General features: G+C 38.5%; 2 protein-coding genes across 12 annotated transcripts; both read left to right on the top strand.

Annotated features, from left to right (window-relative positions):
• Positions 1–989: 989 nt before the first annotated feature.
• PPIP5K2 (diphosphoinositol pentakisphosphate kinase 2) lies at positions 990–73,260 on the top strand. Of its 10 annotated transcripts, XM_063295374.1 has the most exons (34): positions 990–1,041; positions 5,771–5,907; positions 19,125–19,526; positions 20,308–20,503; positions 21,482–21,572; positions 22,469–22,554; positions 24,695–24,849; positions 26,086–26,187; positions 27,318–27,479; positions 28,263–28,384; positions 29,543–29,644; positions 35,064–35,150; positions 37,874–37,949; positions 38,041–38,150; positions 42,284–42,369; positions 42,940–43,065; positions 43,148–43,269; positions 44,881–45,063; positions 47,928–48,069; positions 48,700–48,923; positions 52,529–52,656; positions 53,613–53,727; positions 55,099–55,206; positions 55,282–55,398; positions 56,470–56,643; positions 60,271–60,432; positions 61,378–61,401; positions 61,688–61,757; positions 63,844–63,963; positions 64,700–64,762; positions 66,419–66,478; positions 68,230–68,379; positions 69,544–69,672; positions 71,542–73,260. In XM_063295374.1, the coding sequence occupies exons 3-34, from the start codon at positions 19,386–19,388 to the stop codon at positions 71,571–71,573; spliced, it is 3,765 nt and encodes a 1,254-aa protein (XP_063151444.1). In that variant the 5' UTR covers positions 990–1,041; positions 5,771–5,907; positions 19,125–19,385; the 3' UTR covers positions 71,574–73,260. The 10 variants fall into 10 exon arrangements, with proteins under 10 accessions (XP_063151444.1, XP_063151446.1, XP_063151447.1 ...); XM_063295376.1 differs by lacking the exon at positions 61,378–61,401; XM_063295375.1 differs by lacking the exons at positions 990–1,041; positions 5,771–5,907 and adding an exon at positions 11,039–11,102.
• A 12,610-nt stretch (positions 73,261–85,870) lies between these two features.
• Positions 85,871–95,925, top strand: MACIR (macrophage immunometabolism regulator). 2 transcript variants are annotated; one of them, XM_063295372.1, is made up of 2 exons: positions 85,871–85,958; positions 95,144–95,925. In XM_063295372.1, exon 2 carries the CDS (start codon positions 95,165–95,167, stop codon positions 95,789–95,791), a length of 627 nt encoding a protein of 208 aa, XP_063151442.1. In that variant the 5' UTR covers positions 85,871–85,958; positions 95,144–95,164; the 3' UTR covers positions 95,792–95,925. The 2 variants fall into 2 exon arrangements, with proteins under 2 accessions (XP_063151442.1, XP_063151443.1); XM_063295373.1 differs by lacking the exon at positions 85,871–85,958 and adding an exon at positions 88,978–89,044.
• Positions 95,926–121,896: the final 25,971 nt, after the last annotated feature.

Genomic DNA, 121,896 nt, shown 5'->3' with positions numbered 1-121,896 from the left:
GGTTGCTGCCACCCCCAGCTCCCTCAACATCGAGTCTGTCACCTCTAAAATATCATTCATCATCTTGCCCTTGGTGGGCCCCTCTTCCTTTTGCCTTCCACTTTCCATAGCATCAGCATCTTCTCCAGGGTATCCTGTCTTCTCATTATGTGATCAAAGTACTTCAGTTTTGCCTTTCCAGACAACCACTAGATGTTAGCAAAAAAAACTTAACTCTTTGCTGCTACTTAGTGACCATTTGGATTTTTGCAGTTCCAGGCTGATAATTCTAAAAAAAATATGATGAGCTGTGTCACATGACAGTTATAATTAACCTTCAGCCAGACCTACCATACATCCCCTTAAACTGTTTTTCTGAACTGATATAAAGAGGTCTTTCTTAGCCCATGCTTCTTAGCCAGCAATATGGAATAAAATCCAGATTTAAAGTGTACACTTTTTTATTCTTGCTTCTAATGGAGATGAGCAATAATGCCAGTTCTTTGCCCTGTCATAAAAAAAAGGTAGCTTCCTTTGGCTGAACCTAACTGGGCGCTTCATGGCCACGTTTTCCTGGCAACAACATGGGGGGGAAAAATACCTCTCTTTCCTTGGAAATTTTGTCTTCTAGGTCCAGCGCTGAAATTTCCCGGTCATCCGGCCTCCAAGTTCTGACCCGTTACCTTTTTGACCTTGCCAAGGTAGGGTAGGCGCTGCCGCCTGCGGTTCCCGGATAACCCAGTTTGAGCTAGAATTATACCACGAACGTCCTCCTCAGCCCATGAATGAACGTCATTTTTCTTTCACACAGCAAGAAAAGAAAAAAAAAAGTCTCAAAAGGAACCAGGAAATCCTTGATATGGCCGATAGAACCATCTGTCTACTTTTTCGAACAGCCCCTACTACCGACAGTACGACGCAAGAGGAGGGGGCGGAGACAGAACAGCGGGTCAAGGGTAAGAAGGGCGTGGCGGCGGTAACCACGGTAGCTTTGGCTTTTTTCTCAATTAGAAGGAAGTAAAGCACGATGCGGGGACACCATGGCAGCTGTCGGTGGAGCAGGTAAGGGCCTTTCGAGCTGGCCGAGAGGGGACGTTTTTCTTTTCTCCTGTCGCGTGACGTGGACCGCTCGCGCCCTGAGCGCTGCTCAGCTGGAGGGCGCCAATGAAACGAGAGGCGGATCCAGGGCGCGAGCGTGTCAGGTGTGTGGATTGGGGTGGAACGTTAGGCAAAAGGTGAGTGCGCGCGCGCGTTCTGCTCTAGCTTCCCCCCCCCTCCGGCGAAAGGCGCGCGCTCCGCTAGCGCCGCTGCGGTGAGCCTTGTTCGTCTCGTGTGGTGTTGCTGGGCGCAGCCGAGGAGAAAATCATTCCGAGGGTCCTCCAGCGTTCATGTATTTTCTCCCTCTCCAAAGTACACAGCAAGTTCCCGCAGTTCTAGGTGATTGCATTTCTGCCTTCTGACCTCCGCGGAGATAGTTGCGTCTGCAGCCCCTGTTCCGCTCTGTTGCACACCCCGCACGGCTGATAAGCCGTCGGGAGGCGTGAAAGGCGTTGCCCGGGGGCGCAGGTCCTAGAGGTTTCATCGCTGCTGCTTCGAAGGAGAAAAAGCGGCAGAAGAAAGGCTGCAAGTTTTATTATAGTCGGGCGATGTTACGGGTAGTATCGGTTGATCAGGATTCCAGGTCATTGTCTTCGGGTTTGCAACCGCTTCTTCTTCCAGGCATGCTGCAATTCAACCCGCGGTTATCAAATCCTAGTGGCTGTGTTCCCCTAACATAGGAAGCCGAAATATATGAGCCAGATTATAGTTTGTTATGGTTAGCTGAAGGAAGCAACAATTTAAAAAATGACACAACACGATGGCTTGCTGCATGCACCATGCTAAAACATAAAGCAGTTGCTTTGTTTTTCAGATGGTGGTTTCTGAATCTTGGTGTATGATTTAGTATGTTGTGCGAACTCGGCCATTGACTGATGCTTCATTAGTTTTCTGCCTCAGCACATTTAAAAACACTACATTTCACCTTTCTGCTTCACTCAGGTTAAAAGTGCATCTTTGCCATCTGCAGGGTGGACCCCCGAGGAAATAAAATTTTGGGAGGTAAACAGTAAGGCTATGTTTGTGGCTTTCTTTAAGAAGGAGACAAACTGCTTTGAGATTTTGATCAAACAGAAAATACTGATATTAAGGATGGGATTCAAGAGATTAATCTTTTTTTGAAAGGGCAGTTTTATTTACTGATCAAAAATGACTCAATATGTTTTTCTGTGGCATAGATTTTGTGATATCTCATAATGTTAGACAATCATTAATTATTATTCCCCCCCAGGTAGATTTAGAAATCTGTTTGACATTTGATTAATAAGTGATACAAATATCAAGTTTCCCCTTTTTTGTTCTTTTTTATTTTGTTTTTGTAGTTTTTTTTCATGTATTTCTTTCTTGGGTTTCTTTTACTGGTCTGATATTTGAGTTATACTTTTGCTGCACATTAATTTGGGTCCTAGTACCCAAATTAAAAAAGAAATAGGTTTAAGAAGAAATAAGCCAGTTGAGCTTAATAAAGTTGAAATTCTACAGTCACTGATTTTATTTGTGCTAGCACAATGGAATGAAATGCTGTGATAATGAGTTTTAGGTAACATAGCATAGTAGACTATATGATTGCTAGTTGAAATGGAGTTGAAGATGTACAGTGGATATAAAAAGTCTACACACCCCTGTTAAAATGCCGGGTTTTTGAGATGTAAAAAAATCAGACCAAGATAAATCACTTCAGAATTTTTTCCACCTTTAATATAACATACAAGCTGTACAATTCAATTGAAAAACAAACAAATGTTTTAGGGGGAAAAAATAAAAATAAAAAAAACTAGAATAACATGGTTGCATAAGTGTGCACACCCTTAAACTAATACTTTGTTGAAGCACCTTTTGATTTTATGACAGCATTCAGTCTTTTGGGGTAGGAGTCTATCATCATGGCACATCTTGCCTTGGGAAGCTTTGCCCACTCTTCCTTGCAGAAGCGCTCCAAATCTGCCAGACTGCAAGGGCATCTCCTATGCACAGCCCTCTTCAGGTCACCCCACAGATTTTCAACTGGATTCAGATCTGGGCTCTGGCTGGGCCATTCCAAAACTTTGATCTTCTGTGAAGCCATTCTTTTGCTGATTTGGAGGTTTGGGTCATTGTCATGTTGAAAGGAGAAATTCCTCTTCATCTTCAGCATTTTAGCAAAGGCCTGAAGGTTTTGTGCCAAAATTGACTGATATTTGGAACTGTTCATAATTCCCTCCACCTCGACTAAAGCCCCAGTTCCAGCTGAAGAAAAGCAGCCCCAAAGCATGATGCTGCCACCACCATGCTTCCCTGTGGGTATGGTGTGCTTTTGGTGATGCACAGTGTTGCTTTTGCACAAACATACTTTTTGGAATTATGGCCAAAAAGTTCAACCTTGGTCTCATTAGACCATAACGTATTTTCCCACATGCTTTTGTCAGACTTGATGTAGGTTTTTGCAAAATGTAGCCAGGTTTGGATGTTTTTCTTTGAACTTTTTGGCCATAATTCTAGTTTTATAATGGCCCTTTAATGATAGATTAGCATAACCTTTTAAATAAGCAATTTGTTTGGAATAATTAGGGGTTAACAAATATGAGTACCTAAACTACATATATTCAGGATATGCATATATTCTGTCAACTCATTTGTATGTCTACTATTTTAAGCCTAAATAGATGAACTTAACCAGCAGACTTTCAGATTAACTAGTCTTTCATAAGGACTACAAATAATAAAAATAGTTCTGTTACTTCAGATCTGTTATTAGCAGTGAATAGGGATACCAGAATCTGGATTACCATGAGATAGAAGCAAAGAAGTAGACTTTCCTGTTTGCTTCCATCTCAGGAAGCTAGGAAAATTTTAAAAATATAAACATGTAAAATAAACTTTAAAAATCAAGCAAAATAAACAGCTTTAAAAAGTAACTTAATAAGTAACTTAAATATCAATAATATACAGGATCCAAAAGTTTTTAAGTTTAAAATGCCCGGGGAAACAAATGATATTTATTGGGAACCAAAAGCAGTGCAGTGTAAGGGGCAGCAAGTTTCCCTGCAGGATCTATTATCTAATCACAATTCTACCACAGAAGTGACTGCATCTTTAGGGGCCACCCATTTCTCTTTATTTCAAGGAAGCAGCTAGAAAATAACTCTGAAGAATTGGCCTAATGGTTTATATATGGTAGGAGATAATCCTTCAGGTAACTTGACTTTAAGCCATTAGGGCTCTTAATATCTACACTTTGAATTGGATCAGAAAACAACTAGTAGCAGATGCAAATGAAAAGGTAAGCAGAGCTGGCCAGTATGACTGTGGTATGCCAATAATCATTTTTCCATCCTATACTGAGCTAGGTGAAGTATCTGGACTATTTTCAAAAGAAACACTGTGCAATACCGTGTTACCCTCACGGTCTCATGCTTCCTTCACTTTTTTCTTGACTGATACTTTTAACTTGACAACTTTCTTCTGGAATTCATCTTACTAGAGTAGTCCAATTAGAAGCAGGAATGTAATCAGTTTCAGATCTAGCTTTTGTGAAATCCTGAATTAAAAGAAAAGATACGGAATCTGTATCTACATGTATGCATATCACATTACATATTTCCTGGAGTGTCAAAATCTCTTGGGGCAAAAGACTTTTAAAAAATAATACTTTCTTCTAATACAGTTCATGAGGCTTAGTAGGCTAATGTTAGATTAGAATAAATGGAACCAGTTGGATGGGCAGATGGAGGTATAGGCAGGAATCTTTTGCCCAGTATTGACTGTTGTGCCAGTTATGATCCTACCCAGAGCAGGAGGATCTTGTAGTGGTAACTTATACTGTCATCACAATTGCAACAGGCTGTATAAAATGTTGCCTTTGAAGTCCAGTTGGAAACACATTATACCTGAATTTGTTGCCAGCCACTTTTCAGTGCAATTCAAAGTGCTGATTTCAGCTGATAAAGCCTACATGGTTTGGCGTTTAGGTATTTGCAGGACAGCCTTCCGTCACTGGTATAGAGCCATCCCATATGCTCATCCCAGGAAAAACTGTTGGTGATTCCCCACTTCCATGAAGTGAGGAACCTTGAAGCTAGGAGGTATCACTTCTCTGTAACGGCCTTGGCAGAACAGCCTCTCCTCAGAAATTAGACTTGCACCATCATTTATTGTGGGTTGTTCTTCCTACATTTTTCCACTTTCCTTTTCAACTCCTGGTAAGAAATAATGTTATGTGCAACTGTATTATGTACATTTTTGGAATTGTAAATTTTCTGTATCCTTTCTTAAAGGTGAGATAATTTATATCCAGATGTGTGTACCAACTCATATTATTTTTCCAGAAGATGGAGTTCTTCTGGAGAGCATTTGGTGGTTAATTGGGTGATTGGGTTATAATTCCTTGTTACATGATGGTTCTGGTTATAAGTAAATTTTTGTAGTTTATCATGAATGTTTTAGCTTAATTTATCACAGGTATTTAAATTGTACCTTTTTTTTTGTCTTGGTAACTGCTGGGAATCCTTGTAGAGTATGGCAGTATATAACAATGATACATCAATAAATATCAAATGTCCATTTTTGGTTGTTTTTATTAGCTTAAAATCACCTTACAGCTAATAGATAAAGTATGGAAAAGGAGAATGAGCCAACTGAAAGAGAGAAGTTAGTAATGATTTAACTCATTCAGCAATAGGTTGGAATTTATATTTAATTATTTCCTCTATCCTAGGAAATTATCTGATGAAAAGCAGTGCTAAGTATGTAACTGAAAGATGAGTGTACTGCTTTGCATCTGAGGAGCTGAGCCAATATGCTGTCTCATGGGTGGTTCTTCCTACATTTTTCAGCTTTCCTTTTTAACTCCTGGTAAGAAAATAATGTTATGTGCAACTGTATTATGTATGTTTCTGAAATTGTAAATTTTCTGTATGTTTTCTTAAAGATGAGATAATTTATCTCCAGATGCATGTACCAACTCATAATATTCCAGTCAGCTTGGCAATGGCTGAGAATTTTGAGGGAGTTGAGACTGAGGAGAGGAGATGTAAGGAGATTTTATTTTTGGGTGTTCTCTAAATTTTGCCTTTTTAAAGGCAGTGCTATACCACTGACAACATCAAAACCATGTCCAGTATAAAGTTTCCTTAAGTCATTCATTTGGTTATTAATCTTAATGCAGCTAAAAATTTCTCACTTTTTATGTTTCTTTACTTCAAGACATGTCTGGCCCTTTACATCTTCATGCTTGTTGCTTTTTCCATTTCTTTAATTCCAGGCATTTCTATCATACAAAATTTATTAAAAGACATTTCTTCTCCCAGTATTTTGACCTATATTGGCTGCTAGAATTTGGAACGGGTCATTTTTGAAGCCCCATATTACTATAGAGATAATACATCAGTCACAAGACAATTACATGGTTGTTAAAAATAAAAGGACCAAACAGTTAGCAACATGTATCTTTCCTTCTAGGATAGTATGAATCAGCTGTAAAACCCGAAAGTACAAAAATGTTCCCAGTTCCTAGTATGTGTACAATGCCTTACTAAGACAGCTGGAAAATATCATTCTTGCAGTTAGGACTCTGAGGCAAAAGCCAGAACTACACCTTTTGGTCTTCTCATGGGGCCAAGTAATAAAGTTGTATATGTTAATTCAGAATTTGAATATTATGGAATAACCTAGATATGTTGATGGAAAAACAATCAAGGTAAGCTATTCAGAACAGCATTGTGCATAAATTGTTTAATTTTGTGGATGATAAATTATATTTTTAAAAGGTTGCTTAACTGCAAAAAAAAAAAAAATGTAGCAAGTGTATTCAATATTACATGACTTGAGAGAAATACTTGAAAAATGTTTCAATTTTCCTACCAGTAAAAAAGCTTCAGTTTGTAGTTAGAAGTCATAGAAACATCTTTTAAAAATATTTCATTAAATTTAGCTGCATTGTTAATAAATATGTTACAGATTGTACTGAAAATCTCACTGGTTGTACATCAACAGCATTATGAAAATTATTTCTGAATTACAAAAAATAAACATTTCAGAAGTGGGAAAAAATCAAAGTTTTTAAGTATGTAGGTGGCACATAATTATTTTTTTAGTAAGAGACAGACTTTGAACATGAATTCAAATAAGTATCGATCATTAATATAGGCTCATCTTTTTCCAGACTTGTCTAGCTGCTGCTTAATCTGTTCCCAGCTCCTTGAACATACATGTACATGCATTTCACTTTTCTTTTATCTCAATCCTATCACTTTGGCTTAAAGTTCAATGTGATCAATGTTATCTGTAATTCATTATTAAATATGATAGTTCAAGGAATATTTTGTTAATCATTACACATTGTAATATGCTTATTTCATGTAGTTGGTAACAAAATCCTGATATCCATTATTTTCTCTTTCTCTCTCCCCCCCCTTTTTTTTTAAAGAAACCAAGCTTAGCCAATGTATTCCTAGAGAGTACTAAGCTGTGTTTTGTACTGCCTGAGCTATCATGTCGTATGCTTTACTTGTTATTTGCTTAGTGTGAAACCAGCCAGTAACATCTTAATATATCTTCCATTTAGGCTCCAATCGTATTTCAGTGTGAATGGTATGAACTCAAGCATACATTGCATAATTCACAGTACATACAGCTGCACTGAGCCCCAGAAAAGTGGAGTTGCTTAATCAAAGACTCCCCACATCATACTCCCTTTCTCTTTGCATACTGCTCTACCAATCTTTTGTGTTGCACCCGCTCCATTCCTGGCTGAGCTGGAAACTGCATACCACTGCATTCTTCCCTGAATGCATCCAGCTTGAGCAGTATTTCTCAACCTTGGCAACTTTTTAGATGTATGGACCTCAACTTGCTCGCTGGGGAATTCTGGAAGCTGAAGTCCACACATCTTAAAACTGCCAGGGTTGAGAAACACTGAGTTAGAGAAGCAGTGAAAGAGAAACAGGGCAGGTTATGCTAGCAGCAGATGTAACAGTGGGCCTCAAAGAGAGAGACCTCTTGGATGAGACATGACTTTGAGGCAAGGACTGCATATCTGTGGGGCATTATAGACAACCATTAGATTGGCAACAAAGAGGTTTGTAATCCAATCTTGTAATCCTAGGGAAAAAAAAACAAAATCCCACCTATGGAGGGTGGGGAAACAACTAAGAAGGGTATCTGTGTGAGTGAGCGTGTGTGTGTGAAAGAGAGAGAGAATGTGAGAAAAAGAAGGTGAAAAGGAACAAAGTTTTGTGTGAGAGAGAAAAAGCATGTTGCTTACTTATATTGAATTTAAAGACATCAGTTCATTGTAGCATTTTTGCTCAGAATCTGAAGGGCCTTATTTCCTAGAAACAGTGCTGGTTATTTAATATATCCAAAATGCCATAGTGAAGGACTCCCTTTAATTCAGAATCATGTATGTTTGTAACTGAGACTAGAAAGGATGACCATTGTGCGTTTTGAACCAGTGTCACTGTAATGTGGACCTTAACGACATTTTGGAGACGACCCTTTCCCTTGCTGATAGACAACAGAAAGCTGCCTGGAAGTGCCAAGAAAGGCACTGACTCCTCCATCCTCTTTGCTAGGAGTCCTGAACCCCCTGCCATATGGCTGGTTTGCCCAACCCATCTGCTGTGCCTGGTGAGAAAAAGAGGACAGGGAAGAATGGATATTAACACCTCATTTTGTAGGAATCTGCAGTGTGAATGTAGAGCTGTGTGAAAAACTGTATCTAAACATTGGATCTCCCAGTTTTGGTTAAAAAAATGAAGACATTGTTTTAATATTTCAATTTTTGTCTGCATGCAAAATAGCAAATTAATGTTATGGTAAACTTGGCAAGATTTATATTGGAAATAGAGAAATACAACAAATTGAACATTGTTTTCTGCTGTTGAACTGTTGAAATATGTAGTGGCCATATATATTCCATTGAAGCAAATGGAAAATATGGCCTTATAAGTCATCTGATTATTATAAACATTTTCTTGCAATGCTGCTTCTTGTTGGCTAGACATTACCAGTGACCTAATAAATACTGCTCTTAGGGCTTGTTGACCTCATCCTTTCTGGGGCTAGGCTAAGTGCTTGACACTGACTAAAGCTCTGTGGGGTCAGTTCTCCAATGATGGACTTCAAAGGTGGTAGGAAAACATTAGAGATTAAAAATAATTAAATAAGTATTGATACTTTTAAAAAGTACAGTTCACTAGATTTCAAATTTTTTAACATAACACTGGAAGCATCCCTAATACATGTTTTTTTTAATTGTTGTCAGTCTTCAGGTTGTTCTATAGATGTATTTTGTATTTCTTGTCTTCGACTATAGATTTTGTTTGATGCCAAAGAAGCTTTCCAGCTGTTGAATAATAATACTTCCATTATATCCTGACATTGAAAATGTAATATCAGTCCTAAGAGCAGCAAGTGTTTAAATATTTTGGCACATTACAAAGGACTAAAAACTAGCAGTTTTCTTTCAGCGATTTAGCAGTTCTTCGTATTAATCTTAGTTCAGCTCTTTCTGTGTCAGAACAGATGGTGAGAAACATTTGAAATGATTGCTTGCAGTGTCTTGATCCAATATTTGTGTCATAACACTGGATTGAAGCTGTGATATCTGCCAGCATGTACACTATTACGATGTAGTTGTATTGTTGGAAACTACAAAACACTAATTTGAAATTTATGTTTAAGATGAAATACTAAATATGGTTTCTCCAGAAAGGATCTGCTTATATATGTAAAACACATCAGAGTCTTGTAATTTATTCCTTTCTATGTTACAATTTGATTGTATAAGCTGTCTACTTTTAAAATAGGTTGTTATTAGGTTTGCAAGCTTTTAATTGATTGAATTAATCAGTGAAACACTGATCTCAGACTTAAATTTGTTTTTTCTCTTCTATTTCATATTCAATCAATTGAAGACCCCCGCCCAAAAAGCTCCCCACGAAAGAATCTCCAAAATCTAGAGCTCGTGACAGGATAGACAAACTTAATTCTTCTAGTGCCAAAAAAATTTAGAGTTGGGATAAAAACTTAGTTGTAGTTTTGGTTTATATCCAAAATTACCTAGCACAGCAAACAATTGTTACCTTACTTTGGAACTCACGGAATTGTATTACTTAAAACTAAGTTGGTTTACTTTTTGAACTGGGCATCCATTTTTATGCCTTTTGTTCATAGAGTGTTTTCTGTAGTATGTTTCATTCTGTTGCAGAGTTTCTATGGAATTGAGTGTATAGTCAGGGTTAGGGATAAGACTAAATTTGTATGCATGTAGTCAGCTGTTCATTTATACAAACAGTTAGTTTTGAACCAGTCATATTTTTGTTTAAGATACTGATATTGGAAAAATCACCACTATATGGTAATGGGAAAAATCTTTGGGAAATAGAAAAGGAGATAGGACGAAGCATGTTCCATATCCTCAAAGTTATTGATTAGAGTATCAAGATCATTGTTGGATTAACAGTTGTTAGAATACTAGTATATTAATGATTTTGGTGAATCAGGATTTTGACAATTGCAGGAAATGACCATTCATTCAGTCAGTGCAGTGCATCTCACATAACTGTGGACAGCTTATAATAAAAATTATTAACCATACCTTGTAAGTTTAAGAATCAAGTTCACATGTGCATTGATTATGTGTTCTTAACATTCTTAAACTTCATCTGAAAGATCATGTGGTAGCTTACTTCATAGCAAAGAGCAAAGAAACACTGGCTAACACCTAACTTTAGATTCAATTCTACTCATGTATGTTGTGTGTGTCTGGGTAACTTGGTGTTGCTAATTCCTCCTCTTGTTTCAGTGTTTATTCTGCAAAATGTAACAAAATGTTTATGAACTTAATAAGTGCAGAGGAGAAAAAATTCAAGTCATGTGGATTATGGCTAATGGCAGTTTTTGTCTTTTTTAAAGTAGGTAATTACCCTTTTGCGGTTCATTATACATAAACTAAAGAGGAAGAACATTGACCTCTATTGTCAGGATGTAAAATAGAAAGTGAAACAATATGAAGCATGTTTGGCAAGTCAAGTAACTACACTCAAGTAAATATAGCTTTACTATACTGTAATATATAGTGCATAGTGGAGATTACACTGAAAAACTTCTGATCTTAACACATCGCATAGAAATAAAGCTTCACCTTGAAGCTTCCTTGCAAAAGATTTGTTTAGAAATAATGTTGTCGTTTATTTGTTCAGTCACTTCCGACTCTTCGTGACTTCATGGATCAGCCCATGCCAGAGCTTCCTGTCGGTCGTCAACACCCCCAGCTCCCCCAGGGACGAGTCCGTCACCTCTAGAATATCATCCATCCACCTTGCCCTTGGTCGGCCCCTCTTCCTTTTGCCCTCTACTCTCCCTAGCATCAGCATCTTCTCCAGGGTGTCCTGTCTTCTCATTATGTGGCCAAAGTATTTCAGTTTTGCCTTTGATATCATTCCCTCAAGTGAGCAGTCTGGCTTTATTTCCTGGAGTATGGACTGGTTTGATCTTCTTGCAGTCCAAGGCACTCTCAGAATTTTCCTCCAACACCACAGTTCAAAAGCATCTATCTTCCTTCCCTCAGTCTTCCCTATGGTGCAGCTCTCGCAGCCATATGTTACTATGGGGAACACCATTGCTTTAACTATGCGGACCTTTGTTGTCAGTGTGATGTCTCGGCTCTTAACTATTTTATCGAGATTGCTCATTGCTCTCCTCCCAAGAATTAAACGTCTTCTGATTTCCTGGCTGCAGTCAGCATCTGCAGTAATCTTTGTGCCTAGAAATACAAAGTCTCTGTCAGGGTAGCCTTACTTCGAATAAGACACGGACTCACTTAGAGGGTCCAAGGATTTCCTGGTTTATTGAAGCAGAATGCATACGGAGAAAAAGTCGGGAATGCGGGCGTGGTAGCAGGGTACCATGTTTATACCCTGGTGGCGGACCTTGTCCTCCTCCACCCCCCATTGTTCCCCAAGCCGGGTCCAGATGGGTGATTTGAATTGGTATGGGTCTGACGATGGGCGATTCGGGTGATCTCCAATGGTTTCCTTTGTCTCTTTGCCTTCGTCCGGTGCAGGTGCGTCCCCTGGGGTAATGTGTGGGAGTTCCCCTGATCTGTTAATGGTTTCCATGTCCTGTCCGAGGTGCGCTTCTATTGTCCTGGTGATTGTTTTAGGAGTTTGGGTGCTTAAGGGATGATGTGTGTGTTTAAAGGATAATGGTTATCCCTTCCTCTTTCCTGATGGGCATGTTCCCCGTTGTGATGCACTTATGCCTTGCAACGGGGAACATGACATGCTGCCCCCCTAAGAGAATTCTAAGGTGCCGGTTTGTCCGGGTATGCTTCGTGGAAGCTTTTGACAAGCTGTTTTGTTGAAACATTTTGCGCTTGGACCCACTCCGGGTGGGGAAAGTGTCTCCATTTGATGAGGTACTTTGGGGTGCCCCTTAGCCTCCTGGAGTCTAGTACCTCCTTAATTTCAAAATGTTGTTGCCCATCTATCATGATGGGTGGGGGTGGGGGGGTTTCATTGTGCCATTTTGAAGGGGTGGCCGGTTTCAGTAGGGCACAGTGGAACACTGGGTGTATGCGCCTCAAATTGTGGGGTAGCTCCAACTTGAAAGTCACTGGGTTGATAATTTCTATGATTGGGAACGGTCCAATGAATTTGGGTGTCAGTTTCTTTGAGGGCTGTGGGGACTTGATGAACTTAGTGGAGAGGTAGACCCTATCTCCCACTTTGTAGTTCAGTTGCGCCGCCCTGTGGTTATCTGTGAACTTTTTGTATGTAGCTTGCGCGTCTGCGAGAGCCAGCTGGATGACAGGCCAAACTGTGGCCAGTTGTGCCGCCCAGTCATCTGGGGAACAGGGCGGGGTGTCTGGTTGGGGCAGTTCCAGGATTGGAACGAAGTCTCTGCCATAAACCACTTTGAATGGGGTGTGACCTGTGCTCTGGTGCACTGCATTGTTGTAGGCTACCTCTGCAAAAGGTAGCAGGTCCACCGAATTATCCTGTTGATAGTTTATGAATGATCGTAGGAATTGCTCCAGGGTGGAGTTAAGAATCTCCGTAGAGCCATCTGTGTGGGGGTGCCAAGCCGTGGACAGTGCCTGCTTGGTACCAATAAGTTTTAAAAATTCTTTCCAGAACCTGGAGGTAAATTGTGTGCCCCTATCAGTCACCAAACGGGAGGGGGCGCCGTGGAGTTTATAGATGTGATTAAGGAATAGGCGTGCCAGCTGTTGCACGGAGGGGATGGACGCGCAGGGTATGAAGTGTGCCTGCTTGGAAAAATAGTCTTTTACCACCCAGATGACCATTTTTCTTTGGCTGGGTGGTAGGTCTACAATGAAGTCCATGGAAATTTCCTCCCAGGGACGGGAGGGGCTTGCTACTTGCTGCAACAGTCCTTGGGGCTTCCCCACCTTTCGTTTTGACATGGCACATGTGGGGCAAGCAGCGACATATTCTTTAACATCCTTCCTGAGAGTAGGCCACCAGAATTGTCGCCTGATTAAATGTAGTGTTTTGACAAACCCAAAGTGCCCGGCTGTCTTGTCATCGTGGGAACGGTTTAAAACTTCCGCTCGCAATGTCTCTGGCACGTACAGGTTCTTCTGTCTCTAGGCTAGACCATTCGTGAAAGATACATTGTGTTGGTTGGTTTGCAACCATGTATCTGTTTTGAGGGCTTGAACGAGCCGTTGTTGCCAGTTCGGTGAAATTGACCTGCGTCTCCCTCCGTTTGCGGGTGTTTGTGCTGGGCTGCGTTGGGTTCTTGTTTGGCTGCGCGTGACGGCAGGGCAGCTCAGCTGTGTGTTGGTCCACACAGTACCCACAATGTCCGATCCCTGGCTGGCATCCTGAGGCCGTCGGGAAAGAGCATCTGCTAGGAAGTTCTTCCTCCCCGGTATGAACTTTAATTTAAAGTTAAATCGGCTGAAGAACTGCGCCCGGCGTACTTGCTTGGGGCTGAGGCGTTTTGGAGTGCTGAGAGCCTCTAGGTTTTTGTGGTCTGTCCAGACCTCAAAGGGGCAGGAGGACCCTTCCAGGAGGTGCCTCCATGTCTCTAGGGCTGCCTTGACTGCAAACGCCTCCTTTTCCTACACATGCCATCTCCATTCCGTTTTGGAGAACTTGCGGGAAAGGTACGTGCAGGGCTTCAGCTGATTGTCAAAATCCCGCTGAAGCAGGAGTGCCCCGATGGAGAAGTCGGATGTGTCGACTTGTACGACGAAGGGTCTGGCGGGGTCGGGGTGTTGCAGCACTGGCTCTGCTGTAAAGAGGCTTTTGGGGCGATCAAAAGCCCTTTGACAATCAGTCCAGTTCAGGAGCGCCCCCGGGTTCCGTGATTTTCGTGTGTCTCCCAGGCCCTTTGTCCGGAGTAGGTTAGTTAGAGGCAGCACAATTTCTGCCAGCCCCTGGATAAAACCCCTGTAGAAATTCGTGAAACTGAGGAAACTTTGGAGTTGCCTCCTCGTGCGTGGGCGCTCCCACGCCAGTATGGCTTGGACCTTACTTGGGTCCATCTCGATGCCCCTCGCCGAGATTCTATAGCCCAGGTAGTCAATTTGTTCTTTATGAAACTTGCACTTGGAGAGCTTGGCGAATAGCTCTGCCTTGCAGAGTTTCCTGAGCACTTGCTTCACTAAGCGTTCGTGCTCTTCTTCGGTCTCTGAATATATTAAAACATCATCGAGATAGTCAAGCACCCCCTTAAATAAGTGGTCGTGCAAGACCTCATTAATTAACTGCATAAACACTCCTGGTGCCCCCGCCAACCCAAATGGTAAAACTTTATATTGAAACGACCCCAGCGGGCAGTTGAAAGCCGTCTTCCATTCATCCCCCTCCTGTATTCGTATTCGGAAGTAGGCTTCCCTCAGGTCCAGTTTTGAGAATATCTTGCCCTTTGCCAGGTGGGCAAGAATTTCCTTGATGATGGGTAAGGGGTATTTATTTGAGATGGACGCGGCATTCAAACCGCGGTAGTCGGTACAGAGCCTCAGAGACCCGTCCTTTTTTTCCCGAAAGAGGACTGGGGCTCCGACTGGTGAGTTTGCGGGCTCAATAAAGCCCCGCGCTAAATTTTTATCATCGAACTCCCTTAATGCTGCCCGCTCCTTCTGGGTCATCGCATAGATTTTGGGCTTTGGTAAGGGTGCGCCAGGGACCAGTTCTATGGTGCAGTCTGTTTTTCTGTGCGGTGGAGTTTGTCAGCCTCCTTTTCGCCAAACACATCGGCAAACTCTGCATATCTGGCTGGCAGGCCCTCCAGGGTCGCTGCCTCCAGATGCATCAAGGTAGTCGCCGCCCTCCCCATTGCAGCACGGGGAACCCGATCCCCTGTGGGTGCTTGATAGCGCCCATCTGAAAACGTGATTTCCCTGGTTGTCCAGTTTATTTTTGGGTTGTGCTGCACTAGCCATGGGATTCCTAGGATGATTAGGGGTTGGCCCACCGGTGCCACGATGAACGGCAGTCTTTCCTTGGGGCTGCCGAGCTGCAGCGCAACTTTGTCCGTGTATTGGGTGACCGGGCCCCCTCCCGCTGCTGATCCATCCAACTGTGTAAAAACAATATGGTGCTGAAGTGGATAGCAGCGGAGGTTTAGCGTGGCCGCCAGATCCGGGTGCATAAGGCACTTCGAGCAGCCAGAGTCAATTAGTGCCCAAACTTTTTCCGTCTCTCCACCGTGGGTTAGGGTGACTTTCACATATAGGGTGGGACAATTTTCACTCACCCCGAAGTTGTTGCGCCTCTTGTTTTCTTCCACCTGTCCTCTGGCGCTCCTTAGGGCAGGTGGCTGGCGCTTCCTGCCGGTTTGTCTTTGTCGCTTTCCTCTTCGGTGAAGTAAGGGAAGTCCTTTGCTGCAGTTTCACCCGTCGCGACTGGCATTTTCCTGGGTGCTGGGGTTGGCTTGGTTGGTGCCTTCCACGAGCTGTCCCTCACCTTCGCTTTCAGGCAGGCCGCCGCCTTGTGGTCCTCCTTCCCACACCTAAGGCACTGACCCTTGGCGAACCGTCGGTCTCTTTCTTCCTTCCAGGGCTGGGGTCTCGACCTCGCCAGTCCTGCTGCTGTCTGGGGTCCTCTCACCGCCTCTGCATGCTGCGCTTCCCTCTTTGCTTGGAGGAAAGTGTCCTGGGCGTCCTCTGCCTCTCCTGCCAGCCGGATCCACTCCACCAGAGTGTTGGGGTTATTCCTGCACAGTGCCCACCTGAGTACGTTCAGGTTTAGACTCTCCTTGAACCGCTCAATGAGGGTGGACTGGGACCATACTTCGACCTTACCGGCCAGGGCTTGGAACTCCATGGCATAATCTGCCACAGAGCGCTGTCCTTGTTTGAGGGTTTTCAGGGCTCTTTTTGCCCTCTCCCTTTCCAGGGGGTCCCTGAAGTGCAGTTCTACTGCCCAGAGGAACTCATTGCAGTCCTCCAGTTCCGGGGCGCCTGCCTGGCATAACTGGACATACCAGTCAGCGGCCCGTCCTTTTAATTTTATTGCTATGGCATTTACTTTGCCCTTTTCCGTTCGGAAGTAGGGACCCCATTCCTCCATATAGTTCGCCGCGTTTGTGAGGAAAAAGGAGAGTTTTGTGGGGTCCCCATCGAACTTAATGCCGAAGTCCTTTATCACCGCGCTCGGTGGGCTCCAAGCCGCATCTGGACGTCTGGGTGTGCTTCGGGCAGTTGGGGCTCCTTGGTCTAGACGTGGGGATTCCCTCCGTCGGGCTTCGGTTGGCGTTGGTACCATCTCTTGCCGGCTCCCGCTTCATTCCAGCCGTCTCGCCATCGGGGTGGGAGGGGGGGTGCGCCCATCTGGCGAGTTCTTGGAAGCGGACTCTGCCTGGCGCTATGTCATCCTCCGGACCTCTCCTCCGTCTCTCCGGCTGGTGCGTCTCCAAGGGGGGGGTAAGGGGTGTTGGGCTTCTGGTGCCTGGCCCCTCCGCGCCCCGGCTGTGGGATTCGTACGCCTCTGCTAACCTCTGGAGCAGCTGCTGCATCGCCTCCAGCTTGTCCTCAACCGCGCTCAGCCTTGCTGCTGTTCGCAAGCCCTTCTTGGTGCGGTTGCCCCTCCTCTCTCCTTCGGTTCCTGACGCCGTGGATGATGGGATGTCCCGCAGTTCCTCCGGGGTTCCGGGCGATCCAGGTGAGGATCCCTCCATCTCGTCCATGGTGGCCCACGTGCCTTGGGACTCACGGGTGGCGTTTGTCGTTGCTTCCCCCTCCGAACTCGATCCTGAGCTCTCCTGGACCTTGTGCCGTCGAGGCCTCGGGCATCTGCCGTTCTTGGGGATGAGAGTTCCGTTGCCGGTCGCCGGGTAGCCGCCTCGCCGTGAGATGAAATCTTCCATCACTAGCTTGGTTCCCTCACAGATTGGATCTGGACTGGTGCTAGTGGAAAAAAAAATTTTGGATTCCCATCTTTATGTCAGGGTAGCCTTACTTCGAATAAGACACGGACTCACTTAGAGAGTCTAAGGATTTCCGGGTTTATTGAAGCAGAATGCATACGGAGAAAAAGTCGGGAATGCGGGCGTGGTAGCAGGGTACCCTGTTTATACCCTGGTGGCGGACCTTGTCCTCCTCCACCCCCCATTGTTCCCCAAGCCGGGTCCGGATGGGTGATTTGAATTGGTATGGGTCTGACGATGGGCGATTCGGGTGATCTCCGATGGTTTCCTTTGTCTCTTTGCCTTCGTCCGGTGCAGGTGCGTCCCCCGTAATGTGTGGGAGTTCCCCTGATCTGTTAATGGTTTCCATGTCCTGTCCGAGGTGTGCTTCTATTGTCCTGGTGATTGTTTTAGGAGCTTGGGTGCTTAAGGGATGATGTGTGTGTTTAAAGGATAATGGTTACCCCTTCCTCTTTCCTGATGGGCATGTTCCCCGTTGTGATGCACTTATGCCTTGCAACGGGGAACATGACAGTCTCTCACTGCCTCTACATTTTCTCCCTCTATTTGCCAGTTATCAATCAAGCTGGTTGCCATAATGTTGGTTTTTTTGAGGTTTAACTGCAACCCAGCTTTTGCACTTTCTTCTTTCACCTTCATTATGAGGCTCCTCAGTTCCTCCTCGCTTTCAGCCATCAAATAGTCCACACAGTCAAGGGCTTTAGAATAGTCAATAAAACAGAAATAGATGTTTTTTTTCTGAAACTCCCTGGCTTTTTCCATTATCCAGCGGATATTGGCAATTTGGTCCCTAGTTCCTCTGCCTTTTCTAAACCCAGTTTTTACATCTGGCAATTCTCACTCCATGAATTATTAGAAATATCACTAAACCTAATTTAAATTGAAAACCATGCCATCATTTTATCAGCTCAAGGTCAAGCACATAAATCTATCAAGACACAATGTTAATGTACACTTTCCCTAGAAAGAATTCTCATCTTTGGCTGGAAATAAACCAAACAGCTGTCAGAGCTGATAGTTCTGAATAATGACTTCTTACGTTCAGCTTGGAATGTTTTGCATTATGTGTCTAAACTATTTAAGCCTTTGCTTCATTATTAGAACTTCCAAATGATTTTTATTTATCAGGTTTAATTTATAATTGTAATTTAGCTTATTCATTCCTCATTTTGTTTAGTAGGGCCACTAGATCTGGGCTGCAAAACTCTGGACTGATACTGGGAGGCAGAAACCCGCCCACCCAAAAGCTAACATTCTGAGCAGCATTTATTAGTTTGTTCTGTTGTTCATTCAGGAGCCATAGGTTGTCCACACCACACTACACCAGTATTTGTTTTAAATATGGTTTGAAAAAAACCCAGATCAGCCTGGTTCACATAAGGCTAAGTGCCAAAGCATGGTTTATAAAGCACTACAGTTATGGCTGGGCTAGCATATCATATTTAGCAAGACTAAACAAATCATACTATGGCTTAGTATGATGTGTAAACCTACTATTTCCTTGCGTGTTTATTTTCAACATCTAGTACCTTGTTTTCTTTGATACATATAGAATAGCTTTTGATGTTGTAGTAATATAAATATTTTCAGGAGGTTATTTCAACTATATCTTGGTAATGAAATATGCTAAATAGCTTTCTCTCTCTCTCTCCCTCTCTTTCTAGGATAGACAATTGCTGCTTTATCTCAGGGAAATGGTAACCTGCAGGATTCTTTTTCACAAATGTAACAAATGAAAACAATGGGCAGATGATATCAGTTCAACTGCTTTTGGCAGCTGACTATCAGACACCAAGCTACTGCATAAGCAACTGCAATCCAGGCTGCAAGGATTTTTACTATTCCAGGCACTGGGAATTATGTTCAGTGTCTGAGTACTTCAAGTGACTACGGTTTCCATGTAGATCACTTTAGGATTTATAATAATGTCTGTTAATGCCACAGAGAGTGATGTTCCTAGATTTTTTGTGGGCTGTGAAGATGGGGAAGAACTTTCAGATCGTGCCAGATCTTCCGATTTTGTCTCCTTCTATGATCATGAGGACGATGATGAGGAGTATGATTCTGTACGTACTGGGTTTGTTTTGTCTTTAGGTTTCATTATCTAAGGATTTTAGTGTTGTGCTACAAGTAACTTACATATCAGAGTTTGGAAGACTTTCTAAAACTAACTTTTTTTTTAAAAAAATGGACTTTTGGTTATGGTTACAGTGTTTCGATTGCCACAGAAGATAAGTAAAATCTAGTATCTAAAATTACACACTCGTTCCTATTGTATCAAAACATATTACTCATATTTTGCATAGAAAATAGAGTTTCTTGCCTGTTGAAAATAGTTCAGAAATTTCTCCTCCATTTGTGGAGTTGAGCATTGCAAGTAGCATCTAAAGACAAACTATTTAGCCACAATTCAACAACACTGTCAGTACCACTTCTCATCACAGCTATATTGAAACTCATTAAAAGTTCCATTAAAATTGAGGGTGTTTCTGCAGATTGTGTCTTCTGTTATTTTATAACTTAATGAACAGAGAGAGGTCTTTACTTTCAAATGGTAGCTTCAAATTCATCTGATGATGTTTTTTTAAAAAACCTTGTGACTAGGGCATAATTGCTTTTTCTTTATACATGGAATATTAAAATAATTCTTTATTTACAGTATTTTTTAAATATATACCTTATACAAAATTAAGCACTGATTTCCAATTCAGAGTTCATTCTTAATAAACATGTGAAGAAGCTTACCACATATAACTTGGTAATCATGAAACTTGTTTATGAAACAAGGACAGAAACATTCTCTCAGTTGATAGTATAATTGATCTTAACAGTTACTATTTTTCTTAGCCACCAGAAAGACAGATCATGGTTGGAATATGTTCTATGGCAAAAAAATCAAAATCAAAACCAATGAATGAAATCCTTGAACGGCTTTCCATGTTTAAATATATCACAGTAGTGATATTTGAAGAAGATGTCATTTTGAATGAACCGGTGGAAAACTGGCCTTTATGTGATTGTCTCATTTCTTTTCATTCTAAAGGTGATTGCTTTTTATTCAGAACGATGTAACAATCTTCACATTGTCAAGGATTAGTTTACAGTTTTGTGAACTCTTTTTTAAAAAATTGAATGGGGTTATTAAAATCTTTTTTAAGTTGAACTATATTTAATTAAAGAAGTAATATATCGGAATTATCTAGTGGTGTGTAATCATACATGTACTCCAGTGTTTCAATATAAATACAATATAAACACTGATTAACATTACAGTGATGAAAGGTGCTATTAATCCACTTTACACAACAGTTAAAACACTTTTCCTTGGGAACAATTTATGTGAAATTTATTAACATTATGAATGTTAATCTTGGGAGGAAGTACATGTATAACAAGACCTGGTGTGCCTTCCTTTAAATTGATTTAAATTATTTTCATGAGAATTTAGAGGGGGGAAAAAACAGTTTCCAAGGAAAATACAGCTTTTCCTTAGCATGCCTTGAAATATATTCTCCTTTCTTTCTCTGCTATTCTCAGCTTTCCTACTGTTCCATTATTTTGCTATTTAAAAGGTGTTGGAATTCTAATAAATGCATTATAGTTTAACATCACTAATATTTAATCAGAAATAAGTCCAATTCAGTGTAATTTACTTAAGACAATTGCTGCAGGTTTAAATGTACAATGCTCATATATTGTTTTCTGCTTAATTTTAAAAAATGTAAATAAAATATTAGTTTGCTGTTTTACTATTATGTTTGAATTGATTGTTAAATAATCACTGATATAGGAAGCCTGATGTTTCAATTGAACAAAATGGGGTAAACAAAGAGGAAAGGTTTTAAAATGAGATGGATGAAACTATGAAACTGTAACCTGGGTACTTATATAGATGAAGGAATTTAAAATAATTTGTAAAACATCTAATATAAATCAATTATGAAAGTAATACGTAATTCTTATGCGTTTAAGAACTATTTAAATGATTATGTGCTAATTTTCTTTGCTACATTTTATTTAGGATTTCCATTGGACAAAGCAGTTGCCTATTCTAAACTCAGGAATCCATTTGTTATTAATGATTTGAATATGCAGTACCATATACAAGACAGGTAAATAAATAAACTTGCCTCATAGATGTAAATGCCAGCTTTGGTATTTTTCTTGCCTTTTGTTTACTACAGACATGCATGTGTACTGCTAGTGTACCAGCATGATTAAGATAGAACATTACTTACTGTACTACAGTATTGTCAAAGAATATTCTCATATTTAAAATGTAGCTGAAAACTTTAAAATATAGCTGATTTAATTTGTGTGGTAACAAAAGTTGACATTTTGTTAATCTTGCTTTACTATATCTTTACTAATTTGTTGCTGTTTATTTACTAAACTCATTTTTTTCTCGTATCTTGCATGTAGTTTTTCCAAATGATTCCTTCTCTTCGTTTTTGTCTTGATTGTGTACATTCAGAGTAATGCCCTTGACAAGGCCTTATCAGTGTGTTCTCGTTAATATCAGCATCAAGCTGTTACAGATGAAGTGCAGATCTTAAATGTTTGCTCTCCAGATGGATACATTAATAATCGCATCTTTTAAATTAGTGACACATATAACCTTTAGTGAGAATCTGATATCAGTATTGCTAATCTGAGAAATACTCAAATTCACTTGTGGCAATTATACACCAATCTGATTGTACTGCACCAAAAAGCACAGTGACATTGGGGAGGAGACCTTTTTCCTAATTCCCATCCTTTCTCTCATACAAATAGCCACATGTAATACTTTAGAACTGTATTAGAAATGCCCTGTTCGTGGGATTAGAGGTTCTAATTTTGCAACATTTTGTTCCAGCTCCCATTTTTAATAGTGTAACTTTCTGATTAGACAGTTGTTGCAACTTTGCACAAAATTATAAGACTACCCTGTGATTTTCACTAGGAATTGTTTTCCTGTTTTTTTCTCTATTTGCAATGTTCTGTGGGATATATTATTTCCTTTCAGGAGAGAAGTTTATAGCATCCTTAAAGATGAAGGCATTTTACTTCCTCGTTATGCAGTCCTAAACCGGGATCCAAACAATCCCCAAGGTAATTATTATATTGGCATTTCAAAGGACTCTTCTACAAACAACTGTTCTTGCCTGTTTAATAAAATGCTATTTTTGTCATTATAAAATCATGCAGCTCACCATAGGATAAGAATCAGGAGGAAAAGATCACATGTCTGTGTCTATTACCAGATTAAAACCAAAAAAACTATATAACTGATAGGATGTAACACTTTTTTTTTAAAACCATCCACTGAACACAGTGGAACTTCAAAATAAAGATCTGTAGGAATTTACATCAGCATAAAAATGTTTAATTTCATATTCTGCTGCTGGGCTTGCTAAACAAGCTGCCATTTCAATGCAAGGGTTTCTTTATTTCAGAAATCTTTAGAAATAGATGCTTTTTTTCAAAATGCTTCATATTTTTGGAAATATATTATTTGAGCCTTCTTTTCCAAAGCCTTCAGTTAGGAAAAGAAATGGTTTGCTCTCATTATTCCTTTCTATATCCTTTTTATATTCAGTTTCGTATAACACCTAGGATCAAATATAGAAAATAGAGTAAGTTTTGATGTAAATATTTGCAGATATTTTGGTTTTTAGGCCCTCAATTTATTTTGGCCCTTAGCGCTCTACAGTTTTTCTCTTTATATCTGCAGATAGATTTCATTTCTGGGGAGGAGGGACTCAGTTAAAATGTTGCAGCTTCCCAATGCAGGCAATGCAGCCATAGCCATCTGCATTTTATCCACAACAGGTGCGGGACCTCTTCCTTGTAAACAGTGAGGCTGCAAATCCCAAATTTGTTATTTGTTTTTAGGTTGTCGTGTCATTCAGTCTTGGAAATCCTTCCAAATGTAACAAGCTGGAGTGGGAACCCATGGTTTCTTCTGATTTTCCTTTTCTGGCTTGTGGCCAAAACTATCATTGTGTTCAAGCAACAAGCTATCTAAAAGTAGTCAATAGATAGCTGTGCCCAACCATGTTGCTTGCTGGAGATAAAAACCTTTTGGCATGCTAATGGATTGTTGTCCAAATGTGCACTATGTGAATTAAGGTTTGGCAATGCAGGCAATTAGATAGTTCTGTCTGCTTTTTTTATCATTACATATTTTCTAATCTTGCTCTTCCATTCCATTCACTACCAGGTATCATTTCTAGGACTGTTCATGCTTTGAAAATTATTTGGAAAACATGCTTTCATTTGCACAGCAACAGGATCATAGCACCTCTGTAAAATAACTGCATCTTTTTTCAGACATCTGTGAAATCCTGAAAAAAGAGACATACCTGATTTAATGAGTTACTGGCTCATTAACTCATTCCCTCCATGCAACCCTTCATTGCATGTGAAGGGTCAACTAGGCTTCAGTGTATGCTCACCAGATCTCATCACCATTTTCTTCTACAACCTCCCTGCTTTGCTTTTTTTAGTGTTTACTCCAATTCTTCCTCAACCCATTCTGACTTGTCTCTCCATCCCAGGCATTATCATGGTCCTAATTCTATCCCAGACTACCTCTTTCAGTCTCCATTTGTTCTTCCTTGTGATTTCTCACTTAGTTTTTTGTTTGTTTCCTTGATTTTTATGGTAGTGGTAATAATAGCACATTTTATAGCTGGGAAGAAATGTTTATTTGTACAAGGAAAATCATTTATGGTAATACCAGGGAAAGAGAGGAGGAGTTTCTTGAATTGGAATTTCTTTTAAATTGAGAAATAAACTCAGTGGGGAAATTGAGATTGCTTTCTTTTAAGGGTCAGAAATAAAAAGACTTGAAATATATTTTTCTTTTAAAGAATGGAATGATACATGCTTAAACGTTGGAATTTTATGTTAAATTGGGAAGATATTTTTTCTTAAGGTGGAAAGTTATCAAGATTATTGTTATTACTCATAGGTGTGAATGAAATTCACATTCTGGAAAATTTTCTTTTTTGATTTGGGAATAAAGAGGTAATCTGTCCATACATCTGTAACTATCTCCCAGTGCTGTCTTGGCACAATAGGAAAAAAAATTGCTCCTCCTTGGCTTAGCATGTTGAGTTTCAAAGTCACTGAAGTACATGGGTTCAAATAAATTCTGAGATTATAGCCATTTTTCCTGTCTTAATTTATAGTGGAATTTTTATCTGTGACTCTAGCCTGAAGTTTGCATTTACATTCTTTTTTCCAGAATGCAATTTGATTGAAGGAGAAGATCATGTGGAGGTGAATGGAGAAGTTTTCCAAAAGCCATTTGTGGAAAAACCAGTTAGTGCAGAGGACCACAATGTGTATATTTATTATCCAACATCTGCTGGTGGGGGAAGTCAGAGACTCTTTCGGAAAGTAAGACTAATATAAATTACTCAAGAATAATCTAGTTTGGTCCTTCTTTTAAATATCCTGTGATGATGATGGTGATGAATGGATTGGAAAGGCTAACATTCCATTGTGAGAGTTATATTGTAAATAGCATTATCTGAAGAATTACAGGTAATTTGTATACCTTATTGATCTCTGCTTCGTAATGAGAGGTGAGATAGAATAAAGTGGAAATAAGTAAGAAAATAGTGGATAGAAAAATAACTACTGAACAGCACAAGGTAGATTTGATTTGTAAACAATTTTATAGCTTAGTTTAGGTTTCAGTTTGTATTCCACCTTTCTGCAAAAAGAAATTTTATTTAAAGTATCCCCCCCCCACATAAATAAAGAAAATATCAGGAATAAGTCAACTATAGCATTACTATCAGTATGTTGAATATTTTTTGGCTTCCTCCCATAATAGTTTAAAGATGTAGAAGTGAATTTTGAGTAACCTCTCTCTTCATAACGGGATAGAGCTTCCCTTCTTTATCTGAAAATTTCCAGATGGTTCCTAAAGTTTCACATCTCCAAGGAGCAGCGTTTTATGGAGTCTAGTTGCTAAAGAGGGAAGGGAAAAGAGGGAGTTTCTTTTTAAGAATAGTGATTTTGTTTTATTCAGAAAAAGGAAATAAAAATAAAATATAATGTTAATAATCGGTACAAAAGTAGAAAGTTTACTATATTGTAGGAAATGAATCATGATATTAAAAATCATGTACAATCATCTGTCAATCCAATAATAGGAATTTCTAAAAAACAAAAATATTTGGCAATTTGCCGTATACCAAATAACCTCTCTGCACTCATATCTATTTTTGTGCCACTTAAAATGCCATGCCTTCCATTAATAAAGATAAAGCCAAAGATTTATCTAATTACCTCTTTCCATTTGTTAATTAAATGCAGTTAAGGTTGGACAGTGAAGAGTGATATTTTTCAGAAGGGGAGATTAAAAAAATATCATGTTCTATAAATTTAGGATATCTCAGGCAACCTTCCTAAAATAGATTTTTCAGTCCAGTGTATTTTCTTTCTTTTTCCTTCCTAGCCTTCCATAGTACGCTGTGGTAAGAATGTTGCATTTCGTTTTTATAAAAACATTTATAAATACACTGTTTTACTCTCTAAAGTGTTGGAAGCAGTTTTTAAGAAGAAAAAATGTGTGCGTATTTTGTGTGTGTGTGTGTAAAGTATTGATGGAAATATGTATTTCAGATTGGCAGCAGAAGCAGTGTTTACTCTCCTGAAAGCAACGTGAGAAAAACTGGTTCATACATCTATGAGGAATTCATGCCTACAGATGGCACTGATGTGAAGGTATAACTGCATATTTACCGTAGGTTTATAATTGGAACAACCAAGTACTTAAGGAACTCAGCAACTCTGTCTGTGAAACATTTACTACTGCATGAAGTATTGCTGTAGTTAGAGTTGAAACAGTTGAAATACTTCGTTTTCTTCAGTGAAAATTAATTCTTCTTAGAGAAAATAAAACTTAAGGATATCTTTTGAAAAATGTGGGAGTGCAAATGGAGTGTCTTTTTGAATTGTCGAAACAGTCACCTTTTTCCCAGTGTTGCACAGCTGCCTTATTAGCTGCTCCCAGCTCTATCTTTATGCGCAAAGTGATTTCGCTTTGTGGTTTTCACCATCAGTCTGCTTTAGCATTTCAAAAGGAGATGCTGTGTTTGTGTTGCTGGGCACCTCTTCCAGCATATTAGCTCAGCCATAGTAAAAGTTATTTATCAATTATTTACATATCATTGTTAGTTCTAATTCTGAGAACATTTAGAAACAGTATTCTACCTTGCCATTATTTTAAAATGTTCGTTTGTTTGTTTTACTTATTTTTTATCCCACCTTTATTATTTTTATAAATAACTCAAGGTGGGGAACATACCAAATACTCCTTCCTCCTCCTCTTTTCCCCACAACAGCAACCCTGTGAGGTGAGTTGGGCTGAGAGAGAGAGACTGGCCCAAGGTCACCCAGCCGGCTTTCATGCCTAAGGCACTTATAGACTCCTGGTTTCTAACATTTCAGTCCTAAAATTACTTGAGAAAATTAATTTCCACTAACTGTAAATTATTTCCAAGAAATTGAATAAATTCCATACTTAACCATATTTAGAACAAGCCAACTGAAATAAATGTGATTTGAGTTCCTGCCATTAATACCATTAAAAAAAATTAATGATAATCAGCTGGCTAGTTAGTAGAATGGTAGGACACTATAGGCTTCTGGCTAAAGGCTCTGCCACTATGCCTGATCCTGCAGAGATTTATTTACGTTCAGTCGGTCTCTCTCTTCTCTACCATGTGAACATAGAAGCACAAATCTGGAGACTTGGAGCTGGAACCGGCTGTGTAGTGAAACTATACTTAATGCCATGTATTTAACAAAGAAGAGTTTACTTTCTTTGTCTTTCCCTTTACCCTCAAATATAGGTGTACACTGTAGGTCCAGATTATGCGCATGCAGAGGCACGTAAATCCCCTGCTCTGGATGGTAAGGTGGAGCGTGATAGTGAAGGCAAAGAAGTGAGGTATCCGGTGATACTTAATGCACGGGAGAAGCTAATAGCTTGGAAAGTATGCCTGGCTTTTAAGGTAACATGACAACAGCATACACCTCAAAGCAAATTAGTATTTCCTGAAATTATTGCTTACTCCAGGGGTCAGAAACCTTTTCAGGCCTTGGATACCATTGAATGATCTCACATGATGGTCCAGATATCTCTACCCCCCGAATGGCCAAATTTCATGAAATTTAACTTGGGAATGCTAGTCTCATAAGATTTGGCCATTTGAAAAATCAAGTTGTTTAATATTGCAGAACTGCAGATGTCATTTTATGATACAACTTGGCACCAGTAAGATCATATTGCTGAACCCTGCCATCAAAGAACTGCAGAAAGTTGTTCTTTTTTTTTTAATATAGAGGATATCTCCTGCTTTGCAATTATTACTATTTTTCTGTGTTTGTTTTTCTCTGATTAGCTAAGAAAATCTACTAAGAAATCTATGAACAAAGCCTGTTTACTTCAACTTGAGAGCAGGCCTCTACAGATAGATGTTTGAATGGTGTTTCTTAGAGTTGTTTATAGTGTTAACCTATTTTATAAGTGTATTTTGGGATGTTAGAAAGAATAGAATAAGAATTTGGAAGGATATTAAATTCAAAGTGAGATGCCTTTCAAAATGCTCCATTTAGGCATAGGTTAATACAGGATAAACATTTAAATAGATATGAGCAAACAGAACCTAACCTGTGATGTTTTAGATTATTAATATGTGGAATGTTTTGTTTCTATTATCAATAGTTATTTGAGTTTTAAATATTTGTAGATGACATTTTGCAGGTTTTAAACATATTGTTCCTTTCTCTGACAGCAAACAGTTTGTGGCTTTGACCTGTTGCGTGCAAATGGGCAGTCCTATGTCTGTGATGTCAATGGCTTCAGTTTTGTGAAGAATTCTATGAAGTATTACGATGATTGTGCTAAAATCCTTGGGTAAGAGATTAAGGAACTTGAGTGGGCTTTTTGGCACTACAATTGACCCATAGGGATCCTTGGTTTGACTCAAGTTCCAGATATCTCCATCTCACATGATGGTCATTTTTGTGTTATGAACTTTCATTAAGAAAAAATAACTTGCCAGCCTTTTAAGAGAATCATCAAGATGTGCTTCCTTTGTACAAAAGTAGGTTTTCCTGTTCAGGAGTTGTTAGAAATGGATATATTTATTTTTCTTCATATATTTTGTGACAATTATAAAAGCAACATACATCACCTAGATGGCTCTAATTAAGAAACTTGCACATTTTTAGAAGGCTAACTTCAAAAGCAGTTTTTGTGGAATAGGGAACTTTCGTCATTTACAGCTTTTGATTTCCTGGCAATCTTTATAAGTATGTCACGCATTAGAGAGAAATTTTTATGCCAGAAATCCGCAAAAATTGAGAAGAAAGTTAAAGGGTTTTTGTGTTCTGTTCATTTGGCAGCAACATCACATGTGCATCACAGAACTGTAACAGAATAGAGATAAGTGTGTAGCAGCAAGAGTGGCACAAATAGCTGAATGAGCAGCATTTTCTAAGCAAGAATCGGATGCTGTTCTTTCCCAGTTCTAACAGAATTTGTCAAATACCTTTTTAATATTCTCCCTCTGGGATAATGAGTGACCAAGAACCCTGGACATTAGTACTGTCTTGCAGTATTGTACTTCAGCAACTCTCCTCCAAAAGAGTCTTCCATCACAGTGAAGTTGCTCCTTCGCTGTGATGAAAAAGTCATTGATAAAACTAGTATTAGCACAAAACACTTTCTCCTTTTCCTCTCTTCCCACTTTCTTTATAAGGACAGTTTGGCATAAAATGTACTGATATTTGCAGTCACAGTGTACATACACTATTGAGGTATAAAGTTGAAAGTTTGCACACATCACCGTTTCTGACCTGAAGTGTTAATTGGTTAAAGGATAACAGTTGGCTGTCCTGAAAATTGTTCAGAGGAAGTTTTTTTTTTTTTTTACAGAAGTGTAAAAAGATTAATGCTTAATTTAATTATTAAAAGCATATTTAGATATAATTATTAATTACTCATTTTAATCATAATCTAGATAAATTAAGATATTTTAATTCAAGAAAACATTTATTTTTCCTCTTTCAGAAATATGGTTATGCGAGAACTTGCTCCACAGTTTCAGATCCCTTGGTCTATACCTTTGGAAGCAGAGGATATTCCAATTGTGCCAACTACCTCGGGAACAATGTAGGAAGAAAATACTTGCATATAAAATTACACCAATGTTCTGTGTGATTTTCTTCTTACCTGTCTTAGGTTCTGTAATTATACCTGTTCCACAGATTGTAACTATAGCAGAACAGCTGAGCCCATCAAGTGGAAAGCTAGAAATCTCCAGTCCCCTTTCCCCAGAAGGCCACATTTTGGTCCAACCTCTTGTTTTATGTTAGGGGTTTCGTAGTTCTGAGTCTCTCACAACCTGTACTGTCTTTTTGACAACTGAATCTCAGAAAATGAAATGATGTTGATAATGCAACCTACTGGCTGTGTAACATACAGTCATGAGTCTAGAGGGTACAATCTTTCCTTTCCTTTCCTTCCTTTCCCTGTAGAAGATAAACTATTCCTACAGGAAATAAACAAAACGAAAGTTTACTGGAAAAAGAAAATATATATGCTCAGAATCTAGAGCACAAGGTTCTAAGCAAAAACAATAGTCTTAATGATAAGGACATGAATGCAACCTAAACAATACAATACCCAGTCTGACAGGAGACTTTAGCAGAGCCCAGTAAAACAAAGATTCCATTTAACACAATGCTCTTAAACATTTTTACCTATCATTTCAGTTTGTTGTTGTTTATTCGCTTAGTCGCTTCCGACTCTTCGTGACTTCATGGACCAGCCCACGCCAGAGCTTCCTGTCGGTCGTCAACACCCCCAGCTCCCCCAGGGACGAGTCCGTCACCTCTAGAATATCATCCATCCATCTTGCCCTTGGTCGGCCCCTCTTCCTTTTGCCTTCCACTCTCCCTAGCATCAGCATCTTCTCCAGGGTGTCCTGTCTTCTCATTATGTGGCCAAAGTATTTCAGTTTTGCCTTGAATATCATTCCCTCAAGTGAGCAGTCTGGCTTGATTTCCTGGAGGATGGACTGGTTTGATCTTCTTGCAGTCCAAGGCACCCTCAGAATTTTCCCCCAACACCACAGTTCAAAAGCATCGATCTTCCTTCGCTCAGCCTTCCTTATGGTCCAGCTCTCGCAGCCATATGTTACTACAGGAAACACCATTGCTTTAACTATGCGGGCCTTTGTTGTCAGTGTGATGTCTCTGCTCTTAACTATTTTATCGAGATTGCTCATTGCTCTTCTCCCAAGGATTAAGCGTCTTCTGATTTCCTGACTGCAGTCAGCATCTGCAGTAATCTTTGCACCTAGGAATACAAAGTCTTTCACTGCTTCTACATTTTCTCCCTCTATTTGCCAGTTATCAATCAAGCTGGTTGCCATAATCTTGGTTTTTTTGAGGTTTAGCTGCAAGCCAGCTTTTGCACTTTCTTCTTTCACCTTCATCATAAGGCTCCTCAGTTCCTCTTCACTTTCAGCCATCAAAGTGGAATCATCTGCATATCTGAGATTGTTAATGTTTCTTCCAGAGATTTTAACTCCAGCCTTGGATCCTCAAGGCCAGCTTGTCGCATGATGTATTCTGCATACAAGTTGAATAGGTAGGGTGAGAGTATACAGCCCTGCCGTACTCCTTTCCCAATCTTAAACCAGTCCGTTGTTCCGTGGTCTGTTCTTACTGTTGCTACTTGGTCGTTATACAGATTCTTCAGGAGGCAGACAAGATGACTTGGTATCCCCATGCCACTAAGAACTTGCCACAATTTGTTATGGTCCACACAGTCAAAGGCTTTAGAATAGTCAATAAAACAGAAATAGATGTTTTTCTGAAACTCCCTGGCATTTTCCATTATCCAGCGGATATTGGCAATTTGGTCTCTAGTTCCTCTGCCTTTTCTAAACCCAGCTTGTACATCTGGCAATTCTCGCTCCATGAACTGCTGAAGTCTACCTTGCAGGATCTTGAGCATTACCTTACTGGCATGTGAAATGAGTGCCACTGTTCGATAGTTTGAACATTCTTTAGTGTTTCCCTTTTTTGGTATGGGGATATAAGTTGATTTTTTCCAATCTGATGGCCATTCTTGTGTTTTCCAAATTTGCTGGCATATAGCATGCATTACCTTGACAGCATCATCTTGCAAGATTTTGAACAGTTCAGCTGGGATGCCGTCGTCTCCTGCTGCCTTGTTATTAGCAATGCTTCTTAAGGCCCACTCAACCTCACTCTTCAGGATGTCTGGCTCTAGCTCACTGACCACACTGTCAAAGCTATCCCCGATATTGTTATCCTTCCTATACAGGTCTTCTGTATATTCTTGCCACCTTTTCTTGGTCTCTTCTTCTTCTGTTAGGTCCTTGCCATCTTTGTTTTTGATCATACCCATTTTGGCCTGGAATTTACCTCCGATGTTTCTAATTTTCTGGAAGAGGTCTCTTGTCCTTCCTATTCTATTGTCGTCTTCCACTTCCGTGCATTGCTTGTTTAAAAATAATTCCTTATCTCTTCTGGCTAACCTCTGGAATTTTGCATTTAATTGGGCATATCTCCCCCTATCACTGTTGCCTTTTGCTTTCCTTCTTTCTTGGGCTACTTCTAGTGTCTCAGCAGACAGCCGTTTTGCCTTCTTGGTTTTCTCTTTCCTTGGGATGTATTTTGTTGCCGCCTCCTGGACAATGCTGCCAACTTCTGTCCATAGTTCTTCCGGGATCCTATCTACTAAGTCCAGTCCCTTAAATCTATTCTTCACCTCCACTGCATATTCCTTAGGAATATTAGTGAGCTCATATCTAGCTGATCTGTGGGTCTTCCCTAATCTCTTTCGTCTGATCCTAAATTGTGCAAGAAGAAGTTCGTGATCTGAACTACAGTCAGCTCCAAGCCTAGTTTTTACCGACTGTACAGATGTTCGCCACCTTTGGCTGCAAAGGATGTAATCAATCTGATTTCGGTGTTGTCCATCTGGTGAAGTCCATGTATAAAGCCGTCTCTTAGGTTGTTGGAAGAGAGTGTTTGTTATGCAGAGTGAATTGTCTTGGCAAAATTCTATCAGCCTATGTCCTGCTTCGTTTTGTTCTCCCAGGCCATACTTACCTGTAATTCGAGGTGTCATTTGACTGCCCACCTTAGCATTCCAGTCTCCTGTGATGTTATTTTCGTGTTGTCCAGTAGGTGCTGCAGATCCTCATAGAACTGCTCTACTTCAGCTTCTTCAGCATTTGTGGTTGGGGCGTATATTTGGATCACTGTGATGTTAGATGGCTTGCCCTGAATTCGAATTGATATCATTCTGTCGTTTTTGGGGTTGTATCCAAGCACTGCTTTAGCCACCTTACTATTAATTATGAAGGCTACTCCATTTCTTCTGTGGTCCTCTTGTCCACAATAGTAGATCTGGTGGTCATTTGATGTGAAGTGGCCCATTCCAGTCCATTTCAGTTCACTGACACCCAGAATGTCTATCTTTAATCTTGACATCTCACCAATAACTACATCCAATTTGCCCTGGCTCACAGATCTTACATTCCAGGTTCCAATGGTGTGTTGATCCTTAGAACATCGGATTGGCCGTTCACCACCAGCACCGTCGGCTGCTAGCCGTCCTTTCGGCTTTGAGCTAGCTGCGTCATCACGTCTGGAGCTAGTTGAGCTCATCCTCTGTTCCTTCCCAGTAGCATTTTGACCATCTTCCGACCTGGGGGTCTCATCTTCCGATGGTATACCGACATATCTCTGGTTGTACTGATCCATTTAGTTTTCACGGCAAGAATACTGGGGTGGGTTGCCATCACCTTCCCCAGGGATCACATTTAGTCTGACCTCTCTGTCATGACCTTCCCGTCTTGGGTGGCCCTTCACAGTTTAGCTCATGGCATCATTGAGGTGCTCAAGCTCCAGCACCACGACAAGGTAACAATCCTTTGCTGAAGTCACTTCACCTAGCCCTCGTAATTTTCAGACAGACATTCCTAGCCATTAACCTGTAATTCTCAAGTGTAATTCATTTTGTTTTTTACAATTGCATATAGATTCCATTGAGAACTGTGGAACATATAGGTTGATCCCTAAAGATACTATGCTATATTCACCATTTCCACTATAGAAGTAGTTTTACCAGAGACCTATGTCTGAAGCAGGGTTGGTTGCAACTGGATCTGTTATTTGAATCAGGTAGAATTCTAAGGGGTTCCACAAAACACTTTGGCTTTTATGGCATTAGTTCCTATAACTTACTGGTTACTAGTTACTGTGATATAAAGGTTCTGACATTTTACTGAGATATAAAAGATTAGTTTTTTAGCATAGTTCTCAAATATATGTTTTAGTTATACAAATTCATATTCTGTTGCCATTCTGAAGATTTTTTAAAGTGATATAAAGGTCTGATATTCCAAAAACAGCCAAAAAATACAATGATAACATTTATTCCTTTGAAAGTTAGTTGTTATAGTTCATTTTTGTTACATCATTTTGAAAATGTTGCCTTCTCCAAAATAGGGTACCTGAAAAGCATATTATCTTTTGAATAAAAACTAGTAGCATTTTAATATCCTTTTTTAAACAAAGCAGAGATGTTGCTGATTTTACAATCCTGACTTTAGGATTATGGATGTACCTGATCTAGATGGACTTGCACTTCTCCTTAAAACTCTGTGCTCCTTCTGGAACTAGCATTGATGCTGAATGGTCAGATTGGATAATTGGCAAAAGGAGTCTGTTACTAGCTTCAGTTGATAACCCAGATGTATCCATTTCTGGAGAAGACCTGGTATTAGTGACAAATCTGTTGGTAACTTCAAAGTTGAATTGTGTTGTATCTTCACAGTGTGGTCCTTGAGGATTGGAAGAACAGAAATTTTACAGTTAGGTCAAAATGTAGGAACAGGAACTGCCACATGCTGAGAGTTACTTTTCCCTTTTTGGAACCAGTTCAAGGTGCTTGCTATGGTGTACCAAGTCTTACACAGCTTGGGCCCAAATTATTTACAAAATGACTTAATCGTTAATAATTCATCCATATTCTTAGGTCCTCAGAAGGGCATATTCTGCAAGTCTTGTTACAGATAGATTTAAGATCAACAATTTATTCTATTGTAGGAGTTGTTTTATGGAGCAAGTTGCCATTGTCTGTTCTCTTTATTCCAATTTAAGAGGATACTTACCCAGGCTTTTTAAACTTGGTGTGTTGCTGTCTTTCACAATTCAGTATATTTTTTGCTTATCATTAAATCAGGTTGTTTAATTTTAATAATGGAGGCATATTAAGGTGCTGGGCTAGAAACCAGGAGATTGAGAGTTCTAGTTCCGCCTCAGGCATGAAAACCTGCTGGGTGACTTTGGGCCATTCACTCTCTCTCAGCCCAACTCACCTCACAGGGTGGTGGTTGTGGGGAAAAGAGGAGGAGGAAGGAGTATTAGATGTGTTCGCTGCCTTGAGTTATTTATAGAAAATAATAAAGGCAGGAGATATATACATATACATATACATATATAAATAAAAATAAATGTTGTTAATTGCATTCCTTATACATTTGCAGGATGGAACTTAGGTGTGTCATTGCTGTAATACGACATGGAGATAGGACACCAAAGCAAAAAATGAAAATGGAAGTTAAACACCAAAAGTAAGTATTCTATGATAAAAAGAAACAATGAAATACTTAAGCTGGATACTTTTCTGAAATTTAGGTATTGGAGCTAAGAGGGATTATATAACAGGTGCCTTCTAGATGTGTTGGAACTATTATTTCTCCTTGCTGACAAGGAATCCTAGGGATTATACTTTAAACATAACTAAAGGGACGCGGTGGCGCTGCGGGTTAAACTGCTGAGCTGTCGATTGGAAGGTCGGCGGTTCGAAACCGCGCGGCGGGGTGAGCTCCCGTTGCTAGTCCCAGCTCCTGCACACCAAGCAGTTCGAAAACATGCAAATGTGAGTAGATTAATTGGTACCGCTTCGGCGGGAAGGTAACGGCGTTCCGTGAGTCATGCTGGCCACATGACCTGGAAGTGTCTATGACAACGCCGGCTCGAAGGCTTAGAAACGGAGATGAGCACCGCCCCCTAGAGTCGGACACGACTGGACTTTACGTCAAGGGAAACCTTTACCTTTACTTAAAGGCCCCCAGATTGGGAAAAGTCCTCCAGTGTATGTTCTCAATTGGATGAAATTCTTATGATATTAAAGTAAGGTAGGATATGACTGGGAAGTTTGTAGGGGTGAACTGTGTGGTATAGGGCTGTTGGAGATGCTGATGGTGTGGATAGGAGTGCCCTGGGGGGGGTGGATTTCTTGGTTTGTGATGTGGTTGGGACTCTCTAACTCAGAGATGGGCCAGTATGAGTTGTGGGAGGAGGGGATCTCGGGGGGGTTAAGGGTAGGCTAGAACATCTCTGTGGTGATGGATAGGGAAGGCATGGTGGGAGACCACAGGGAGCTACACTTGGGGAACATAGTCCTGGTGCCATGCACAGGTGTCACATTCCAGCATAGTGTGCTCAACCCCATTTCCTGGTCAACAGACCTACAGAGGCCCTGTGTTTTGTTGCTGCTGCTGAATACCAGGTCAGTCAGTAATATGGCCTCCCTCATCTGTGATCTTATTACAAATAAGGGGGCTCACCTGGCATGTATTCCTGAAATGTGGCTGAGATCTGAGGGAGGTATTCCCCTCTTGGAGATGCGCCCACCCAGGTTTCAGGTGTGCCATGAGCCAGGAACCCAAGGCAAGATGGAGGAGTGGCCGTGGTTATCCAAGATTTTCTGGTGGCATTCAGAGGTGAATGATTCTCCATGGTGGAGTTCCCCAGGCTGATGGTCCTTAGATCAAAGAACCTGCCTTCTTTGGGGATGGAGTGTGAGGTAGCATGGCAGTTCATGGTCACCATGATAGCTGTGGGCCTGACCCAGATCATCAAGGACCCAATGCATGACAGTGGTCACGCACCCGCTCTGGTTTTCTTGTTGGAGCAGTGGCAGTATGAACTAGAGTTGGGGGAGACTTCTATTGCTCCTGTTTAACATCCACATGAAGCCACTGGTTAAGGTCACCAATGGTGACAAATTTGATAAAAAAATAAAATAAAAGGCATGGGGTGAGGTATCATCAGTATATATGTATCAGCTTCTTATCTCCAGCCTTGGCTGACCAAGTAGTGCCATGGAGATTCTGTCTTTGTGTCTGGAAGCTACGGGGTCTGGATGGGGAAGGACAGGTTTCAACTCAATCCAGCAAAGTGAGTGACTCCGAGTTTTAGAGCCTCCAAGTTCAATGGACTTCCATATTTAGTTCTGGAGGGGGTTGCAGTAACCGAAACAGAACCACAGTGCAATTTGGGGGTCATCCTGGGCACATGGTTCCTGTTTGAGGAACAGGTGGCAGCCGTGGCCAGGACAGCTTTTGCACAGCTTTGTGTTCTGCACCGCTTGTGTCCATTCCTGGACTCAGGGGCTTTGCTCACAGCCACTCATGCCTTAGTTACTTGCCAAATAGACTATGGCAATGTGCTTTACATTGGGCTGCTCTTGAAGAGCATCTGGAAACTGCCATTGGTTCAAGATGCAGCAGTGTGGACAGTTATATGTGTTCCTTGATTGGCCCATGTTACACTTCTGCTCTGCAAGCTGCATTGATTATCAGTATGCTTCCAGGTTCACATAAAGGTTCTGGTAGTTACCTATAAAGCATTCCATAGCGTGGGGCTGGGTTATTTCAGGGACCACCTTTCCCCAATTGTGTCGACCTGTCCCATCAAATCTGGCAGAAGAGGCATGCTGCAGATCCATTTTAAAGTGTCCCATCTGGCAGGACCCAGGGAGAGACTCTTTTCTGTTAGAGTGCCCGCTCTTTGGAACAGCATCCCCCAGAAATTTGATTAGCTCCAACCCTGTTTACCTCTTCTAATTCTTGAAGACTTGGCTCTGTCACCAGGCTTGGGGGTCAGAATGTATGGCAGAGCATGTGGGATGGTTGTGTTGATGGTTGTTCGTGGTTTTATCTTGCCTGCTGATTATGTGTTTGTTATGTTGTTATGTTGTGTGTTTAACTGTTGTTAAAAGTCATCATGATGAGATGGGCAGCCATATATATTGAAATAAATAAATATTTTTAAAAACAGAACTCTTCAAAGATTTGTAAACATGAACCTCAGTGAATTTTCGGGTAACACTAATTGTGATAGGAGATGGTATCCAGCAAATGCCATTTTCTTTTTTTCTGAAACAAATACCAGATCTATCAATTAATTCATGGGAGGTTCATATTTGTACCGTTATCATCAGCTAATGCTAGAATCTACATCTAGTTATATTGTGAAGTAATTTAATCATTCCTTGTTTCTTTTAAAGGTTTTTTGATCTTTTTGAAAAATGCAATGGGTATAAGTCTGGAAAGTTAAAACTGAAAAAGCCTAAGCAGCTACAGGTAAGGTTTTTTCTTTTCTTTTTTTTTCTTTTCTGGACCATGTGTATTATCCGTTTTTATGAACTGCTTGTAAAATTACCACTGTTTTTAGGAAGTACTTGATATTGCAAGACAGCTCTTAATAGAGCTAGGACAGAATAATGACTCTGAAATTGAAGAAAACAAATCTAAACTTGAACAGTTAAAGACTGTGTTGGAGATGTAAGTATTTTATTTCAAGTTCTTTGATATAACAAAAATACATTTTAGGAGGACTGCGTAAAGATAACCTGATCTTCTTCATAGCTACATCTATAGCTTTAGAACTAGCCCACCTTACCTTAAGTTAGGTTAGTTGCTAACTTAGTCCTGATTCTGACTGTTGTTTTATTTGTCTGAAAGGAAGTTGATTGTATTAGATCCACTGAGAAGATGATAAAGGGAACAGAATAATTTTTTGTTATTCTAGAGCAGGACTTCTCAACCAGGGTTCCATGGAACCCTAGGTTCCGCAAGAGGTCACTACGGGTTCCCTGGGAGATCATGATTTATTTAAAAAATAATTTCAAATTCAGGCAACTTCACATTAAAGAGGTAAGTTTGATTCTTTATTTTTAGTTTAAGAACATGTTAATCATATATACAGGCCTACACATGAACAAACTATAATAATTTTGTAACTTCTGGCCTATATTTGAGCCTGAATGTGCAGAGGTTCCCCAAGGCCTGAAAAATATTTCAAGTGTTCCTCCAGGTCAAAAAGTTGAGAAAGGCTGTTCTAGAGTGTTTCTTCAAAGGATTGGGGTCAATCTCTTAATTTCATGGTGGCCTTTCTTTTGGAAGAGAAATGGTATTTTCAAAAACTGGAGCTCCCATTTCTATTTTGAGCAAAATATAAAAACAATATTAAAAACTTGTTTGGATTTTTTTTTTCCAGAGTGGGATATAATGATCAAGAAATTGAGATAGGTACAAGGAGATGGAACCTTCCAAATTTCATAGAAATTAGTGCAGTTATTTTAAAGTTTAGCTCCAGTATGAGCTGTTGAAGTGTCCAGTTTTCTTTTGCTTTTTCCAGAGCGGGATGAAACTTAAAAGCTAGCTTGGTTTGAGAGAATGATGTCTGCCCAGTTTAGCCCTATTTAGTGCAAGAGCTTCAACTTACAAGTGTATTTCATCACAAGAAATGAAACATTTCATGTAATCTTTTGCCAGGGAAATTTGACTTAGACCCACCCTCTGCTCCTCTTTGACAAGAGATGGGAGAGAAGGAATACTGCTGAAAAGGATAAAAGAAAGGGTGATGCATGCAGTATAATTATTGATTTATAGTAGGAATAAGTAAATGAGGGAGGAAGGCTATGTAAAGAAAACTAGTGCAACTTACTGTCTTAAACAAAATGAAATCCTGAATTATGTTGTGAATGGAAAATGGATGAATGGCAATTAGATAAACAACTGAAATGAGGAGTAACATTTCAGTTGTTTATCTAACTGAAAGTAACATTGGCAATGAAAATAGGAAAAAAATAAAATCAGTTGGTTCACAGGAGAGTACCACACAAATAGAGATTTGGGCCAATAATGAGATATGCTTGTAGCAACAATATAAATATGTCTCTATCCACACTCCACAGTCTCGCCACCAGTCCAAAACCAGACCTTACATAGGTCATTGATATGAGGATAGTTCAATTATTCCCGTCATACCCAGGCAATATGTGAGCAATGTCAAAATATGCTATATTTTAGGCATCTCCTTTTGGCACTTGATATAGTGCCTTGTTTGTTGAACATGCTGTGCTGTCAAACTCCATAGAGGATTTGGAATCTCAGATAGGGAAAGATAGGACTGTTCATCATTTGAAAATGATGAGAAGATGTGTTTCAGAATGTGCAAGAGGTCAGGACCTCTTTAGAGCAGCCATGTCTTTTTCCTGGCTTCCATGTGAGCTGAAAAAACATGCAGCTATTCATTAAACCAGCCTTGTTTTTAATATCAATTTTTTGTTTTTAATAGTCAATTTATTTATTGCAGTTGTAGACCAGTACAAGCGGAGTGCTTAGTGAATATATATAAATCTATCTTAATAGATAATAAATGAAAGAAAATTTAAGACAAAGTTAAAATACATTTATAAAACAACCTAACATCTATGATTGAGGTCCAGGGTGCAGTCTATATTTAAATTATAAAATTGACATTAAAATGATATAAATATAATAACATCTAAAATTACAAGGAAGTGATGTTATCTAAAATTTAAATGAGTTATAGTTACATAAAATGTGTTTGGCTAGTGGAAAATTGGCCCATGAGGGTCTGGGAGATCTGTGCTGGTGCACAAAGCCTAGCCACATGCCTTGTCTTTAATATTTATTTATTTATTTATTTATTGAATTTCTCCAACACCCGTCTCGTGCAACGATGGCTCTGGGTGGTTTACAATGAACAAGAGAATAAGGATTCACTATAAAATATAAATATGGATAAATATAAAAATACAAAATGTAAAATATAAAATATAAAATATGAAGTCCAAGATGGTCTTAATGAAATTTACTGGGGCCGCACCTCCACGATCAACTGTCCCCCTTCTTGCCCCAAGCGAGGTGGCATAGCCAGGTCTTAACTCCCTTTCTGAAGGCTGGGAGAGTGGGGGCCTGCCTCACCTCTGGGGGTAAATTATTCCAAAGAGTGGGGGCCACTGCAGAGAAGGCCCTCCTCCTGGACCCTCCCAGTTGGCAATCCCTCATGGACAGGGTCCATAACATGCCCTCTCTGCCTGACCGGGTGGGACGTGTTGATGTAGTGGGGGTGAGGTGGTTCCTCAGGTAACCTGGCCCCATGCCATGTAGGGCTTTAAAGGTGATAAGCAACACCTTGAATTGGACCCGGAAGCAAACCAGCACCCAATGCAGCTTGCGCAGCAATGGTGTTATATGTGCTCTCCTTGGGGTTCCTAAGACTGCTTGGCGGCTGCATTCTGCACCAGCTGTAGCTTCCAGATACTCTTCAAGGGTAGCCCCACATAGAGTGCATTGCAGTAGTCTATGCGGGAGATGACTAGGGCATGAGGGACTCCTGATCCAGGAAGGGGCGTAGCTGGTGCACAACACAAAGCTGCGCAAAGAGTCCCCTGGCCATGGCTGCCGCCTGCTCTTGGAGCAGGAGTCATGAGTCCAGGAGAACGCTCAGGTTCCGCACCGGATCTGTCTGGGGCAGTGCAACCCCATCCAGAACCAAAGGTGGTAAATTCCCGGATACCCGGGAGCCCCCAACCCACAGCCACTTCATCTTACTAGGGTTTGGGATTTCTTGAAGCAGTTGCATCTGTTAAAGCCTGAAGAACTACATCGCTGCTGTTAGAGGCCCTACACTCCCCCCATCTTAATTTGAGATTTGTGCTGAATCAGACTACAGCTCTACTTTCTAAGCCATATTGTACACACACACATGCATACATGTGAACTAATTACTGTCATTAATTAGTTTACATTTTTCTGCATGCATGAAATCTGTTTCTACTGATAAACCAAATGCCTATGTATGTTGCAACATTAAATTAAGGTTGGCAAAGGATGGACAGAAGAGTATTGTAGAAGGGTAATATGTTTTATTGCTTTTCTTGATCTCTGCTTACAGTATAAGACAATGGATGCATTATATGAAATTACTCTTTTGGGCGAGCTGATTTCCTCCAAAATCGTATATGCTTGCAGATAAGCTGAGAATTTTAGGTGCCAAAATGCACCCAAGAAATCAGGTTCAGTTTATCTGCAGATAGGCTTTTCCAGGAGTACATATGGTAATACTTTTTAAAAGTATCCATATTTCCTGTATATACTTGCAGATAAGCCCATCCGTGGATAAGCCAACCCTTGAATTTCTAACCAAAATACCATAAAAAATGCAGGTGTGGGTGGCACATTTTTCATGGTATTTTGGTTAAAAATATGAGGGTTGGCTTCTCCATGAATATATATGGTATTCAGAAAATCAAGTGCATGTAGTGCAGTTTTTTTCTGGGCTGTATTATTTCAGCCTGTAGAAATTGTTCTGTCTGGTAAAGCAGGTCTGTCTACTTACAGGCAGAAAAAATTCAATAAACAGGTTACGCAACCCCTTTTCCCTGACATGCCTGCTGTCTATATGTTGAAAGGTTTTCTTTTAGTGAAACTAGGAGAACAGTGAAACATGGTTGCCTTCTCTCCATGCGGCAAAATATAGTTAAAAAACAACAACTGTTCTTTGTTATAGCTGTATTACAGTATCCCATATTATCTACTCATCTGATCTGTTTTATTTCTTTGAATCAATATTGTGTCATTTTTAATATTCTCGTTGTTTCTAGGTATGGACATTTTTCTGGCATAAATCGCAAAGTACAACTGACATATCTCCCTCATGGTTGTCCTAAAACATCTAGTGAAGAAGAAGGTACTTTGATCCTAGTTAGTCTCTAAAAATAACCTATTTATTTATTTATTTAAGACTAGGAAGACAGTTATGTCTTCAGAGCCTTGTGAAAGGTCAACAGGGTGAGGGCCAATCTGATTATGCTTTGAATTGATCAATTTGTGATATTGAATTGATCAATATCAATACATGTTAAGTCTATTTATAATATTTTCTGCTCCATTTTGGTTAGAAGCCCAAAGGCAACTTTATAGTCAAAGGCTGATATATTCAGACTGTAATACTAAACAAATATACTAGGAAATAAGCTCATTGAAGACCTATGGGACATATTTGTGAGTAGCTACGTACAGGATTTTAAGTACTGCCTTTTTACATATTTCTACATACGTCCCTTCATTCCTTTATTTCAGAATAATTTGCCATACAGCATAAAATAAAATACTGCTGTTTCAAAATCAAATTCACTTCACTCCAGTGTACAGAATTAATTTCAATATTATTTGAGGTGTCGCTATAGAAAAGTAACATTTGTTTAGTTTGGCTTTTGAACTGAAGTAAAAATTCTTTTACTTGCCTGTATGTATTTAGATAACCGCAAAGAAGAGCCATCTCTACTCTTAGTTCTAAAGTGGGGAGGAGAATTGACGCCTGCAGGTAGAGTTCAGGCAGAGGAACTAGGAAGAGCTTTCCGATGCATGTACCCAGGTGGACAAGGTATCATATTTTTCTTTGTAATGGCTGGAAGCCATATCTATGAAAAGAGAAGATGAGAAACTTCAATGTTTTTCTTTGGTAGGTGACTATGCTGGATTTCCAGGATGTGGCCTACTTCGATTGCATAGTACCTATCGGCATGATCTCAAAATCTATGCATCTGATGAAGGAAGAGTTCAAATGACAGCTGCAGCTTTTGCAAAGGTACTATAATTTCAGTGGAAAATAGGAAATGTTAATTGAGTATAGGCTACTTCAGGAAAATTTAGCTATTTTGCATTTTTATATTTATACATATGAAGGATAACATCTTCCAGTCTTTTAATGCAAAATGGGCTACTTCATCAGTACATAATCAGTGTCAACATTTTCTGCCAATTAGCATGAAATGTATAATTTACTTCTTTCTTTATTGAATACAAAAAGACATATTTTAGTATGCATAGGGAACTGCATGCAGTATGAAACAAAATAGATTTAAAAACATGCATTTCTCTGTACAGAGTCTAATTAAATATCAATTTTATCAAGATGTATACGTTTTGAATTGAAATTAGAGAATGACTTGTAGGCAATCTCAACCAGCTTTCCCAAACTTGCAACTTAGCAGATGTGGAATTTTAATTTGCAAAATCCTCGGCAGAAACCTCACAATAGATTGTGTGATACCACGTGTCAATTTCTAATTAGTTTGTGTGTGTGTGTGTGTGTGTGTGTGATGCTCCTTCCCCTAGTTTCTCCACGAGAACAGCCCTGTAAGGTGGATTGAGCTGAGAGAGTACGATTGACCCACAGTCACCCAGCCTGTCTCCGTGCTTTAGGGAGGACTTGAACTCATTGTCTTCCAGGTTCTAGTCCAGCATCTTAGCCACTAAATAAACTGGCTGTCCTGTATGAACTGATTCATTTGAAAAAACTTTCTGTCTGGGATGACTTATTCATAAATGCAAATGAACACTTGAATATGCAATCACCAAGTTCTGAAAACACCTTTTGAACAAAGTGAAGTGAATTTAGATGATTTAGAGGTAGAAGTACAAATCTCAGTGACTGTTTGCTCAACACATGGCTCTTAATTTGCTCTACAACTGGCTGGATTCGTACATCATGGCAAGCTATAAACCTTATTTTACAAAAAGTGGCTAAGTTCACACAGTATGTTAAGGCAAAATCTGACAACATTATTGTTTAGCACAATGAGTGTGACAGGTTGTGGAACGGGTTTTTTTTTTTTTTTTGCTTTGTGCTGTTTTATTGTGTTACAAGTTAGTAAGATTGCATAGTCTTCAGCAATTTAAAATGCTTGGAGTATTATGCATCATTTTGGTAATCACATCCCAAAACCAGATTATAAAACTGAAAAAGGTATACAGAAACAAAATAAAAATGATGAGCTAAAGCAAACTGTTCTATGAGAGAACATAATGTTTATAGCTTCTTAGCTTACTAAAAAGATAAAATAGAAGAAGTTGTAAAGGTACCCAAAATGAACCATGGTGCAGAAAAATTGAATAGGACTTTTTCTCCTTTCTCTCATAATACAAGCCAAGAATCATCACATAAAATGAAGAGGTGAGAAATCCATAATGGATTAAAGCAGTACTTCCTCACTGCATATTTAAATATGATATTCAGTATCACAAGTTATGGTGAGCTTGGATTTGGGCAGCTTTAGGATTATTTGTTTTATCTATGTGTAAGCTCTAATGTCAAATCCACCAAGGGCAGGATGATCACTTTTTATAGAATTTATATATTCTGTTTAGTTTGAGAGTTAATATGTTTCATTCTATTCAGTAATTTTATCTTTTCCAGGGTCTACTGGCATTGGAAGGAGAACTCACACCTATACTTGTGCAGATGGTCAAAAGTGCTAATATGAATGGTCTACTTGACAGTGACAGTGACTCTCTTAGCAGCTGCCAACATCGTGTGAAGGCACGCCTTAATGAAATACTCCAAAGAGATAGAGACTTTACTTCTGAAGACTATGAAAAGGTTAGAAAATAATCTACAAATAAATTCAAATTGTGAAAGACTTTACAAGAAAACAAGATATTTTATTGACATTTAAGGATGTTGTACAAGGCTTCTTGGAGGAAAATGCTGGGCATCTGTTGGATAAAATTGCTTGTATCCACTTCCAGTTGGATGCCAGCCTTTGTACAGGTCCTGTGGAGGTGCCTATGGCACAGTCTTGCTGTGTTATCTGATAAGAGTTTGAACCTGTTGGGCCTTATGAAGTGGACAGGGTTCTCATGATTGTGCGCTTGACCACCTATATATTATATTCATGTCCCTCCTGGTTGGCTAAGGCCTCAAGTGATGTGTGGCTGAGTCTTGGCTGTAATGAATTCTTAAAGAAGCGCTGGTTCACCCACTCCTCAAAAAGCTATCTCTAGACCCAACCATACTGGACAATTTTTGTCCAGTCTCCAATCTTCCCTTAGGGAAGGTAGTTGAGAAGATAGTTGTGTAACAGCTTCAGAGAACCTTGGAAGAAGCGAATTATCTGGACCCCTTCCAGTTGGGCTTCAGACCTGGGTATGGGATTGAAGCAGCTTGGTCGCACTTTTCGATGACCTCTGGTGTAGTGCATTCATCCTTGCTCCTCTTGACCTCTCTGTAGCCTTCAATACCATTGACTATGGTATTCTTCTGGATCCTCTAGGGGTTGGGAGTGAGTGGCACTGTAGCGTGCTGCTTCTTTTCCTTCCTCTGAGGCCAGTTTCAGTCAGTGTTGATCGGGGGTGAGAGGTCCCACTTTTGGCTCCTGCTTTGTAGGGTTTCACAGGGTTTGGTACTCTCTCCGTTCCTGTTTAAGATCTACATGTAGCTGTGGGTAAGGTAATCTGCCACCATGGGGTGAAGTATCATCAGTATGTTGATGACACCTAGCTTTACATCTCCTCCCCTCGCCAAGTAAGTGATACTGTTGAAGACCTGACTTGATGTCCGGAGGCTATGGGGATTTGGATGGGAAACAACAGGCTTCAGCTCACCCCTAGCAAGACGAGTGGCTTTGACTTTGGGGCCTTCTGGTTCTGACCATCTCTTGTTCTGGATGCATTACTGTAATATGCTCTACATGGTGATTCCCTTGAAGAGCATCTGGAAGCTACAGCTGGTGCAGAATGCAGCCACACTGGCAGTTATAACAACAACAATTTATTAAACTTGTATTCTCCCTGACTCCAATGATTCTGGGAATTATGTGTGCTACCTGATCAGTGCATGTTATACCTCTGCTCCATGAGCTGCATTGGCTGCCATTATGCTTCCAGGTTCAATTCAAGGTGCTGGTGATGACCTGTAACGGTTGCCTAATCCCAAATACTCAGTCTCACAAGCTCGGGCTTAAAGATAACTGATTTATTAAGGGAATAGTATGCAAATACAGAGAAAGCTGAGAATGAGCAAAAGCGCGCCAAATACAAACTTAAAAGCCTTGCCTGTGAGCAAGTTCCGCCCCATCCCTCGTCAGGGCGCTCCCCCTCCCAGGTGCTAGGAGCCGTTAGATGCGCCTGGGAAAGTAACCTTGAGCAGGAGCGCAAACCCAAACACACATTCCAAGCCCTCAAAACAACGGAGGGCGAGGGAATGGAAAAATCCGGGTGAAGGAACACGGAACAGAAGATGACATGTGAAACGTTACAATGTTAACAGCACATTGAAATGGGGAACATGACATGACCTATAAAGCCCTTCATGGCATGGGACCAGGTTATTTGAGGGACTGCTTCTCTCCAGTTACATCGACCCATCCCATTAGGTCTGGCAGAAGAAACACGTTCTGAGTTGAAGGGGACATGGCTTCAGAAAAGGCTCTTTTCTTGGCCCCCATCTATTAAGGAGTGTCATCTGATGGGGCCAGGAAGAGATTCTTTTCTGTCATGGTACCTACCCTTTGGAACATCATTCCCCCAGAGACCAGATTGGCCCTGATCCTAGTGGCCTTTCATAAGGGTTTAAAGATGTGGCTTTGCTACCAGGCTTGGGGATCTGGGTGTGCAATAGAGCCTATTCAATGGCTATATTAAATGTTGTTGAGTGTTTCTGTAACCTGACTGCTGATTTTGTTTAATGGTTTTTTATATGGTGGTTTTATATTTGTATTTCGTATTTTGTTTACTTTTTTGGTTGTTTTTTTTAACTGTTTTCTAAGTTGCCCAGAGTCATGTACTTGAGATGGGTGGCCATATAAATGGAGGGAGGGAGGGAAAGAAGGAATATTAACTGCCCCTCAGAAGGAGGAGAATCACCCTAATCATATGGAGAGGGTCCAGGAGGATACTATGGTTGATGATATGGAAAGCTGCTGAGAGATCAGGAAGGACCAGAAAGGTTCTATTCCCCTGATCTTGGTCTCTCCAAAGATTATTCACAAACATGAGCAATGCAATTTCCATGCTGTACCTTGGCCTAAAGCCCAGTTGGCAATGGTCGAAATAGTTTGCTTCTTCTAGGTCCTCTGGAGTTCTTATATGGAACATATATGTTTCAATATGTAGCAGTAGTTACGTGATTTGAGATATCTAAGTCGGCACAGTTAATGAATAAGAAGGTAAAGTTTGACAGCAGTTAATGTCGGTTTGTCAACTGGAGCTAATAAACATACGAATTGTTGAACATAGCAATTATTTCAAATTAGTACTTCTTTTAGCATAGGGATTTTTTAGTATATTTAAAAGATAACTCAGAATGGTTCTTTAGATATAGGTTTTTGTTGTATTAACATAGCACATTTTAAAAATATACAGTATATTTTCCAACATATTTTCCAGAGATTAGGGTATTAGATGCTCTAAATGTAGACTATAAATATTATAGCTTTCATATTTCTTTTTGGTCTGGTACTACAGCTGACACCATCTGGCAGCATTTCTCTGATAAAATCAATGCAAGTGATAAAAAATCCTGTTAAGACATGTGATAAGGTATATTCCTTAATCCAAAGTTTGACATCTCAAATCAAACAACGAATGGAAGATCCTAAGTTTGCAGGTAAACAGTTTTCTTGATCACACTGGACTGATAATATTAATTATGCATACTTTATCATTAACTGTTAGGACAATCTTTTTATAAATTCAGGAACAGTTTTCAGAATTAAAAAATGGTAATATTTTGGTCAATGACTGTTAGCTACTATAATATGTTAATAGCATATTATAATATGTAAATATAAATATAATACTAGCAAATTAACTCCTCTGAGTGTAGATTGTTATGTAAGTAAAACAGCAGTAACCTTACATAGGAAAGGAGATAGCAATAGGCTTGGTTAAGTACCAGAGCTGAAGAAGTACAAGCTATTTTAGTGTGTATGTGAAAGAGGAAAACAAAACAAAACCCCAGAGCAGTTCAGTGAGGACTGGAATATTCCATTATTGCAGAATGTTGGCTTACTGTTATATGAAAAAAGGTAAATATAAATGGAGTGGAATGAAACGTCTTGACTTGCTTGCTAAAGACACTTCACTGACTTCTGACAAGCAAAACAAGCAACCAGTTTTGCTTACAGCTCTGAAGCTTAAGAAATGGGTGCACATATTTCTTTAATGTCTATTTTAATGCCCCTTCACATTACTTTAACTCTCATTATTACTTTTTAATAATTGTTTGTCCAACTAGATATTCAACTTTATCACAGTGAAACATTGGAACTAATGTTGCGTAGGTGGGCCAAGCTTGAAAAGGATTTTAAAACAAAGACTGGAAAATATGATATAAGTAAAATCCCAGATATCTATGACTGCATAAAATATGATGTTCAGCATAATGTTTCTTTAAAACTAGAAAATACAATGGAATTATATGGACTGTCAAAGGCATTGGCTGATATTGTGATTCCTCAGGTATGTACGTTGCAGCTACCATAACAAAGTATGCTCATTATAATAAAATGGCTATATACTGCAGGCCATATTTACTGACTATTATGGTAATGAATAAATTTACTGTCTCAAAATGAATTTGTAGTCCATAAAGCAGTGTTTATGAACTGCTACCACAAGTTGAAGAGAGGTATCTCTTTACCTTATTAAATTGAGGAATCTGACATTTATATACATGACATATATCTTGCTGATATTGGGCTGAATCCAGAATAACAGTGCAGTTCTATATGTATTTAATCGGTAGTTAAACCCTGTAGAGTTCATTAGGTTTTCACCTAGATGTAATCTTGTATCCAGTAACAGTTACTTTCATGTAGCTCTGAATAGAATCAGTGAGGCATATTGCTTGTGTCCTATGATTAACTCAAATCTAGTCCATAATAAGGAGCAAAAACGTGCACAGGATCACTTTAAATACGACGATTACATGATACACTATTCAGAGTGTGAGTCCATAGAAGGAAATAGAGTGCCAGTGATATTCAAAAAGAATATTGCTAAGTAGGTACTTTGCTATTATACAGTAAACAACAGGATCATCTATATTAGAATTAATGGAGCTATCCAGTGAACATCAGTGTTAAATAAGTGATGAAGTGATGGAAGACATTGAAAAATTATTTGGCAAACTGCAAGGGTTGCAAAATGCAACATTTAGAAAGCATGTAAAACTACTAATGGGTGATTGGAATGCAAAAGTCAAAGAAATGGAGGAATTGGAATTGCAGGAAGATTTGGATTAGGTTAATTCAGTCATGTAGAAGGTAAATTAATATGTTTTGCAAAGAGAGTTCTTTATTCATTACCAATTTGGAATAACAAATACAGATCCTATCTCTGGAACTTAGCAGATAGGTAATAATATAATGAAACTCAGATGGTGGTGGTTTTGCACCATGAAGCCAATGTGACCAAAATTGAAACTCATATTGGGACATGAATCCTCTCATTTTGGCTAAAGCTACTTCCTCGCCTCCCATGGTCTTCTCCCTCTGTCTTTAATTGATTTATTTTGTTTCATCCTGAAGTAGGGCATTACATGAAGAATTGAAATGCTACAGTTTTTCGCTTCATGTCATTCTGATGGTGGGACATAAGTGACCAGCAGCAGCTGTTAAACTGTGTGCCATGGATTTGGAAAACCAGTTAGATATGGCTGCCCTACTTAAAGATATGTTCCTGGGCAGTTACTCCCTTTTTTTCAAGCTGGCCAAGTAACAGTTCCCAAACTCAGAAGAGCCTTAATTTTGACAAGTTTTAATTCCCTCCCAGCAGCTGTTCTTGAGGGGAAATGTCTTTATATTCCATTCAAAGACTGTGCCCTGTAACGAAGGAGTTATTGATACATTAAGCCGTGTTTGTTATATTATCATTATTACCAAGATGCCTGATTATAGCTAATAACTCCCCATCTAGTTAGACTTCCAGGCCACCAAATTCATTCTATTTACAGTTATTGTCCAACCACTGTGATTTTATTTCTCTGAATGTGACTAATTTTGCTTTAGTATTTGTAAAATATATTGTACTTTGACCACATCAGTTTTGTAATTTAGTTTTATTACAATTTTTATTTGCTATCTCAAAATTTGTATTCTTAAATTAATCGATGACTGTAATAAGATTGATTGATCATAGAATATATCATGATCAAATAGAGTACATTATAAGAAACGAAGGACAGAGAAGTGCAATCCGGTCAGTCAGGGCGGTTCTGGTGAAAACTGTAAAATAGCCTACAAATCCATGAACTAGTGATGTTAAACTTAAAAAATTAAAGAGAGGTGTGCCAGCAAGATTTGACCAGTGACAAGAAAAAATAAAAACAGCACATTTAATCTAGCAGAAGAGAATTTGAAAAGCTTTGGGAAGAAATAGGAGACAAATATAGAAACATTTGTAGAGAGCGACTATATTCAGTAATCAATTCTACAGAAACTGAACTATAATAAGGGCAGATGAAATACCCATTAAACTGTTTAAAGTTGTAACAGTTTTTTGTCAACAAATTTGGGAAAAGACTGTATAAGCTACATATAGAAAAAAATCTGTCTAATATACCTATAGCAAAGAAGGGAGATGCAAGGTAATAATGCAAGTTACTGAAGCATTGCATTAATGAAGATAATGCAAATGATTGATAAATTAGGGGGGGGGAAGAGTGCACCAGTTTCATAAGTACAGTTCAAGATACCCTGGCCCATGACTACCATATAGGCCGTGAAGTCCCAGGCCACTCCCACTCCCATCCCAAGACATGACATTGAAGTCCTTCAGCACAAAGACCTGGGAGACTCTAGCACCAACCCAGTGATGAGGTCAAGGAGTTCTGTGAGGGCTACTGTCAGGTATCAGGGTAAGCACTGTAGCAGCAGGGGCAGCAGCCATGGCTTGTCTCTACAACCCAATCTTGTAAAAGCACTTGCATCTGGCTGTATCTGTGGCAGTGCTACTAGCTACCACTGAAGTCACTAGAATGATCATAGCCATCACTCCTCCCTGCCCTTCACATTGTGGCTGGTGCAGGACCTGAAATCTGAGAGGGCAGATCTCCAACAGTCCAATATCTTCATTGGTGTCCAACCAGTATCTCAGTAATATATTCCACATCACATGCACATCCACCACTAGATCATGGATAGGGGAGGCCATACTGTGCACCGATCTGGCATTCACCGGCATCAGCCTCAGTCTAAGATACCCAACAACCCGGCCCCAGGGGTGAAGCTACTGGAATAGAAGAAGGGCCTGCACCAAAGAACAACTGCAGGTCCCCCATCCCCTGTAACAGCTCACCCAAGAAAATGGCATGTTTTTATCCGTGATGTCACCAAAAAATGAGTTTGACCCCACAGCATCTTTATTACAAAAAAGCTCCATTTTAAATACCTCAGTTGAATCCAATAGTGATTTAAAGCCCTATTGCAGTGTAGAGCTAAGGAGGGAATAACTGATTCTCCCTTCAGTGAATATTGTATCCTTTACCTTTTGTCCCTGCAATAAAATAAGTTTTTAAAAATATATCTAGGGAATCCAGTGGAAGCATTTTCTGGAGGAATCTGTGTGTCTGAAAATGTGCTTGGGGCTGCTTGTTCATAGTAAGTGGCCTCACCATTTCGATATATGGTCCTACTCACTAGCATATGGGTGCTGGGACACTGCTCAAAGCCATGTGGACTCTCAGGTTGAAATTTCAAGTTCTCTGCTGCTGTTGTTGATTAGACGCTACTCTGTGTCACTGGTAGGTTGATCCTAGAGGTTCTTATCTATTTCATTGCGCTCCAAGTTGACATGCCATCCTCTCTTCAGGAAAAACAACACTCTGTACAACTGGGTAAAGAATAGTAATAATTTCTTGAATCCAGAGGCAGATCCAGATGCAGGCCAAGAATCAAAGGTTCATACCTCTGACCACCTACTACTGTGAAATTATCTGAAAGTGAAACAGCCTCACAAAGGGCTTAGGTAGAAATAGGTACTTATCTAACAAACTGAGTTCTAAATTGAGAAGTAATTTTCAGAACCATTAGAGTGTATTTTCATAAACTTTTTTTTCACATAAGGAATATGGTATTACTGAGGCTGAAAAACTAGAGATTGCTAAAGGTTACTGCAATCCACTATTGAGGAAAATTCGGTCTGATCTTCAGAGGACTCAAGATGATGATACGGTTAACAAACTCCATCCTTTGTAAGTTTTTTTTTAAACTACTTTGTTCAACTTTCTTATTAATGCACTTATATCACAATAAATTTAGCTAAATATTTAGTTAAAAATGATAGCCTCCAGTACTTCTATGAAGTCTATATAATTTTAGTATTTAAAGAAATCTATATTCTTTTTGTATACATGATCAGAAATATGGCAACTTAAGGCACTTGAACTTAACTTCCACTGCTTTCAAAAGTAAATTATATTTTAGTATCTCATGTATTTGTACTCACGTTTAGCTTCTAGGTACAGGTTGTAATAAGATTCTGATTTTAATTTGATCAAGGGCACACAGTTTATCAAATGCACACAACATTATATTCTGCAGCTTAAAACAAGGCTTCAGCTTTAGACAATTAGTGTGTAAAGTATATTTTTTTATTAAACATAAATGTAGCACTGATTAATATTTCAGGGTTCTGCAACTTGAGATGCGGGTCTGAGATAAAATATGGATCAGTAGAGGCTATATAAAATTTAAGCACAGTATACAAACAAGAATATAGAATATGTGTAGGATAATTAGATGTAAACAGGAAAAAATGGATACAGAAGCCAGTTTGGTCTAGTGGTTAAGGCAACGGGCTAGAAACCAGGAGACAGAGAGTTCTAGTCCTGCCTTAGGCATGAAAGCCGGCTGGGTGACCTTGGGCCAGTCAGTCACTCTCAGCCCAACCCACCTCACAGGGTTGTTGTTGTGGGGAAAAGAGGAGGAGGAAGGAGTATTAGGTATGTTCACCACCTTGAGTTATTTATAAAAAATAATAAAGGCGGGATAGTAAGTAAGTAAGTAAGTAAATAAATAAATGGTGTGCCTGATTCATTATAATTAGTAGAAACCTTTGGGAATGTTTGTTAGTTAATGTCTAGATTTTTTAAATAGTGGGATGCAGTATAAGGTGCGCTTTACTCACCTTACGCAATTTTATTCTCAGGTATTCTAGTGGGGTTATGTCTCCTGAACGTCATGTCCGAACTAGGCTGTATTTCACCAGTGAGAGTCACGTCCATTCCTTACTTTCAACTCTTCGCTATGGTTCTTTATGTGATGTAAGTGTTTCAGTGGCATCACTTTTCAAAATCACTGAACGTATTTAAGTAGATACAGTTAATGCCAACTCAATACAGTACTCATTCAAGAATAATTTTTTCATTTCAGCAAATAACCTGAGGGACTATCTGAAAAGTCATGATAGTTGACTTCTAAACATTTCAGTAATAGAAAGGTTGACTGACTGATTTGCAAAAATGGCTTGCAAAAGTTTTGTTACCTTTCTGTGATTTTATTTTGCTCTAAAACAGATGAAAATATGTTTCACATATAAAACTAAGCTAGGATTTAAAACTATCAAAAGCAGTAGCCTGGTTTGCACATAACATTAATGGATTTGCTAATAAGCTAAAAATAATATGCAAAAATTAAAATGTATTCTGTTTTAGGATTAATATACAGCTGACTGTCTTTACAAGTAGTCTTCACTTAACGACCATTTGTTCAGTGACTGAAATTACAACGGCACTGAAAAAATGGACTTATGACTTGTACCCAAAATTATGACTGTTGTAGAGCCCCTGCAATCACAATCAAAATTCTGGCGCTTGGCAGCCTGCCTGCACTTACGACTGTAGGGTTGCTTCAGCTCCCCCTACCACCTATCTCCCCCCCCATCTCTGCACTTTTGGAAGCCTTGCAGGGCGGCAAGCAGATTCAGAACCTCACGGCTCTGGGGCTGCAAGAAGCCCCTGAGCCCCAGCTCATGACAAAACTGCAACCGCCCCAAGTTGCCCCAGCCGCATGAAGCTACCTGGGCCCAGCCGTGTGCGGTGGGCTGGGGAGGCTGGAGTTGGCTGGGGCGGTTGCAGTTCCGTCCTGTGCTGCAGCTCAGGGCTTCTTGCAGCCCCAGAGCCATGCATTTCTGGGTCTGCTGGCTCCACAAGACAGGGTGCAGGGCTTCTAAAAGGGCAGAGATGGGGGGAAGATGGGGGGGGAGTTGACAGCAGTGTTCAGGGCTGGGAGGGACCAAGCCCAGAACGGCTTGTATTGGGGTGGGTGCTCGGGCTAAAGACTGGTAAAACTCACTTAACAACAACAAGGGGAATTGCCAGGATTGCCGTTGCTCAGTGATGCCATCTTGCTTTATGACTACATTGCTTAGTGATAGAAATTCCGTGCCCACTTACCATCATTAAATGAGGACTACCTGTATTTTTCTGATGTTTTACTTGTTATCAGTTGATAAAATGATGTATAACGTTGAACTACAAAATATATCAAATGAAAGTACATTCAGTGAGACTATATGGTAAGTTCATTTAGGATTGCAACTTACAATTAGCTTAATATAAGAGATAAGGCAAAAAAGGGGGATCAACACAGAGACTTACAATACTAAACAAGTGGTATGTACATTTTTATCTAAGGCATCAAAAGATGAACAATGGAAGAGAGCTATGGATTATCTCAATGTTGTCAGTGAACTCAATTACATGACCCAAATAGTTATCATGCTGTATGAAGATCCAAATAAGGTAAGGAAATAATAACGTAAGAGAAAAGCCAATTATATATAGTCAGAACATGACTTGACTTATCCATTTATTTAGGAGGTTTCATCAGAAGAACGCTTCCATGTGGAGTTACATTTTAGTCCGGGAGCTAAAGGCTGTGAAGAAGATAAAAACTTACCGTCAGGTTTTGGTTACAGACCTGCTTCACGGGAGGTAAACGCTTCTAGAAATGTTTCTTATATGAAACTTAACTCTTTTCATGTCATTTCAAGGCATTTGGCTTCTTAAATAAAAATCTCCAGTTTTCTTTTCTGTTTAAGTTTTAGAAACTTCTTAAATATGAAGTTCTAGGCATGTATTTACCTATTTTAAGTCAGTCAGTATTGCATTCATTCCATATAATTGTGTAAAATTAGAAGCCAGTCCATTAACTGATAATTAGCGAGGACTTGCATTTCAAATTGAATTAAAATAGTGTTATGATAGTAGAATTGATACCTTTGTTGGTTATTAAGTATGTTTGCTTGAGAGTACTTTTCAATATGGACAAGTTACAAGTAGACCTTGCTTAATGACTGCCCTGTTTAGCGACCATTCAAAGTTACAATGGCACTGAAAAAGTAATTTTACGACCAGTCCTTATATTTATGACCATCACAGTGTCCCTGTGGTCACGTGATCAAGATTTGGGCACTTCACAATTGGCGGGCTTTTACAACCATCGCAGCATCCCATGGTCACGTGATTGCCATATGCATGTTTCGCAACTGGCTTCTGACAAGCAGGGTCAATGGAGAAGCCAGCAGTAAATTCGCAAGTCGTGGTCACATGATATCTTGCTTAACGACCCGTGGTGACTTGCTTAATGATTGAATGGGAAGTGATGTCGTAAGTCTGTTATGGTTACGTTATGTTTTGCTTAGTGACCACATCGGTTAGCAACTGAGTTGCCAGTCCTAGTTGTAGTCACTAAGTGAGGACGACCTGTACTTTCATAAAAATAAGGTAGATAAAGCAGTAATAGGCATGGATCAAAAGTGGTTTGTTCGATAATACCTTCCTTTTTCCTAATATGAACTCCACTGAAATCAGTGCTTTTACAAACGCACATATACCTGAATTTTCGGAAACATCTATTATGATGAAGAACTGTTATTTAAATGACTGTTCAGAACACAGTGTTGTCTTGCACATTTCTAGTTAAGGCCATTGTATTTAATATTCAAAGGAATGATGCTTCTAAATTTGATGAAATTTTGTATCGCATGAAATATTTTTATGTAGAATGATGATTCAAAGAAAACCTCCGATAGAAATGAGAATGATGAAGACCCCCATGCTTATAAAAGGGATGAAACTGATCGATCAATAATGATGTTCAAGCCAATGGTGTCAGATCCAATTCATATACACAGGAAGTCACCCCTTTCAAGACCCAGGAAAATTGGTTCAGCAGAAGTAAGTTTTAGTATCCCAGCAATTCTTTAAGTTAGAGCACTTCCCAAACTAATCAATATAATTAATTTTGGTGATACTGATAATTTAGAAAATTTATTAATATTATAGTGATTGATTATCTACCATCAAGTCACTCTCGACTCCTAGCAACCATAAAGATAGATTTTCTCAATGACAGTCTGTCCCTAACCTGGTCTTTCAGGTCTTCTGGTATGCTCATCACCACAGTAACTTTGTATACATTTTACTTAACTGTTAGATAAAGGTAAAGGTTTCCCTTGACATTAAGTCCAGTCGTGTCCGACTCTAGGGGGCGGCGCTCATCTCCGTTTCAAAGCCGAAGAGCCGGCGTTTGTCCGTAGACAGTTCCGTGGTCATGTGGCCGGCATGACTACACGGAACGCCGTTACCTGCCCGCCGAAGCGGTACCTATTAATCTACTCAAGTTTGCATGTTTTCGAACTGCTAGGTTGGCAGGAGACTTGACTTAATGTATAATGTAACTTAACTGTTACGTTATACTTAATCAGGATGATAGTGAAAAGGAAGTGAAGGGAAAATCAAGTTCTCAAACAGTTTAAGTAGAGCAAGTCTACATATCTCTGAACAACAACAGCTATAAAACAGAATTAGCAAACCTTCTGGAGATTTCTGGAGACCAATCAGCTAAGAAGCCTACTGACACAATTAGATAAGGTGGCAATATTAAATCTGTGTGCCTGGCGGTATAGAATGGGCAGTGCAGCAATACATGCACAACTCGTTCAATTTACCTCACCAAGTACAGCAAAAATACTCTTGCCCTGGAAGATTATACCTCCCTTCCATTCCTTCCTTTCTTATTAGGCCTTTAAAAATTAATTCAAAAGCTTTCTTAAACTAGTCTGCTTTTTATGTTGAAATAATGTCATCTTTCTTGATTACTTGGTTGATTATTTCTATTATTTTTATTTTATGATTTTTTAAAAGGTATTTACAATTGCTTACTTAATTTATTTTGTACCCTGGACTTTTTAATGACATGATTATAACCCACTGAGAATCTCTGCATTGCAGTCTGTAAACTATCAGATAAATAGGGATGGCACAGCCAAATTAAACACTCTATAGAGAGGCAGAAATGCAGTATTAATGGAGTGAAAGTTCTTCCAAACAGGCTACTGTCATAACTTTTGGAGGATGTTCTAAAGTTTTTCTGGTGATCATTGTCAAATACATACTACCTCAGTTTCATTTTATCTCTCTCAAAGCTAAGGAAAACCAAATAATTCCAAACAAAACCATATTAATTGAATAAATTCAGTATTTTTAACTAGTCTGAATAGGAGTGCTGCAAGCCAGCTTGGTGTAGTGGTTAAGGCATCAGGCTAGAAACTGGGAGACCATGAGTTCTAGTCACACTGTAGGTAGAAAGCCAGTTGGGTGACCTTGGGCCAGTCACTCTCTCTCAGCCCTAGGAAGGAGGCAATGGCAAACCACTTCTGAAAAACCTTGCCAAGAAAACTGCAGGGACTAGTCCAGACAGTTTCCAGGAGTTAAAAACTGACTTGAAGACACGCACACACAGAAAAATGGCAAAACAGCTAAGAACAGTTAGTGTTTATCTAGGAAAAACCGAGGCATTAGATAATCTGAAAGTAGTGATTTGACAGCTAGGCTCCCAAGTTTCTGCCTTGTACTCCACAGAAGTATTGTAACATGTCTTTGGTCAATTTTCCCAATTGTCCATGGATGTTTCTTCTGGCATGGCTTGAACTACAGAAAAACTTCCTTCATCTGCTATAGGTCTTAAGACTTTAGTAGTGTTCAGTGTTTATGTTATCTGAAATCCCTCTCAGTCTTTTAAAAAAATGTATTTTCCCCTGTTTAGTGCTGTCTGCTTATAGAAGTCTATTATAAGAACAGCAGCTTGGGATTGGCAGAGAGAGAAGTTGCTTAAATGTAGCAAAAATATGAAGAATTATTGTTTCTCCTGGCATTGATGTTCAATCTAGGTATTTGTTGTCATAATTATCCTGGGCTTTGTCATCAGGTAGATACCTTCAATGGCATCCACAGTGACAGTCACTGGTTTCAAAATGAAAGCCCTGCCCCCTTTTAACGTGCTTTGCACACATCCATTTTGAAGCCAGTAACTGTTGCCCCAGACATCCCTGACTGCTTGCTGTTGGAGTTTTCAGGCTATCAATGACATTTCAGTTCAGGTGTTAGTATCAGGGGATCAGGATTCACAGGCCAGCTTATTGTGAAATCTTGTGATTTGAACATCTATATTCTGGTGATTGTTGTACATAATGTATGTCTTGTCGTTTTGAGCCCTCCCATTTTTCATCTAGCAGGTGGACTGAATTCTTTTGAGACAAGAAGACTTCTTAGTCTGTTGAAACCAAATTCTGTGATCCCTCCTTCCTTTACTATGTTTCCACAGCATTTGTCATTTATCATATTCGTCAGGAACAAGTTAAAAAGTTTTTCTATAGTAATATAAATATTTTTATTAATTTTCAACTGCTTATAATTTTTAATGACATATTGTATGCATATTTTGACACATGTTTTCTTTCAGGATGCAAACAAAATCTGCTATAACACTATTATACATACCCTTTCTAGTTTTTCATTTATTCATGTGAATTCTATTATTCCTATACCAATTAAAATCTTAATTCACTGAACTTATTTGAAACTTGAATATAGGAAAGCCTGAAAATATTATTTTATTATATTACATTTCTTTTGAAGTCATCTTTTGTATTCATTTAGGAATTTTGTTGATTTCTTTTCAGCTCAAAGAGAAATACTGAAAATTCTCATTTAAAATGAAAGATGTTTATTTGTATATTTTGTTATTGAAAAATAATTGGATAATGAAATGACTTTTACTCACTTTCACTCTAGATTGCTAAGATTAAGTTTCTTGATACCAATCAGTGTGTATCGACATAAATGTATCTGTAATTTTGTTTAAGTTTTTAAAAATTTATTCCTTATTATCTTGATCCTGGTGTTAGATGTTTAATATCTTAAAGCAATACTTTTTCAAATGGCGCACTGTATTGAGATTTGTGTGTAAACTACCACAACATTGTTGATGTAGAAGGTTTTTTTTGCTGCTGCCTGGTTTGGTTCATTTAACTACACTTAGAACTTAAGGAAGAATGGGGTTGAGCAGAGGATAGGTGTGACTAAATTTCACTGGTATTAGAAAAAGTTAGTAAAATATATTTTCAACATTAAGAAGCCACCTGCTATTGCTATAAAGTCCAGTAATTTCTGCATTAATAGTACGGAACGCAGCAAAAGTGTATGTATGTGTTTGTGTGTATGTTTATACAGTATAATGTTTGTGTCTGAGAGAAATACACATACACATACGGACACAATTTCATTCATTCCAATATAGACTTAAAAAAATTGCCATTAATATTGCTGATGTGCCTGTAGTAAAACCAGTAGCTGAATAGTTGCAGTTGCTCACGTTTTTTGCTTTTTGTTATGGGAAATAATAGTTCCATAGTAATTGAGCTGTTTAGAAAAGGGTGCGACTATATTTTATTTTCTTACCATTTAGCTCTGACTCTAACGTTGCATGCTTTGCTGTTTTTTTGCCCCCTTTCTCATTTCCAGGAAGAGAGCCCCCTGAGCGTGTCTAGCCCAGAGTGGCTGCATTATACCAGTGGTGTGGGTACTGGGCGTCGAAGACGCAGATCAGGGGAACAAATCACTTCTTCCCCTGTCTCCCCTAAATCATTGGCTTTCACATCCAGTATTTTTGGCTCATGGCAACAGGTTTTTAAACTTTACTTCATTAAACATTACTGTGCATTCCAAGCAGGAACCAGCTGTCTTTAAGGACATCTAATCCCTTGTTCTGGATTTTGTTCAAAGTAAATTACTTCACCCGTCATTAAAATGCGATTTTAAAAAAATAATAGTTACTTCCAAAAATGCCCGGGGGGGAAAAAAGCAAGTGCATGTCTTATTTTTGTTTGTTTGTTTTTTCCTACACAATTTTCACTGAATGTATTTGGTTATTGAATTGGTTTCCTTTCAGCACTGTATGGATTAATATAGTTAGTAGCCTAATGGCTTAGCTGTCCTTCAAGACTTTTTTTTCCTAAAGAAATAAAAGCAGCATCAACTAATTTGGTGGCAGGCAAATCTAAATGGTTTTCTAATACATGTAACAAAATGTTATTGCCAACATTGGTAATAATTGGACCATTCTATATTTGGGGTTAGAAATAGGTAATATTTTCAATTGCCATTAACTGTGTAGGAAAAAAAATCATTAGTACTAATCATTATTTCTCCACACCTTAACTGGATATACTTTTTTTCCTCCCCTCTCTCCTCCTCCTCCTCATTCTTCTCACAGTACTTCACCCATTGTTATGTAAAATATACTGAAATATAAAATGTTGGGGAAAATTAATATAATATTGCATATTTAGTTAAATATGCTAGTCAAAAGGCTAATACCTTAAAACAGTTGTCATAATGTTTATACTAAACAATGGATGGTGTTCTGTCGTGAAAACTTTTCTTTTGAAACTATATTGTTTCCATGTGCTCTTGAATTTTTAAAATGTTTTGATGTAGAGAAAAAGTGTTAAGTTAAAGGTGTTGAACATCAGACATTTATCCTGATAGGGGCTGTGTATGGATCAGTGATTGTATGGTGACTTCATCAGCCTGTCTGTATTTCCTCTTTTTTTTTCCCTTCCAATACAGGCGCAGTTTAGGAGTATTCATTTGGTAAACTAAAATGATACAGTTATCTGTGTTTTCATAATTTTCTTGGTGTCTGTCCTGTTTTTATCATGAATGCCTGCTTGCACCACTTCATTGCAAGGATTTCATGAGTGAAATGGAAACCCTTCAGCAATAATTGCATGATCTTCCATATTATGTTGGTATTTCTACTAACCCATTGTATGGCTTTTTAATACTTGTCTGTCTTAGCAGGCGGCTGTTTCAAGTTTAATGGATTCAACCAGCCCATTAGACTGCTCCCCTTATTTATCTCTTTTCTTATGCCCAGGCACCATCAGAAAATAACAGTCTCTTTCGACCTCCAAGAACAATTGTGGAGCAAAAGACTAGCAGTATAGGTATGTATATAACTAATAAAATCCTGATTCTTTGAAATGGAACTACCATGGCGTTAATATTGTTCTGGTAACCTTGTAGGTCTGCCATTTGGCATCACAGTAATTTTAATACCAACTGATCACCAAAAATACACTATCTATGATTACTGGGATGATACTCCTTTGTATCAGTTGAGATGCTCTTGAAAATCAAACCATTCTTATTTTTCTTGTTTGCTATCTTCCTTTTTCTTTTTAAAAAAAGAGTGAAAGTTCTTTGCACTACCCCAAATTCCATCAACTACAGCTTTCAGTGTATAAACGTAGCTATTGTAACTGCTGTCTTACAGCATGTTTTGCTTATTTTAATCCAAACAGTTTTCTAAATAGTGCTGCAGAAGGATACTGATTTTATTAAAGCATATTCTACTATATTATCAATATTATTGAAAGCATTGTTGCCTTCTTCTTCATCTAAAATGGTTTCCAGGGTAGGTTGCATAAAATCAGAAACCAATGAAACCATTCCTGCTTGGAGGTTTACAGTAAAAAACTACACAAAACCAAAAAGGGATGGTGAAGGAAGAGAGGAAAAAGTCATCTCAAGTTACCAGTTTTGAAGGCTAAATTTTTTATTACATATTCTTTGAATTGAAACAGTGGGGTGGGAAGAGCAGTTCAGTGGAGCTGGTCTTCTAGTAGAGCAAATGTAGAGGCTTTGCAGGCTCAGCGTCCCCTTTCCTGCAACCTAATGAAATACAATCTAGTCAGTAGTACATTATTGGTGATTTGTGTTGTTAAATGTAGATGATCCCACCTTATATAATGTTTCAGAGCAGATAAAAGTATAAATATTGTCAAATAACATTATATGTAATCTGTTAAAAATTTCTGTATTTCTCTGCTAAATTCTTTACTCCTTTAATGTAGCCTTTATTTGGTATTAATGATACCAGAAGTTTCCCTAGAAAAATGCATACATCAGGCACTCTTGGTTTTTGGAATTTAGTTTTTCTAATTTTCAGTCTTCCTCTCTGTACTGTATCACATTATGAACTTGAAAAAAAATACCTGATCTATTTATGTGCATAAGTGAAGATACATCTTTGGTTTAAAAGCTTTTGCTACAGATCTGGCACTCATTTACATTGGATGTGTTTCATCATCACATGTGCTATTAATGTTTTGCTTTTTGCTAGGTCATTAGTGGCAACTGCGACTGCTTGCAGTTAGGAGCTTATGGTTAAAAACTATATAGACCAGTTTTCAAATAGGAAATTTCTCCTATTGCAAGTTCCATTGAGAAACACATTATATCAATAGGAAGTTGAAAAAAATTAATTGCATCTACAGTAGCCTCTTTTCAAACTTTTAAATGTAAATTAGAATGTGACAGGTATGCCACTGAAAAATAACCTTGTATTATTGTATTATTACAAGTATTAATTAATTTTTATTTCTTATCATTTAATAATAATTAATAATTAAAAGTATTATTACTTTTTACAAATAAGTTTTCATTTATTACCAAAAGCAAATACAGTTGTTTTATAGAATTACATTCACCACTAATTTGAAATTAATATATTTTAATACAAGTAGCATGAGTTTAGCTACTGGGTGTATTTCATGGGATTCATCTACCAAAGACACAAATGGACACAAGCCACAAGCACATTGTTTGATAAGTACTGAAGAATTTCAGGAGAATTTGCATATGAAAATTAGTTCAGTTCTGCCATATCTAGAATTCTGTGTTCCTTTTTTTTTCCAGTTCAAGTACAGTTTCTGAAATCTAACCACTATACCTCCACTCTTTCTTTTTATTTTGCATTGCCTCCATCTGGCCCTTTTCCCTTTACCAAGTCGGTTAATCTTTCATTTAAGGACAGCCTTATCTTTGGTAAAAGGAACTGTAAACACAAATTATTACAGGAAATTACTGTAAATATCACTAAGACACTACAAGCATAGTGTAAACCTGTCCAAGGCAATGCCACAAAGTGCCTTTTGTGTGGTAAGAGCAATATGCTTGCATGCTGCATGCATCCCAATGTGAATAGAAGAACACCTGGTTTTTGTATGTATTTTCTCTAACTCCCATCAGGGTCTCACTGTGCGGGCCTGTTTAGCACCTCAGTGCTCGGGGGGTCTTCAAGTGCACCTAATCTACAGGATTATGCTCGTACTCATCGTAAAAAGCTGACTTCTTCTGGCTGCATAGATGGTATGTGCACACTTTCGCACATGCATTTACATTTACACACGTCCACTCATATTTCACACTAAAGAAAGCTTTAAAAAAAGTCCTAGATCTGTTGACTGAATAGAAGGCTGGGTTATTTGTCAATATTAAATATAGTGAATCTTACTGCCTATCTTTTCAACATTAGGTTGAGTGGTTGAGTCTAATGTTCCTTCAGTCCTTCTGTAACACATCATCTTCTAAGTAAAAGCCTTAAGGAATTCAATCTGTACAAAATTTTAACATTTTGAAGTATCACATACACACATTTTATATTTTGGAAATTCTTGAAATTGGACAGGAATGAAACAGTATTTTTTTTTCTTTAGTTAAAGTTTAGGCTTTGGACAGTTAATGGAAATGCCAGTACCAAGTTTTGAATGCTACTACAGTATTTTCTAACATCCTTGAGAGTAAAAACACATACTTTTTTTTCTACTGTCACTTCCAGGACATTAAATGCTAATCGTGTATAATTTTGTACATCAAATTTGCAATTACACCTTTATGTCCATGCACTCCATTAAATCCCTAGTTAATATCAAGCAAAGTATTGATTTTAAATCTATTTGGCCTATGCACTTTTCCCAATACCTTTTGCATGCCACTTAATTCTAACCTTTTTATTTCCCTTCTTCCCACCTTCCTGTCTATTCTTGAAATGTCCCTCTTCTGGTAGCTGGTTTGAATTTCAGGTACCTGTTTTTCTCTTTCTCAGACACCACACGTGGTTCTGCTGTTAAAAGGTTTTCTATCACATTTGCTCGACACCCAACCAATGGTATGTTTTGCTTTTATTTAAAAAAAAATATTCCCTTGCTTCATCCCCCTCAAAACATGGGATGGATATTATTATCCCACTGTCTTCCTAAATTCCACCTTAAGCACATAGACATGTGACCAATTATTAGGTATGGCAATTGTTTAATTCCCTTTTCATCTTTTAATTTCATTATTTTTTAATTCACACATCAAATCTTTTGGGGGAATAAAAATTCATATCTAATTATACACATTCTTCCAAATGACTCAAGGAATGAGTACCTCTTAATACATGTTTTTAAAAACTTTTCTGATCTTAAAGCTCCCTGGAATTTCTTCATAATATTCTTTGCCTTCCTGCTGCATTAGGTATTTTTGTCCTGAACCTTTGGATCACAGCATAAGAAATGTCTTGCTAAATCAGGTCCAAGTACATTTACTTAAGCATTTTGTTTCCAATAGCAACCATCAAATGGTGTTGGGAATCTCAGAAGGCAAAAAAGAAAAGACATTTCTGCTTCTTTTTGTCTTCAGCACCCCAAGCTATACTGCCTTTAAACTTGGGGTACTGTTTATTTAATTTCATTAACAACTATTTATAAGAGCACCCCTGTTAATTTAAATTGTCATTTAAAATGAAACCTATCATCTTTCCTGAAATTGCATCGGATTAAAATAAAAGTTGAAACAGTACACTATAGTAACACTAATACAAGTGGATTACCTTGCTTAAATCTTCTTCCCATTATGATGGTACCAGGTTTTATTTAATCAATATGTAGCTGCATTCTCCCCAAGTCTGTGAATGAATTCAAAACTGTTTTTGTTGTTGTTAAAATTAGATGTTGGAAAATAACTTTTTTTCTGTTCCCCTATGAAACATTTTGCACAAACTTTGCCAGAGTCAGTGCTTCTATTGCAGAATAGAACTGACTGCCCCCAACAATAATGCTGTCCTCAATCCTTATTCAAAAATTTCCAGTACTATTAAGTAACAGACTTCAATAGTAGTGAAGTAATGTGGGGTCTTACTGAAACTACAGAACTATAGTTAACTCTTTGATATATCTGATGATTAATAACAATCTAAGGAAATAATAGGTCTACTTTAGTAATGAAGAATATTCATAAAGACTATTGTTATATATTATAAATACTATATGGGCTTTAGAGTTCAAAAGATGTTTGAACTCTAAAATTAAGCTATCTAAAAAGAAAAGTTCAGTGCAGTAATGCAAAGCAACTGAAAGTTGAATTTTTAATGTTATTACATATTTGAATAATTAAGAAAATTCTGTTCAATAGCTAAATATATTTCATCTAAATTATATGTGCTTAATATACTTAGTATATTATCCACAACTACATTACACAGCTTTCTCTGATCTGTTTAGTATGTTTCTTAGCATCTTTAATAATTTACTGCATGCTTTAGGTATTTATTTGAACCTTAAAGATACTCTCTGATATACTTGTAGTGACTCTTACCTGCTTAGAAACAGAGGCCTGGTTTATTGTCTTTTCCTCACCTTTTCATTGGAGCCTCTCTTTCTCTTGACTTTGGTAACCCTAACCTGTTTCAGTCTTTCCCCTTCTCTCGTCTTGAGTACAAGGAATATGGTGAAATCAGTGCCTACTGACAGTGCTTTACCTTATTTTCTGGGCCTTTGTGCAGAACATCCAGACCTCTTTAGGTGCTGGTCGGTTTCCTCTGAGGAGTTTCTAGGCTCCAGTGGTATGTCTTTATAGCTTTCAAATGTAAGATGGCAGGGTGGCTTTCTGTTGCTGCGCTAACCCTTTCATTGTCTTCCATTTTGGTATATACATCGCAATAAAAATTACCCTAGAGCTATTGTTCTACTAGAGAGAGGCTTCTTTTAAAGACATTAAAAGCTTAAGGAGGAAGTTTTCATTTTCTGTTTCATAGAAATGGCCTCTTAGGAAATATCTAAGAGCATTTGATAATTAGATAATAAAGCTGCTAAAAAGTTGAGTATATGCGTGGCTGCTTAGTTCCCACTGTCTAGCCAAGGAGAAATATTAATTATAATACAATTTTTCCTGAACACCTTTTCTAAGGTACTGATGTCTAAGCGTTAGGGTAGGCATGAGCATTTTAAGAGAAAAAAATAGCTTGCTACTAAATTCCTTCTTGTAATCCTGGAGTTACTTGTGCTTACAGATTTTTCTCTTGTAAAGAAAAGCTGCTGTTCTTGTGGAATTTACTGTAATGCAAAGAAAGGGTTTGCGCTTGCCTGCATGTATATTGTTGTAGTTCATTTGACCAAGCATTAAATATGATTAAGTTGAATTATACATAAAAGGTTAATTGCTATGATTAAATAAAATGCCCAAATATCCTTAGTAAATTTTACTTACATGAAATGTTACAGGTTTTAAAAATAAATTTAAGGAGGCAAAAGTGGTATTGGAACCCTTGAAAGATTGTGAGAGTTAATATTAATATTACATTTTAAATGTGCCCTTGAACTACTACTTCAGTTGCAATCCTGTCTTTGAAATAAATGCCTTGGAAATAATGTAGCAATCTAAGTAAAAATACAATTTCATTCTTTAAACAATATAATTGAAAGTTTATATGGACATCATTTTGTGGGGCACTGTCACAATCAGTTCATGAAACTCCTTCAAATCTCTCTATGTATGTATGTATGTATACACACACACACACAAATATTTATTTACTTGTTTAGCTAAGTTTGCTTATTTATGAAATATTAAAATACCTGTAGTTATTTTGTCTAAAATAACTTTTATATAATTAATCAGGCAGGTATTAAATAATACATATATAATCTTGCATGTTGAAGTTTTATGAAAGGAGCTTTCCTAAATTTTATCTCAGAAATGTATAATTTAAAATCTTCCAAGTTATTTTCCTATTTGGGTGAGAAGCCCAGCTTCATTGGTTATAGAAATAGCCTTGGGATATATTGAAACCCTAACTTAACTAATTCTTAAACATGGCTTCTGCTGAAATGTATACATTGATGTGACTGTAAGACTACAACTTTATAAGTGATGGTTAAATTGCTGCCTAATTTAACTATGCATGTTCTTGTATAATGTTTATATAGAATTATGAGCTTCATGTGTAATAACCTCTAAATCTTTTGGTCTAAGTATTGCTTTAATATGTGAAGTGGTCTGTGTACTTATATTCAGATGTTTCTTGTGAGAGTGATTTTTGGCAATTCTTGATTCTCCTGTTGCCATATACCATCCCTGAAAATTTTCATCAGAAAATCAGGCAAAATTCTGAACTACTTCTGATGAGAACAAAGAAGTGTCAAAATAAAAATCAGTAGTTTACTGTGCTGAAAGTACAGTATTTCACTACACATGGCAGTTTTTTTTTTCCTATCATGGCTTTAAATTTCTGTAGATCACTTCACTACCTGAAAAGAGTTCAGTGCTTTCTTTTTGGGTGAAAATCTGTGGGTTTTTTTTTCTTTTCTTTTCCAGGCTTTGAATTATATTCCATGGTGCCTTCGATCTGTCCACTAGAAACTCTCCATAACTCCTTGTCTTTAAAGCAAGTGGATGAATTTCTTGCCTCAATTACATCCTCAACCTCGTGTGAAAATTTTCCACAAATATCTACAGCTTCCTTTCGTAATTATCCATTATATGTTCTGTTTTTCAAACTGCAAAACATTGCTAAGTGTAGAAAATTCCTTACAATATCAGGATTAGCATTCTGAGTTGCTTACATATCTCTTTACATAAATAAGGTTAAAAAGAACAGAATCTAAGACACAGATAACAATATAATACAAAGCACAATGCCAAAGAAGAATAAAAGTCTACATTCATTAAATTCAGATTAAAGGAGGGACCACCTTAAAATTGTATTAAACTGCTTGTTTAAGATTTAAAAATACCCGATTCCAGACAACTCAGGGTTCATATCTCACCTGCTGAAAAACTCAGGTTTTGATGGCCAGACTTTTAGTGGATGACTGATAAAACAGTTTCAAAACAAACAAGCATTTCTTATTTCTCCTTTACTTTAGCATTTTGACAGAAGTCAGCTGAATCTAAAGAAAATGAACCTTGCTTAACAACAATATTATGCAATTGCCAGACTTCGTGTTTAGAATAACCAAGGTTATTTGCCCAACTACAAATACTGAAGATCCCCGAAGTCTTAAGTTGCTTTCATTATTCCACGCCCCCCTCCCCAACATTCTCTTGTTCAAACCTACTTTTTAAATCAGCTTCACCTATTTCCAAAGGCCCTGCAGAACTCACAAGCTTTTCAATGTTCTAAGTTACTTTACATTAGTGTACATAGTCCCAACATACTCTACAGGGTTGTTTATGTGGAAACAAAATGGAGATAGAATGCTCTGTATAGTTCCTGGAACTCCTGAAAGAACATGAGAGAACTCTAATGAATAAAAAAGAATAAACCTACAGCCAGATGTTGAACGGCAGACAACATCCAACTGTTCATACCGATGGCTGAAAATTCCAGGAAGTGCACTTCCCCTCCCATTCCTTAGATAGTTCTAATCACACCTGAAAATACTACAGAGATGATCAGTCCAACTTTTAAATGGGGTGGTTCATGATCTGAGGGGCTGAAGGAGATGAGACATCCCAAAGTTAGGTGGAGTCATTTTATTTCCAAAAGTTGTAGTAGCAGTGTTCAAAAAGTAGTATGGTATTTAGTTTTGTTATATAACTTAAGTATTGATAAGATCTGGTGAATTGGCAGATAAGGGTAAAAGGTTTTGTAATTTCTCCTTTCCCTGCCCCCATTAATCCTGTTAGGGTCTCCATCATTTCTTGATGCCATATCAGAAAGAAAGTGTTCTTTAAATACATACACCCCTGCTAAAATCCAACCAACATCATTTGAAGACTTCGCAGGACAGAGATCTGTTGAGAGAAATCCCTCAGGTAAGTAATGTTTGACAAAGTCTACTTTAAATGTTCTCATATTAATAAGCTTTTAATTGATATTTTTCTTTAAACACTGAAATACATATAATTTTAATTTAACTGAAATATTTACAGACCTGATTTTCCCTGTTCTATCTGTCTGAAACAGTTTATTGATCAACATTGAATTAAGCAAGGTGAGAAATAAGTTTCCTTAGCAGGCGACCCTTTTTTTGTTTTTACTCTAACAGGTGGCATTTAAATATCTTGTGTTCACAGTGGTGTTCAATCTATGGATGTACAAATGAAAAAAATAGTTGGACCTATGCAAGTGACATACAGTACATAAAAGAATTAATGCCCTCCCCACAGCTGTTTGGAAGGGAAATATAGGGAAATCACATATGAAACCCAATATTGCCCCTGTGACATGGGTGCCATGTTCTTTTGTATTGTCAGTTTTACAGGGACATTCGCCACCAGTTGATTACCCTGCTTTTATTTAAATTCCTGGGGCACTCTGATAATTTTTACTTAGGTTATCTATTAAACAACCAAGATAAATGAATTTCTTTGAAAGTAGCAAAATTCTGCTACATTATGTATAAACTTTGCCCGCAAATGGTTGCCAACAGTTAATGATACTAGGGGATAATTTTGCTTGTTTTATAGAATATATTTAATTGGTCAATGACCAAAATAAAGTTTCTATGTCTACATATAAGAAACTCTTCTGAACTACCATTTTTTTCACAGACTATTGTTTGCTTGCACCAGTGATTTGAAAGCTGAAAAAAGAGATACCACCCCCAAAGTATTCTATTATAACCATGTTTTAATATGAAGCTCAGCATGTTTTCAGGGTCTCTTATTTGTTTCAAATACCCCAGAAGCAGTGTCCCTCAGTACCTTGCAGATCTTGATTTAACTGTCTATAGTTGAAAGTATTTTGTGTGACATCATGGCTCACAATACCTTGACTTTCTTACTACCTGTCATTTGTTCAGTTTTCTTCCAGCCCTCTTCCTTTCTTGGGATTCCATTAAAAATTGCAATTTCAGATTTAAAGCTCTATGTGAGCCAATTCTGTAAGCATTTTTGAAAGTTACATGCAGCTACAATTTTAAGTTTAGCTGGAAGATTACCAATTTCAAATTGATATGTGATGTAAAGCAGTGGTTCCCAACATTTTTGGCACCTGGGACCGGTTTCGTGGAAGACAGTTTTTCCACGGACCATGTGGGGGATGGTTTCGGGATGATTCAAGCGCCTCCTCTTTTTCCTGACCTTTTATTCTTTTTTCTTCACACCATTTGGATATAGCAGCCAATGGGCTTGCTTTTTCTGACAGGAGGCGGAGCTCAGGCAGTAATGCAAGCGATTGGGAGCGGCTGTAAATACTCAGGCTGTAAATTCACTCGCTTGCCCACTGCTCACCTCCTGCTGTGCAGCCCAGTTCCTAACAGGCCACAGACCGATACAGGTCCGCGGCCCAGCAGTTGTGGACCCCTGATGTAAAGCACGTAGCTAGAGGTTTTAGTTTTAAGAGTGATTCAAAGGAGTGGGTAAGTACACATTTAAATAATTGAAGAATGTGAGTAAACTCTTGATCTAGTCAGGTTTGAGAAAGAGCTTAGTTTTAACCCTTAAATGGACTTTCAGCTGTTCCGATTGAGTTGTGCTACATAAGCATGTATTTTAATGGTGTGCAAAGCACCATTTTGAGTTTGAACCCAGTTATTTTTTAGTATGGTGCAGATGCCAAATGGACTGCATGTTATTATGGAAGTATTTTGAGCTCATTTGTAGAAATTGTTTTGAACTCAAAATGAGGTGTTATGAATTCAGCATTAAATTTGGCTAAAATATTGTTTTGTTTCTGTGCAGGTCCCACTGGTTCTTCAGTTCCTGATGTTTGACTATAGCATTAGAAGACAAAAAAGGATTTAAATAATACTAGTGTGATGTTAGTGGTAAAATGCTTTCTGAAAAGGAATTAAGTACTTCAGGCAAAACTTGAAGGAACACTCCATCGCCTCTTCTACAGCAAACAAATCCTTGCAGAAAAAGGCAGTTTTTAAAATCACGTTTGCCACAAAGAATGTGTTTTGTTGTATATAAAGTAACTGTTGGAGTGCATATTTTCAGGTTAAAGGTAACTTCTTTTCTAAAATATAAAAAGCAACAAAGTTTACACTTGTCATTTTAAGGTACTGATATCTTAAATGTACAAACCACACAAAATATTTCCATCATTGTTGTCCAAAATATGCGCACAATGCAAAACCAAAACAGCCTAGCATATTTGTTTGTATTACAGACCCAGCTAGAAAGGGATATAAGAGACAAAAAAGTTTTTTAAAAGGCCATTATTTGGGGATAGATTTACAGTAGGCCTTTAAAAAGACCTTACTATTTTTTTTTCACTACCAAGAAATATTAACATGGCTCTGGGTAATGGCTACTTTTCTGAATACTGATCCCTGAAGTAGAATTTAGCAAGTTATACTTTATTTCTGATACATATGCATGTTGTTTGAATTACAGATAAAACTTGCTTAGGTCCTTAGACTTGAAAAATGCAAGAAAAATTGAACAGCCCACTGTAGAAACTATTACTCTAAAGATAATGTGTCATATTTTGAGTCATATTAGCACTAATAGCACATATATAATATTGTATAATTGTATTGTTAAAGGTAAATTTGGTTTCAGTTCACAGATCAGCTTTACTGGAGATTTCTTCTAACTTGACAAGAGTCAGGGCAACCAGAACAAATTAAAAAGAAACTTTTTTTTATGCTAATATAACAGAGCTAATAGTTTCATAGCAAAATATTTAATTTCCATTTCATGCATGCTCACCACTAAGCTAAAAACTCAGTCTCACTCTGTCAATTATTTTGTCTGTCAGTAGCAATTGTATTGGGAACAAAATCTTGGTCTTGATTCCATTCCGTTCAGTCATTCATCTGTCAAGTGTAAAGTTTAGATTGTAATCTCTCTCTCTGCTTCAATCTAAATATGGTTTCTGGAAGCATCACATTCTTCCTACTATTTTGAGGTACCTCTAGTGAGTTTTCACAGTACTACTTACCTAGCTAAAGGTCTCTTGTCCAAAAGGTCATCAATTCATGAATTATTATCTTGCCCTGAACTGACACCTGGCCTGCTCTGTCTTGGCATGGAAGTACCTCTTTTTCCTATATGAATGTAGACATATTGGGGGTCAGTTATGGAAAGTATATAGATGATTTACCAGATTCTTTGTTTACATCAATATCTGAAATTTGTGCAAGATTATTAACAACCTATGCTTTAATATATGGCATGAATTAATTATGATTTCATTATTTCGTAATTTATGAATTTATTTCCTGTTTACATACTCTCTAAAGGTTTTTTTTTTTTTTTAAATTGCTTTCGACACAGGTTTCTGCACAATACTGTTTAAAGTATAGTCCTAGATATGGATAACAGGGCTTTAGAAAAGCAGAAACAGCTGGTCTGTTTATATCCGTAGTTGTAATTTTATATATCTGTACATGCTGTCATTTGTCATGTTTTCAAATGAAAAGAAGTTGCAACATTACCAAATCTACAAAATTACTGATTCATCACTGAATGTATGGGCATAATGCCATATAGCAGATTGCCATATGGCTGATCTTTTAATCATGCCTGCTGGTAGACAGTGGTTAAAAATAATAATTAGTGCTATCAGACCTCCCAAAAACTGGAACTGTGCTTTTAAAAAAATATCCAGCTTTGTCAACACCTGTATGTTAGTTGTCCTTTGGCTTCCCTTATGCCCTTACGAATTACTGAATGGTTAATACATTTTCAGTCTTTGCAGTAACACTATAATTCATAAAGAGCAATATTTTCCTTTATATTAAAAGAGGCCTGGTTTCAGTGCATCTATAAGAATAAAAATACTTTTCATTCAGTAATTCTCCATGAAAGTTTAATTGCTTATTAAGCTTGCCACAGCATTGCTGTGTATATTATATGAGATTATATAAGCAATTCTTCATTATTTAAGATACCAAATATATGATGGGTTCACAACTCTCATTACATTTCATCGTCTAAAATTTTTAATATGGACAATGTTTGTCTTGCTCACCTATGAATGTATATGTCATGTTCTGTTTTTATATATGAAATGTTATTGTTTAATTATGTATAACATTCCAGTCAACCAAAGCTTTGGCATAAAAATTCAATGTCCTCTTAAATAAAAGAGAGTCAACAGCAAAACAGCATCCATTCAACCTGATCTTTTAACAGTTTTTTTTTCTATTTAAAGAATATTCCTACGAGCCTGAATATAGTGCTACAGCCTTAAATAAATGTAGGTATATAACCTATCATTACAGGTAGTCCTCGTTTAGCAATTGCCTCCAGTGCTAAACCATTCACAGTTACAATGGTGATGAAAAAGTAACTTTACGGCCAATCCTCACATTTACAACCTTCACAGGTCTGTAAAGCAAAGGAAAGCTGAAGTAAGATCATAAGCACATTTGAGGTTTCACTTAGCGACTGCTTCGCTTAACAACTGAGTTGCTGGTCCCAATTGGGATAGCTAAACAAGGGCTACCTGTGTTATGTAGTCCAAAATGTCAGTATGCTGAAAATAGTTCCTCAGTATTGTTACCAAATGATATGACACTTTGGTATACATTTAGACTTGTGTATAAACAAAGGACACATCTTATGTCACTATGAGCCAGGGTTGCAAAATATTAGAGGGATAGCCTTCTCTCGCCAATCTTCACTGGGAAAAACTGGGGACCTCTTACTTCAGTGTTCACGTCATTAATAAATATATTGAAAAGCACACATCCCTTTTTCATTCAACAAGACACTCCATATCTGTTAGCAGTGCTGTGATGAAAAACCTAACTTGTCTATGAATTTTATTTAGTCATGCATGGATGTGATTTATCTATTGCCTCAATCCTCATGGAGTCTAAGCACGCTACAAATGTTAAAATAGCAATAACAGTAAAAGTACATTTTAAAACTTGAGTAACAAATAAAAAACGAATAATAAGATTCACAAATGCACAAACGGATGCTTGTGGCTCTATGGTCAGTCCCCAAAGACTGGAAAAGCCAAATTTCACTAGTTTCTAAAAGGTGATGAGAGGGGGGGCCATCCTTGCTGCAGGAGGGAGGCTGGGGAGCTGCCACTGAGAATGCTTGCCATCAAGCCCCCTCTCACTGCACTTCCTGGTAAGCAGAGACCTTTAGTAGCCATTCTCTGACCATGAAGATCAGATTGTTGTTGTTTATTCATTTACTTGCTTCCGACTCTTCGTGACTTCATGGACCAGCCCACCCCAGAGCTTCCTGTCGGTTGTCAACACCCCCACCTCCCCCAGGGAAGAGTCCGTCACCTCTAGAATATCATCTATCCATCTTGCCCTTGGTCGGCCCCTCTTCCTTTTGCCTTCCACTCTCCCTAGTATCAGCGCCTTCTCCAGGGTGTCCTGTCTTCTCATTATGTGGCCAAAGTATTTCAGTTTTGCCTTTAATATCGTTCCCTCAAGTGAGCAGTCTGGCTTTATTTCCCGGAGTATCGACTGGTTTGATCTTGCAGTCCAAGGCACTCTCAGAATTTTCCTCCAACACCACAGTTCAAAAGCATCGATCTTCCTTCTCAGCCTTCCTTATGGTCCAGCTCTCGCAGCCATATGTTACTACAGGGAACACCATTGCTTTAACTATGCGGACCTTTGTTGTCAGTGTGATGTCTGCTCTTAACTATTTTATCGAGATTTGTCATTGCTCTTCTCCCAAGGATTAAGCGTCTTCTGATTTCCTGACTGCAGTCAGCATCTGCAGTAATCTTCACATCTAGAAATACAAAGTCTTTCACTGCTTCTACATTTTCCCGCTCTATTTGCCAGTTATCAATCAAGCTGGTTGCCATAATCTTGGTTTTTTGGAGGTTTAGCTGCAAGCCAGCTTTTGCACTTTCCTCTTTCACCTTCATCATAAGGCTCCTCAGTTCCTCTTCGCTTTCAGCCATCAAAGTGGTATCATCTGCATATCTGAGATGGTTAATGTTTCTTCCAGCGATTTTAACTCCAGCCTTGGATTCCTCAAGCCCAGCTTGTTGTATGATGTGTTCTGCGTACAAGTTGAATAGGTAGGGTGAGAGTATACAGCCCTGCCGTACTCCTTTCCCAATGTTAAACCAGTCTGTTGTTCTGTGGTCTGTTCTTACTGTTGCTACTTGGTCATTATACAGATTCTTCAGGAGGCATACAAGATGACTTGGTATCCCCATACCACTAAGAACTTGCCACAATTTGTTCTGGTCCACACAGTCAAAGGCTTTAGAATAGTCAATAAAACAGAAATAGATGTTTTTCTGAAACTCCCTGTCTTTTTCCATTATCCAGCAGATATTGGCAATTTGGTCCCTAGTTCCTCTGCCTTTTCTAAACCCAGCTTGTACATCTGGCAATTCTCACTCCATGAATTGCTGCAGTCTACCTTGCAGGATCTTGAGCATTACCTTACTGGCATGTGAAATGAGTGCCACTGTTCCCCTTTTTTGGTATGAGGATATAAGTTGATTTTTTCTAGTCTGATGGCCATTCTTGTGTTTTCCAAATTTGCTGGCATATAGCATGCATTACCTTGACAGCATCATCTTGCAAGATTTTGAACAGTTCAGCTGGGATGCCGTCGTCTCTTGCTGCCTTGTTATTAGCAATGCTTCTTAAGGCCCACTCAACCTCACTCTTCAGGATGTCTGGCTCTAGCTCACTGGCCACACCGTCAAAGCTATCTCTGATATTGTTATCCTTCCTATACAGGTCTTCTGTATATTCTTGCCACCTTTTCTTGATCTCTTCTTCTTCTGTTAGGTCCTTGCCATCTTTGTTTTTGATCATACCCATTTTGCCTGGAATTTACCTCCAATGTCTCTCTTGTCTATTCTATTGTCTTCTTCCATTTCCACGCATTGCTTTTTTAGAAATAATTCCTTATCTCTTCTGGCTAACCTCTGGAATTTTGCATTTAATTGGGCATATCTCCCCCTATCACTGTTGCCTTTTGCTTTCCTTCTTTCTTGGGCTACTTCTAGTGGCTCAGCAGACAGCCATTTTGCCTTCTTGGTTTTCTCTTTGTTTGGGATGTATTTTGTTGCCGCCTCCTGAAGAATGCTGCGAACTTCTGTCCAGAGTTCTTCCGGGACCCTATCTACTAAGTCCAGTCCCTGAAATCAATTCTTCACCTCCACTGCATATTCCTTAGGAATATTAGTGAGCTCATATCTAGCTGATCTGTGGGTCTTCCCTAATCTCTTTAGTCTGATCCTAAATTGTGCAATAAGAAGTTCGTGATCAGAACTACAGTCAGGTCCAGCCTATGTCCTGCTTCGTTTTGTTCTCCCAGGCCATGCTTACCTGTAATTCCAGGTGTCATTTGACTGCCCACCTTAGCATTCCAGTCTCCTGTGATGAAAATAACATCTCTTTTAGGCATGTTGTCCAGTAGGTGCTGCAGATCCTCATAGAACTGCTCTACTTCAGCTTCTTCAGCATCTGTGGTTGGGGCGTATATTTGGAAAATTGTGATGTTAGATGGCTTGCCCTGAATTCGAATTGAGATCATTCTGTCGTTTTTTGGATTGTATCCAAGCACTGCTTTAGCCACTTTACTATTAATTATGAAGGCTACTCCATTTCTTCTGTGGTCCTCTTGTCCACAGTAGTAGATCTGGTGGTCGTCTGATGTGAAGTGGCCCATTCCAGTCCATTTCAGTTGACTGACACCCAAAATGTCTATCTTTAATCTTGACATCTCACCAATAACCACATCCAATTTGCCCTGGCTCATAAATCTTACATTCCAGGTTCCAATGGTATGTTGATCCTTAGAACATTGGATTCGCCATTCACCACCAGCACCGTCGGCCGCTAGCCGTCCTTTCGGCTTTGAGCTAGCTGCGTCATCACGTCTTGGGCTAGTTGAACTCATCCTCTGTTCCTCCCCAGTAGCATTTTGACCATCTTCCGACCTGGGGGTCTCATCTTCCGATGGTATACCGACATATCTCTGGTTGTACTGATCCATTTAGTTTTCACGGCAAGAATACTGGGGTGGGTTGCCATCACCTTCCCCAGGGATCACATTTAGTCTGACCTCTCTGTCATGACCTTCCCGTCTTGGGTGGCTCTTCACGGTTTAGCTCATGGCATCATTGATGTGCTCAAGCTCCAGCACCACGACAAGGTAACCATCCTTTGCTGAAGGAAGATCAGATGGGTAGCAACTATTTGGAAAAGGCAGCTCTTAGCTACCCAGGCCCTAAGTCATATAGGGCTTTAAAGGTTACAACCAGCACTTTGAATCGTGCTGTGAAGCAGAGTGGCAATCAGTCCAACTCCAGCAGCAGCAGTACAACATGGCAGTACCAAGGCTGGCCAGTAAGTACATGGGATACTGCATTCTGGACCAGCTGAAGATTTTAGGTGATCTTTAAGGGCAGCCATGCCTACAGCAAATTTCAGTAATCTAACTGGGAGGATGTGAGTGACTGTCTCCACAGCATGTTAGAATATAATACAAATGTGGAGCCTTTGGTCCATACTGGCATCTTTCAACTGACTGAATTAATCTAGCAATGGAAATCTGGTTAATTTTAACTTCTTCTTTTTTTCTTTTGTAATACATTTTATTAAAGAAAAATACAAAAATTACAAAAAAACAAAAAAACTACAAAGAAAAAAACTAAAGTGCAAAAACACAAAAGAGATTTTTTTTTCAATTGTACAGTCGTGGCTTCTGACTCAACAGCAAGGATATACAAAAATTTCAACTATCAATCTCTTACTCCATATTAAACCAACACACATTATTTCTATAAATCAATCCACTTTAACACATAATAGAAATTGCTAAATACAGTTACTCCTCCCTCTTACATTAAAATAAAAAAAAATCATATAAACCTTAACCTTCCTTCTCCACTCCAAAAAACAAAAAACTATTTAACTAATCCCTTCCACTATGCTATACATTTCTGTGTACTACAATAAGGATCAAATTAAAAAGCCTAAGTTGTCTACTATTATAGTTAATACTACAACAATTTTAATAACCAGATAAACATTATTTAACCCTAATATAACAGTTTTAGTAATTTTAATGTTTTTAAACTATTTAAAATTTTAATGTTAATAAACTAATAGAAAACTGATTCAAAACAGTAAATCCAAATCTTTAAAGACAAATAGCATCAATCAAGTCGTTAAAGCAAACCAAATAAAGATTTTTCAATCCTTACCCCACTTCATAGTAGACCAAATCAGTTACATATCCTCACAGTATGCACAAAACTTTCCTTTTGCAAAAATCAACCAGCCCAACTCAGAGAGTCCAGGTTCTTATAATGACATTCCACCAGGAAATCAATTTTACATATGGCTTGCAGATGATTTTCACCCTTAGTTTTCTCCAAGTCCTTCATCCAATCTTCATCCAGCATCTCGATAGGGATTCCAATCTCAGTCTTAAGAGAGACATTTCTATCGCTCTTAAATTCTTCAAATTCATCTACCACATGCCCAACCTGAAAGCACATTTTGGATCTCATATTTTCCACAATGTCCTGGATCTCTTGCAAAAAAGCACAATCTTTGTTTCCTTTGGGAGGAAAACAAAATTCAGAACTAAAAAGATTTTTTTCAATTAATAATTAAACCCAGAAATAACGTTAGGCACCCAGAGAGCCGGCTTCTCCTCGCTGTAAAAAGCCTCTTAGGCTACTTATGCTTGAAAAAACATATACAAATTGGTGGTTAAGAAATGGGGCAGCTGGTCTTAGTGTCCCTTTAAGGCTACAGTGCGCTTGAAAATGATGAAATCCTGCGCCTCCCAGCTGATCTTACCGGGTGATTGTGAAACTCCATTTACAATCTTCGGTTACAATCAGCCGATCGGAGGACAGATGGGACGATTCCAGGAGTTCTCGGAGATCCGGAGAACATTTTTGGGCTTCAGAAGAACCTGCCTGAGCCCCAAAAAAAACACTGCACTGTCAGATCCGCTTGCTGAATTAGCAACTGCAGCTGTTCAGTCCGCCATTCCCACCCGGAAGCAGGGTAATTTTAACTTCTGATGCTTCACAGATTTGTAAATCAGGTGACCCAGTCTCTCTTGAAAAAAGCCAACTTGTTCCTCAAATGCATTGTTATAAATCATAACCCAATTGATATACATTTACCATTCAATTTAGCTACAACCCCTGGAAAATGTTTTTTCCTTTAGTTAAAACCTTCATTATCTTTTTAAAAAATATATTAATCATCTTTGTTCCCCAAAGATGGGGAATGCTGAGTCCCCAAATGCTGAGCACATTTTCATGTCTTCCCATGGACCCTTGGTGAGTATACCTTGAGTTGTTTAAATTATTTTTATTCTTAATTTCACAAGAGTATCGTATTTTTAAAGAGCAGCTTAACATTTACTGTATTTGCCATACTCCATCCTATCTCATCTCTTTTCTATCCTAGTAGGATGTATTAATTTTGTATTAGTATTAATCAGTATCCTCATACTATCATCCTTGTTACAGAAGTGGAAAATAAGAAGCTGATCAGAGCACCAGGTATTTCTTTGCGGCCCTTAATTATTTTTTGTTTATCAATGTGGTCCCTTCCCCTTTACAAGTTGTATAGTCTTGATCTACACTTTTTAAACTCAACTTTGCCATAGGGACACATGCATAATCAATTACACGTCTTGTAATTGACAAATATATGTAATATCCTGGATGTCTTTCTTCAAGTATCTGAAAGGATGTGACACTGAAGATCAAAACCTGTTTGCTGTTACACAAGGGAGCTGGATTCAGAATCATAAATGGTCTCCTCTAAGTCTGTAATTCTAAGCAAATAGTTCTTGCTCTTTCTTTTGTAGATGTTTCAACAATATATTATTTTACATAAAACATTTCAACATTAGCATGTCTAACCCAGCTGATTAATCAGAAATAAATATTTTTAGGATTCTTTCTGTGCTCTGTACTTTCCACTGCTAGTTACACAAAATGGACTAAATTCCAATTTTCTCAGAAAAAGAAAATTCAATTTTAATATCTCATTTCAGATTACAGCCATTTTTGTTTATTAGTGTTACTTTATTAGCTTACTGCGATAGAGTTAAAGCCATTAATAGGTTTATACCAAATTTTATACCCTCCTATTCTATATTTTGGGTGACATTTTGAAAAGGGTTTAAAGAAAATGCATAATAGCTAAGTTAATGACTGAAACTATTAACGGAACGTATTTTTTAATTGACAGTGGCAGAAGTAATACATTGACATCATAATGCAACAGGTATATATTTATTGCTGTTTATACTATTATGAGAGCTATTACTGTCTGGAACTCCAACATCACAGTGTGAGTTGCCAAGTCCTCAGCTGGGACACTGTAAGATGTAGAATCTTCAAAAAAGATCTGATGCTAAATTGTTCATAGGAAAATGCTTCTGACCAGTAAAGGTTTTTTTTTTTAAGCTGAAAGTATACATAATTAAAATATGTTAGAGTTATGTAAGTGTACTATCCCATAGATTATTACCGATACACATTATACAATTGTTTAAGATAGAGGACTCATAGAATAGATTAGGTCTGTTTGTGGCATATAGGTTTTGAGGCCTGTCACAGCTGTGGTTTTGCTGGCGTGAGCCAGACACGGAGTGGGGAAAAGGAGGAAGGAAAAAAAAAGCTTAGTTGTGGCCTTGAAGGGTAGCTGCGTTGTCACGGGCTGGATGAGCTGATCTGGCTGCTAGCCAGGACTGGTGCAGAGAGATTTTGAGTGAGCAGTCCCATTGGTAGAGGGAGGTATAGTTATTAGGGACTAGAGCCTTGGGGGGACACCCAAGTCCTCAGTTGCCAGAGTAACCCAAAATTGGAGAGAGAAAAGGGGTGGAGAATAAAAGTTTGTTGCTGGAGAGGAAAGAAAAGCTGGGGAGAAAAGGCTGGAGAAGATAGTGACAAGAGGTGTGCAGAGCAAGTGTCAGTTCCTGTTTGGGGTGAGAAGACCCAGAGGGACGAACTTCACCCCAGACTCCAGGCCCTGGAGGGCTAGAAGGGATCTGGCTGGTTGCAGGCAGTGGCTTCAACCCAAGCTCCTGGAGAAAGCAGAGAGGGGAATTGGCTACCAGTATGGAAGTTCTGGTTTTGGAAGTTAATTATGGAATTGCAAATAAAAATATTCCTAAATGCCAATTATAGTTTCTAAAATGTTTCCTAGATATCATTTTCCCATTTTCCATTATTTTTAAATCAAAGTTAGCAAAGTTGATATTGAGTAACCATTCTACATCTGTATGACCCAAAAATACTGAAAAGAAGGTCCTTTTATTTGCCAATGTTGTAGTAATCATCTTAAAAATCTGAATGGAAGCATAGTCTCCTAAAATACTAATCCATCTGAGTTTGGCATGACCTATTTTTCTAGAAATCAGGCCAGAGTTAAGAAATGAATTAGACTTTAATGCAGTAAAAAAAAAGTATAATTGGTAAAGAAGTGATAGCACAAGAGTAATCTAAAGGGTAGCAACTTATGGAATAGTAACCTTTATACAAAAAATGGCATTGCTATTCAGCATTCATAAATTAGAAAGCATAATAATATTTGTGTGTTGCATCAAGTTTTTGTTTAAATATGAAGTTTTTTTTAAAAAGATACAAAAAAGGACAAATGTCACATTTCTCAATTTGCTAGATTAATTTGTTACTTTTACATATAATTATATATTGCAATATAATAATTCAATTATTATCAAGCATGAAGATAGCAGTGTGCACAACAAACCATTATGTCAAAATGACACATCATCTTGTGTCATACAGTCATCAGGCACCTCAGAACTTGTGTCAGACATTTAAATCATGTCATTTGCCCTTCTTGGAGCTCATGCATGCGGATGGTTGATGATGATGATGATGATGATGATGATGATGATTTAAACTTGTATGCCGCCCAACTTTCAATGAGACAATCATGGACCGGTGAGAGTACCTCTAATACCTTATTTCTGTAGCTGTTAAAGAAATGTGGTGAACTGCTATAGAACTTTGTGCATAGGGGCTTCCAGGAGAAGTATAGAGAACTTAAGACAGCTCTGCAAAGGCAGAGCTGAAGACCATGGCAAAGACCAAGGAACCAGTGAGTAGACTGGCTCCTTTGAACCTCTCTGGATAAGGAGAGGACAGGAGATTGCCCACATGTGCTCCAGACAATTGCTCCTTGCGAGGAGATCGCAGGACAGCCATTTTCCAAGGGTTTGAATGCCAGGAGATGACGGGATCAGCCATCTTGCCCACAACCACTATGGAGCCTTTTAAAATACACTAAGTTCACAAACCTCACTTTCTAATCACTTTTAGAAATTGCCTATTAACTATTCTGAAGCTATTAGAGACCTTCAGAACGACAGGTTTGAAAAGTCTTCATCAGGTGAGTTTATTTTCAACAAAAGAAAAAATTACAAGCTTAAGAACTTTTGAAATAAACAGCAAAAAGTTAAATAAGATTTTGATCTAAAAAAGTTATAAACAGGTTAAGGGTCCAGATAAATTTGAAATATTGATTTTTGCTATAAGATTTTGGAATTACCTAAAAAATAAACAACTTCTCATGGGAAACAGACTTATTTTGGTTATCCTGGAAATTGCAAGTCATAACAAAGGATAAGTATTTTAGAAACTGGGCATTAGAGGGGACTAAAGATTTTAAGCAGAAGGGAAAAAAAAATACAAGCCTGATATCAGTTAATACTTGGACTTAATAATACAAAACATTAGAAATATTAAAGGAGATCTTTGAAGAATGAAGCTATAAGTAAGTACATTATCAACACTGTCAGTAATGATGTCCGCTTCTATGGATAGAAGATGTTAATGAAGGAATAACAGATGTGGAACAAATTTTATCTGATAAAACAGAGAAAATACAGAATGTGGAACTCCAAATTACAGGCCAAGAGAATGATTTGGAAAAAGACACTTTACTGGATATACAAAAGAAACCGGCTGAAGTTTTAAAAATTAAAAGGAAAATACAAATGATAAACCAAGAGAATGACCTGGAAAATGTAAATGTGGGTTTATTTGATCAAGGTTAAAATAAGATACTTTTTTGCAATATTCTGGCAACCCTTTATGGACTTTTTGCAGGATTGAAAAGCTGATGTTTTATGGATTTGCTTATAGATAAGGGATGGCATATGGGATGGAGAGATATTTGTTTAACCTTATAGGAGGTGAAGAGTTATTAAATGTGTTTATACTTGTGATGAAGGTTGGAAGTCACTTCTTTATATATTTCTTTTTCTTTTTTCCTGCACTTTTTATTATTTCTTTCCATTCTCTTTTCTTTCTCTAAGTTTAGTTTGTATTAGTTTTTACTATTGTAATTACAATTCTTAATAAAATTTTATTTTTTTAAAAAAAAGAACTCTGTGCAACATTGTGCCCTACAACATTAAATGATACACTAACTTTAAATTGGTATCCCAGAAAAGAATTGGGAGAATCCCCTGTTGAAATTCTCACAAATCCATAAAACTTACGAATTAAGTAGCTTTAGGGCTAGTTGCTATCAGCCTAAGCTAACTCATATGTTGTGACGATTAAATCAAATGAGAACTGCAGCCACCACTGAGGGGGAAAAATTATTCTTTGGAGAGAGAAAGGGAGAAAATTTCTGAGGAAGGGCTGTTGGCTAAACCAGTGAAACTGAAAAGGAGACAAGTAAAGCAAGGTGAACTCTGGACTACTGAGAAATTTATCATCAACTAGTCTTTAGATCTTACTCAGTGAAGGGCCTGAATTTAAACAAACACATTAAGATATAGTTCCTTAAGTATGATATGTTTCCTTTCTGATTTAAATTTGTCAGTAAAAACATTTGGATAACTCATCATTTGTTTGAAATTGAAAATATTTCCATCACTGACCAAGGGCTACAGTAGTTCCTTCAGAATTGTGTCGACAGCCTAGCCAACACTTCAGGGTTTCTTTCTTTTTTTTAAAATCCAAAGAAGGGAAAAGTTTCTTCTTTTACAAGGAAATTCATAACAACAGATGATGGAGATGTACCCAGGAAGGAGACAGTTGCATTAGGAAGGCACAGGAGTGTTTAGGTGAAATCTGGCCAGGAAAAGTAGTAGGATTGATAGGAAACCCAGAGAGATCAGGGCTCACCCTGCTATAGGGACCATTTATGATGGCTGGAGGAACAATAAAAGAGGTAAAAAATGAAAGTGATTTCAATACCAGATCTTCAAAACTGTCAACTTTCAGTTCAAGAAAAAAAGGAAGCTTCTAAAGGGATAAAATTGAGCTTGAACCCTGGTGATTTTACTGACATGTCCAGACAGTTTTCTTGACAACAGGACATAAGAGGTTTGTCCTGTCGTCTTCCAGGATGTTTTCAGCTTCCCAGTGAAGCCCACCAGCCCTGGTATTCCCTGCAACAGTTTCTCAAATTTGGAAAGCATGGACTTCAACTCCCAGAATTCCCCAGCCAGCATGCTGGCTGGGCAATATTGGGAGTTGAAGTCCACTCATTTTAAAGTTGCCAAGGTTGAGAAACACTGTCCTAGAAATTTCTCATCCAAGTACTAACTGTTTAGGGCCAGGGCCAGTCAGGGACTGCTACCTGCTGAGGTAAATGGATTTTATAACACCTTGTCAGCCTTATTACAGTCCCAGATTTCATGAACTAAAGAAACAAAGCTCACACCCTCACGAAGGCCTAAACGCGTCCGACAAGAAAGAACCATGAGGTTTATTTCCGACCAAGCATGTCTTGGATTGCGATAGAGAGAAAAAGAAGTTCGTCTTTGAAGTGCTTTCTTTTCCTCCTTTATGACCTCACAAGTTCCATCAGGTCTGATTGAACAAAAACGCGCGAAAGGCAGCAGCGGCTGCCAAGGGAGCGGGGACGGATGGGGAAGAAAGGCGCCATTAGGAGAGCGCAAAAACACGCTTAAACGCTCCGCGTTTCCCATGCTTCGAGCCAGGCCTGGAAATAAGGAAGGCCCTAACGAAGGTACCAGTGGGCGGGCTAGCAGCAGCGGCAGGGGGAGCGGCTCTCCGCCACGCCACGCCACGCCAACTCCAATCCCCGCCCCAGGCCGGCGGAATAAGAGAGCGGGGAGGGGCCGCCGGTTGCTTCTCTCTCGCTCTTTCGCCTCTTCAGCGTCGCGGGCGGCGGGAGCGCGGCCCGCAGGCCCGGCATCCTGGACCGCAGGTGGGAAAGCCCGGGAGCGCGATGGTGCGACAGGACTGGGAGGGGGTGGGGCGCTTGCGAGGCGTACGGCGGCTGGGCTGCTGGAGGGGTTGCGGCGCGCCCTTGCAGCCTGCAGGCGGGATGGGCGCCGGCAGCTGCAAGCTGCAGAGCAGGGGAGTGAGACAGCAGCGCCAGCCGGGAGGACAAGGAGCGACCGCGCGAACCCGGGTGAGCGGGCAGGCAGGCAGGCAGGCGCGCACCCACCCGCTGACTGCGGCGCGGCGTCCCTTGGGCAGAGCCTGTGTGTGCTTGCGGATGGATTGGTGGGTGGGCGCCACCCTCGAGAAGTAAATGCTTGTAAACATAACGGGCGCGCCTTGCCTCTTGGAAGCCGGAGGCTTGCTCTTCGATTCACGACGGCGACGATGAGGTCGCCGGTTTTTTAAAGGTCACCTATGCGCGGATGTAGGTAAACACGCCAACGCTAGCTGGGTTTACGTGTGCCCGTCAGATGCATGTGAATGTATAAATCTTGGTGCGCGCGCACATTCTCGAGCATCTGTGACGCAGTGTGTTCATTGTGTCTGCGTGTATCTGGATCAGTAAAGCGATGTATTGGATTTCGTTCAGAGATGTGTGTAGGTCAAATTCGTGCGGGGGGTATGTATAAAATAACTGCAGATTGTCTTGGCATACTTTATGCAGAGTGTATGTTGTTGGCGTACCTTTGTACAGGGTGTAAATTTATAGTTTCATGCATGTACTTGACTAAGATATTATTTAAGCTTTTGTGTAGTGTAGCATGTATGATGTTAGCTCTTAGACTAAAAGCCTTTGCTTATTGGTTATTTAATGAAGTGTTCAAGATTAAACTTATTAAACTTATTAAATTAAATCACATTAAATCACATTCAGATGAGCAGTTCCATCTATATTTAAACATGCCAGTTTCAGTGGCATTTATGGATCTTTGATCCTTGCTAGAACCTACATATCCTTGTTATCTTTTGAATATGGGGCATATATCTTGTGTGAAAGCCGTGTGATTCCTTTATATATGGTTTGGCTCTTCGATTTTAAGTAAGTTGACTGTATTAAACTCTTTGATTGTATAAGACTTTAAGAAGACAAGGAGCAAAACCACAAATCTAAGCAAGCTTCCATCGTTGTACAGCTTTTCATGTTTGGTGCATGTGTGTTGTGTTTGCAGTTTCACGGAAAGAAGGTGGTAGAGCTCTGAAGTTTTGCTACTCATCTGCCGCTTGCAGCATATACTTCAGTGCACTTCTGTCATCCTAGTGAGACAGAGGGCTAAAGCTGCATTGAGGAATAGAGCTGTTTCTGAAGCGTAGTTCCTATGCATGTGTGTATGTGTGTGAGTGCCCACGTGCTTCAGGGACTCTCCCTGGTACTGCTGCCTTGGTTCATTGTCCATAAAAGGAAGTAGCACTATGGAGAGCTCTTGGCAGGTTCAGATTCCCTGCATAACAGAGAGAGATCTCTTTTCATTTGGCTTGCATTCAAATGTATCTTCCCTAGATCTGGTCCTCTAATTGAGATCTAGATAATGAAGGGAATCTCAGCAGCATGACTGCAAATAAAATGAATTTAGCATTTAGGCTTGAAAAATATGTTTTCATCAACAGCGAAGTAGTTAAAAACGTTAGAGTTTTTTTTTCCCCAGATAAGATGACTGCTGGATATTTTCAGCAATGACAGCATACTATAAATAAATACTGCTTTCCTGCCCTGCCTTTATTTCTCACCTGATACTTTTTTTTAACAGTCCCAGGACTTTCAGTTCTGCAGCTTCACTTCTAAAATTTGTTTGCATTTTGAGAATGGCTTTTAGAGTAAAAGAAAAGAAACGTCACAAAGCTGTTTCAGCCTATGAATATTTACAATAATAATATATTTTAAAACCATTATTAACAACAATAAGATAACTAATGGCAACTGATTTAAAAGATTAGCCCAACAATAACACTAAATGTAAAAAAAAATTGTACCCCAAAACCTTATCCAGCAATCTAGTAAAATTAAACATTATTTTCTACTTTGGTGCAAAATTGCTAAGCTCTGTTTTGATCTGCGGTTGCCCTTTCTATAGGTAACTTTCTAATGAGCAAAACCCCAGGCCTGCTTCTAGTATTACACTTCACAGGTTTAGGAGAACTGAGGTATACCATGCATGCTATATCCTTTTGAATGACAGAGGGTGAAGGTATGCTAATGTCTAAAACATAAGTTTTGTATATTGTCTCCCATTTGATATTTAATAATGAATCCATGAAAAACTTCTAAGAAGGTGTCAGGTGGTCTGTTTCTTATATGATCAGGCTACGGCTGAAGGAACCCCATGTGTGTATACATACATACACACATACACATAGATACATACAGAGAGGGATATAAAAAGGCATCCATCCATAAGTATAAAATTAATGTTCAATCTGATTCCTGGCGCACTAGAGTAAGCCTTATACAAGCCCACGTGAGTGTAAGCCTGCATATTATCAGAGAGACATGCCTGATTCCAGTTTGGAAAAAAAAAAACTTCATTAAAACTAATATAACATTGTATGATACAGAATTATATGCTAGAAGTATTTATATGCAAAGATACCTTATTGGTGCCCATCAGGCTCCCAGTCCTTTATGAATTTGTATTATTTATGTATTTATTTGTAATCTATGTTACAAATGTATGAAGGATCTGCCAGCCTCCAGTACCATATTTATATCCAGGAATGCCTCTGGGACTTCCATGGACCCCAGATGAATTTTGGAAAATAAAGGTGAGGAAGTAGGAAGGAGACATTGTTTTTGTTCATGTCTGCTTTGCCTCTTTTATGTTTTATTTTTTGGCTGTTTTGGTTGGTTTTGTTTTCATGTAGTCTATCTTTTGTCTGCTTGTTCTTATAATGAACTATGTATATTTGTTGCCTATGTGTCTGTCTTCTTTCTCTCTTTGTGTAGGGTGTTGCTTGTCTTTGAACTTCATCAGTTTGATTTTGGATTTATTTTTTTTCCTTACGAAGTAGAAACTGTAGCTTCAAAAGAGCATTATTTTGAAGCTCAGCCCCTCACTTCTGTCTTTTTCTTGGGTAAGTTTATATCCCTATTAGTATAATTTGGAATTGTTTTCTAACTGGCTATAATTACGATCATAGCCATTTCATGAATAGGCAAATCTACCATTTAACTGTTCTGTCGTAAGTGCTATACGTATTCTGAAAATGCCCACTGGCTGAGAATATTGGAGATTTTCACATACGAATGTGCAAGGAACTGTTGAACTACACATAGGAAAGATGTTCTGGAGAATAAATCCAACAAAAGATAATATGCATGCACTGTATAAATGCTTTCAGACATCTGTACGCTGAAAACATAACAAGGAAACATCTGTTGCTAGGGAGAGTAATGGCTAGGGACTAAGACTGGTTGATGTGATCTCATTTTCACAATGAACCAGGCTTAATTATCATCCATAACAAAAATGATTTGCGCGTGATATTTTACATGGGTAATAAGGAGAAAAAATACCTCTTATGCTTTTCTCTTACTATTATTCTCTCAGGAAAAATGCAGACATGTATCATGGGTATTTTTCAGCCATAGCTGAGTGGACAAAAATTCTAGAACGTTTCAGCTATGTCCTCTTTGCTTGAAGGATATAGCTGGCTTGAAATTGCAGGAAATGTCTGTTCTTAGTGGATTCTCATTAAGCTGAAGTATCAAATGAGATCCTTCATTTTTCTTATTGATATTTTTCTTCAACATGTTAATGACTTGGATGAAGAGTGGGAGGGAATGCTTATCAGATTTGATGCAGTAGTGAGTGGGATAGCTAATACTCTAGAAAACAAATACAATTTAAAACTATACTAAGATGAAAGTAACAGAATGAAATTAAATATAGACAAATGCATTTTTTCACTTAGGAAATAGAAATCAAATGAATACATACTGAATTCAGGTTACCTGCCTGAGTAACATTACATGTGAAAATGATCTCAGAATAGCAGTTAACTGCAAACTGAATATGAGTCAGCAGTGTGATATAGCTGCAGAACAAGGCAAATGTCATTTTATTCTGCATGGATCAAATCTTCAGCAATATGTCAATTTGAGGAAATGCATTTTAAGAAGGATTCAGATCAACTGGACAGGTCCAGAGAAGATCACAAGGATGATCAGAGCAGTAAGAAATAAATCCTACAAGAAGAGATGTTATTTTTCATTCTTAACACTTTTAGTCTCCAAAGTTTGTGTGAGATTTGTTGTCTTTATGGAACAGTAACTGATATAAATATGACATTTCAGAGAAATCCAGTGCTGACTTAGCTATTTCCTACACTTGTCAGCCATATGCTAAATAACAGAGATCTTTATATAAAAATGTATCCCTTACATTGAAAGCAAAAGTTTGTTAGCCTTCAAAATTATTTGTACAAAACAGCAAAGAAAGGATCAGCCAGCTGTCCTGTGCAATATTCAGCAGTCTGAAACACAAGCATTACTCAGGAAAACACAAGCATTACTCAGGTGTTGTGTGACAAACAAATGTACTTTCCAAGTTCATTGGTCCATATTAAAAGTAATATTAGTATGACCTGATGGAGTTTTTAAATGTTAATAAAAGAACTCCAAGCAGCAAACAGCAATCTTGCAGAGCAGAAGTGTGAACCAAAAAAAGGAACTTGCACATTAAGCTTAATTACGTTCAGAAATAAATTCAGTCTTCACATAGGAGTTAGATGAAGAAAAGTAGAGATAGTTTACTTTTATTCAGTAGATCTGGATACAGGTAGATTCATAGTAGAAAGCACTTAATCATCACTGGTTCTTTGTAGACGTTTTCTATGTAGAATAGAAAGTCTGTGTGCAGGCGAGATGGTGGGAGGGCTGCATTCCTGCAGCACCTCCTGGTTGCATGTGTGCCAGAAGGGTAATAGAGATTGTTAATCCCCAAGCCCAAGAAGAAGGAGGAAGTGGAAATCAGGTGACCCATCTGACATCCCACAAGCACAATAGAGATGTGTTTGCTAGAGCGACCCCCTTATGCTTATGAGACAATGCTGAGTTGATCCTTGATAATTCCAACATGACCATGATTTATTGCATGGACAGATACATAATTACCATGCTAATGTCAGGCCTGCACGACTCGTAGAGGGGAAAACACCAGATTATTACCTCAAAAATAATTGTGATTCACAAAGGAACAGCTGGTGGACAGATCAGCTGTTTGGTGGTGCAGCAGCAATGGAACTGGCTGTGTCTGTGAGGCCTGGAGGTACTCAGCAGCATGTCTTTTAGGGTGGAAGTGGCTATGAAAACTTAGGCAGTGGTGGATCCTTCCTGGCACCAGTGGATTGGATTTTTTTCAAAAAATGCCAGCGAGCATACAAGGCTACTTGTCAGGCTGCAGGTAGTGCAGGCCTGCTAATGTACATCCACATTAACTGCAGGTCAATGTGGTGTGCTTATTTCAGTACATAGTTTCCTGACTGATGCTACCTGTAAAGCAGAACTAGAATTAAAGAACCTGAAGAACAGCTGTTCTGTATGGTAATGGTAAAAGAGAGGAGGGCAGCAGATTTTGTGAAGAACACTCCATTTTCTTTGTATTAATTTCATTTTTTAGATCAAGTCTTGGCAAAGAGGCTTATAATAACAGCATTAAAAGAAAGGGCAGATTCAAGTGGTAAGTTTCTATTAGTAAAACTAGAAGAGGATGACTAAACCCCTCTGGGATACCCTCAAAATTTATTCCAGAGTGTTCCCCCCAAATATCCAGAGCAGTTGGGGGCAGAGAAGAATGAGGAAAAGGCCTGTTGCAAGATTTTGGATTCCAGTCAAAATAATCAAATCACTTATCAAAAATAAAAAAACCCAGAATCAACTAAAATCGCATCTAGGACTTTGGCTATCCAATCAGTAAAATGCTCGGTTGTGATTTAAAACTCATTGATCTTCAATTTTACCTTGGTATATAAATCATAAACCTATGGGTAGAAAGAATATAGACTCTATAAATCATATTTCTAATAGTACACATAAAACCTAGTACATATAAAAACATACGCTTTGAGAGTGCACTTTCTGTACAAATTTGTATATCTGTAATAAAAAATGAATACCCATTTTCACGATTAATTTCTGCCTTTGAAGATTATGTGTTCAGTTAGCTTCGTTTTACACAAAGCACTTCAAGGATCCCCCCTTCTTTAAGATACTGGTGAGCTATTATTTTCATAAAAAGGAAGCCGGATTACAGACTCTCACAGCCTTTCCAATCTGGTGCCTTCAAGATATATTGCTACTGCAGCCTCATAATTCCCAGACAGCATGTGATCCTCAGGCTCAGGGCGCACTGTTGTGAAGGCTGAATCATCAGAGTTGTTTTCTGTGGAGATTACCACTATTTTAGTTTATATGGTATGCATAAGAAGTCCATGCTGACGAGGAGCAACTACAACATTTATTGGAGCTTCCCCCTAAATTAATGCACTAACAGAATTATAGCTTGGATCTTTCTTTCTGCAGGATGCTATTACTTTTTAGAAATGTAAATCTCTCTTTCTAGTGCACTTTTTCTCTGAGGTCGAAGGTGAAGCATTTGTTTTTAAAAAATCAATTCTATGTATGGTAAAGATAACTTCACAAGTTGATTTTTCATAGAAAGCATTTCTGCATAAGAAATGGAAGTAGCCTTTTTGTGTGTTCAGCACATAGGGCAGTCTGTACACATGGATTGTATATTGTTTCCTTCAGTAAAGTGTTTATTAGGTGTGTATTTTGTAAAATATGCTACAGGTTGAAAATAACTCCTATAAAAATCAGTACATTCTTCTGCTATGATTGTGATGAAAAAGAAAACCTGTTTCTTATTTCTGGTCTTGTTCCTTCAAAATCAGTTCAAACAGACTTATCAAGTGACTCCAGCAAATGGTCACACGCAGGCCCTTTTGCAGATGTGGGAGTTATAACCAAGGGAGGATGTTCTGCTGAGATCAGGGGTTGCAGTGCAAGAGAGCAAGGAGGTTTCAGTACCATAGGACCCAAACTTCACTGTGTAATGTTTGATAGCTTCAAAATGGCATTTGTTACTAGAACATAGTTGAAATTGTAAATATGTAATTAAAAACAATGATTTGTTGTTGCTGGTTTTGTTTGCGCTGAGGCTTGTAAACCATAGTTTGTGATTTAGAAGGTGTGGAAATATACCCAATTATGATTTATTCAGTAAACCCTAGTGAAGCAACCCGTAGTTTAGAATGAGATGTGAACCTAGCCAATATTTGTCCAAATAGTAGTAGGCCAGATAGAGAAAAATAATAATTGCAGATTTTTTGTCCTGTGTCTTGTGTGTGTGAGTGAGAGAGAGAGAGAGAGAGGTGGAAGCTGCTAAAATGCTGGTCTTTTTTGTTTAGTTTGAAGCTGGCAAATCTCAGCAGTTAGCAACACTTGGCTAGCCTTCCTTCTCTGGGTTGGAATGGTTGGGCCCGATTAATACATGGGTGGGGGACCACCAGGGAATCCTTAGAATTGTAGTGTGAACTGGGAAGTTGAAATGAGAGTGAACCACTTCCATAACAGTGCCAATAAAATTGCATGGATGCACTCGTGCCTTTAATTTTTTTTTTATTTTGTGGTCTCTAGTGTATTTAGCACAAGAAACTTTCAGGCATAGTAATGCATCATGATAAGATGTAGGATAGATAGTGAGAAGGTGCATGCTCTCTCTTCTCCCTACATGGTTCTTTAATCATGGTCAAAGACTTTTCAAGGTTACTCACATTGTCTGAAATCAGAATTGCTACCGTTTAATGATCAGAAATGGAGTTTGAAATCAAAGTTTTGACAGCCACAGAAAAGCTCCCAGCCTTGGCAAAAAGTGTGATCGGGGTTAGATAATGGTAGAATATACGTGTTGATCCCTTTCTATGGCTGAATGTTTTGTATGAACGAGTCTTCTCTATCCATTTGACCCTTTTGGCATATCAGAAAGTAGATGAATACTTCGATGGTTGATTGTCTTGTGGGCAAAGGGTTGCATGAGTGAACAACAATGGTTTGTTTGTTTTGAAAATACAGTCCTCCCTTCTAACGCTCAAGCATCACTTAGAGAAGCTAAAATCCTACTACAGTCAGTACATGACAACACCATACCACAAAAGCAAGTAATTGCAAAGAAGAGTTATATTATAAAAGGTGGCAGATAACAGCAACTCAGAACATCCCTTTGTAAATAAGAATGGCTTAACCTACTGGCAAAAGGGCATCAACCTAATCTCTGGATCACTGCAGTTTTTATTAAGAGGTTTATATGAGGACACACTTTGCTTTCAGTCTGAGCTAAATACTGAAAGAGCCAAGGTTCACGTGCTGTGGTCCAGTTGGAAGCAGAAATTGAGGGTTTGTTCCCCACCCCTCCCCCAGAAACAAGAGCTCTCACTGAAAGTAATGAGAAATGTGCAAGGCTTTTTAGGTCATTGCTTAGCTGTGCACTTGGAGTATCAGATTCATTTCAGTGTAGCATGAAAAGAGATAAGCAAGGGAAAATTATTTTCATTGAATTCTGTGGAGAAGGGAGTTCTCCACAGAGAACCATAAATGGTGAACTGTGAATGGTTTTCAGAAGCCATCTTCTGAAAACATGGCTGTTTTTGCTCTGTAAGGATTTAGCCTGTATTTCCTCAAGAAAACTGAACACTGGCTTGGCCTCTGATGGCAGCATGTGAAAATAAAAAGACATTTTAAATTTTATCTTGCAAAGAATCCTTGCTTCTACTGCTTTCAGCTGTATGATTCCCTCTAATTTGTTGTCTTCTGGCTCTACTACTAGGGTAAGATCTGGTGATAGAAATATAGTTAGAATGATCATTATGTTTCCTCTGCACAGTTAGTACTAGAGTGAGAAGATGTTATTTTCAGTTTATGGACAAAGATTGGGAGCTGAACCTGGTAGGAAGGAAGAAAGGAATGACAGATATGTCAAGACACAGAACAGTTTTATGCCAAAAGCAGAATGCAAATCCAGTTCCAGTCTTCTCTTTGTTACCGTGTGCTGACTTGCTTTGGAACCCTCTGCAAAGCAAGACCTAAAGACAGAAATCACTGCCATTTCTCAACTGACACCAGTTCCATCTGTGCTTCTCTGTATCGTGCTAATAAAACTGTTTTTGTATTTTTAGGCCATTGGATTCTTACTTAAAATGGAAGTTGACATTAATGGAGAGGCCAGATCTATGCTAGCCACTCTCCCCTTGCCTATCGCTGAAGTGAGTGCTACAGGCAAGACTGACACCGAGAAACCTCGCTGCTCCAGCACCCCATGCTCACCAATGCGCCAGACTGTTTCAGGTTACCAGATCCTCCACATGGATTCTAACTACTTGGTTGGCTTCACAACTGGGGAGGAGCTCCTGAAATTAGCCCAAAAGTGTACTGTAGAGGAAGAGGATAAAGTTGAAGTGGTAGGGCCTACTTTGCGCTCCAAACAGCTTGATTCAGGACTTTCCCGTTCTTCCCGAGTGTGCAAAGCCAGAAGCAGGTATTACCAGCCTTACGAGATCCCAGCGATCAATGGCCGTAGAAGGCGACGGATGCCCAGCTCAGGGGATAAATGCAGCAAGCCACTACCTTATGAACCATACAAGGCATTTCATGGTCCTTTGCCTCTCTGCCTTTTCAAAGGTAAAAGAGCTCACTCAAAATCCCTAGACTACCTCAATCTAGACAGAATGAACATCAAGGAACCAGCCGATACAGAAGTGCTTCAGTATCAGCTCCAGCACCTCACCCTGAGAGGGGACCGTATGTTTGCTAGGAACAACACATGAACATAAATCATCCTTAATTCTCCACTGCATCAAGATTGTCTATACAATGTAGACAGCCATGCACTTGGTACCTGGTTGGATCAGAAAAGTGTTATTAGACCATAACATAGGAAGATGAGGTGTGTGTGTGGGTGTGTCTGTGTGTGTGCACATGGGTGTGTGCAGAAACAACATGGAAGGAGTTATTGAAAAATTCTGGCAAGAAATTTCTTTGGAATACTGTAACAAAACAAAACGTTTTGCACATGGATACCTGAAATTTATGGCAATTTAACACTCAAAAATTAATGTAATGTGAATTGTGTTTCTGACTAAGCTTGTTGTAAGAAATTACTCATGGATAAGCACTGAAATACATTATTTAATATTAATCATATGTGCATATGCAATGAGTTTTACATTATAGGACAAAATGTTTTACTAAAACCATGTGTTCTTTAAAATAATCCAGTTTACACTCAACTGTAGCTGGTTTTGCACTGGGAACAAAAGAAAAGAGAAATGGCTAATGAAATTAAGCCTCAGTACTTACATTACTAGAGCTGACTTTTTTAAACGTATAATTGAATTACTACTTGCATTTCAAACTAATTTCAGTATAATTTTTTTTTAAAAATCCTAAAATGTGTTTTGAAGAAAAAAATCAAAAGAAAACCACTAAGTTTAATTTTGTACGTTTTTTTAAATATCTTAACACAGAAAACCTGTATGGTGTGAGGTGTGAGTATGTATGAATACGTACATACACACACAAATGCTGAAAAACTGCATTTGCATCTGTGATATTCAACATTTAGATTTTACAATTACAGTACTACATAGGTATGATAGGAAGTTATGACGTTTTAGCACTGCATTTGAACATTCCAATTTATTTACAGCACTGATTAATTACAACTTCGTTTTGTTTTTCTTTTAAAAATGACTTTCAGGTTGCCACTAGATGATTAATTACTCCAAGTGTACTAGTGTAAATCATCTCCAAACAAATTATATTATACATTTTAATATTTATTATTGTTATTCTCTTTTAAGATATGCTGCTTATTACTGAAAGAGTGTGCAATCATGTTATGTTCTTGGTCTGTAAGTTATTTAGAAGTGAAAGCTTAACTTTTGTGGATACAATAAGGAATGCTTAAATTGTTTATGAAACAGAGCCTTTTTAAAACCATTCCTTGCACAGTTTTGATTTTCTTGGAAAAGACTTGCTTATCTCTTAAGAAAGAATACAGAGAGCATATGCTTTGAAAGCATAAGGGTTGTCTCTTCTTTGACATCTTGTACAACAGTTATGCCCAATTTGCAGTGCATAAGCTATGGACCAGTTTTGTTTGATTTTGAAAAGATGCTTGCAATTTTTACAAGTTGCACTGCTATATTATAGCGAAAAATGATTTGTTAAGAAACTACTCTGCATGGCCTTCTAGTGTAAACAGAAGAGTACTGTCCAATGCCAAAGAAAGGATTTTTACATTTATTGATTAAACATAAATAATATTAATTATTGATTTTCTCCTATGAAGCAACATTGACTATAAAATAAAAGGGTAATATCCATACTTTTCTATGGCCCTTGGTATGTGTTGCTCTTTTGAAACATGGGAAAGATAATCCGCCTGACTATATATCATTTTACATTCTTTCCTAAAAATATATGTGTAATATAAATGTATGCATTGATTTTATATATTTTCATATATATTGTAGATCCTGACACAACAAAAGGAATTTAGTTTCTGTGGATCTGATACCTTTGAGAAACTATGACATGGAATCTACTACCTATTTAATATTCAGAGAACTGCTACAATTTAATCTCTTTTTTCCTTTCCATTGTAATAGAGGAAACAGCTGCATTTGCCTACAGCTCACTTTATAATGAGGTTTCTCAGTGATTTTTTTATCTGGGAAAGGATTGCCCACTGGAAATGAATAGCCATGGTGTATGCATGAATCTGTTCTTGTTATGGTGTGCAGTGACTAGCTGCATTTGGGGGGATAACTAATACATATCAGAGGAGCCTCAGATTTGTTGTTATAAAGTTTGCTTATAAAGTAAATGGTTGGCCTCACCTTATGTGGCTTTTGACCTATTTTCTTGAAAGAAATTTTTTTTTAAAAAATTGTTTTTAATTTCTAAAGTTTTCTGCAACTCCTGAGTCAGTTCTCTGGCAAGATAATCAGCCCATTGCCAACAGCCTGTGGTGTAAAAGTGGGAAAATACAAATTTGACATATTTTCCCCACTATTTTTAGAAACTGTTCTAAAAGTCACTTAACTGTAGCACATCTGTTTCTTGTCTTGTATGAAAGTTTATTTCAGTGATTGAATTCATTGCTTGGAATTTGCTCTTCTATTATTAATCGGTTTCGAAGAGTTGTTAGGAGCTGGGTGGCATACTTGTTTAATAATAAATTTTATTAGGATAACTTACCTTGAAATGAATATTGAATGATGACCTACCAAGAAAGTAAAACTTGAATGGAAAATTATGACCTGAAGTCTTTTTACCAAGTAATCATTCATTGAGTTCAGTATTTTCTATATGTGGATTTTTACAGACCAAACACAGAGTTGATCCTTGGCCAGGATATTAAAAGCCATATCCTAGCTACATAGACAGCTTGCTTCCATACTTCGTTACCCCATTCATGTGCCCTAGCTTCCTGTGACTCCTCCTTCTCACCTGATTCCCACAAAAAACCTTGAGATGGCAGATACTTCATAATTTTTCAGTCAAGACATCAGGCATGTCTGTGGGGAGAATTACAATCTGCAGAATGGCAGGCGCAATACTGCAGTCCAGGCTTCCCTCCTTTTGTATGTACATGTGATGTCAACGTACGTACAAAAATGGTAGAGCTTGGATCGCTGTACCCTTCTTGTGACGTCTGGCAGATTTTAACACATACCAGTATGTTTAGATACTGCTGCAAGACATAATAGCAGACTACAGTTAACTTCCTAACCTTGTTTCTCTCATTACTATAATTGGAACCCCTCATCTCAGAATTTTTTAAAAACAAAATATTTACCTAAGTAAAAGATGTCTCATTCACACAGCATAGAGGTGGAATGATGAGGAAATGCTTCCCAGCCCCATATGTGGTGAAGGTTTGAAGGTGGTCTCCATCACAGAGAGGAGCTTTTGTGTAACTTGGTTATACCCTGCCAAATTAAAGAGGACTGGAGTGGTGGCCTTGATCAAATATATTCACATTTATGGCACAGGCAAAAAGCATCCTTCTCAATTTGTGAGCACTCCTTTCTCATATTCCAGTATTAGAATATCAGACTTGGGAGTGGAGAGTAAATGCTAGAGAACTTAAAACATTTTAACTTCTAAATTATTTTTAAAATTTAGTCCAAAATTACTTTTAAAAAGCCACTTGCTATTTTTTTTTCTATTTATTGAAATTTCTATCCTGCCCCAATCCAGACAGACTTGGCAGGAACAACAGGAAAAATAGATAAAAACAAATTCATTAAAAACAATTCATTAATATAACATTAATGCTCACCTATAATGATGGTTCTCATAGGTGGCTTGGGCCAAAGGCACTAATTCAAAACTTCCATAGGATCTCTAGCTCAGTCTGGGGTAGCAGCATATAACTGGGTGTGAGAAGCTAGCTAGCTGGCTTATTTATGTATTTGATTTGTATCCCACCTTTCCTCCAGCAGCTCAAGGTGTGCATATATAGCACTCCCTTCTCTTATTTTCTGTACAACGTTGTAATAGGTCCAGTATTCTTGCAGGAGTCTAAGTTATCCATGATCTGTAGTTAGACAAAGTGATTTGATCAAGACAAAGGACTGGTGTTAATGTCATCTGTTCCAATGTGAAGATTAAATATGCCTTCCCATGTCTGTTGGCTCTGCAATTTCTTGTGACAAGCCCATGGTGACCATGAATTTACAAGCTACACCAGACTCCTCTCCCAGGGCATGAAGAATGAAGTTGCTCAAGTAACAGTCTCAGGAACTCCAGCACTAGCACTGAGATAAGATCCAAGAGCTTGTGGACATGAGCTGTCAGGGAGTTAAGCAGTCAGGACGCCAGCAACAGCCCTAGGTTGTCAGTGTGACCCAATTCCATTCATAGGCACTTGCATCTGGTTATGCCTGAGACAGTGCTCCCTGTTTCTAAGAGTCACAGGAATTATCACAGTACACACACGTACAAAAAGGGCAGGGCTTCAGTTATGATGACTCTCCCCCTCCTCCTGACCTCCATGTGTACCAGATCCAGTCACTTGTCCATCACCATGTCATTCAGATGCAGTTTTGCTGTAGAGAGACCTGATATTTTCCAACAACAGCTGAAGGCCAAAGCACCTTTCAACTTGCCAATCTGACTCTAGGAGAGGGATCACTGGCTTAGAATTAATGTATGAATCCCCCTTCTTCGACAATACACCCAATACTCCCCGCCATACTTCTTTTCCCATTATGATTCCAATTGAGCCCCCACTGTTTCATCCCCAGAGGTGCCCAATGGCTTCATTCCATCACCACTCCTCTAATTCCCATCACATCCCAGCACATCCTAGGGCCTTCAACTTTGGGAAGAACTCATAAGAACTCACAAAATCCTTCCTCCTCACTCCTGTTCTCCTGCCTGAAAGGGGATGGAAACTGATGTGAGTTCTCCTGACTCTTAACCAGGGAATGTACTCTTATAATCCAATCCAGGTCATCTGATGTGTGTTACAATAAATCTTCAGAAGCTTCCCAGACTGAGTTTAATTGTGGCTGCAGTTACCCACACTGGCAGCACTTTCCTCAGCTCTGGCACCTGCAGGAATCAAATCTTTCATCCCATCAGTAAATCTCATCTTCCTGGACCTGACAAGGGTTCTCTCAGTGCCCAATATTGGGCCAGGACTATTCTAGGTGATCTGGGATTCCTCTCTTGTTCACCATTCCAACTCCAAATGTCGTTGCTGCCACTTTGTAGATAGTGGTGGTCACAGTTTGTGGTTCTCACCCTCCAACCACTCTTCCTGTCAGCAGTGCCAGCCTCTCTGCTCACCTCTGATAAACTCTCTGAGGGCAGAAGAATCCACAAGGCAGCCTCACATCATGTCCCAAAGCAAAACTGGCACCAATGCAGGCAGTTCCTTCCATTTCAAATGTTCACCTTCTCTCCATTCCTCCATCTTCATTCATCAACCAGCAGACTCCATTACATCTTTGTCCACCAAACCTTGTCCGTATCCTCTGCTTTCATCCCACGCCACATTCTTTTTCTCTTCTCATTCACTAGCACTCACTCTCTCCTATGTACTCCCAATTGCCTGATAACCCACAAAGTAAAAACCTGCAATAAAGTCATTCCTTGTGGACTAACCCTAGAGCTAAAACAACACAACCAACCTGGGCTATATATATATTTTTAGCAGCTCCCAGGGTGGTTATGTAGATACAATATATTTGCAGTGGACCATTGATAAGGGTGGAAAAGCTATCAAGGCTTAAGGAAGTTTTACAATCTGAGTTATTGTAATTCTTTACAGCAGTCAAATTAGGAAATGCTACAGTATTGGGCCTTATGCTAAGAATTCTTCTGCACACCATGTTGTTACGGTACTTTTTAAAAATAATTTTAATAGTAATTAATATAGTTGAACTCTAGCAAAACGCGCTATTTCAGTACTTATGTTTTTTGATCTAGCAGGACAGAGGAGGTTTGTTCTAATGCGTTCAGCATGAAGTTTCCTGTGCTACAATTGTATGCGCATTAAACTAGCAATAAATGCAAGAGGTCTGACCTTGTGAAGATACACATGGGACCGCACTGCAGTTTGTACTGGAGCACTTACTGCATTGGGCATTCAGTAGCGCAGCCCTAGAAATCTCTTAAGAATGTGCCACTGAACCACAATGGCAAGTACAATTTGGGGATTTTGATAAAAATAAGTTAAGCTTCCAGTAGATTTAAGTCACCTATATTATTTGCATGAGGGTGAGGAGGGGGAATCCTAAAAGCTCACAAAAGAGTAAAAACCCCTGCACCCTCTGATGATCTCACTGCCATACACCTCTGTGCTTCTCAGCAGCTGAAGCACCACCACCCACAGCCCTTACCCACAGAGAGGGGACCTGCCCTTGTTAGACTAAGGGTGGGAACCTGTTCACAAAGGAACTGTGCAGCCTTCTGAGACTGTTCACTGACTTCCAACTCCTCTTTGCTGCCAACTGTCAATAATTATTAAACCTCAGTATATGCCCTCTTTTATTTAGAACTTGAGGCAAGATTTAAAAAAAAACTTTAAGGGATATTATAAGAAAAAGTACTCATGTGTGTATCCCAATCTTTCAAATGCTCTCTTTATTTGCCACAGTCAGAGAGAAAAATGCTGCTCCATGGTTATTCCTCTTGAGGTTTCTTTACACCATTTCCCTGGTCTTTAAAAAAAAATAGCAAGATTTCTGCTGGTAGATTAAAGTAATTGGCTAAATCTCAGCTTTTCTACACTTTTTGCAAAGTCTGAAATAGTAAACATTTATTGCAATGCTTTTTGCTGTAGTCATACACAAGAAATGCAATTATAGCAATAATACAAGATTTGCTGATATGGATGAACAATGATGAGTACAGTATAGTACGGAAGTCTAGAGAAAGAATATTAATGAAAATTAAATGGTATGACAAAACAAATCTATATAATATGAAGAAGTGCCAGCGAATTAACCAAAGAAACTAACACTTTGCATCTTCCTTAGTTCATCATAAAAATAAAACCGAGTAATACAATTTATCCTTGCCTCAGTCTGGAGGACTCTAGCCGTTGTAGATATTAAAAAAATAATAAAACAACAATTAAAACAATAAGAATAGCAGAATGTTTCCTAACACATAAATACATTAGACCAGTGTTTCTCACCCTTGGCAACTTTAAGATGTTCAGACTTCAACTCCCAGAATTCCTGAGCCAGCTGGGAAATTCTGGGAGTTGAAGTCCACACACGGTAAAGTTGCTGCGGTTGAGAAAGTGCCTTAAATTACTGTAGGTGCTGATGGCTACCCAGGTAAGCCCCAAAGGCCCTCCTGAAATGCCAGGTTCTCACCAGCTTCTGGAAGGCCACACGCACAGGGGGCATGTTCCCTTTGGAAGAAAGCTGTCCCATAGGAGAGGAGTTCCCACAGAGAACATCCATAGTTGAGTCTTCTCCCACAGCACCAGTTTGCAGGTAGGGACCCTTAGTAGGTGCTCTTGGCTGTCTGAATTGGGCAGGCAGAATCTATTTGGGAAAGGCAGTTTCTGTTCTAAGCCACATGGTGTCTTGAACGTTTATGCCAAGAGAGAGTATCAGTTTGTCATGCATTGTGTTTTGCTTCTAGGCTGTCTCTTGAAACTTTTATTACTAAATTCAGATTCAAAGCATGTGTCAAACCTTATGGAACTCATTGGGTCCTTTGAGTAGATGTTTGTGATTCTTTATTAACTTAATTCATTGTTTTGAAAGATATTAAGCATGACCCTACAGCTGGAGTACATAACTTTTTTTTTTTCAGGACAAGGGATGCACTTAGGTTTTGAGTAGTAAGCTAGGGATTTCTTGGTGTGCCCAAGAAGTGGGCTGAGCTAGGACAAAAACTAAAGTTAATTTAATGTATATGTAAATAAAAGACAATATTTTTCCCCAGTTGTCTCATTAAAATATGCAGTTTGATAGCAACTTTTCATGGGTGCTAGGGCTCATTCCCAAGACTTTCTAGGATAGCAAATAGACATGGTAATTCAGGATCTTCACACGTTGCCCACAGTATGATTCCTCTCAATTAAAAAAAGAATAGAAAGCAAGAAGATATTATATTGTTCTCAAAGGAACAGTACACAATTCACTATCATGACTACAATAGTCTTTAGCATAATAGAAATAGGCAGTGCACATATCTAATAAAATGGACTATAATCCACAAAACTTTACACCAGAATATATGGGTTTAAAGTGCCACAAGACTGCTACAGCTGCTACTCTGGAAACTTTCTTCATTTAATTCTGATTTTTTTCCTTTTGCACTGCTCGAAATGTGCAGAACTGGAATATGTATAGCCCATTCTGCAGTCTTTGTTGCCTGGATTTTAGTACTCCATTGGTGATATATCCCGTATTGAGGTATTTCACATTGGCAGTATAATCTGATCCATGGTATGTCATCTAAAGATAGTAAACGTTCTTTCACTCTAGTTCACAGATTTCTGAACAAGAACATCTACTTATAGTTCAGATACTCAAAGTTCGAACAACTAACACATCTTTCCTCAGCTACTGCCCTCTAGAAGTGTTGGACTGTGCTGTATTTGTATTTCAACATACTTGAAGATAGGAGATTATGGCAGACTGGGTAAAACTATAGATTTCTGCAATTTACTTCCCTCTCTCCCTCTCTCTCCCCACCCCCAATGCATTTTCAACAAATACATTACAATTAATGCTTATAGCATTCTTTTTAGGAGTAAGTGATTACCATAGACTTCCAAAATAATAAGCTTTACAATAAAAATGGGATTGCATGTACTGTGACATACTGATCCTTGGTGAAGAGTAAATACTGGGTTGAGGAGGAGAAAATATTAAATATTATTATACTGTATACCATTTCAATTGTATCTTGCTAAATATATATAATAATAAAAGTAATAAAACAAAATTCATTATAAAATGGTGACAGCAAAGGAAAATAAACATCCAACATTGTTACAGGGAAGGCCTGACTGAAGGGAGAGGTCTTCAACAGGCACCAAAAAGACACAATGCTTCATGAACTTGGAAAATTGTGGAAATTAAGACTGGGCCCTATACAGAGAAGACCTGCCTCTAGGAAACCACAAAAGTGGCCTTTCACCCACCTTGGAACATGCAGCAAAGCCTCCCTGATTACTTTGCTGATCAATCAGGTGTGTCAGGTATTCACATCCTAAGTTATTTGGGGCCTTACATGTCCTAAGAAAAAATATGCCCCTGGAAGAGTAACTAATGGGCAGCCAGGCAGTTCTTTCAGTGGAAGTGAAACTTGTATACAGTCATGGACTCCAGTCAATCTGACTACCTTTTGCAGCTTCCAGATCAAGCAAGAATGGTAGCCCAGCATAGAACACATTCTGAGAATTTAAACAGAAGGTTACAGGTGTGTGAAAACAGGAAGTCAGCTATTCCGATGGTTGGAGAGAAAACTCATGAGTACCACAGCTCCTTCTCTCTCTCCTCAGCTGTTTTTACAGTGAGGTTCATCCCAGTTCATTCATCTACTTAGTCAAGACCACAAACCCAATACTCAGTCTCCAAAATAGTTTATTTGTAAGGGTCTTTAGAGCCTGGTAAGTCACACAAAGGACATGTTAGCAAGACTTCCAAGGTGCAAAACCCCCTCCCACTGCCAAATACAGGCCATATCTACTTTACAGGAACAAAAAGACTCAAATTACAAAGACATAATTGGTTACAGGGTAGGTGTCAGGCAACTCTGTACATGGATACAGATGAAGTCATAGTAAGATAAGCATGCATATAAGAAAAATAAGCACTAAGCAATTTCTTATCTCTACTGTGCTACATGCTAGGGTGTACCAAGTACACAAACATTTCTATTTTCCTACATTATCTAGGAAAGGGTGTAGTAAGGAGAGTGGTGAAAAGCTTCAATCGGATGGTTAAATTAGAAGGTGATTCAGTTGACTGATCCCGCTGGTGGGAGATTCAGTTGACTGATTCACAAAGCCAAGTTGTGCAGCACTTTTACATAGCATTTGGACAGTGGTTCTTAAACTGGGGGTAATTACCCAAGGGTGTAATTTGGGCATATCCTGGGGGTAATGGAGCAATTTGTTATTGCTTCTTTGTGAGTTGAGGATCCAGTTTGGGACTGCTGCTGCTGAGACGCTTGTGTAAAACAACAGAGTCTGGGTTTTTTTGTGTGTGTGTGTGTGATGACATTATTTGAGACTGGGAAAAGGGCTATTTGGAGCAAACAATTTAAAAAGCACAGATAGAGGAGCTACAGCAACACTTAACTTTTGCTGCTTCAGTGGTCTTCTGTAGGGACACAGGGCATGCACAGAAGCCACTTACTTTGTAGCAAAGCAGCTAGTCAAGGCAGGTCAGTTCTGCGTAACACTTTGCAAGGCAAAGCACATCATCCCCACCCCCACCCCCACCCCCACCCCCACCCCCACCCCACCCCACCCCACCCCACCCCACCCCACCTGCTTGAAGCAAAGCAGATCAAGCCAGCTTCGCAGAAACCTAGTAAAATTTTGACTTCTCATTCAGGCAACAGAGATCAGTTGGGACTCCAATGATAATCATGACTTTAGAAGTATCCTCAAAGAACCTTCCAGTTCTAGCTGAGGGTTCAGTTCCTGTTTTTAGGAATGCCTACAAAGTCTCCATCTCCTCAGGAGCCAGTCTCAATTTATTGACATGGGATTAGCAAGACTGTGTTTCTCTTGGGATTGATAATGTCTTCCTTGCCAATGCTTTATCTTATTATCCTATATGCCTGAAAAGAAGAGTAGTTTTTTCGCAAATAACTTGCCTTTAAAGTGAAAGGCCATTTTAGATTCATTGAGAACACAGTAAAGGAGGCAGACAATTTTGACTTTCTAATCAGGGGTGCCTGCAGGGGGAGTAAGAAAAAGCCAAGATGGCAACTGCACTTTCAACCCCCCCCCCTTTTTCCCCATCCATTGACACACACAAAAAGAGGAGGGCTTTGGCTTCATGGCTGCAGCCACCAACTTTTTTGACACCTCTCCCCCTGGCACAACAAAGCACAACAAATCAAGGCAAAGACTACAATCATAAGACCAAATAAATCATTAGATCTTTAGGACACAACAGAATATTAATGATTTGTTAATTTTTTGTAGATCTTTGGGGCAAGAACCAGTTGCCAGAAATGTGCTAATGAACTGTCAAGGCCAGTGCAAAAGAAAAAGGCAACATGATCAATATCATTATCTTGAATTATATTACACAGAGAAAAGTCTAAATGGCTTACAAAATTCTCTTGCTGACTTTTTAATCACTGGTCAAAATATTGGCAAACATGCTGAAAATTTAATCTTACTGGACAACCAGACAGAATATTGCCATGTTTATTTTTTCTTATATCTTTAGATTAAAAGGCTTGTATGTTTTTCATAAAAATGGCCCAGACTATTCCTGCCCAGTCTGTGGCTGAACTTCTCAAGCATTTTGCCTCATGTGGAAAATCGTTAATTAGAATGATGTTTTTCAACAACTCCTAAACTGCTACTACTAGGCTAAATAATAATCCTTGTTTTTTCAAAAAGCTTGGTGTGGCTCTTACTTTAAATGGGGCAGTCAGATGTTTGAATTATGGATATTCTGAGTGACTGTTTTAGTCTTGCTATCATTTTACCGTATTATCCTGCCTGCTTACATTTGTTATACTGAATTCTTAGTTTCCTGTTCCTTTGTTGCATATTCCATTCCTGAATCTTGCCTTTCTTATTAAAGGCATAGGACTGAACTATCTTGAACAATACAGCCTATGGAACTGCATCAGGATTTCAAACAAACATCAATTTATTCAAATAGAAGCCTATTTAAAACTAGGGAACCTGTAACAGAGGGAAGCTACTACACTACCAGTACTGTGAGTTGATCCCATAAGAAAGAAGATTGTGGGGGTGGGTGGGGGGAGAAGTGAGGAGGAAAATGTCTGAATTTCTTCCATCTTCTCTTTCTCTTAGCACTGAATTATCTTGCAAATAGCTGTGGGTTTCCTCATCCAGTCCAGTGGAGAGACTTCCTTGATTAAATGAGCTGAACTTGAGTTAGTAGAAAAAATGTGAATCAATTTAGTGAGCAATTTCTAGTGGGGAAATTTGGAAGCAATTTATACTGACTTTGAAAGCATGCTTATTTGGATCTTGTCTAACATAGAGAAAATAATAAGTTCTAGATTTGTAGATGTTTTTGTTGAAAGAACATGGGCAGAAGAAAAACACCAACTTTAAATGCAGTTAATGATTAATGTACAGTCTTGACAATGTAGAATACTATGTACAAATTACATCTCATTTGGAGTTGAATAGCTATATTTTTCTATGTTGAATAATAGTAATGAAGATAATGATATAATCATAATATTCTGCTATTCTGAACAGTAATAATAGTAATGGTGATAATAGTAATAATCATAATTGTAAATATTTCAACATTCATCATGATGGCAATTCATCTGTTAGGCCAACTGAAGGTTCAAAACAGCATGGAAGCTTTTGAGTTTCCAAGAATTCTTAATAGGGCAAGCTTGTTAAAAATCCAGGAAAAAGAAAAGGGGAGAAAAGGAAAAGTGTGCCACAAGTTTATTTCTGTACTTGATTACAAATTTAAATGGAGTTCAGATATATTTATTGTATCCTATTTTGTAAAAACACCTTCAAGTTGAGCTTGACTCTCAATAATGGCATTAAAGTAAAAGCAATTTAAAAACCCAGAATAACAATTAAATAAAACACAGATGGAAATAAAACCCTTTTTTTATTCTCTTCTCTTTCTTTAAATTTAGTTTGTATTAGTTTTTACTATTGTAATTAAAATTCTTTAAAAAATCATATTTAAAAAAGGAAAGAAAATCAGTTATATTTAAAATCAGTTGTGTTCATTATTTCATAGAATTATTGAATTGTAGAGTTGGAAGGGACCACAAGGATAATTTAATCTAATCCTCTGTATTGTGCAAGGAAACCATTTAAACCATCTATGAGAGGTGGCTGTCCAGCCTCTTTTTAAAACCCCAGAGATGGACAACCCACAACCTCTGTAGGGAGACTGTTCCACTGTTGTACGGATTTTATCATCAGGAGGTTTTTCTGTATATTTTGATGAAATAGGTAACTGCAACTTAAACCCATCATGTGACATATTGAATGTAAAAGATGCACATGTAAGTGCACATGCATACATACACACACACTAAAATGAAAGGAGAGATACTACAAGAAAACCACCCAGGCTTACCAGCATAGGGTCCTTGCATGACCGCTACAGGACTCTGGCTAACATGGTGGTCAGTAGCTTCTTTGTAAAGCAGATTGATGGACACATTTCAATTTCAATTTAATTTATTTGATTTAGGTGCTTCCCAACTCCAAACTACTCTGGGTGGCTTACAATATAAAAACAATAAAAGAACACTATTAAAAAAAACCCAACAAAAACAGATAAGGTAAAAAGCAAAAAACAAAATGGCCAACAGAACTCACAAGGGGCTGCAACCACCTGGCCCGCAGTTTAGGAGAACAGCCAGGGCTTAAAGGCTGTCCAGAATGCTATCAGTTTTCTGCTATCAGCAGAAAAACATCACAATGCAAAGCAGAAAATTTTTTTCTATACACTAGGAAGATAAAGTATTGTACTTTAGAGTCCATCCATTTCTCCACTACCTACCACACTGCCAGGAGAATTAACCAAACCCTTCCCCAAATTACATAGACTTATAGGCTGCCAATCAGATGGTCATTTTTAATCAGAAGTACTCCATCTGATTTCATTCTCATGACTGCTCAGTTAGATCAGAAGCCACACTTTGCCCAGAATCATGTACCAAAAGAGCAAGTCACTTATGGAGAAAAACAGCATTCAGCAATTTATAACTGCAGTACAGAGTTGTGTTTTACTGCAATTAACAGAAAACCAGTGCTCTTTTCTGGGAACTGTTTGTAGGTGAGAGATTATTTGATTTGCATTCCAAATGTTTAGACATTGAAATGTTCCTAGAAACCAGAAAAAAAATTGTCCCCCAAACAAAATGAACAATAATTTGGAAAAAAAAAAGTTGAATAAAAAGAAAACTTTAAAGAGAACATTTGTGTATCTGTGAAATATGATCCAAGCATCATGTTTCAGTATAGTATCTAGAAGAGCTATATGTGCTTCAAAAATAAGTTGGAAGAAGTTATGTGGACCTGAATGAACATGACACCTCTCTCCATTCATTGAAGCAACTCCTCTTTTTTCAAGACTGATAGCAAAACTCACCTAAGAACACAGCAACAATTGGAGAAGATCCAGCAATTGTTCTATTAAAACTAGCAGATTACAGTGAGTCGTTGGTCTCTTGCTATCAAAAGGGAAGAGTGCCAGCAGTTCAATACAGTAACAGAGTTCATATATAGAGTTACACAAAACTATGCATACATTTGATCATTAGCAAAGATTTATTTTACAACTGATAAGGAACACAAATAGGAGGACACAGGAAACTGGCTCCTTTGTGTTTGGAAGAAAAATACTTTCTAATATAGGATACTTAACTATTAAAAGTTTGAAAGCTTTTGTGCTGATTGTTATTCTAACTTGCAATGGCGCTGAATGAGTGGTACTTATGACCGGTCCTCAAAGCTCCAGCTATTACAGCGTCCTGCACTCACATAATCACCATTTGCCACCTTCATGCCCAGCTTCCTACAAGCAAAGTCAATGGGGAAGCTGTCAAGAGGTCATAAATGGTGACCATGTGACATCCTCACTTAATGACTCACAGTGATTCACTTAATGATGGCAACAGGAAGTGCCAGAATTTCTATTGTGAAGCGGTGCTGTCACTTGATGTCGCGCTTTATGACCATGTGTCATGTTCACCCTTCCGATGTTTCTGCATCGTAACGGTTCGCTTGCCATGGTGCTGATACGTGTTCTGGCTGGGAGGGTGCTGCTGCAAGCCTTGTACTAAAAACGTGTTGATCTGTGCCAGAAGGAATGTGTTTAGACTATCTCTGAAATGTCAAGGTCTCTTTGCCCGTTGAGCAGCAGAGCTCGTTAGGAGCACCTGGGAATGTGGGGTGAACTGTATGTGAGGGAGGGGCTGGGCTGCTGTTTGTAAGATGCTATTTAGTTTGAGTTTAGGCGCACTTTTCTCATTCTCAGCTTTTTACCTGTTTGCACCCTTTTCTAAATAAACTCAGAACCTGAATTGCCATTTTGAGTCTGAGCGTTTTATTGGAATTAAGGCAACTATCACACCATGTAGCTTAGGGATGGAAATTCTGGTCCCAATTGCTGGTGTTAACCAGGGGCTACCTGTACCAATGAGGGAATTATCAGCATCCTTCAGAATGCTGCAGCTTATGAAGAGATACAGTTTGTGAAACAAAGGTCATAAGGGATACATGTTTTGAGCAAGCTGTTGTGGAATTTTTAACAGGGATGACCACAAGTGATTCAGCTCATTGCAGGTAGCTATGCTGCCCTTTATATTATACAGGCAAGCAAAGACACAGAACATTCAGAATTCATTAACGGTCTGTACAGAGGGAGAACAAAATTTCTTCCTGGCAACTTTCTCTGTTACCCTAAAAAAAGATGTGGCTGCTTTAAGAATCCCAGTAATGTCAATGAACTGATTCCTTAAAGCAGCCACCTCTTTTGGGGGGGGGGGGGTTGCAGACATCTGAAAAATGAGGCCTTTTAATGAATAGCAGAGAGGTGCTTGCTTGCCCAAGGTCTGAAGCACTTGTTCTGAATCATTTCTAAAATCAGAACAACTGTATTTAGCATAGGGATGCACAATGTTTTCTGAGCTAAAGGACTAACCTTAGACTTAAAAACAGTAGCTGCATTCCAACAAGAAGAGCCAGGACTAAAACTAAATCTATATACTACTAAAACTCTCATGTCTGTTTGTTTGTAACCTTCAATTGGGCGAAATGGTGCATCATAGGGCAACGATTTTTGAACCAAGGTACTTCAAATGGGCTGACTTACAGAATGTGTCCAAAATCCAGGACCCATTACTCCCATGGGATTGAAATTTGGCAAAGTTGTGGCTGCTTCAGCGCCACTGTGCTGCTGAGGTCACCAGTAGTCACATGATCGTCATTTCCAATGTTCCCTGCCAGCTTCCCACAAGTCAGTGGGGAAGTTGGCAGGAAGTCTAAACTCGATTGCAATTGCCGATGCTCCCTGCCAGCGTCCCACAAGCAAAGCCAGCGGGGGAGCCATCAGGAAGTTGCAAATCCAAGGCCAGCAAGCAGATAACTGGCTTCTGCTGGGTGGGAGAGGGAGCAAGGTGCATGAGAGGTGCAGTGAGGGTCAGGTAGGGTGCATGGTGCAGCGCAGATCGAGGAGGGTATGAGTCGGGGAGGGTGCATGGGAGTGTGCAAGTGGCTGGCGTGGTGCAAGTGCACAGGGGCTGGCGGGGTGCGCAGGTGGGGGAGACTTACCCGAACAACTTGTGACCTTCCCTGCCGGCTTCCCTGTTGACTTTCTCCCTGCGAGTTTCCCACAAACAAAGTCAGTGGGGAAGCCGGCAGGAAGTCAGAAATTGCTCCCACTCCCACTGCTTTTTTGCCCACCCATGGTCATTCTGTTGATCTGTTTAGGTTAGTAAATATCTCTGAAACGATGACTCACCTGGTCATGGTTGTCTAGTAGTTTTTCAAATTAAAATTTTAATTATTCACCATGTTTAATGTTTTTTTTTCCATCTATTCCATTAGAAGGCAACTTTCAGCTTTTTGTATCAGACCACATTTGATATTGTTTTACCTGGAATATATCCAATTACAACTGATCTAATAGGATTTGATGAATTATAGAATATTAGGTTGTGCATCTCTTATGTAATATGAGCCATCAAATCCTATTAAATCAGTTGTAATTGGATATATTACAGGTTGAACAACACCAAGTATGGTCCGATACAAAACAGAAATAAACTTTTTTAGCAGCAGCCTTATGGGGAGAAAATGAGTTTCTTCTTCTCCAGAAAGGGAGTTGGTCCACTGGGGAGTTGCCATTTCAGGTTGTGAATAAGGAATTCCATAAACTAAGTTGTGTGGAAGGATAGGAATGAATATGTATATATAAATGTTTGGGGGGGGGAGGGGGAGCTCATCCTGTGCACTTTGAACTATGACCCTACCTACCTCAGCTCTTCTTTGTGGTAATAATAGCCAAAAATGGTGATTAATTCTGCTCTATATAATGCTGCTCCAGGGGTCTGTCCTAATGAAAAAGTGCACATAGGATAGGGGTTGGATGGCTCCCTGTGTATCTTTCTAACAATCACTCTCATGAACTACTCAGAGGTCAGCTGCAGTTCATGTGTTAACCAATTACCTAGACTGACAAATGATCTAACAGTGTTTTTCAAACTTGGTATCTTTGAGATGTGTAGACTTCAACTCCCAGAATGCCCCAGCCAGCATGTCCCCACACCTTAAAGTTGCCAGGCTTCAAAAACAGTGATCTACACATCTGCATATGAGGTTACAACATGACTCCATCGCTTCTTTGTGTGTTTATTACTTGTAGGCTTTCCCCATTTTGCCTCAAACATATGAATAGTATGTGTGTTGTTTAATAAAGCACCATCATATTTGGCTATCTATGTATTCCATTTGAGGTTTTGCCTTTCTTCCAAAAAGTTCAAGACAGCATGCATGGTTCTCCCCATTTTACTCATTTTAAAATAAAAAACAGGTGATTGGATCATCCACTTACCTCAAAGTGAGCAAATAATTGAACCTAGGCCTCTCATGTTTTCTTTAAAAAATTCATTTGTGACTGGTTCTAGATTATCATGTTACAGCTACAGAAAGGCATTTTTCTTCCTGATTATTCTTCTCCACCCTACAGGCTGCCAAGTGAAGGGTAAAGGTTTGGGGTGAAACTATGAACTGGTCATTAGGGCTTTCTATTCTCCCACTGTTCCATTCATTTCAGCTTCCTCCTTTCTTCTCCTGTCCACCATTTCCATGGTTTTGTCTGGTTTCTACCACCTGTCTTTCCCTTCCTTTACCTACATAAAATTTAGTTCTGCAGAGGTAGGTTATCCACCCTTTATTTACAGTCTGTATACTTCTATGTATACAAGTATACAGTAAGTCTACAGTATGTTTCAGAGAAGATGTTCTATAGCAGTTTGCGCGTGCTACCCTTTAAAGCAGGGTTCTTCAACCTTGGCAACTCTAAGCTGTGCAGACTTCAACTCCCAGAATTCTAAGTCTGCACAACTTAGAGTTGCCAAGGTTGAGGAACCCTGCTTTAAAGGGCAGAGTAAATTGCTTCCCTCCCTAAATTACAGGTTTAAGAAAAGAACCTTCTGACCCAATTTCATATTTCAAAACAAGTGAATGATATGAAAATGCAGCACAGATATATCATTTTGAACGTATGACAAACTCAGTGCTACTAACGTCTTAACAGCTTTCATTTGTATTTTGTCCAAGTGTAATGAACTTATTCATAGCAAGCAGCTGATGACTAAATCAACATCTCTTTCTATGTACTCTTAGTGGCAGAGAAATTCAAGATCTTAGAGTGGGTTGAATGTTAATTGGTATAGGAGAGCAAGCCTTTTCAAAGATGCTGATAATGAAGCACAAGATAGCAGGATTTGAGAAGGCATTTAAATATCATTAATGGGATTGTTTTGCTTGTTTCCCCTACATCTTTCTACTCTGCCTCAATGGCAGAAAATCAAATTCACAGAAAAACATCATAAACTTAATATTGTTTGAAATAATATTGGTTAAAATGTATTGTTATGATTCCTTTCCTTTCTTTGTAAAAATATTGTGATACACTTGTTAAGCTCATTAAAGTAAAAGAATATGTACATCTGTGGCTGAGTGCTATTTTTCTATACAGGTCTCTGTCAAGAGGAAACAGCTGAGATTTAAGTTTTAGAAATGCTCTGGAAGCGAAATAGGACACAATAGAATGGCTACAAAAATGGAATTAATAGAAAGAGATAATTCAACTTCCTTTGGTTTTTATAATAGCTCCAGTTGCCTGAATGCGTCTTCCCACTGGCATAATACTTTCTTCTTTGTGGGTGTGCCATGGATGATACCAGTCGGGAAGCTAGGCTTGAAGTCTATATTCTTCTGTCAACAACAGAACAGCAGGAAACTCTCAACTGTACCCAGATACAGCTAAGCTCATTGGCACTTAGTGACAGCTGACTAATTATTTATATACAGGAGTAGTCAAAACCCTGACATCTGAATTCAACTTTAATAATCTGGGAGGAGATCAGAAAACCTACAGCAATGAAAGGAACTCTAAATTAACTTAAATGCATGCAATCCTAGTGCCTCACAATTTTTAAAGTTATATTTTAAATTAAACTTGCAAGAGGAGGTTAAATACCCTTTTGTCTCAGCTTGAAAGAAAACCTTTCCAGTAAAGCTATGATGGGGAGAAGGTAATTGTTGCAGCTTTATTTGAAATCTAGCTGGTCATTGTTTTCATTATCAGAATACATGATTGAGTTCCTGGATTTAGGAATAAAGCCTCATTGATAGAGTGTGCGTGTCAGTTCTCCTGAAAGTCACATTCTCTCTTTCTGTATTTGTGTTAGAATTAACTTACTTACTAATTAGGTTTAGCTGCCATGCCATCTCACTCCACATCTTGAATGTGAGCTGGTACTGAGGAAAATGAGCTAAAGATAGCAAATGTTTCAGCAGTCTCAGCTTGAATTTGTTTCTCTCTGCTGCTGCTAGATGACATGAAAGACAAGGGAGAACCAAAGGCAACTGGTGTCCAGCAAGCCAGTGGAGTGTCCTAATTTCCTTTTCTTTCTTTGCTGGATTGGATTCCTTGATATTCTGGATCTACAAGATCTTTCTTTAATAGACAAACAACAAGTACGGGTCATGGAATATTTCAAGTCCCTTATCTTTGTTCACTTCTAAAGCAATGGCATCTCTCTGTTTTTCCTTCATAATTTCCCTTGTTCTTTTCTTTCCATTTCCCAACAACAGTTCAATGAATGCTATATTTCTCTCAAAAGTTTCCATTCATTGTGTTTGATGAAGTCAGCTGTAAGTCTCAACAACTTATGCAAGTAAAGATGTTAATCACAATCAAGTCTAGTTAAGCTGTATTGTTTTCATGAGTTGCCTACATTTTAATTCAGAAATGCTTATATTGGATTGAATCATTACTGCCCGTTATGATTGCTCTGTGGTAACTGCCTTTTAATTCTGAAATACAACTCTTCATTATTCCAGTGGCCGCTGGGTTTATTATTTATATCCATTCCTGTATTTGGCTGTCTTAACATAGCATTTTCCCCCTCAAATTTTCAGGATTTGGCCCAATTACATTAAGGAAAGCATAGGTAATATAGCTAATATCACAGCCTCATATATTTAATCATTTCTCCCTTATGTTCTATTAACAATTATAGTATAGCAGAAGGTGGGGGATGGGCGGCGTTAAAAATATGATAAATAAATAAATAAGTAGCAGAAACTTTTGAAGGGCTATGGGGGACACACCACAGTTTTGGAGATAGCCCCTTGTTGTCCATCCCTGCTTTAGTCGGTTGCTCATAGTCTTTTATTACTGAAACAGGAAAACCTCAGCCGGTGAGCCTACATACTCCTAGCTGGGTTTTGTGCTTTTTCCTTCACTGGTGACTTCTGTGCTCCCTTTGCCTACAGTGCATGATATCCCCTTGGAACGTGAAATAATTAGAAATTGGAACAATTGAGCAAACTATATCAGTCATGTTTAACTGCCTTATTGGTCCATTGAGGTCAATGTTTCCTACTCTGGCTCTTAGCAGTGCTTTAAGATCTTTTATATTAATCCAAACACGGCAAGTGTGGCTAAATGTTAAAGCCAAAAGGCAATAATCTTATATTCCAAAAATACTACTAACTACTGTAACCTACTGTAAGTGTACTGTTTTATAATGTGTATTCTTTACACTGTTATTAGGAAGAGCCATGATGGCAATCTGCTAATGACTGTTCACTTCATTTCATGGCTGACTGTAGAACAAGGAATGTGATGACTCCATGCCAACTTAGCATTTGTAATTGCTCGCGCTACCTGTCTGTCAATAAACAATTGTAAAGTTCAGGTAATAAAGACCATCTCTGAATTATTATAAGTTTTGCTCTGTCTTTGTCTTTGTGCTGCTCCTTACCTCTTTCCTTTTCAGTATACTCCAATAAGCCAGGAAGTCTTCAATTAACAATTGTTCCTGCTGTATTTGATGACAAAGCATGGTACCAGGCTCTGAATAAGCCAGGAACTTAAATGGTTTGAATCTGGTTTAGGATACTGGCCATATGAGAAATAACAATTAACTGATAACATCTGGGGATGAACTACATACAGTGCTCTGAGAACAAAGAAAGGAAGGAGCAACATATGTTGGGACACCAGGCTCATTCATCTCTTGTATTATTAAGCTAAAATATGTTAATCAGAATGTAGCCAAAGGATTCACTTACTTCAGTTGCAGCACTGTAACTATACATGAAAACACTTAGCCTAAACTTATCAATACACATGAAGAGAAACCTATTACAAGAGCCAAGACATTTAATTTAGAGAGAAATAAATGGGAAAAGAATTCAGTGATAGCCCTGGTGTTCCTTAAAATAAATTCAAAATTCATAGTGGATACATCCCTTTATTGGGACCAGTCAAAACAACACAAAACAGTGAAGCGTTAGGAGGACAAGCTTCCCATATATAAAAACTAAGTCATCTTCCTGTATAGTGCTATGAACTTGGCAGCTGGTCAATATTACATCACAGAATACTTTCTATTTTTTGGATTCTTGATTCTATTATTTCTGAGAATATATCTTTTATTAAAGTTTTCCTGAAACTTTAGCTTTTACCTGACAGATAGCCAGTACCATTCTGGTAATATATTATTAGTAGCAGTTGGGATGAAGATGAGAAGTAAAAATTATTTGTCTTTTTTCCCCCCAAGGGCCAAAAGTAGGAATTAACTTAGTGAGTTAATAAAATTTGTGTTGGAATTAGGATATGAAAAGTTGCTGAAGAGCTATGGAAGCATGAATGTTGTGAACTTTAATCGTATATTAATCTGTAGATGTCTGTAGATAATCCATATATCTGTTATCAAAGAGGTACTGTGTTGTCACCCCTGAAATTTTATAACAACATGCAGCCTGAGAACAGTTAAATATGCCAGCTCTTAATTCACATGCATGTTAGTCTATTTGACACACAAGAAATGCTAAACAGGCAGAATCTTATAGAAATTGTAAAAACCATTGGGAATCTGGTTATTTTAGTTGATGAATACAGTAAATAATAAAACTTTCCTATATTTTAAAAGAAAGCTCTTATATAGCCAAGAAATAAATAATTTGTCAACAGCAAGAGAATATTAAAAACAAATATTTCATCGCTTTCTTCTTGGTTGTAAAATATGAGCTGAGATTTATGGTACTGATGGTGCTTAATAAGATATTTCAAATAGAAAGCACTCATACATACAAGCCTTCCTTAAAATATAGGTCATCCCTCCATATCAGCTTTTCCTAATGGTTTAGTGTAATCTAATCAGATATATTGAATCTCCTCTGTAGGAGATTAGTCTGATCCTGTCTCAGTGCATGAGAAACTCCTATATAACATGCATAGAGAGAAATGAGATTAACTATTGATTGTAGTCTATACAGAAGGGAAGTTCTGCCCACTGTTAATTAGAATGGGTGGCCTACAAAAATCTCAGTCATATGAAGGTTACTTGCTTTCATGATGCCAGAATAAAAACATAATTACAGCTGTTGTTGTTTTAAAAAGCCTTATTTTGTTAATACAGTAGGACAGATAATCCCAGCTACAACTGGTTGCTAAGCAGCACTTCTGTATACAACATCCCTACAATACAGTTATTATTGTTGAAGACATTATCTTGTTTATGAAAAAGAAATTCAGTATTTGTATACATATTTCTACTGAACTCAAGATGCTCAGTCTCAGAGTATATATGGCAGCAGAACATGTCATCTTGTTTTGCTTTCTTTCTAAATCACAGAAGACAAAATTTTGGAAAACAATTTGGAAAGCAAACAATTTCAAAGGAAATTGATTTAAACAAACTAAGAGGAGGAGGTCTTTGTTAAAATAATGTAATACGTGAAACCACACGTCTAACTGCACATATGGTTGAGGGTGTAACGTTATTAGTTAAAATAGGGTGTTCAGTAATTATTGCTGATTTACTTTTATATTAGCAGTCCAATGTTATGCTGAGGAAGACAAGCATTTTCAGGCTGAGTCAATGTATGTGGTTAAACAAAACAAGCATGGAGGTGTTATTTTGAATCAGAGTAGTTTAAGTAAAGACTGCATTGTCCACTCCTCCTCTCCCACCCTCATTTTAAAAATGAATGGTATGATACAATCTGGAAATGCTGGAATTATTTTCCTGTCAGCATTCAATCAGAACAATCATTGTATCAATTAAGATCATACTGGCTTGTTTTGTTGCAAAACTGCAAACAATAAAACCATTAATCCAGTGCTTCTCAACCTTGGCAACTTTAAGATGCGTGGACTTCAACTCCCAGAATTCCCCAGCCAGCCAAACACTGGTCTAGACAGTGGCCACAACCATGCAGCTGAAGCCTTTCCCCTCTTTTACATTTGCCATGTAGCACAGTATTATTAATCCTGTGCCTAAGCATTTGATTTATCCTACCCAGATGCAGGACCTTACAGTGAGGACCGAAGCTGGCTGAACCTTTCCCATACAGCAGGCCAACGGCCTCTTGACTCTTCCTGTTTTTAGATAGACATCCCCAAACCATTTTGCATTCCTCACCAGCCTCATCTCATTCTGAACTTTAAGAGTTACCATCTTACTTATTAGCCCCTCTTTCCATTTCTTATATATCACCTTTTAATCTCTCAACTCGTCAGTGAGCTCTGGAAGTTGAAGTCCATACATCTTAAAGTTGCTAAGGTTAAGAAACACTGCATTAATCCATATGGAAACAACTTGTCCAACTGCCTACACAAATAAATAAATAAAAATAAAGGCACTCCATCCTGCAAAACCTTGAATGTTACAAACATATTTTTAAATGGTATGCATTAACATTTCCTTTAATATTTACAATTTATTTAAAATATTTTTTCTATTGTACTTTGGATATATAAGTTCAGTATCTTGTTTGTACATAGTGGAAGTGTGTGTAAAGGCTTTTTGTTTACCCCAGTGTGTAATGTGGCTGATGTAAAAGCTAATGCAGCTTTAAAAGTTTACGGACTGCTCTAGGCACTATGACCTATTTCAGCTGCTTAATAACAAATGACTGCATCAAGTAGAGATTTGTACTCCAGATGTTTACAACTTTTGGTATTTTTTTTTTCAAAATAGCTTGAATTAACAAGTGTTTGCTTAACTCATGGTGTTTAGAACTATCACAAGGATAAACTAATAGTGATAACTCAATGCAAGTTAGGCTTTGTACCCAGCAGTGCCTGGGGGGATCAATAAAGGCAAGATGACAGTCACTGCAGATTGATGGAAATTCCAGTTCTTTTGCACGCCTGTACAAAGGGGGCATGGTTTCAGTCATGCTGCCATGACCACCATCTTGCCTTTTTTGCACCCCTGTGAGTATCACATGGTTTCCTCCTGTATTATGGTTTAAGGAATGGTCCTTATTTAGCAATACAGGTACTCCTTATTTAGTGACCACAATTGGGACCAGCAACTCTGTCATTAAGCAAAGTGGTCACTGGGTGAAAAAAATCACGTGACCATGACTGTGCTTATGATTTTACTTCAGCTTTTCTTTGCCTTATGCATCAGAAGAATATGACCCCAAACAGCCTGGTGAGCCCAAACAACAGGGAAGAACTTGACTCAGAAGGAAACTGGGTTAAAGGAGAAATCGTATAGCCCTTTTTCCCCACTCCCTGTCCTTTGAAATGCTCACCCGGCACTGGGATTATTAGCAAGAAGAGAATTAATGTTTGTATATATATTCTTTGGAGAGGAAGGTATTACAAGAAACCATTGGCACACAATGGAGAATACACATTGAAAGCAATGCACTAGTGCTGGCTGTTTGCCTAGCATGCTCACAGCTCTGTGCCCCCAGCCACTCAGGAGGCAAACCAGAACCTTTAGGGTGAAACTGATTAGGGTCTGGTCAGTTTCAAGCAGCAGCTGCCAGCCAGCAGAGTGTTCTAATCAACTAATTAAGGTCACAGCTGAGCTTGTTAACCTGTGGTTAGCACCTTTTAGGGACTGCTCCAGCTGAGGAAGAGATAGCTTGTTTTAGTAATCTCTCTGCTCTGAAGTGATGCGGAGGAATGGGTCAGGCACAGGACAGGTCACTGTCCAAGGTAGTTGCTAAACAAGGACTACCTGTATAATGAAATATTCAACTTCTGTCAATTAGTAATAAAGTTTCTTCTTTTTTGTTTGCTCTATTTTGGCCTTGGGGAATTGCATCATAACTGCAGAAGGAAGTTTGAACATGTTACCTGCTTAATTTTTTTCAGAGTTTATTGCTGTCCAGCACTGCTATTTTCTTTTAATGATTTAACTCAAAAAATTTATTGATGTTTATTATGAGGTAGTGTTTCGGTGTTATGTTATGCATAAGAAGTACGTTAATATTAATGGAACAATTAGTAATAATTGCTATGTTAGGTCCTATTATGACTTAGTTTGAATGCTACTTGTGGCAAAACCTACTTAATAGAAAGCTGCATTTAAATATATTAATAAATATAACACCTTACAGTATGCTCTAATAAAATCCTAAGCAGGGGGGTGGAGACAAATGATGAAAGCTGCATGTGCTGTCACACTGCAAGCCCTACCACCATTTGTATGTGCATTGTGATGTCACATGCATGTTTGTGCTTCAGATTCAGACTAATACTTTGTGATAAAAGGACAGTTCAGAGATAACATATGCTGTTACATTTCACTGCATTCCCTTTGAATGAAATGTGCTACGTGAGAATATCTCAAGAGGGTTGAATATTTTGTAGTCAATAAATATTTTTACATTTTTGCCTGTTAAAGTACTGACCTGTTTTTGCATATTCTGCACATCTTTCTTCTCTAAGGATATTATTGATTGTTGTCACTGTTGCTATTATTATCTTCTATTTGGGTAATAACTGGCATAAAGATGCAATAGGAATTCAGTGTGGCTATTTGCTGAGGATGCTTTCTGCAGTGAGGAGCTTTTACTAGCCGTGAAGTCTTCCTTGTATAATTTAAAGCCTTGATCTTCTAAAGTTTTAAATCATGCCGAGAGCCTATGTTGCTTCAAAAGGCTCCCTCAGAAGAAGTTATC

Source organism: Candoia aspera, chromosome 2 (genome assembly GCF_035149785.1).
Source record: "Candoia aspera isolate rCanAsp1 chromosome 2, rCanAsp1.hap2, whole genome shotgun sequence".
In the NCBI taxonomy this organism is placed as follows: Eukaryota; Metazoa; Chordata; class Lepidosauria; order Squamata; family Boidae; genus Candoia; species Candoia aspera.
The sequence above is the reverse complement of the archived record's forward strand: the minus strand, read 5'-3'. Positions and strand labels throughout refer to the sequence as shown.

Coding starts and splice junctions, on each gene's coding strand:
- MACIR (XM_063295372.1), top strand. CDS start 95,165: ATGGAAGTTGACATTAATGGAGAGGCCAGATCTATGCTAGCCACTCTC.
- PPIP5K2 (XM_063295374.1), top strand. CDS start 19,386: ATGTCTGTTAATGCCACAGAGAGTGATGTTCCTAGATTTTTTGTGGGC. Junction 20,504..21,481: donor CATTTCTTTTCATTCTAAAG/GTGATTGCTTTT, acceptor CATTTTATTTAG/GATTTCCATTGGACAAAGCA. Junction 42,370..42,939: donor AACATCTAGTGAAGAAGAAG/GTACTTTGATCC, acceptor GTATGTATTTAG/ATAACCGCAAAGAAGAGCCA.